This window comes from Ranitomeya imitator, chromosome 10, assembly GCF_032444005.1.
Source record: "Ranitomeya imitator isolate aRanImi1 chromosome 10, aRanImi1.pri, whole genome shotgun sequence".
NCBI lineage: Eukaryota > Metazoa > Chordata > Amphibia > Anura > Dendrobatidae > Ranitomeya > Ranitomeya imitator.
This window is the reverse complement of record NC_091291.1, coordinates 3,533,550-3,677,728: the sequence shown is the minus strand read 5'-3', so window position 1 is coordinate 3,677,728 and position 144,179 is coordinate 3,533,550. Positions and strand designations below refer to the sequence as shown.

The following is a 144,179-nucleotide window of genomic DNA, read 5'->3' as shown; positions in this document are numbered from 1 at the left end:
TAGATACACAGCTCAGCAGACAGTATCGCACAGGGGAGGATTAGATACACGGCTCAGCAGACAGTATCACACAGGAGAGGATTAGATACACGGCTCAGCAGTCAGTATCACACAGGAGAGGATTAGATACACAGCTCAGCAGTCAGTATCACACAGGACAGGATTAGATACACAGCTCAGCAGTCAGTATCACACAGGAGAGGATTAGATACACGGCTCAGCAGACAGTATCACACAGGAGAGGATTAGATACACGGCTCAGCAGACAGTATCACACAGGATAGGATTAGATACATGGCTCCTGTGTGGTACTGTTGGGGGAGGCATTATCCCCTTTGTGGGTGCTTAGCTGTCCTGAAACTTTGGATCTGATTACAGCAGAGGCGATGAGATCACAGGACGATCCGGACCCCATATTAGGATATGTCCCTGGACCCCAACATGTGGGGCATCTCGGAGTTATCTCGGGGGGATGCAGAACGAGCAGAATGAGACATGATCACCTCCTCCCATGGATCCTTCTCTGACGGAGGACATTGGGGGTACACTGCCCCTATAGATGGGGGTCTGGTACCTGCTCATAGAGGGGCCATGCCCATGGTAGTATAAGGGTAATGTGCATATTCACACTGACACAACAAGTCCCCTGCAGTCAGGAACACATGGAAGTAATGGTCAACATTTTACTGACACGTCCACATGGCCCAATGGAGGAACAGGGCCCACCATGAGGAGGGGACGAATCCAAGCTACAGGGCAATGAGCCAAAGTTTCAGGAAATAGGAAGGAGTCTTTATTACTTCCATTACACATACAGAGCTCTCCAATGCAGTTTCCTCTGCCTGTCAACCCGAGGCTGGGATTCTAAGCCACTCTTTCTCCCTCTGCCTGTGTGTGTAATCCTATACATTTCCCCCCCTCCCTCAAGAATTTATATGGCTCTATACTGTGGCAGGCAGGTCTCCCTACACTCCTCCCTCCCATCTGATACTGGCTAAAACTGGTATAGAAAGCATGAGCTTCTATTGTTCTTTTAAGGTTATACGTAGATAAGCACTGATCCGGGCTAGAGATATAAAGATTATCTATTCCAGATGTCCATCGAGAAATCTAGAACTCCCTGAAATCGCTAGAAGCCAAACCCAACAAGTGCAAGGAGCGGGTTTCTTCATAAGAGGGTCGTGTAACTACGCCGTGTTTACACTTAAAAGAATTCCCCCGACGTGGTGCACATCCTGATCCTAGTGTCGTTTGTATACGAGGTTCATACGGCAAGCTAGGTATAAAAATGGTTGCCATAACTCTCAGAAAAGGGGAGGATTCGGCCTCTAAGTGAGGTCACCACAGGGGGAGTGCCTTGGTTTTAGGCTTGGAAATAAGTGAGTGAAGCAACAGTCTTCACGGGTCTTTTATCCGCGGTCTAGCTGCTACACAAATCTGTAATGCATCTAGATGTGTCGCCCTTTCCCCACAGCACACGGTCAGCCATGATCCGAAATGATCTGAACGAAATGTAAGTGTTCTATTCAACTTTAATCCCATTTCATTTGTAATTGTACTGTACATACAATATTTGTCTTCTTTATAATATCTTTTTATACTTCTGTAAACACTGCCTACATTTTTTGGGAGTAAAATATAAAATTACTAGCTTGTCTCTCCTTGCTATATAACCTATGGTCACGTCCTCTGAAGTGAATTACGCTACTAATCTGGGTTGGACCCGTTAATAATTAAGAAATTGGAGCTGGTGGCAGCAGATTTGTACCGGGCATTTCGGGAGTCTTTGCAGCGACTGGCAGAGATGATAATTATTGTTCCCGCATGAGTGGGAGTAGTTATATCGCCCTCGCTGCAGCGTGCCCAATAGCCAGTACAAAGCAGGCAGCCTTTCTGGTGACTAATTACCAGGGCCGGCTCCAGGTTTTTGTGGGCCCCGGGCGAAAGAGTCTCAGTGGGCCCCCCCTTTAACACATACCACGATTCATGATCGCATATAAACACAGCCATGTAGAATATAACACAGCCCACGTAGTATATAGCACAGCCACGTAGCATATAACACAGCCATGTAGTATATAGCACAGCCCACGTATCATATAACAGCCCATATAGTATATAGCACAGCCACATAGTATATAACACGGCCCACGTAGTTTATAGGACAGCCATGTAGTATACAGCACAGCCAACATAGTAGTATACAGCACTACCCACACAGTAGCATATAGCACAGCCCACACAGTAGTATGTAGCACAGCGAACACAGTAGTATATAGCACAGCCCACACAATAGTATACAGCACTGCCCATATAGTAGTATACAGCACTGCCCACGTAATATATAACACTGCCAACGTAGTATATAACACTGCCACCCTAGTATATAACACTGCCCATGTAGTATATAACACAGCCCACGTAGTATATAGCAGCCCACGTAGTATATAGCAGCCCAGCCCACGTAGTATATAGCAGCCAACGTAGTATATAGCAGCCCACGTAGCATATAGCAGCCCATGTAGTATATAGCACAGCCCACGTAGTATATAGCAGCCCACGTAGTATATAGCAGCCCAGCCCACGTAGTATATAGCAGCTCAGCCCACGTAGTATATAGCAGCCCAGCCCACGTAGTATATAGCAGCCCAGCCCACGTAGTATATAGCAGCCCAGCCCACGTAGTATATAGCAGCCCAGCCCACGTAGTATATAGCAGCCCAGCCCACGTAGTATATAGCAGCGCAGCCCACGTAGTATATAGCAGCGCAGCCCACGTAGTATATAGCAGCCCAGCCCACGTAGTATATAGCAGCCCAGCCCACGTAGTATATAGCAGCCCAGCCCACGTAGTATATAGCAGCGCAGCCCACGTAGTATATAGCAGCGCAGCCCACGTAGTATATAGCAGCGCAGCCCACGTAGTATATAGCAGCCCAGCCCACGTAGTATATAGCAGCCCAGCCCACGTAGTATATAGCAGCCCAGCCCACGTAGTATATAGCAGCACAGCCCATGTAGTATATAGCAGCCCACGTAGTATATAGCAGCCCAGCCCACGTAGTATATAGCAGCCCAGCCCACGTAGTATATAGCAGCCCAGCCCACGTAGTATATAGCAGCACAGCCCATGTAGTATATAGCAGCCCACGTAGTATATAGCAGCCCAGCCCACGTAGTATATAGCAGCCCAGCCCACGTAGTATATAGCAGCCCAGCCCACGTAGTATATAGCAGCCTGTTATGGCTGGCAATCAGGCAACACAGCGTGCAGTAATCAGCGCACATACAGAGATCTGGCAATAACCAAAAACAATAGGACGAGCTCTGAGACGTGGAATCTCTGTAGACTGCAGTACCTGATCTATCCTCACACAACTATAAGCAGCAGTGGATTGCGCCTATCACTACCTATGCAACTCGGCACTGCCTGAGGAGCTGACTAGCCTGAAGATAGAAATACAAGCCTGACTTACCTCAGAGAAATACCCCAAAGGAATAGGCAGCCCCCCACATATAATGACTGTTAGCAAGATGAAAAGACAAACGTAGGAATGAAATAGATTCAGCAAAGTGAGGCCCGATATTCTAGACAGAGCGAGGATAGCAAAGAGAACTATGCAGTCTACAAAAAACCCTAAAACGAAAACCACGCAAAGGGGCAAAAAGACCCACCGTGCCGAACTAACAGCACGGCGGTGCACCCCTTTGCTTCTCAGAGCTTCCAGCAAAAGATAATAGCAAGCTGGACAGAAAAAACAGAAAACAAACTAGAAGCACTTATCTAGCAGAGCAGCAGGCCCAAGGAAAGATGCAGTAGCTCAGATCCAACACTGGAACATTGACAAGGAGCAAGGAAGACAGACTCAGGTGGAGCTAAATAGCAAGGCAGCCAACGAGCTCACCAAAACACCTGAGGGAGGAAGCCCAGAGACTGCAATACCACTTGTGACCACAGAAGTGAACTCAGCCACAGAATTCACAACAGTACCCCCCCCTTGAGGAGGGGTCACCGAACCCTCACCAGAACCCCCAGGCCGACCAGGATGAGCCACATGAAAGGCACGAACAAGATCTGGGGCATGGACATCAGAGGCAAAAACCCAGGAATTATCTTCCTGAGCATAACCCTTCCATTTGACCAGATACTGGAGTTTCCGTCTAGAGACACGAGAATCCAAAATCTTCTCCACAATATACTCCAATTCCCCCTCCACCAAAACAGGGGCAGGAGGCTCCACAGATGGAACCATAGGTGCCACGTATCTCCTCAACAACGACCTATGGAATACATTATGTATGGAAAAGGAGTCTGGGAGGATCAGACGAAAAGACACCGGATTGAGAATCTCAGAAATCCTATACGGACCAATAAAACGAGGTTTAAATTTAGGAGAGGAAACCTTCATAGGAATATGACGAGAAGATAACCAAACCAGATCCCCAACACGAAGTCGGGGTCCCACACGGCGTCTGCGATTAGCGAAAAGCTGAGCCTTCTCCTGGGACAAGGTCAAATTGTCCACTACCTGAGTCCAGATCTGCTGCAACCTGTCCACCACAGAATCCACACCAGGACAGTCCGAAGACTCAACCTGTCCTGAAGAGAAACGAGGATGGAACCCAGAATTGCAGAAAAATGGAGAGACCAAGGTAGCCGAGCTGGCCCGATTATTAAGGGCGAACTCAGCCAACGGCAAAAATGACACCCAATCATCCTGGTCAGCGGAAACAAAACATCTCAGATATGTTTCCAAGGTCTGATTGGTTCGTTCGGTCTGGCCATTAGTCTGAGGATGGAAGGCCGAGGAGAAAGATAGGTCAATGTCCATCCTACCACAAAAGGCTCGCCAGAACCTCGAGACAAACTGGGAACCTCTGTCAGAAACAATATTCTCAGGAATGCCATGTAAACGAACCACATGCTGGAAGAACAAAGGCACCAAATCAGAGGAGGAAGGCAATTTAACCAAGGGCACCAGATGGACCATTTTAGAAAAGCGATCACAGACCACCCAAATGACCGACATTTTTTGAGAAACGGGAAGGTCAGAAATGAAATCCATCGAAATATGTGTCCAAGGCCTCTTCGGGACCGGCAAGGGCAAAAGCAACCCACTGGCACGTGAACAGCAGGGCTTAGCCCTAGCACAAATCCCACAGGACTGCACAAAAGTACGTACATCCCGTGACAGATATGGCCACCAGAAGGATCTAGCCACTAACTCTCTGGTACCAAAGATTCCAGGATGACCAGCCAACACCGAACAATGAAGTTCAGAGATAACTTTACTAGTCCACCTATCAGGGACGAACAGTTTCTCGGCCGGACAACGATCAGGTTTATTAGCCTGAAATTTCTGCAACACTCTCCGCAAATCAGGGGAGATGGCAGACACAATGACTCCTTCCTTGAGGATACTCGCCGGCTCAGATAACCCCGGAGAGTCGGGCACAAAACTCCTAGACAGAGCATCCGCCTTCACATTTTTAGAGCCCGGAAGGTATGAAATCACAAAATCAAAACGAGCAAAAAATAACTACCAACGGGCCTGTCTAGGATTCAAGCGCTTGGCAGACTCAAGATAAGTAAGGTTCTTATGATCAGTCAAAACCACCACGCGATGCTTAGCACCCTCAAGCCAATGACGCCACTCCTCGAATGCCCACTTCATGGCCAGCAACTCTCGGTTGCCCACATCATAATTACGCTCAGCAGCAGAAAATTTCCTGGAAAAGAAAGCACATGGTTTCAACACTGAGCAACCAGAACCTCTCTGTGACAAAACCGCCCCTGCTCCAATCTCAGAAGCATCAACCTCGACCTGGAACGGAAGAGAAACATCTGGCTGACACAACACAGGGGCAGAACAAAAACGACGCTTCAACTCCTGAAAAGCTTCCACAGCAGCAGAAGACCAATTAACCAAATCAGCACCCTTCTTGGTCAAATCGGTCAATGGTCTGGCAATGCTAGAAAAATTACAGATGAAGCGACGATAAAAATTAGCAAAGCCCAGGAATTTCTGCAGACTTTTTAGAGATGTCGGCTGAGTCCAATCCTGGATGGCCTGAACCTTAACCGGATCCATCTCGATAGTAGAAGGGGAAAAGATGAACCCCAAAAATGAAACTTTCTGCACACCGAAGAGACACTTTGATCCCTTCACGAACAAGGAATTAGCACGCAGCACCTGGAAAACCATTCTGACTTGCTTCACATGAGACTCCCAATCATCTGAGAAGATCAAAATGTCATCCAAGTAAACAATCAAGAATTTATCCAGATACTCACGGAAAATGTCATGCATAAAAGACTGAAAAACAGATGGAGCATTGGCAAGTCCGAACGGCATCACCAGATACTCAAAATGACCCTCGGGCGTATTAAATGCAGTTTTCCATTCATCTCCCTGCCTGATTCTCACCAGATTATACGCACCACGAAGATCAATCTTAGTGAACCAACTAGCCCCCTTAATCCGAGCAAACAAGTCAGAAATCAATGGCAAGGGATACTGAAACTTAACAGTGATCTTATTAAGAAGGCGGTAATCAATACACGGTCTTAGCGAACCATCCTTCTTGGCTACAAAAAAGAACCCTGCTCCCAATGGTGACGACGATGGGCGAATATGTCCCTTCTCCAGGGATTCCTTCACATAACTGCGCATAGCGGTGTGTTCAGGTACGGACAAATTAAATAAACGACCCTTAGGGAATTTACTACCAGGAATCAAATCGATAGCACAATCACAATTCCTATGCGGAGGTAGGGCATCAGACTTGGACTCTTCAAATACATCCTGAAAGTCCGACAAGAACTCTGGGATGTCAGAAGGAATGGATGACGAAATAGACAAAAATGGAACATCACCATGTACTCCCTGACAACCCCAGCTGGTTACCGACATAGAGTTCCAATCCAATACTGGATTATGGGTTTGTAGCCATGGCAACCCCAACACGACCACATCATGCAAATTATGCAGTACCAGAAAGCGAATAACTTCCTGATGTGCAGGAGCCATGCACATGGTCAGCTGGGCCCAGTACTGAGGCTTATTCTTGGCCAAAGGTGTAGCATCAATTCCTCTCAACGGAATAGGACACCGCAAAGGCTCCAAGAAAAATCCACAACGTTTAGCATAATCCAAATCCATCAGATTCAGGGCAGCGCCTGAATCCACAAACGCCATGACAGAATACGATGACAAAGAGCACATTAAGGTAATGGACAAAAGGAATTTGGACTGTACAGTACCAATAACGGCAGAGCTATCGAACCGCCTAGTGCGTTTAGGACAATTAGAAATAGCATGAGTAGAATCACCACAATAGAAACACAGTCTGTTCAGACGTCTGTGTTCGTGCCGTTCTACTTTAGTCATAGTCCTGTCGCACTGCATAGGCTCAGGTTTACTCTCAGACAATACCGCCAGATGGTGCACAGATTTACGCTCGCGCAAGCGACGACCGATCTGAATGGCCAAGGACATAGACTCATTCAAACCAGCAGGCATAGGAAATCCCACCATTACATCCTTAAGAGCTTCAGAGAGACCCTTTCTGAACAAAGCCGCTAGTGCAGATTCATTCCACAGAGTGAGTACTGACCACTTCCTAAATTTCTGACAATATACTTCTACATCATCCTGACCCTGGCATAAAGCCAGCAGATTTTTCTCAGCCTGATCCACTGAATTAGGCTCATCGTAAAGCAATCCCAGCGCCTGGAAAAACGCATCAACATTACTCAATGCAGAATCTCCTGGTGCAAGAGAAAACGCCCAGTCCTGTGGGTCGCCGCGCAAAAAAGAAATAATAATCAAAACCTGTTGAATAGGATTACCAGAAGAATGAGGTTTCAAGGCCAAAAATAGCTTACAATTATTTCTGAAGCTCAGGAACTTAGTTCTGTCACCAAAAAACAAATCAGGAATCGGAATTCTTGGTTCTAGCATCGATTTCTGATCAATAGTATCTTGAATCTTTTGTACATTTACAACGAGATTATCCATTGAGGAGCACAGAGCCTGAATATCCATGTCCACAGCTGTGTCCTGAAGCACTCTAATGTCTAGGGGAAAAAAAAGACTGAAGACAGAGCTAAGAAAAAAAAAATGATGTCAGGATTTCTTTTTTCCCTCTATTGGGAATCATTGGTGTGGCTCCTTGTACTGTTATGGCTGGCAATCAGGCAACACAGCGTGCAGTAATCAGCGCACATACAGAGATCTGGCAATAACCAAAAACAATAGGACGAGCTCTGAGACGTGGAATCTCTGTAGACTGCAGTACCTGATCTATCCTCACACAACTATAAGCAGCAGTGGATTGCGCCTATCACTACCTATGCAACTCGGCACTGCCTGAGGAGCTGACTAGCCTGAAGATAGAAATACAAGCCTGACTTACCTCAGAGAAATACCCCAAAGGAATAGGCAGCCCCCCACATATAATGACTGTTAGCAAGATGAAAAGACAAACGTAGGAATGAAATAGATTCAGCAAAGTGAGGCCCGATATTCTAGACAGAGCGAGGATAGCAAAGAGAACTATGCAGTCTACACAAAACCCTAAAACGAAAACCACGCAAAGGGGCAAAAAGACCCACCGTGCCGAACTAACAGCACGGCGGTGCACCCCTTTGCTTCTCAGAGCTTCCAGCAAAAGATAATAGCAAGCTGGACAGAAAAAAACAGAAAACAAGCTAGAAGCACTTATCTAGCAGAGCAGCAGGCCCAAGGAAAGATGCAGTAGCTCAGGCCCAACACTGAAACATTGACAAGGAGCAAGGAAGACAGACTCAGGTGGAGCTAAATAGCAAGGCAGCCAACGAGCTCACCAAAACACCTGAGGGAGGAAGCCCAGAGACTGCAATACCACTTGTGACCACAGAAGTGAACTCAGCCACAGAATTCACAACAGCAGCCCACGTAGTATATAGCAGCCCAGCCCACGTAGTATATAGCAGCCCAGCCCACGTAGTATATAGCAGCCCAGCCCACGTAGTATATAGCAGCACAGCCCACGTAGTATATAGCAGCACAGCCCATGTAGTATATAGCAGCCCACGTAGTATATAGCAGCGCAGCCCATGTAATATATAGCAGCCCACGTAGTATATAGCAGCCCAGCCCACGTAGTATATAGCAGCTCAGCCCACGTAGTATATAGCAGCCCAGCCCACGTAGTATATAGCAGCCCAGCCCACGTAGTATATAGCAGCGCAGCCCACGTAGTATATAGCAGCACAGCCCACGTAGTATATAGCAGCCCAGCCCACGTAGTATATAGCAGCCCAGCCCACGTAGTATATAGCAGCCCAGCCCACGTAGTATATAGCAGCACAGCCCATGTAGTATATAGCAGCCCACGTAGTATATAGCAGCCCAGCCCACGTAGTATATAGCAGCCCAGCCCACGTAGTATATAGCAGCCCAGCCCACGTAGTATATAGCAGCCCAGCCCACGTAGTATATAGCAGCACAGCCCATGTAGTATATAGCAGCCCACGTAGTATATAGCAGCCCAGCCCACGTAGTATATAGCAGCCCAGCCCACGTAGTATATAGCAGCCCAGCCCATGTAGTATATAGCAGCACAGCCCATGTAGTATATAGCAGCCCACGTAGTATATAGTAGCCCAGCCCACGTAGTATATAGCAGCTCAGCCCACGTAGTATATAGCAGCCCAGCCCACGTAGTATATAGCAGCCCAGCTGCCCATGTAGTATATAGCAGCCAACGTAGTATATAGCAGCCCACGTAGTATATAATACAGCCCAGCCAGTATATAAGAGCCCAAAGCTTGTCCTCCCAGCCAGGCTCTGCTTCCCCCCGCAATCCTTTGTTCCAGCCAGGTGGCAGGTGCTGCACACTTCCTGCTTGGGGATGCTCGGCTCATTCTCTGGGCACTGGATGGTCGGAAGTCACTCTGCTCTGCTCTGCGTAATCATGGCGATGGATTGTGGGCAGCTCTCCAGCAGCTGCAAAAGTCCCAGAGCTCCGTGCTGCCTCCTCTCTTCAATCGTGCACTTCGGACCGCAGATGCCTGCCTTAGGGGCCACATGCGGGCAGCCTGCCCCTAACGCCAGCCCTGAATGGGCCCCCCTGTCTCGCCAGGGCCCTGGCATTTGCCCGGGTACGCATGGTGCTGATGCCGGCCCTGCTAATTACCTTAGGTGCAATACCCTGACTGACCTGAGGGTAAGGGGGGCGCCATAGAGCTGCAAGTTCTAAACTGGAACTGGGAAGTGGGATATAGATAAATCCCCTTCAGAAAGAACCGGGGCAACCAAACAATCCCCGGTTCATGACAAATTGGTGTGAGTGGTGGGGATGATAAAGGTATCTTCCCCGTGAACCGTGACAAAGTTTCAAGAGTAACGTATCCAATCTCCTCTATCAGAGTATCAGCTGCACCTTCCTCAGCCCTGGGTGCTGCTCCTCGGGGTCACTACTCATCAGTGGGGTCAGTGCGGCCTGCAGCGGGCATTATCCAGCAAGAACCGCACACAACCAATAAAGCATGGCGTCACTCCGTGCCCACGGAAACCACTGCGCCTGAGAGCTAACAGGCAGCCGATGTGCGGGGCAAGTCCTGGGTGGGAGGCACGTCCTGGGTAGAGAAGGGGGGGGGAAGGCAAGTCCTGGGTAGGTGGGGGGGGTGCACGTCCTGGGTAGGGGGAGGCACGTCCTGGGTAGGAAGGGGGGGGGGGGGAGGACACGTCCTGGGTAGGGGGGGGGGAGGCACGTCCTGGGTAGGGGGAGGCACATCCTGGGTAGGGGGAGGCACGTCCTGGGTAGGGGGAGGCACGTCCTGGGTGGGGGGGGGGGGGGGAGACACGTCCTGGGTAGGGGGGGGCATGTCCAGGGTAGGGGGGGGGACACGTCCTGGGTAGGTGCGGGGGGGAGACACATCCTGGGTAGGGGGAGGCATTTCCAGGGTAGGGGGGGGGGGGGGGGGGACACACGTCCTGGGTAGGTCGCCGGCCCTTGTCACTTCGGTATCAGCCAAATAATAAAATCATTTGAAGTTGACATTTTATTCTGTACACTCCTGCGCGGACAGCGCTCACCTCGGGCCCCTCGGCATGGACGCGGCTCATCGGGGGCCGAGTCCTGTCCTGCAGCTCACAGAATGGAGGCAGCAATAGGATTGGTCACTCCAGATGCACGCATGACACCAGCCTCCGGATCCAGCCTTTCAGCGCATCGGCCAGGCCCCTCCACTCGGCGGTTTTGCTTGGGGTCTTCTCACGCTTGTCCATTATACGGAGGGCGCCGTTGTCCTGGGAGTGATCAGTCCCAGGGGTCTTCATACAACTAGTGAGACGGGTCTGGAGGAGTCGTCTGCTGGAGTGAGGAGCGGGGGTCAGAGGCGAAGCTGTGGGGTCCAAACTGACAGGTCCGGGGGCTCCAGTGAGACAGATGCACACCCCCGAATCATAGTCTATGAGAAAGGTGTGGTGGGAGGGAGACATGGCGGCTTCACGCTGACGGCTGACGCAATCTACGGGAGAAAAGACCGGGGTGAGACGAAGGGCAGAACCTCCCCCGAGGAGCCGAGACGTGCGGGGGACGGAGCTCCAAACCACCAAATACACAGGACTACAATATACACCTGCCCCCAATATCCGATACACAGGACTATAATATACACCTGCCCCCAATATCCGATACACAGGACTACAATATACACCTGCCCCCCAATATCCGATACACAGGACTACAATATACACCTGCCCCCCAATATCCGATACACAGGACTATAATATACACCTGCCCCCAATATCCGATACACAGGACTACAATATACACCTGCCCCCCAATATCCGATACACGGGACTACAATATACACCTGCCCCCCAATATCCGATACACAGGACTATAATATACACCTGCCCCCAATATCCGATACACGGGACTATAATATACACCTGCCCCCAATATCCGATACACAGGACTATAATATACACCTGCCCCCCCAATATCCGATACACAGGACTATAATATACACCTGCCCCCAATATCCGATACACAGGACTATAATATACACCTGCCCCCAATATCCGATACACAGGACTATAATATACACCTGCCCCCAATATCCGATACACGGGACTATAATATACACCTGCCCCCAATATCCGATACACGGGACTATAATATACACCTGCCCCCAATATCCGATACACAGGACTACAATATACACCTGCCCCCAATATCCGATACACAGGACTACAATATACACCTGCCCCCCAATATCCGATAGGCAGGACCATAATATACACCTGCCCCCAATATCCGATACACGGGACTATAATATACACCTGCCCCCAATATCCGATACACGGGACCATAATATACACCTGCCCCCAATATCCGATACACGGGACTATAATATACACCTGCCCCCAATATCCGATACACGGGACTATAATATACACCTGCCCCCAATATCCGATACACGGGACTATAATATACACCTGCCCCCAATATCCGATACACGGGACTATAATATACACCTGCCCCCAATATCCGATACACAGGACTACAATATACACCTGCCCCCCAATATCCGATAGGCAGGACCATAATATACACCTGCCCCCAATATCCGATACACGGGACTACAATATACACCTGCCCCCCAATATCCGATACACGGGACTACAATATACACCTGCCCCCCAATATCCGATACACAGGACTATAATATACACCTGCCCCCCAATATCCGATACACAGGACTATATTATACACCTGCCCCCAATATCCGATACACAGGACTATAATATACACCTGCCCCCCAATATCCGATACACGGGACTATAATATACACCTGCCCCCCAATATCCGATACACAGGACTATAATATACACCTGCCCCCCCAATATCCGATACACGGGACTATAATATACACCTGCCCCCCAATATCCGATACACAGGACTATAATATACACCTGCCCCCCAATATCCGATACACAGGACTATATTATACACCTGCCCCCCAATATCCGATACACAGGACTACAATATACACCTGCCCCCCCAATATCCGATACACAGGACAATAATATACACCTGCCCCCCAATATCCGATACACAGGACTATATTATACACCTGCCCCCAATATCCGATACACAGGACTATAATATACACCTGCCCCCAATATCCGATACACAGGACTACAATATACACCTGCCCCCAATATCCGATACACGGGACTATAATATACACCTGCCCCCAATATCCGATACACGGGACTATAATATACACCTGCCCCCCCAATATCCGATACACAGGACTATAATATACACCTGCCCCCAATATCCGATACACAGGACTATAATATACACCTGCCCCCAATATCCGATACACAGGACTATAATATACACCTGCCCCCAATATCCGATACACAGGACTATATTATACACCTGCCCCCAATATCCGATACACAGGACTACAATATACACCTGCCCCCAATATCCGATACACAGGACTATAATATACACCTGCCCCCCCAATATCTGATACACAGGACTATAATATACACCTGCCCCCCCAATATCCGATACACAGGACTATAATATACACCTGCCCCCAATATCCGATACACAGGACTACAATATACACCTGCCCCCAATATCCGATACACAGGACTATAATATACACCTGCCCCCAATATCCGATACACAGGACTATAATATACACCTGCCCCCAATATCCGATACACAGGACTATAATATACACCTGCCCCCAATATCCGATACACAGGACTATAATATACACCTGCCCCCAATATCCGATACACAGGACTATATTATACACCTGCCCCCAATATCCGATACACAGGACTACAATATACACCTGCCCCCAATATCCGATACACAGGACTATAATATACACCTGCCCCCCCAATATCTGATACACAGGACTATAATATACACCTGCCCCCCCAATATCCGATACACAGGACTATAATATACACCTGCCCCCAATATCCGATACACAGGACTACAATATACACCTGCCCCCAATATCCGATACACAGGACTATAATATACACCTGCCCCCAATATCCGATACACGGGACTATAATATACACCTGCCCCCCAATATCCGATACACAGGACTATAATATACACCTGCCCCCCAATATCAGATACACGGGACTATAATATACACCTGCCCCCAATATCCGATACACAGGACTATAATATACACCTGCCCCCAATATCCGATACACAGGACTATAATATACACCTGCCCCCCAATATCAGATACACGGGACTATAATATACACCTGCCCCCAATATCCGATACACAGGACTACAATATACACCTGCCCCCCAATATCCGATAGGCAGGACCATAATATACACCTGCCCCCAATATCCGATACACGGGACTACAATATACACCTGCCCCCCAATATCCGATACACGGGACTATAATATACACCTGCCCCCCCAATATCCGATACACGGGACTATAATATACACCTGCCCCCCCAATATCCGATACACAGGACTACAATATACACCTGCCCCCAATATCTGATACACGGGACTATAATATACACCTGCCCCCCAATATCCGATACACAGGACTATAATATACACCTGCCCCCCAATATCCGATACACAGGACTACAATATACACCTGCCCCCAATATCTGATACACGGGACTATAATATACACCTGCCCCCCAATATCCGATACACAGGACTACAATATACACCTGCCCCCAATATCCGATACACAGGACTACAATATACACCTGCCCCCAATATCCGATACACAGGACTATAATATACACCTGCCCCCAATATCCGATACACGGGACTATAATATACACCTGCCCCCAATATCCGATACACAGGACTACAATATACACCTGCCCCCAATATCCGATACACAGGACTACAATATACACCTGCCCCCAATATCCGATACACAGGACTACAATATACACCTGCCCCCAATATCCGATACACAGGACTATAATATACACCTGCCCCCAATATCCGATACACAGGACTACAATATACACCTGCCCCCAATATCCGATACACAGGACTACAATATACACCTGCCCCCAATATCCGATACACAGGACTATAATATACACCTGCCCCCAATATCTGATACACAGGACTACAATATACACCTGCCCCCAATATCCGATACACAGGACTATAATATACACCTGCCCCCCCTCCTTACACACGGTGACAGGTATATAGGACTCCCCTCCCCCGGTACCGGATGTCTCCTGCAGGTTGTATATCAGGCACATTGTCCGGGGTATAAGGGAAGATCCCGACTTTTATCTGCCGATTCCAGTGGATTCCTCCAATCAGCAGGCGGTGGGGGTCCAGATGGTTCAGGCCGGGGGGGTCCGGATGGTGCAGGTACTAGGAGGCAATCTCAGTCCAGAAATGAAACATTTGTGTTTGTAGTGACAGAAACAAAGGAGGAAGAAACCGGGGCAAAGGGCGACTATGGGCTGTGTGCACCGAGACCCCCAGTACAGACCCCAGGAGAAAGCCACATCAGCAGAGGAGAGGATTAGATACACGGCTCAGCAGTCAGTATCACAGAGGAGAGGATTAGATACACGGCTCAGCAGTCAGTATCACACAGGATAGGATTAGATACACGGCTCAGCAGTCAGTATCACAGAGGAGAGGATTAGATACACGGCTCAGCAGTCAGTATCACACAGGGGAGGATTAGATACACGGCTCAGCAGTCAGTATCACACAGGAGTGGATTAGATACACGGCTCAGCAGACAGTATCACACAGGAGAGGATTAGATACACGGCTCAGCAGTCAGTATCACACAGGAGAGGATTAGATACACGGCTCAGCAGTCAGTATCACACAGGAGAGGATTAGATACACGGCTCAGCAGTCAGTATCACACAGGAGAGTATTAGATACACGGCTCAGCAGTCAGTATCACACATGAGAGGATTGGATACACGGCTCAGCAGACAGTATCACACAGGAGAGGATTAGATACACTGCTCAGCAGTCAGTATCACACATGAGAGGATTAGATACGCAGCTCAGCAGACAGTATCACACAGGAGAGGATTAGATACGCGGCTCAGCAGTCAGTATCACATGAGAGGATTAGATACACGGCTCAGCAGACAGTATCACACAGGAGAGGATTAGATACACTGCTCAGCAGTCAGTATCACACATGAGAGGATTAGATACACGGCTCAGCAGTCAGTATCACACATGAGAGGATTAGATACACGGCTCAGCAGTCAGTATCACACATGAGAGGATTGGATACACGGCTCAGCAGACAGTATCACACAGGAGAGGATTAGATACACTGCTCAGCAGTCAGTATCACACATGAGAGGATTAGATACGCAGCTCAGCAGACAGTATCACACAGGAGAGGATTAGATACACGGCTCAGCAGTCAGTATCACACATGAGAGGATTAGATACACGGCTCAGCAGACAGTATCACACAGGAGAGGATTAGATACACGGTTCAGCAGTCAGTATCACACAGGAGAGGATTAGATACACGGCTCAGCAGAGTATCACACAGGAGAGGATTAGATACACGGCTCAGCAGTCAGTATCACACAGGAGAGGATTAGATACACGGCTCAGCAGACAGTATCACACAGGAGAGGATTAGATACACGGCTCAGCAGACAGTATCACACAGGAGAGGATTAGATACACGGCTCAGCAGTCAGTATCACACAGGAGAGGATTAGATACACGGCTCAGCAGTCAGTATCACACAGGAGAGGATTAGATACACGGCTCAGCAGTCAGTATCACACAGGAGAGGATTAGATACACGGCTCAGCAGACAGTATCACACAGGAGAGGATTAGATACACGGCTCAGCAGTATCACACAGGAGAGGATTAGATACACGGCTCAGCAGTCAGTATCACACAGGAGAGGATTAGATACACGGCTCAGCAGACAGTATCACACAGGAGAGGATTAGATACACGGCTCAGCAGTCAGTATCACACAGGATAGGATTAGATACACGGCTCAACAGTCAGTATCACACAGGAGAAGATTAGATACACGGCTCAGCAGTCAGTATCACACAGGAGAGGATTAGATACACGGCTCAGCAGTCAGTATCACACAGGAGAGGATTAGATACACGGCTCAGCAGTCAGTATCACACAGGAGAGGATTAGATACACGGCTCAGCAGACAGTATCACACAGGATAGGATTAGATACACGGCTCAGCAGACAGTATCACACAGGAGAGGATTAGATACACGGCTCAGCAGACAGTATCACACAGGATAGGATTAGATACACAGCTCAGCAGTCAGTATCACACAGGATAGGATTAGATACACAGCTCAGCAGTCAGTATCACACAGGATAGGATTAGATACACGGCTCAGCAGACAGTATCACACAGGAGAGGATTAGATACACGGCTCAGCAGTCAGTATCACACAGGAGAGGATTAGATACACGGCTCAGCAGTCAGTATCACACAGGATAGGATTAGATACACGGCTCAGCAGTCAGTATAACACAGGAGAGGATTAGATACACGGCTCAGCAGTCAGTATCACACAGGAGAGGATTAGATACACGGCTCAGCAGTCAGTATCACGCAGGGGAGGATTAGATACACGGCTCAGCAGTCAGTATCACACAGGAGTGGATTAGATACACGGTTCAGCAGACAGTATCACACAGGAGAGGATTAGATACACGGCTCAGCAGTCAGTATCACACAGGAGAGGATTAGATACACGGCTCAGCAGACAGTATCACACAGGAGAGGATTAGATACACGGCTCAGCAGTCAGTATCACACAGGAGAGGATTAGATACACGGCTCAGCAGTCAGTATCACACAGGAGAGGATTAGATACACGGCTCAGCAGACAGTATCACACAGGAGAGGATTAGATACACGGCTCAGCAGTCAGTATCACACAGGAGAGGATTAGATACACGGCTCAGCAGTCAGTATAACACAGGAGAGGATTAGATACACGGCTCAGCAGTCAGTATCACACAGGAGAGGATTAGATACACGGCTCAGCAGTCAGTATCACACAGGGGAGGATTAGATACACGGCTCAGCAGTCAGTATCACACAGGAGTGGATTAGATACACGGTTCAGCAGACAGTATCACACAGGAGAGGATTAGATACACGGCTCAGCAGTCAGTATCACACAGGAGAGGATTAGATACACGGCTCAGCAGACAGTATCACACAGGAGAGGATTAGATACACGGCTCAGCAGTCAGTATCACAGAGGAGAGGATTAGATACACGGCTCAGCAGTCAGTATCACACAGGAGAGGATTAGATACACGGCTCAGCAGTCAGTATCACACAGGAGAGGATTAGATACACGGCTCAGCAGTCAGTATCACACAGGAGAGGATTAGATACACGGCTCAGCAGTCAGAATCACACAGGAGAGGATTAGATACACAGCTCAGCAGACAGTATCACACAGGAGAGGATTAGATACACGGCTCAGCAGTCAGAATCACACAGGATAGGATTAGATACACGGCTCAGCAGACAGTATCACACAGGAGAGGATTAGATACACGGCTCAGCAGTCAGTATCACACAGGAGAGGATTAGATACACGGCTCAGCAGTCAGTATCACACAGGAGAGGATTAGATACACGGCTCAGCAGTCAGTATCACACAGGAGAGGATTAGATACACGGCTCAGCAGTCAGTATCACACAGGAGAGGATTAGATACACATCTCAGCAGACAGTATCACACAGGAGAGGATTAGATACACAGCTCAGCAGACAGTGTCACACAGGAGAGGATTAGATACACGGCTCAGCAGACGGTATCACACAGGAGAGGATTAGATACACGGCTCAGCAGTCGGTATCACACAGGAGAGGATTAGATACACGGCTCAGCAGTCGGTATCACACAGGATAGGATTAGATACACGGCTCAGCAGTCAGTATCACACAGGAGAAGATTAGATACACGGCTCAGCAGTCAGTATCACACAGGAGAGGATTAGATACACGGCTCAGCAGTCAGTATCACACAGGAGAGGATTAGATACACGGCTCAGCAGTCAGTATCACACAGGAGAGGATTAGATACACGGCTCAGCAGACAGTATCACACAGGATAGGATTAGATACACGGCTCAGCAGACAGTATCACACAGGAGAGGATTAGATACACGGCTCAGCAGTCAGTATCACACAGGAGAGGATTAGATACACGGCTCAGCAGTCAGTATCACACAGGAGAGGATTAGATACACGGCTCAGCAGACAGTATCACACAGGATAGGATTAGATACACGGCTCAGCAGACAGTATCACACAGGAGAGGATTAGATACACGGCTCAGCAGTCAGTATCACACAGGAGAGGATTAGATACACAGCTCAGCAGTCAGTATCACACAGGAGAGGATTAGATACACGGCTCAGCAGTCAGTATCACACAGGAGAGGATTAGATACACGGCTCAGCAGACAGTATCACACAGGAGAGGATTAGATACACGGCTCAGCAGTCAGTATCACACAGGAGAGGATTAGATACACGGCTCAGCAGTCAGTATCACACAGGAGAGGATTAGATACACGGCTCAGCAGTCAGTATCACACAGGAGAGGATTAGATACACGGCTCAGCAGTCAGTATCACACAGGAGAGGATTAGATGCACTGCTCAGCAGACAGTATCACACAGGAGAGGATTAGATACACGGCTCAGCAGTCAGTATCACACAGGAGAGGATTAGATACACGGTTCAGCAGACAGTATCACACAGGAGAGGATTAGATACACGGCTCAGCAGTCAGTATCACACAGGGGAGGATTAGATACACGGCTCAACAGACAGTATCACACAGGAGAGGATTAGATACACGGCTCAGCAGTCAGTATCACACAGGATAGGATTAGATACACGGCTCAGCAGTCAGTATAACACAGGAGAGGATTAGATACACGGCTCAGCAGTCAGTATCACACAGGAGAGGATTAGATACACGGCTCAGCAGACAGTATCACACAGGAGAGGATTAGATACACTGCTCAGCAGTCAGTATCACAGGATAGGATTAGATACACGGCTCAGCAGTCAGTATCACACAGGAGAGGATTAGATACACGGCTCAGCAGTCAGTATCACTCAGGAGAGGATTAGATACACGGCTCAGCAGTCAGTATCACACAGGAGAGGATTAGATACACGGCTCAGCAGACAGTATCACACAGGAGAGGATTAGATACACGGCTCAGCAGTCAGTATCACACAGGGGAGGATTAGATACACGGCTCAGCAGTCAGTATCACACAGGAGAGGATTAGATACACGGCTCAGCAGTCAGTATCACAAAGGAGAGGATTAGATACACGGCTCAGCAGTCAGTATCACACAGGAGAGGATTAGATACACGGCTCAGCAGTCAGTATCACTCAGGAGAGGATTAGATACACGGCTCAGCAGTCAGTATCACACAGGAGAGGATTAGATACACGGCTCAGCAGTCAGTATCACACAGGAGAGGATTAGATACACGGCTCAGCAGACAGTATCACACAGGATAGGATTAGATACACGGCTCAGCAGACAGTATCACACAGGAGAGGATTAGATACACGGCTCAGCAGACAGTATCACACAGGATAGGATTAGATACACGGCTCAGCAGACAGTATCACACAGGAGAGGATTAGATACACGGCTCAGCAGTCAGTATCACACAGGAGAGGATTAGATACACAGCTCAGCAGTCAGTATCACACAGGAGAGGATTAGATACACGGCTCAGCAGTCAGTATCACACAGGAGAGGATTAGATACACGGCTCAGCAGACAGTATCACACAGGAGAGGATTAGATACACTGCTCAGCAGTCAGTATCACACAGGAGAGGATTAGATACACGGCTCAGCAGTCAGTATCACACAGGAGAGGATTAGATACACGGCTCAGCAGTCAGTATCACACAGGAGAGGATTAGATACACGGCTCAGCAGTCAGTATCACACAGGAGAGGATTAGATACACGGCTCAGCAGTCAGTATCACACAGGAGAGGATTAGATACACGGCTCAGCAGACAGTATCACACAGGATAGGATTAGATACACGGCTCAGCAGACAGTATCACACAGGAGAGGATTAGATACACGGCTCAGCAGTCAGTATCACACAGGAGAGGATTAGATACACAGCTCAGCAGTCAGTATCACACAGGAGAGGATTAGATACACGGCTCAGCAGTCAGTATCACACAGGAGAGGATTAGATACACGGCTCAGCAGACAGTATCACACAGGAGAGGATTAGATACACGGCTCAGCAGTCAGTATCACACAGGAGAGGATTAGATACACGGCTCAGCAGTCAGTATCACACAGGAGAGGATTAGATACACGGCTCAGCAGTCAGTATCACACAGGAGAGGATTAGATACACGGCTCAGCAGTCAGTATCACACAGGAGAGGATTAGATGCACTGCTCAGCAGACAGTATCACACAGGAGAGGATTAGATACACGGCTCAGCAGTCAGTATCACACAGGAGAGGATTAGATACACGGTTCAGCAGACAGTATCACACAGGAGAGGATTAGATACACGGCTCAGCAGTCAGTATCACACAGGGGAGGATTAGATACACGGCTCAGCAGACAGTATCACACAGGAGAGGATTAGATACACGGCTCAGCAGTCAGTATCACACAGGATAGGATTAGATACACGGCTCAGCAGTCAGTATAACACAGGAGAGGATTAGATACACGGCTCAGCAGTCAGTATCACACAGGAGAGGATTAGATACACGGCTCAGCAGACAGTATCACACAGGAGAGGATTAGATACACTGCTCAGCAGTCAGTATCACAGGATAGGATTAGATACACGGCTCAGCAGTCAGTATCACACAGGAGAGGATTAGATACACGGCTCAGCAGTCAGTATCACTCAGGAGAGGATTAGATACACGGCTCAGCAGTCAGTATCACACAGGAGAGGATTAGATACACGGCTCAGCAGACAGTATCACACAGGAGAGGATTAGATACACGGCTCAGCAGTCAGTATCACACAGGGGAGGATTAGATACACGGCTCAGCAGTCAGTATCACACAGGAGAGGATTAGATACACGGCTCAGCAGTCAGTATCACAAAGGAGAGGATTAGATACACGGCTCAGCAGTCAGTATCACACAGGAGAGGATTAGATACACGGCTCAGCAGTCAGTATCACTCAGGAGAGGATTAGATACACGGCTCAGCAGTCAGTATCACACAGGAGAGGATTAGATACACGGCTCAGCAGTCAGTATCACACAGGAGAGGATTAGATACACGGCTCAGCAGACAGTATCACACAGGGGAGGATTAGATACACGGCTCAGCAGTCAGTATCACACAGGAGAGGATTAGATACACGGCTCAGCAGTCAGTATCACAAAGGAGAGGATTAGATACACGGCTCAGCAGTCAGTATCACACAGGAGAGGATTAGATACACGGCTCAGCAGTCAGTATCACACAGGAGAGGATTAGATACACGGCTCAGCAGTCAGTATCACTCAGGAGAGGATTAGATACACGGCTCAGCAGACAGTATCACACAGGAGAGGATTAGATACACAGCTCAGCAGACAGTATCACACAGGAGAGGATTAGATACACGGCTCAGCAGTCAGTATCACACAGGAGAGGATTAGATACACGGCTCAGCAGACAGTATCACACAGGGGAGGATTAGATACACGGCTCAGCAGTCAGTATCACACAGGAGAGGATTAGATACACGGCTCAGCAGTCAGTATCACAAAGGAGAGGATTAGATACACGGCTCAGCAGTCAGTATCACACAGGAGAGGATTAGATACACGGCTCAGCAGTCAGTATCACACAGGAGAGGATTAGATACACGGCTCAGCAGTCAGTATCACACAGGAGAGGATTAGATACACGGCTCAGCAGTCAGTATCACACAGGAGAGGATGAGATACACGGCTCAGCAGTCAGTATCATACAGGAGAGGATTAGATACACGGCTCAGCAGACAGTATCACACAGGATAGGATTAGATACACGGCTCAGCAGACAGTATCACACAGGATAGGATTAGATACACGGCTCAGCAGACAGTATCACACAGGATAGGATTAGATACACGGCTCAGCAGTCAGTATCACACAGGAGAGGATTAGATACAGCTCAGCAGTCAGTATCACACATGAGAGGATTAGATACACGGCTCAGCAGTCAGTATCACACAGGAGAGGATTAGATACACGGCTCAGCAGTCAGTATCACACAGGAGAGGATTAGATACACGGCTCAGCAGTCAGTATCACACAGGAGAGGATTAGATACACGGCTCAGCAGTCAGTATCACAAAGGAGAGGATTAGATACACGGCTCAGCAGTCAGTATCACACAGGAGAGGATTAGATACACATGTCCTTACACCACAGCTTGGTCACTTGCAGGAGGAGGGCAGGCGCCCGGTGTAAATATGGCGCTGTCTGTGGTCACAGGCCGATGATGTACCCGGATGTGCGCCGCCATAGACGAGTCTGACTTCCGACCTTTTCCAGTATGGCGGCGCCCTTTGTCCGCTGTCTTTTTAGCTGTAGGATGTGATTTCTTTGCATCTCCGGGATGGCAGGTACCGGGGTCTGTGAGTGACTGTGCGGCCTCTTGTCCTCAGGGGTCCGGACAATGGTGGTCGTGTGCTAGCGCGGAGCCCGGCCCGTGACGTCAAGCGGGCGGTGTCTTCCTCCTGCAGTGTAATGTGACGTCACGCGAGCATCAGCCTCCCGTGTAATGTGACGTCATGAGCGCAGTAATGTGACGTCATGAGCGCAGTTTCCTTCTGTATAATGTGACGTCACTTGTCTGCGGTGTCCTCCTCCTGTGTAATGTGACGTCATGAGCGCAGTTTCCTTCTGTATAATGTGACGTCACTTGTCTGCAGTGTCCTCCTGTGTAATGGGATGTCACTTGTCTGCGGTGTGCTCCTCCCGTGTAATGTGACGTCACTTTTCTGTGGTGTCCTCCTTCTGTGTAATGTGACGTCACTTGTCTGCGGTGTGCTCCTCCCGTGTAATGGGACGTCACTTGTCTGTGGTGTCCTCCTCCCGTGTAATGGGACGTCACTTGTCTGCGGTGTGCTCCTTCTGTGTAATGTGACGTCACTTGTCTGCGGTGTGCTCCTCCCGTGTAATGGGACGTCACTTTTCTGTGGTGTCCTCCTCCCGTGTAATGGGACGTCACTTGTCTGCGGTGTGCTCCTTCTGTGTAATGGGACGTCACTTGTCTGCGGCGGCGTCCTCCCGTGTAATGTGACGTCACTTTTCTGTGGTGTCCTCCTCCCGTGTAATGGGACGTCACTTGTCTGCGGTGTGCTCCTTCTGTGTAATGGGACGTCACTTGTCTGTGGCGGCGTCCTCCCGTGTAATGTGACGTCACTTTTCTGTGGTGTCCTCCTCCCGTGTAATGTGACGTCACTTGTCTGCGGTGTCCTCCTTCTGTGTAATGGGACGTCACTTGTCTGTGGCGGCGTCCTCCCGTGTAATGTGACGTCACTTTTCTGTGGTGTCCTCCTCCCGTGTAATGGGACGTCACTTGTCTGCGGTGTCCTCCTTCTGTGTAATGTGACGTCACTTGTCTGCGGTGTCCTCCTGTGTAATGGGACGTCACTTGTCTGCGGCGGCGTCCTCCCGTGTAATGTGACGTCACTTTTCTGTGGCGTCCTCCTCCCGTGTAATGGGATGTCACTTGTCTGCGGTGTGCTCCTCCCATGTAATGGGACGTCACTTGTCTGCGGTGTGCTCCTTCTGTGTAATGGGACGTCACTTGGGAGGAGGTGGTGATGGCGAACTCAGTCGAGGGGTTCAAGAGAGGCCTGGATGTCTTCCTGGAGCAGAACAATATTGTATCATACAATTATTAGGTTCTGTAGAAGAACGTAGATCTGGGTATTTATTATGATAGAATATAGGCTGAACTGGATGGACAAATGTCTTTTTTCGGCCTTACTAACTATGTTACTATGTTACTTGTCTGTGGCGTCCTCCTCCCGTGTAATGGGATGTCACTTGTCTGCGGTGTGCTCCTCCCGTGTAATGTGACATCACTTGTCTGCGGTGTGCTCCTCCCGTGTAATGGGACGTCACTTGTCTGCGGTGTGCTCCTCCCGTGTAATGGGACGTCACTTGTCTGCGGTCTCCTCCTCCCGTGTAATGTGACGTCACTTTTCTGTGGTGTCCTCCTCCTGTGTAATGTGACGTCACTTGTCTGCGGCGGCGTCCTCCCGTGTAATGGGATGTCACTTGTCTGCGGCGTCGTCCTCCCGTGTAATGAGACGTCACTTGTCTGCGGTGTCCTCCTCCTGTGTAATGTGACGTCACTTGTTTGCCGCGTCCTCCTCCCGTGTAATGGGACGTCACTTGTCTGCGGTGTGCTCCTCCTGTGTAATGGGACGTCACTTGTCTGCGGTGTCCTCCTTCTGTGTAATGTGACGTCACTTGTCTGCGGTGTCCTCCTTCTGTGTAATGTGACGTCACTTGTCTGCGGCGTCCTCCTTCTGTGTAATGTGACGTCACTTGTCTGCGGTCTCCTCCTCCTGTGTAATGTGACGTCACTTGTCTCCGGTGTGCTCCTTCTGTGTAATGTGACGTCACTTGTCTGCGGCGTCCTCCTCCCGTGTAATGTGACGTCACTTTTCTGTGGTGTCCTCCTCCCGTGTAATGGGACATCACTTGTCTGCGGTGTCCTCCTTCTGTGTAATGGGACGTCACTTGTCTCCGGTGTGCTCCTTCTGTGTAATGTGACGTCACTTGTGTCCGGTGTCCTCCTTCCGTGTAATGGGACGTCACTTGTCTCAGGTGTGCTCCTCCTGTGTAATGGGACGTCACTTGTCTGCGGTGTCTTCCTTCTGTGTAATGTGACGTCACTTGTCTGCTGCATCCTCCTTCCGTGTAATGTGACGTCACTTGTGTCCGGTGTCCTCCTTCCGTGTAATGGGACGTCACTTGTCTCCGGTGTGCTCCTTCCGTGTAATGGGACGTCACTTGTGTGCGGTGTCCTCCTTCTGTGTAATGGGACGTCACTTGTCTGCGGCGTCCTCCTCCCGTGTAATGTGACGTCACTTTTCTGTGGTGTCCTCCTCCCGTGTAATGGGACATCACTTGTCTGTGGTGTCCTCCTTCTGTGTAATGGGACGTCACTTGTCTCCGGTGTGCTCCCTCTATGTAATGGGACGTCACTTGTCTGCTGCATCCTCCTTCCGTGTAATGTGACGTCACTTGTGTCCGGTGTCCTCCTCCCGTGTAATGGGACGTCACTTGTCTGCGGTGTCCTCCTTCTGTGTAATGGGACGTCACTTGTCTGCGGTATCCTCCTTCTGTGTAATGGGATGTCACTTGTCTGCGGCGTCCTCCTCCCATGTAATGGGTTGTCACTTGTCTGCGGTGTGCTCCTCCCGTGTAATGTGACGTCACTTGTCTGTGATGTCCTCCTCCCGTGTAGTGGGACATCACTTGTCTGCGGTGTGCTCCTCCCGTGTAATGGGACGTCACTTGTCTGCGGCGGCGTCCTCCCGTGTAATGTGACGTCACTTTTCTGTGGTGTCCTCCTCCTGTGTAATGTGACGTCACTCGTTTGCCGCGTCCTCCTCCTGTGTAATGGGACGTCACTTGTCTGCGGCGGCGTCCTCCCGTGTAATGTGACGTCACTTTTCTGTGGCGTCCTCCTCCCGTGTAATGTGACGTCACTTGTCTGCGGTGTCCTCCTCCTGTGTAATGGGACGTCACTTGTATGCGGCGGCGTCCTCCCGTGTAATGTGACGTCACTTGTCTGCGGCGGCGTCCTCCCGTGTAATGTGACGTCACTTGTCTGCGGCGTCCTCCTCCTGTGTAATGGGATGTCACTTGTCTCCGGTGTGCTCCTTCTGTGTAATGGGATGTCACTTGTCTCCGGTGTGCTCCTTCTGTGTAATGTGACGTCACTTGTCTGCGGTGTCCTCCTCCTGTGTAATGGGACGTCACTTGTCTGCGGCGGCGTCCTCCCGTGTAATGTGACGTCACTTGTCTGCGGCGTCCTCCTCCCGTGTAATGTGACGTCACTTTTCTGTGGCGTCCTCCTCCTGTGTAATGGGATGTCACTTGTCTCCGGTGTGCTCCTTCTGTGTAATGGGACGTCACTTGTTTGCGGTGTGCTCTTTCTGTGTAATGGAAAAACAACAAGAGAAAGAAAGCTATGCAAATAGGGCGCACGCCCAAAAAAATACAAACTGAATAGCAAAAAATACAAAAATAATTTATTAACCCCTTTACCCCCAAGGGTGGTTTGCACGTTAATGACCGGGCCAATTTTTACAATTCTGACCACTGTCCCTTTATGAGGTTATAACTCTGGAACGCTTCAACGGATCCCAGTGAATCTGACATTGTTTTCTCGTGACATATTGTACTTCATGACAATGGTAAAAATTCTTTGATAGTACCTGCGTTTATTTGTGAAAAAAACGGAAATTTGGCGAAAATTATGAAAATTTCGCAATTTTCCAACTTTGAATTTTTATGCAATTAAATCACAGATATATGTCACACAAAATACTTACTAAGTAACATTTCCCACATGTCTACTTTACATCAGCACAATTTTGGAACCAAAATTTTTTTTTGTTAGGGAGTTATAAGGGTGAAAATTTGACCAGCAATTTCTCATTTCTACAACACCATTTTTTTTTAGGGACCACATCTCATTTGAAGTCATTTTGAGGGGTCTATATGATAGAAAATACCCAAGTGTGACACCATTCTAAAAACTACACCCCTCAAGGTGCTTAAAACCACATTCAAGAAGTTTATTAACCCTTCTGGTGCTTCACAGGAATTTTTTGAATGTTTAAATAAAAATGAACATTTAACTTTTTTTCACAAAAAATTTAATTCAGCTCCAATTTGTTTTATTTTACCAAGGGTAACAGGAGAAAATGGACTGCAATCATTGTTGTACAATTTGTCCTGAGTACGCCAATACCCCACATGTGGGGGTAAACCACTGTTTGGGCGCATGGCACAGCTCGGAAGCGAAGGAGCGCCATTTGACTTTTCAATGCAAAATTGACAGGAATTGAGATGGGACACCATGTTTCGTTTGGAGAGCCCCTGATGTGCCTAAACATTGAAACCCCCCACAAGTGACACCATTTTGGAAAGTAGACCCCCTAAGGAACTTATATAGAGGTGTGGTGAGCTCTTTCACCCACCAAGTGCTTCACAGAAGTTTATAATGTAGAACCGTAAAAATAAAAAATCATATTTTTTCACACAAATTATCTTTTCGCCCCCAATTTTTTATTTTTCCAAGGGTAAGAGAAGAAATTGGACCCCAATAGTTGTTGTACAATTTGTCCTGAGTAAGCTGATATCCCATATGTGGGGGTAAACCACTGTTTGGGCGGATGGGAGAGCTCGGAAGGGAAGGAGCGCCGTTTGACTTTTCAATGCAAAATTGACAGGAATTGAGATGGGATGCCATGTTGCGTTTGGAAAGCCACTGATGTGCCTAAACATTGAAACCCCCCACAAGTGACACCATTTTGGAAAGTAGACCCCCTAAGGAACTTATCTAGAGGTGTGGTGAGCACTTTGACCCACCCAGTGCTTCACAGAAGTTTATAATGCAGAACCGTAAAAATAAAAAAATCATATTTTTTCACAAAAATTATCTTTTCGCCCCCAATTTTTTATTTTTCCAAGGGTAAGAGAAGAAATTGGACCCCAATAGTTGTTGTACAATTTGTCCTGAGTGCGCTGATACCCCATATGTGGGGGTAAACCACTGTTTGGGCGGATGGGAGAGCTCGGAAAGGAAGGAGCGCCGTTTGACTTTTCAATGCAAAATTAACAGGAATTGAGATGAGACGCCATGTTGCGTTTGCAGAGCCCCTAATGTACCTAAATAGTAGAAACCACTCACAAGTGACACCATTTTGGAAAGTAGACCCCCTAAGGAACTTATCTAGATGTGTGGTGAGCGCTTTGACCCACCAAGGGCTTCACAGAGGTTTATAATGGAGAGCCGTAAAAATAAAACAAAAATTTTTTCCCACAAAAATTATTTTTTAGCCCCCAGTTTTGTATTTTCCCGAGGGTAACAGGAGAAATTGGACCCAAAAATGTGTTGTCCAATTTGTCCTGAGTGCGCTGATACCCCATATGTGGGGGGAAACCACTGTTTGGGCGCATGGGAGGGCTCGGAAGGGAAGGAGTGCCATTTGAATGCAGACTTAGATGGAATGGTCTGCAGGCGTCACATTGCGTTTGCAGAGCCCCTAATGTACCTAAACAGTAGAAACCCCCCACAAGTGACACCATTTTGGAAAGTAGACCCCCTAAGGAACTTATCTAGATGTGTGGTGAGCGCTTTGACCCACCAAGGGCTTCACAGAGGTTTATAATGGAGAGCCGTAAAAATAAAACAAAATTTTTTTCCCACAAAAATTATTTTTTAGCCCCCAGTTTTGTATTTTCCCGAGGGTAACAGGAGAAATTGGACCCAAAAATGTGTTGTCCAATTTGTCCTGAGTGCGCTGATACCCCATATGTGGGGGGAAACCACTGTTTGGGCGCATGGGAGGGCTCGGAAGGGAAGGAGTGCCATTTGAATGCAGACTTAGATGGAATGGTCTGCAGGCGTCACATTGCGTTTGCAGAGCCCCTAATGTACCTAAACAGTAGAAACCCCCCACAAGTGACCCCATATTGGAAACTAGACCCCCCCGGGAACTTATCTAGATGTGTTGTGAGAACTTTGAACCCCAAGTGTTTCACTACAGTTTATAACGCAGAGCCGTAAAAATAAAAAATCTTTTTTTTCCCACAAAAATTATTTTTTAGCCCCCAGTTTTGTATTTTCCCAAGGGTAACAGGAGAAATTGGACCCCAACAGTTGTTGTCCTATTTGTCCTGAGTACGCTGATACCCCATATGTTGGGGTAAACCCCTGTTTGGGCACACGGGTGAGCTCGGAAGGAAAGAAGCACTGTTTTACTTTTTCAACGCAGAATTGGCTGGAATTGAGATCGGACGCCATGTCGCTTTTGGAGAGCCCCTGATGTGCCTAAACAGTGGAAACCCCCCAATTATAACTGAAACCCTAATCCAAACACTCCCCTAACCCTAATTCCAACGGTAACCCTAACCACACCTCTAACCCTGACACACCCCTAACCCTAATCCCAACCCTATTCCCAACTGTAAATGTAATCTAAACCCTAACTGTAACTTTAGCCCCAACCCTAACTGTAGCCCTAACCCTAGCCCTAACCCTAGCCCTAACCCTAGCCCCAACCCTAACCCTAGCCCTAGCCCTAGCCCTAACCCTAGCCCTAACCCTAGCCCTAACCCTAGCCCTAACCCTAGCCCTAGCCCTAACCCTAACCCTAGCCCTAACCCTAGCCCTAGCCCTAACCCTAGCCCTAACCCTAACACTAGCCCTAACCCTAGCCCTAACCCTAGCCCTAATGGGAAAATGGAAATAAATACATTTTTTTATTTTTCCCTAACTAAGGGGGTGATGAAGGGGGGTTTGATTTACTTTTATAGCGGGTTTTTTAGTGGATTTTTATGATTGGCAGCCGTCACACACTGAAAGACGCTTTTTATTGCAAAAAATATTTTTTGCGTTACCACATTTTGAGAGCTATAATTTTTCCATATTTTGGTCCACACAGTCATGTGAGGTCTTGTTTTTTACGCGACGAGTTGACGTTTTTATTGGTAACATTTTCGGGCACGTGACATTTTTTGATCGCTTTTTATTCCGATTTTTGTGAGACAGAATGACCAAAAACCAGCTATTCATGAATTTCTTTTGGGGGAGGCGTTTATACCGTTCCGCGTTTGGTAAAATTGATAAAGCAGTTTTATTCTTCGGGTCAGTATGATTACAGCGACATCTCATTTATATCATTTTTTTATGTTTTGGCGCTTTTATACGATAAAAACTATTTTATAGAAAAAATAATTATTTTGGCATCGCTTTATTCTCAGGACTATAACTTTTTCATTTTTTTGCTGATGATGCTGTATGGTGGCTCGTTTTTTGCGGGACAAGATGACGCTTTCAGCGGTACCATGGTTGTTTATATCTGTCTTTTTGATCACGTGTTATTCCACTTTTTGTTCGGCGGTATGATAATAAAGCGTCGTTTTTTGCCTCGTTTTTTTTTTTTTTTCCTTACGGTGTTTACTGAAGGGGTTAACTAGTGTGCCAGTTTTATAGGGCGAGTCGATACGGACGCGGCGATACTAAATATGTGTACTTTTATTGTTTTTTTTTTTTTTTATTTAGATGAAGAAATGTATTTATGGGAATATTTTTTTTTTTTTTTCATTATTTAGGAATATTTTTTTTTAATTTTTTTTACACATTTGGAAAATTTTTTTTTTACTTTTTTACTTTGTCCCAGGGGGGGACATCACAGATCAGTGATCTGACAGTTTGCACAGCACTCTGTCAGATCACTGATCTGACATGCAGCAGTGCAGGCTTCACAGTGCCTGCTCTGAGCAGGCTCTGTGAAGCCACCTCCCTCCCTGCAGGACCCGGATCCGCGGCCATCTTGGATCCGGGACCTGGAGCAGGGAGGGAGGGCGGCAAGACCCTCGCAGCAACGCGATTACATCGCGTTGCTGCGGGGGTCTCAGGGAAGCCCGCAGGGAGCCCCCCTCCCTGCGCGGTGCTTCCCTGCACCGCCGGCACATCGCGATCATCTTTGATCGCGGTGTGCCGGGGGTTAATGTGCCGGGGGCGGTCCGTGACCGCTCCTGGCACATAGTGCCGGATGTCAGCTGCGATAGGCAGCTGACACCCGGCCGCGATCGGCGCCGCTCCCCCCGTGAGCGCTGCCGATCGCATATGACGTACTATTGCGTCCTTGGGAAGTAGGGCCCACCCCACATGGACGCAATAGTACGTCTGATGGCAGAAAGGGGTTAAAGAAAGAAACAATATATTTATATGTTTTTATTTTTGTGCATTTGTTTCTTTCTTTAATAAATTATTTTTGTATTTTTAGCTATTCAGTTTGTATTTTTTGGGGCGTGCGCCCTATTTGCATAGCTTTCTTTCTCTTGTTGTTTTTCCATGATGTTTTTGCTATGCATTGAGCTGCACCCCTTTATATGTTCATCATAATTATGGTAGTCGCCCAGTTGTGGTGCTCCCTAACTCTCTAAACTTTCTGTGTAATGGGACGCCACTTGTTTGCCGCGTCCTCCTGTGTAATGGGATGTCACTTGTCTCCGGTGTGCTCCTTCTGTGTAATGGGACGTCACTTGTTTGCGGTGTGCTCTTTCTGTGTAATGGGACGTCACTTGTTTGCCGCGTCCTCCTGTGTAATGGGACGCCACTTGTTTGCGGCGTCCTCCTGTGTAATGGGACATCAGGTGCCTGGTACGTCTGAGCTGACGCTGTTTTTCTCCCCTCCCCCGCAGACATGGACTTTCCGCAGCACAGTCACTTGGTCCTGGAGCAGCTCAATCAGCAGCGTCAGCTTGGGCTTCTGTGCGACTGCACCTTCGTGGTGGATGGAATCGACTTCAAAGCGCACAAAGCTGTGCTCGCAGCGTGCAGCCAGTACTTCCGCATGCTCTTCGTGGAGCAGAAAGATGTGGTTCACCTGGACATCAGCAACGCGGCAGGTAACGCTGTGCCCACTTGCGTTGCTGGTGCGTGACTCGTCTGCCAGGTTTCAGGCTGGCTTTTTTCCCCTTAGGTCTGGGACAAGTGCTGGAATTCATGTACACGGCGCGTCTAAATCTCACGCGTGAAAATGTGGAGGACGTCTTGGCCGTGGCCGGATTTCTGCAGATGCAGGAGATTGTGAACGCGTGCACAGCCCTGAAGTCACTCAGCATTACTTCCAGCCAGGGGCCACACAGCCTGGGGCCCCTCACGTCGGGACAAGGTAACGGGCAGCTGACTCCGGGGCGTGTCTGTCGTCCTGCAGTGTCATATTCATCCTCCTCTCGTGCAGATATCACCGATTTCTCCCCTCCGGCTGTCGCTGGGGAAAGTGAGCTGGAGACGAGCGACTCCACGACTGCCGTGTACCCACTGGAGGAAGCCGCAGACCCGGCGTGTCATGAGGGTGAGAATAGACCACGTTGTGACTGGTGGTGGATCCCTCCGGGTCTGAGCGACCGAGGTCATATGTCTTCTCTCCCTGCAGGTGGCGATGTCAGTAAACTGGGACTCCAGGAGGAGCGCGGAGCAGAGCCACAGCCTGCGGAGGAGCCAGCACTGAGTGCAGAGCGAGGTGAGGGTGCCCCATGTGTCCGTGCTCCACCCGACCCCCAGATATTATTGCACCTTCCTGGACCCCGGCATAGTATCCAGCAGGAAACCCTGATCTAGGTGACCCCAAAGCCCCCTTCCATAATACTGTTGTTCCTTCTCCCAGTCTCAGACCCTGGGAGCAGAGCAGTGAAGTTGGGGGACTTGTTGTCGTCAACCTCCTGGCCCCCGACTGCTCAGGAGAAGACCGAACATGTGCCTATCGATGAATCTCCGTCCACAGATGAGGAGGGGCCCGGTGAGCAGGCCGTGGGTGGGGACCCTACACAGAAACATGTCTGCTCTCCACGACCAGAAGTGAACGAGAGCCTGTGTGCCCCGATCCTGGGACCCGATCATGAGACTGAAGACTGCACCAATGAGAATACGGAGAAATCTGCGGAGGACGACCTGGGGTCCCTGAGACAACTGCGCTCAGGAGCCACAAACTATGCCGATCGCACAGAGTCACGGCCCTATAGCTCTACTACTCATGTGTGTGAGGTGAGTGAGGGCCACTCTGGCCAGGTACAGATTAGGCAGTCATCACTATGGACCGCAGCAAAAGTGAGCAGTTACGTGACTAAGCCAGCTCTGCTTCTAGTGTATGGTGCTGTACAATGTACATGTTGCTGCAGAACCTCTTTTTAACAACAAGATCTTCAGGACAGTCATTGAACATAACGAATCATCCACTCAGTAAGAGTTTCTGCAGCAGCTGGGGTTTGTACACTGCAGTGATGCTCTGGGATCACGCTGATTTATGTGATTCTCTTTCAGTACTGCAGCAAGGAGTTCACCCACACGGGAAACTACACGCGACACATCCGAATCCACACCGGGGAGAAGCCATACCGCTGCCACGAGTGCGACAAGGCTTTCTCTGACCCTGCTGCCTGTAAAGCGCATGAGAAGACTCACAGGTGAGGGCCCCGGGTCCCCTGCGGAGTGTGGGGACGGAGGGACCCACAGTAACATCTTCTGTTCTCTTTTTCAGTCCGTTAAAGCCCCATGGCTGTGATGACTGTGGGAAGAGTTACCGCCTGGTCAGTCTACTCAACCTGCACAAGAAGCGTCACACAGGCGAGCCCAACTACTACTGCAAGGTGTGCGGCAAGCTGTTCACCACCTCCGGCAACCTGAAGAGGCACCAGCTAGTCCACAGCGGAGAGAAGCCGTATCTGTGCGAGTACTGCAACCGGCCGTTCTCTGACCCCACGTCCAAGATGCGGCACCTGGAGACTCACGACACCAACAAGGAGCACAAGTGTCCGCACTGCGACAAGAAGTTCAACCAGGTGGGGCAGCCATGTCATGGACAGGTGCGTGGAGGAGGGGAACTGTAATGTCCTCTGTTAGCTCCATGGCTTTCTCCACAGCTGGGGAATCTGAAGGCTCATCTGAAGGTCCACATCGCTGACGGACCCCTGAAGTGCAGAGAGTGCGGGAAGCAGTTTACCACCTCAGGTAAGGCAGCGTGCAGCGGGGGGCCGATCATGGCAATCTCGTCCTCCTCATGCTCCTTCATCCTCTGCAGGAAACCTGAAGAGACACCTGCGCATCCACAGCGGCGAGAAACCTTACATCTGCATCCACTGCAAGAGGAAATTTGCAGATCCTGGGGCGTTGCAGCGGCACATCCGGACCCACACTGGTAACAGCCGCCATACTGTGCTCATTCCCTGTACATGATCTGCTGGGGATAGTAGTGTGTGTCGGGGTCTACTGTACGCTGCCAGGGGTCGGGGTCCATCTAGTGGTCAGTGTTCTCCATCCGCCTGACCTGTGAAGGGCGAGGTTATATTCCTGAGGTGCAGGTAACGTTCTGTGCCCTCCCCAATATACAGGGTCACGTGATCACGGATCGGGGACCCCAGCGTCAGGCGGACCCTGTACTGGCCGCTCTCATGCACCGTTCTGCTGGTTGTCTTACAGGAGAGAAGCCGTGCCTGTGTATGATCTGTGGAAAGGCGTTTACACAGGCCAGCTCCTTGATCGCTCATGTCCGCCAGCACACGGGGGAGAAGCCGTACGTGTGTGAGCGCTGTGGAAAGAGGTGAGTTCCCGAGGGATGCGGGGGTCCCATGTGTGTCACCTGCTGATGTCACCACTCTGACCATCAGGTTCGTGCAGTCCAGTCAGCTGGCCAATCACATCCGTCATCACGACAATATCCGGCCGCACAAGTGCAAAGTCTGCAACAAGGCTTTCGTCAACGTGGGAGACCTGACGAAACACGTTATTATCCACACAGGTGAGCCTGTCTGTCCGCCACCAGTCAGGTGATCACTTGTCCACCCGCGTGTGGTGACATTCTTATATCTGATTGGACAGGGGAGAAGCCGTACCTCTGCGATAAATGCGGCCGCGGCTTCAACCGCGTCGACAACCTGCGCTCTCACGTGAAGACCGTTCACAAGGGCAGAGCGGGCATGAAAATGCTGCATCGAGAAGAAGGGGAATTGGATGAAGAAGAAGTCAACATCGTGACCGTGGCTCCGGAAGAGATGGTGACGCTGGCTGCGGAGGACATCGCCAACACCGGTGTGACAGAGCTGACGGGTGAGTGAACCGGTTAGTCCCGTAAGATGATCCGCTGTGTGTATGTGGCAACCATATTTGAAAGTAAGCTATGAAGGATTATGGGAAAGGCTTTCCTGACCCCACACGATGGGATGGGCTGCTGTTTTGTGCCTCGTGCTAAAATGGGCCCTAACATGAGAGGCTACTGGCAAGTGTCCCCACCATTGAGGCATATGGGGGAGCAAGCTGTCGCTCGACCGCTCTGGACCTTTCTTTTCCCCGGTAATAACTAGCTATGGAGCTCTGGGGTATCCTTGGGGTATCAGGATTTGTTTCTGAGCTGCACCCCTTCTGTTCCAGTGGTTCCCATCTCCGCCTCGGTCACAGCTGACGAGACAGAAGCGTTAAAAGCAGAGATCACCAAGGCGGTGAAGCAAGTGCAGGAAGCAGGTAATGACCTTCAGCAATGGCTCCTCCCGTCCTGCGGGGGCAGCGATCAGTGCTGGGGAAATCTCTATAAGGTTGCTGTCACATACGCTTTTCTATGACGTCCTGATTGTGGCAGCCGTTACTTTCTAGTCTGTGGTACAATATAAAATGCAGAATGGGCCGTTTCCTGGCGAAGGTCTCTATAATGCCAGAAAAGCTCCTGTCCGGTAAGTGCACCGAGCAATGGAGGGGATGTAATGTCTGACACAGGCATCTGTCCACCTGTGGAGCCCACGTAATAAGACCTATATGGACCGTACACGTCTTTCCTGCACCTGTCTGGACACAGATCAGAAGTGGATCTGGGAGGAATATAAGGAGGGACGTTGCTGTGGATCTGCTTTTTCCCGTCTTTAGGTCCTTCCTGTAGATCTTTCATTACGTTTCACTCCACTCTTGACTTGGGTCCTTAGAGGGTTAAGGAGCTGTCGGAGGCTGAGGTCCGCTCCTCCGCACAGTGTGGAAATGGAGATTGTGTGCGCCGTGTTTATAACATACAGTATTTGGGCTGCAGCTTGCATCGGTCGCTGTTCAGACAGGGTTTTGTGATGAGCAGTTTGTTTATCTTTGGCGCATGTCATGTTTTGTACTCGTCGCTCCATTCGCGGTGCTGTCCGTGTCCTAACATTTCTCTCCCGCAGACCCGAATACTCAGATCCTGTACGCCTGCGACTCCTGCGGTGACAAGTTCCTAGATGCCAACAGCCTGGCGGAGCACGTCCGGATGCACACGGCTCAGGCCTTGGTTATGTTTCAGTCAGACACGGACATTTATCAGCAGTACAATGCGCAGACCACGTGGCACGCGGAGCAGGTGGTGCAGTCCAGCGAGCTGCTCTTCCGCCAGCAGGATGGGCCTGATGTGCAGCCGCAGCCCATGGACTGACCGCGGCCTGGCGGGCAGCCGCTCAAATGCCACATCCCTGGACTCTTGACATGTAATCTTTGTGATAAGTTATGGCCTGTAACAGCGCCCGTCGTATGCGTTTAATAAATATAATTTTTTAAATTTGTGTTGTTAATATGATGGTGGTTATCCTTCACCGCTGGGCTGCAGCCTCATTCACACTGTGCAGGTCAGATTCAGGGGTTAAATGTAGGCCGTGCCTCAGACCTTGGTATGTACCGACAGAGGGTGAGACGTTTGCTCTGCTGCCTGCCCGCTGCAGTGCCCCTCAGTGTCGCCGGCCGCTCTGCACTTGTCAGCAGGGTGGTATGGCGGCCTGTCCCTGGCAGTAGATTCTGTGCATGTACCAACGTCCGCTGTCGGCTCCACAAGATTTTAGTCTGTGCTGTGTAGATGTGTGAACGGGCGCATCGCGCAGTCTCCATGCGGAGTTCACACGCAATGGCTCCAATTCTCCAGCCGCCAGCACCCGGCTGTTGGACTCCCCGACAGATTGCCCGGTGATCTAAATACGGTGAATACTCCCTCTTAGTTTTGGTAAACTAATCCTGCGCCTTTTGAATGAGACCTGTGGTTTGGATAGCGCTGTCAGACACTCCACGGCCACAGGTAGCAGGCCGCCTCACGTGGATTCTGTGCGACAGGCGCCATATTTTATACAGGTCCAGGAACCCCAGAAATCAATGTTACGTGGGAGAAGGAAATGGGCTTAGAGATTGCAGGAATTTCTTTCTTGTATAAAGGGTTAATATATACAGTGGGGCAAAAAAGTATTTAGTCAGTCAGCAATAGTGCAAGTTCCACCACTTAAAAAGACGAGAGGCGTCTGTAATTTACATCATAGGTAGACCTCAACTATGGGAGACAAACTGAGAAAAAAAAATCCAGAAAATCACATTGTCTGTTTTTTTTATAATTTTTTTTGCATATTATGGTGGAAAATAAGTATTTGGTCAGAACCAAACAATCAAGATTTCTGGCTCTCACAGACCTGTAACTTCTTCTTTAAGAGTCTCCTCTTTCCTCCACTCATTACCTGTAGTAATGGCACCTGTTTAAACTTGTTATCAATATAAAAAGACACCTGTGCACACCCTCAAACAGTCTGACTCCAAACTCCACTATGGTGAAGACCAAAGAGCTGTCAAAGGACACCAGAAACAAAATTGTAGCCCTGCACCAGGCTGGGAAGACTGAATCTGCAATAGCCAACCAGCTTGGAGTGAAGAAATCAACAGTGGGATCAATAATTAGAAAATGGAAGACATACAAGACCACTGATAATCTCCCTCGATCTGGGGCTCCACGCAAAATCCCACCCCGTGGGGTCAGAATGATCACAAGAACGGTGAGCAAAAATCCCAGAACCACGCGGGGGGATCTAGTGAATGAACTGTAGAGAGCTGGGACCAATGTAACAAGGCCTACCATAAGTAACACACTACGCCACCATGGACTCAGATCCTGCAGTGCCAGACGTGTCCCACTGCTTAAGCCAGTACATGTTCGGGCCCGTCTGAAGTTTGCTAGAGAGCATTTGGATGATCCAGAGGAGTTTTGGGAGAATGTCCTATGGTCTGATGAAACCAAACTGGAACTGTTTGGTAGAAACACAACTTGTCGTGTTTGGAGGAAAAAGAATACTGAGTTGCATCCATCAAACACCATACCTACTGTAAAGCATGGTGGTGGAAACATCATGCTTTGGGGCTGTTTCTCTGCAAAGGGGCCAGGACGACTGATCCGGGTACATGAAAGAATGAATGGGGTCATGTATCGTGAGATTTTGAGTGCAAACCTCCTTCCATCAGCAAGGGCATTAAAGATGAAACGTGGCTGGGTCTTTCAACATGACAATGATCCAAAGCACACCGCCAGGGCAATGAAGGAGTGGCTTCGTAAGAAGCATCTCAAGGTCCTGGAGTGGCCTAGCCAGTCTCCAGATCTTAACCCTATAGAAAACCTTTGGAGGGAGTTGAAAGTCCGTGTTGCCAAGCGAAAAGCCAAAAACATCACTGCTCTAGAGGAGATCTGCATGGAGGAATGGACCAACATACCAACAACAGTGTGTGGCAACCTTGTGAAGACTTACAGAAAACGTTTGACCTCTGTCATTGCCAACAAAGGATATATTACAAAGTATTGAGATGAAATTTTGTTTCTGACCAAATACTTATTTTCCACCATAATATGCAAATAAAATTATAAAAAAACAGACAATGTGATTTTCTGGATTTTTTTTTCTCAGTTTGTCTCCCATAGTTGAGGTCTACCTATGATGTAAATTACAGACGCCTCTCATCTTTTTAAGTGGTGGAACTTGCACTATTGCTGACTGACTAAATACTTTTTTGCCCCACTGTATATATATATATATATATATATATATATTTTTTTTTGCCGGCAGTCCTTTAGGGTATGGTGACGACCTGTATAAGTCCACAGCGTGGAAAATGGGAGGATCAGATGGATAAATAAAAATGTTGTTTGAACTTCCGTAGGTCTCATGAGTGGCAGCAAGATGGCAGTTTAGACGCGTGAAAAAGTAATAACAACCCCAAAATCACACGTTATCCAGAATGGCTTAGGCCCCTTTCACACATCAGGTTTTTGCCATCAGTCACAATCCGTCGAATTTTGAAAAAAAACGAATCCGGCGACTGATGCCTCCGGATCAGTTTTTTTTTTCTCATAGACTTGTATTAGCGACGGATTGCCTCACGTTTCATCCGTCGTTCGCCGGATCCGTCGAAAATTGTTTGTCCGGAGACAACGGACAAAGTAAAGTTTTTTTTGTGTACGTAAAAAAAACGGACAGCGACGGATCCGTCGTTTGCTTGAATGGAAGCCTATGGGTGACGGATTCCGTTTTTTTAACTGAGCATGCTCCAATCCAATTAGCCAGATCCGCTAGTCGGATCCGTCCAAAAAACAGATCCATTGCATCAGTTTTTCACAATCTGCGACGGATCTATCGAGCCAACGGATTGTGACTGACTGCTAACAACTGACGGGGCCTTAAGGTCCAAGTGCTGGGACCAAATTGATGCAGAGAAAACGTCATTTCTTGTCATAAATTCTCTTTCCTTTAGTCTGAAGCAGCAGCAATGGGGATTTTTTTCTCCAGGAATAAAGGACTGGTGATTACAATTAGTTTAAATAGTTTTCCGTCTATATACGCCTACTAGTTCCCCTTCTTCCCTTGTGTAGTTATCAAATATGATCAAGGGACCTTAGGCCTAGAAAAACTGCTGAAAAAACACAACTTTGTTGGGAGAGAAAGTTTGTGCTGCTGCTTCAGACTAAATGAAATAGAATTTACGGCAAGGAACGAGGCTTTCCCTGTCGCCCTCCAGTAGCAGCCCCAATGGGGATATAGCAATTAACCATCCTTTGGGTGGGTACTGTTAATTGCAGACAGTAGAACCACTGTGCCGAAGGCTAACTCTTCAGAACCATGGATATCGAGCCTAAAAGCTTCCATGAAGGTAAGGCCCAAACAACAAGAGGCTGTGAGCCGAGACCTGCTCGATTGGCTATGGCCGCTTCTCTCATCATGTGGCATAGCACTAGTTGAGTGGGCTTTTATAGCCTGTGGAGTTTGACGGCCTTCTTGCTCATAGCAAATAGTAATAGTCTTGCTCAACCATCTGAATAAGGAGACTTTTGATATCTTCTGACCCCTGTTCTTCTCTGAGAAGGAAAGGAAGAGATGTTCGCTCGCTGGAGCCAGAGCCTGATTCACACTTACTCAACGTGGATGGTTAGATAAAGGTGAAAGAGAGCTCTCTGAACTGCTCTCATCTCTCTGAGGTTGGACAGAAAGAGTTTTTTCTCTATCGGTGACCCTCTCCCACTCACTCGCGTGCCCCTCATGTGGGTACCCCATCCTATTAGAAATACATCCACTGCTATTTATGTTCATACAGTGGGAGCAAAGTGTCTGCCACCCTTGAAGTGAAGCCACCATCTCCGGCAGGATCTCGTTTCTCTGGAACTGAACGTCAACTCGTCCAGAGAACTTAAGTTTCTGTCCCTTTTTGCAGTATCCCCAGCTGGCCCATTCGATCACCTCACTGGCCGCTACCATCAGTCCCAATGTCGTCATCATCTGTCAAAGGGACACTGGTCAGGGTTGTCGCAATAATTCGACTGCAGCCTTGAGTGCTTGGGAATCTTTGCACAGGAAGAGGCAGGGACATACTTCAAGTATACAGTATCTAGTATATCTCTGATTATTCATGTTGATGGCAATATCTTGATATGTGTCCTTTATGTTGATGGTAGCTAGGAAATCCCATTGCTCTAGAAATGGTAGTCGATCTTATTGATTCCATGTGGAACCTTGTTTTGATCATGAACTTGTTAAAAAAAAAAAAAAAAACCCAGATCTACTATATAATTGTCTAAGGGTCACTTCCGTCGTGGATATTCATTGGTCGCAGCCTCTGTCTGTCATGGAAATCCAAGTCGCTGATTGGTCTTGCCAGCTGCCTATCATGGCTGCCGCAACCAATCAGCGACGGCCACAGTCCGATTAGTCCCTCCCTACTCCCCTGCAGTCACTGCCCGGCGCCCGCTCCATACTCCCCTCCAGTCACAGCTCACACAGGGTTAATGCCAGCGGTAACGGACCGCGTTATGCCGCGGGTAACTCACTCCGTTACCGCCGCTATTAACCCTGTGTGACCAAGATTTTACTATTGATGCTGCCTATGCAGCGTCAATAGTAAAAAGGTCTAATATTAAAAATAATTAAAAAAAACATAAAACCTGCTATTCTCACCTTTCGTAGTCCGACGATGCGCTCGCGCCTGCCACCAGCTTCCGTTCCCAGAGATGCATTGCGAAATTACCCAGAAGACTTAGCGGTCTCGCGAGACCGCTAAGTGATCTGGGTAATTTCGCAATGCATCTCTGGGAACAGAAGCTGGCGGCAGCTGCGCGCGTATCGCCGGAGCTTCGCTGGATCCCATGGGGTGAGTATATAACTTTTTTATTTTAATAATTTTTTTAAACAGGGATATGGTGCCCACACTGCTAAATACTACGTGGGCTGTTAGATACCGCGTGGTTGCTATATACTACCTGGCCAGTGTTAGATATTATGTGGGCTGTTATATACTACAAGGCTGCTATATACTACGTGGCTGTGTTCTATACTGTATGCTATATACTACGTGGCCACTGTTAGATACTATGTGGGCTGTGTTATATATTACATGCGCTGTTATATACTGCGTGGCTGCTATATACTGTATGGGTTGTGTTATATACTACTTTGGGTTGTGTTATTTACTGCGTGGCCTATATTAACGCATCGGGTATTCTACAATATGTATGTATATAGCAGCCACATGGTATATAATAATAATAATCTTTATTTTTATATAGCGCTAACATATTCCGCAGCGCTTTACAGTTTGCACACATTATCATCACTGTCCCCAATGGGGCTCACAATCTAGAATCCATATCAGTATGTCTTTGGAATGTGGGAGGAAACCGGAGTACCCGGAGGAAACCCACGCAAACACGGAGAGAACATACAAACTCTTTGCAGATGTTGTCCTGGGTGGGATTAGAACCCAGGACCCCAGCGCTGCAAGGCTGCTGTGCTATCCACTGCGCCACCGTGCTGCCCGGTATATACCACAAGCCACGTAGTACTCCTATATACTACGTGGCCTGTGCTATATTCTATGTGGCTGCTATATACATACATATTCTAGAATACCCGACACGTTAGAATCGGGCCACCATCTAGTCTATAATAGTTCTCCACTTGGGAGTTTTTTTTTTCCTTTGAAACTAGAAATAACCCTGGAGTAAACCTCTAAGTTCCTTTCCTTCAAAGGAACTTCCTCCAGGACCCGCATCTCGATAAATTCTCTGATGGATCTCTCAAGAAGGAGTTTCTATTTCTTGTGTAACCCTGGTGTTTTGATGAATCTTTGAGGAGACAAAATAAATTCTATACAATAACCATCTTTTATGATATCTAGGACCCAGAGATCTTTTTACTTGGCCCTATCATTGGTGGAAGAAAAGAGACGACATTCCCCATCCAGTGGATCCTTGGTAAGAAATCCAAACTCTTGTTGGAAAAAGAGGAGAGGCCCCCATATCCACTCTACCGCCTACCAGAGAATATTTGAGAAGGTCTCTACCACTGCTTGAGAAAAGCCTCTGCTCTGCGTCCTGCTGATGCAGCCCCAAAATGAAGGACCCCATCTTCATCTCACTGGTCTCGGAAGGGTCTTTACTTCCGTGTTAGATGGATTCTCCATTAGCGTGTTCAACTCAGCCCCCCCGCCCCCCCCAAAAAAAACATCCTAGCTCAATTTCCATGAAGCAGAGGGAGCTCTTGAAAAGGACATCTGCCCCTCCCATTGGCTTACAGCCATTACAAACCCGAAAGTCATTAGCTCAGTAATTTAGAATACTTTATAACCAGCTTGAAAAAATGATTGTAAAATCCGAAATGTTGGCCTACTGAAATGTATGTTCAGTAAAAGCACTCAACACTTGGTCGGGGCTCCTTTCACATCAATTACTGCATCAATGCGGCGTGGCATGGAGGCGATCAACCTGTGCACTGCTGAGGGGTTATGGAAGCCCAGGTTACTTTGATAGCAGCCTTCAGCTCATCTGCATTGTTGGGTCTGGTGTCTCATCTTCCTCTTGACAATACTACATAGATTCTCTATGGGGTTAAAGTCAGGCAAGTTTTCTGGCCAATCAAGCCCAGTGATACTGCTGTTTGTAAACCAGGTATTGGTACTTTTGTCAGTGTGGACAGGGGCCAAGTCCTGCTGGTGAATGAAATTTCCATCTCCAAAAAGCTTGTCTTCAGAGAGAAGCATGAAGTGCTCTAAAATGTCCTTGTAGACGGCTGCGCTGACTTTGGTCTTGATAAAACACAGTGGACCTACACCAGCAGATGACATGGCTCCCCAAACCATCACTGACTGTGGAAATTTAGAATCATAGAATGTTATAGTTGGAAGGAACCTCCTGGGTCATCTGGTCCAACCGGCTGCTCAAAGCAGGATTCACTAAATCATCCCAGACAGATGTCTGTCCAGCCTTTGTTTGAAAACTTCCATGGAAGGAGACCTCACCACCTCTCGTGGCCGCCTGTTCCACTCATTGATCACCCTATCAAAAGTTTTTTCTAATATCTAATCTGTGTCGCCTCCCATTCAGTTTCATCCCATTGCTTCTAGTCTTTTCTTGTGCAAATGAGAATAATGATGATCCTTCTACAATGTGACAGCCCTTGAGATATTTGTAGACAGCTATTAAGTCTCCTCTCAGTCTTCTTTTTTGCAGGCTAAACATTCCCAAATCCTGCAACCGCTCCTCATAGGACATGGTTTGCAGACCGGTCACCATTCTGGTCCCTCTTCTCTGAACTTGCTCCAGTTTGTTGATGTCTTTTTTAAAATGTAGTGCCCAGAAATGGACCCAGTATTCCAGGTGAGGTCTGACCAAAGAGGAGTAGAGGGCAATAATGACTTCACGTGATCTAGACTGTATGCTTCTGTTAATACATTCCAGAATTGCATTTGCCTTTTTTGCTGCTGCATCACACTGTTGACTCATGTTCAGCCTGTGATCTATTAGTATACTCAAGTCTTTTTCACACATGCTGTTGCTTAGCCCTATTCCTCTCATTCTGTATATGCTTTTTTTCATTTTTATTGCCCAGATGTAGTACTTTGCATTTTTCCTTGTTAAAAACCATTGTTAGTTGCTGCCCACTGCTCCAGTTTATTTATATCTTTTTAGAATACTCTCTCTTCTCTAGTATTAGCTATCCCTCCTAGCTTTGTGTTATCAGCAAATTTAATCAGTTTACCCTCAATTCCTTCATCTAAATCATTGATAAAGATGTTGAACAATACAGGGCCCAGGACAGAACCCCGTGGTACCCCACTTGAGACATTCTTCCAACTGGATGTGCAGCCATTTAAGACCCCTCTTTGGGTCTGATCACTAAGCCAGTTATGAATCCACCTAACAGTTGCCTTGTCCATTCCATAATTAGTCATTTTTTTCAATAAGGATGGTGTGAGATACTTTGTCACATGCTTTGCTGAAGTCAAGATATACTATATCTACAGCATTTCCCTGATCCACCCAGTCTGTGATTCTGTCATAAAAGGAAATTAAGTTAGTCTGACATGACTTATTAGTTACAAACCCATGCTGACTTTGGTTAATCACTTAATTCTTATCCAGGTACTTACATACATGTTGTTTAATAATTTGTTCAAAGATCTTTTCTGGTATGGAAGTCAAACTCACCGGCCTATAGCTCCCTGGGTCCACCTTATTCCCCTTTTTGAAGATGGGAACATTTGCTCTTCTCCAGTCTTCTGTTCTCCAAAAATTTTCAAAGATTACAGAGAGTGGTTCAAAAATTTCTTCTGCCATCTCCTTCAGTACTATGGGGTGTAATTCATCTGGGCCTGGAGACTTGAATTCAGTTATGTTAGCTAAGTTAGCTATGTTTTTGTTGTTTTCTCCTTGTATTCTTACCCAAACAGTTTCCACAGAACTCCCTGTCTCTGAAGCTTCAATCTTTGTGCAGATATATGCTTTTCTAACATACAATGCGACACGTCCTCCTCGTTTATCAAGTCTGTTTCTTGCAAATAAGTTTTATCATTTTAGCCTTGTATTTCAATCGTGTGTATTGCCCCACCAAGTTTCAGTGATTCCAATGACATCATATTTCTTCTCCTGCATTAGTAGTTCCAATTCTCCTTGTTTGTTGCCAATGCTTTGTACATTTGTATAGAAACATTTTAGTTTGTGATTGGTTTCTCTTCCTCCAATATTTTTATTATTTAGGTTTTTTTGTCTTTGTTCTTCCTATCCACTTCTAATAGCAGAGTTCTCAATACTGTAGTATTTGTCAGGCGTATGGCTTTTTCTTGCCTTTTGCTTCCCTTCCCACATTGTTCTAGTTTAAAGCTCTCCTGATGAGTGTAGCAAGGCGACTTCCAAATACATGTTTTCCAGTCTTTTTAAGGTGCACCTCATCTGTAGCAAGTAGTCCATCGTACAGGTAATTCACTCAGTGATCCAGAAATACAAAGCCTTGCTGATGGCACCATCAACGTAGCCAGTTGTTCACCTGCAGAATCTTATTCCACCTCCTTGCTCCATGGCCACCTGCGCTCCCAGTTCTTTCACTTTCTTACCCAAGTTTTCAAAGTCACTGCAGATGGTTTCCGGGTCATTTCTTGCGGTGTCATTTGTCCCCGCATATTAGCAAGAATGGGTGGTTGTCTGTAGGCCTGAAGAGTCCTGATGTCACACTTCACACTAGACCTCCAGCAGCTTGGATTGTGGCCTCTCCACTCTTCCTCCAGACTCTGGGACCACTGACTACAGTCCAGTTCTTTTTCTCCTTGCCCCAGGTAAGACGCTTCTGGCGTTGTCTATTGGTCATGAGTGGCTGACACAAGGAATGTGACACTTGTAGTCCATGTCCTGGACACGTCTGTGTGTGGTGGCTCTGCAAACATTGACTCCAGCAGCAGTCAGCTCCGTGTGAATCGCCCCCAAATTTTTGAATGGCCTCTTCTTAACCATCCTTTCAAGGCTGCGGTTGTCCCGGTTACTTGTGCACCTTTTTCTACCATTTTTTTTCCTTCCACTCAACTTTCCATTAATATGCTATATTTTTTTTTTTTAGCAATGACCGTTTGTGGCTTCCCCTCCTTGTGGAGTGTATCAGTGTCTGCTTTCTGGCCATCTGTCAGGTCAGCAGTCTTCCCCATGATTGTGGAGCTACTGAAACAGACTGAGGGACTTTTATAAACGCTTAGGAAACCTTTGCAGGTGTTTATTGTTAATTATTCTAATGTACCGAGATAAGGACTTTTGGGTTTTCATTGGCTGTAAGCCATAGTCCTCGACATTAACAGAAATAAACTTGAGAAATAGATCACTCTGGGTAATGACGACTCTACAATGTACGAGTTTCACTTTTTGCATTCAACTTTTGATATATTCTAATGTGAGAAACACCTGTATGTCTAGGGCTGAGTACAAAAAAAATAAGATCTCTACAAGGAAACACTCCTATACCTTTAATTCAGCTCTAACTATAGCTAGAGAAGGAAATAACTCTACACTTTACTTAGCTTGGCAGCAGTGGTGCTGAGAAATGTTACCCTGCTTTAAAAACTCATGGAATCAGCATCTGACCCATCTCATAGCAGCAAGCAAGTTATGCCCATCATCTCGGGAAGGTTGCACCTGTCTCATAGCAGCAAACAAGTTACGCCCATCATCTCCTAGCAGCGGGCAAGTTACACTCGTTTCATAGCAGCGAGGAAATTACACCTGTCATTTCCTAGCAGCGAGGCCGAGGAAGGCTACTTTCACACTTGCGTCGTTTGGAATCCGTCGCAATGCGTCGTTTTGGGGAAAAAACGGATCCTGCAAATGTGCCCGCAGGATGTGTTTTTTTTCCCATAGACTTGTATTGCCGACGGATCGCGAAGTATGGCCATACGTCACGTCTGTCGTGCACTGGATGCGTCGTGTTTTGGTGGACCGTCGGCACGAAAAAATGTTCAATGCAACGTTTTTTTGTATGTCGCGTTCGCCATTTCCGACCGCGCATGCGTGGCCGGAACTCCGCCCCTTCCTCCCCGGGACATAGAATGGGCAGCAGATGCGTTGAAAAACTGCATCTGCTGCCCACGTTGTGCCGAATTTGCACAACGTACGTCGGGCCGACGCATTGCGACGGCCCCGTACCGACGCAAGAGTGAAATAAGCTTAAGTTACACCCGTTATCTCCTAGCAGTGAGCAAGTTACATCAATCTCCTAGCAGTGAGCAAATTACACCTGTCTCCTAGCAGTGAGCAAGTTCCACCCGTCTCCTAGCAGTGAGCAAGTTCCACCCGTCTCCTAGCAGTGAGCAAGTTCCACCCGTCTCCTAGCAGTGAGCAAGTTCCACCCGTCTCCTAGCAGTGAGCAAGTTACACCCGTCTCCTAGCAGTGAGCAAGTTACACCCGTCTCCTAGCAGTGAGCAAGTTACACCCGTCTCCTAGCAGTGAGCAAGTTACACCCGTCTCCTAGCAGTGAGCAAGTTACACCCGTCTCCTAGCAGTGAGCAAGTTACACCCGTCTCCTAGCAGTGAGCAAGTTCCACCCGTCTCCTAGCAGTGAGCAAGTTCCACCCGTCTCCTAGCAGTGAGCAAGTTCCACCCGTCTCCTAGCAGTGAGCAAGTTCCACCCGTCTCCTAGCAGTGAGCAAGTTCCACCCGTCTCCTAGCAGTGAGCAAGTTCCACCCGTCTCCTAGCAGTGAGCAAGTTCCACCCGTCTCCTAGCAGTGAGCAAGTTCCACCCGTCTCCTAGCAGTGAGCAAGTTCCACCCGTCTCCTAGCAGTGAGTAAGTTCCACCCGTCTCCTAGCAGTGAGCAAATACCACCCGTCTCCTAGCAGTGGGCAAGTTCCACCCGTCTCCTAGCAGTGGGCAAGTTACACCCGACTCCTAGCAGTGGGCAAGTTCCACCCGTCTCCTAGCAGTGAGCAAGTTCCACCCGTCTCCTAGCAGTGAGCAAGTTCCACCCGTCTCCTAGCAGTGAGCAAGTTACATCTGTCTCCTAGCAGTGAGCAAGTTCCACCCGTCTCCTAGCAGTGAGCAAGTTCCACCCGTCTCCTAGCAGTGGGCAAGTTCCACCCGTCTCCTAGCAGTGGGCAAGTTACACCCGACTCCTAGCAGTGGGCAAGTTTCACCCATCTCCAAGCAGCGGGCAAGTTACACCTGTCATCTACTAGCAGTGAACAAGTTACACCCGTCTCCTAGCAGCGAGCAAGTTACACATGTCATCTCCTAGCAGCGAGCAAGTTACACCAGTCTCCTAGCAGCAAGCAAGTTACACCTGTCATCTCCTAGCAGTGAGCAAGTTACACATCATCTCCTAGCAGCAAGTTACACCTGTCTCCTAGCAGTCCCTTACATCACAGGGACACAGCAAATAGAAAGATAAACCCATAGAGAGACAGAAGCTGAAGGTAACATCACTTAATCTCTAGCACACAGATATGGCCAGGAAGGTATAAAGTCCCTGTACCCTCAAAATATTAACCCTGTGATGGGTCAGCACTGCCCTATTTATATATAAATAAAAGACATTGATCAGCACTACCATCCATATGGAGCCACACAGACAGGAGCGAACCACAAGAAGTATCTATAGAAAATGAAAAAAAAGAGATACACTTCTCAACAGTACCACCTGTCCCTTCAGAAAGTCAGAAGAAAATTTACACAAGGGAAGGAGGAGAGCAAAAGACTAAATGTAAACTAATTGCTATCACTTGTCTTCTAACCTCCATCTTAAATGGAGCTGAAGTGAAGCTACTCGACCTTGATGGGATTGCTGGAAATGGATGAGTGACGCGCCCCGCTTTCTCCAGCAGCCCCATAGACAATGAGCAGGTTTTTCTCCACTCCGTTCATGATGGGGCAATAGAGACTGACTCCAGAGATCACCGGGACCCCCAGTAACGGGAAGTTATCCCCAATCCTATAGACTAAATTGTGGTTTTGGGAATACTCTTCACCATTGTCAGCAAGGTAGGAGGTTCCGGCTGCAGGCAGTTGGACCCAGGATGGGATTTTTTTTTTAGCCTCGATGATCCACTCTTGGTAACAGTCAGGCAGAATATAGTGTGATGTGCGGAGCTTCGTCTATACTACAGCGCTCAGGGATCCTTCCTGCATCAGGGACACAACAGCCGGCTGGGAGCAGAGCGCCATTCATACGGCCGGATTCTTCATGGGTCCTGGCTCATCAGATTCTGAGGTCTCCGCTGTAATGTGATGCCCTGATTCTGCTGCCGCTTTCTGTCATCCTGGGGTGGTCTCTTAAGCTGGATCCATAGTTTCCACAATGGTCACCCCCGCTTTAGGATATCCAGAAAAAAGCTTCACATTTACCTTTAACAAAGCGTCTCCGTGTGAATGAGGTGCAACGACACAGGATTTTCTGTGCATTTAACACGTGATTGACAATGCTAATTCTACTTTGGTACAGGTCTTTAATGGCAAGAAAATGTGTATTTTTTTAGATTTTTTTTTAGCTATCGATGTAATAATATAATGGGTTAAAAAAAAATATATATATCCTTGGTATTGCTGGGTCTGGGAAAAGTCCAGCTTATCAAAGACTAAAATTAGTTAACATGGAAGGTAAAAGACGTAGTGCAAGAAATAGAATTATAAAAAATGCCAGAATTGAAGCTTTTCAGATAAAAAAAAAACAACAAAAAGTGATCTAAATGTTACATGTCCCCAATATGGTATCAGCCATCCGCTCCCACCCAAACATTGTCGGAATCAGCAACTCCATTTTATTTTAACCTTCTGATTTTTTTCCCCCCCCGCCACTATAAGTTTGGCTTCATTTTAATCGCCCCGATCACAAAAATAGTTTCCAGTTATTTACCGCACAAAGAACGCTGTAAAAATAAAAGCGAAAAACAAGGGAAGGACGGCACTGTTTTCACCTTCACACTTGCAATCCCCTCCCCCCCCCCCCCCCCTTATTTTTCGGTAAAATTAATATTGTCAAACTTACAAATCGTCTAGCAAAGAAAACCAAAGTCCCCATATGGGCATAGAGAGGGGAAAAATACAAGAAACTCTTGGAAGGAAAGGAAAAAAAACAAACAAAAGTGCAAAACTGAAAACTGTGGACAGAAAGGGTTAAGTCCGCACTCTTCAGCTCAGAACCTGGGAAAACGTCTGCACCAGGAGGCCGAGGTCCAGATGAGTCTTATAATGGCGGCATCCGCTGCCGTAGGAGCTCGCGAGGACGGTGGAGAAACATGTGAGTTACAGCACGTGTGTGAACGCAAGCCTCACTCAGACGTCTGCTCTAAGTTATTGTGTCTGGGGTAGAGACAGGTGTGAGTGTGATCAAGTCACTCATGCCATGACAGATAGGTCCACCATGGAGGTGCCGTCCGTGTGCCATCTTTGTGCCGCCCATTTAGAACATCGTAACAGGCAGCAGAAGTTTTGCAAAAAAAAAAATTTTTTTTTTTTGGCATATGACAAAATCACTGATTTAAAACCTGACAGAGCGAACACGGAGGAAAATCAGATGTCTGAGCGAGGGCTTACAAGGTATAGAAAGTGAATGGCGTCCAACAAATGGTGGCCACAAGGGGCGCCAATGCAGCACTGCATTCTGGGAGAGCTCACAGCAGACTGCCCGCTGTATAACAGGACAATGACAGGAGTGGTGCGGACGCTGAACGTGCCGGCAGCAATCACATGATGAGGCGTCACTTCAGTCCTCTCCCCTCATCTTCTGTGTGTCCGGCCCTTTCACATGGTGCAGAAATCATTCATCGTGGGGGCAGACGGACGATTACTGGAAAGCATGTTGGTATCGTCATTCTCTCTCCAGCCTGAAGTAGCTGATAACAGCAAACAGTAGTCATTGGTTTACCATCTCTCCTCTACCCTGTATGTATGGCCCCCCTGCATACAGCCACCACTCGCCCCGCTATATGGGCCTCTACGCACACGGCCTCTCCCCACAACACTGTATGGGCCTCTCCCCACATGGCCGCCCCACCGTATAGGCCTCTACACACAGCCAGTGTGTCCATGGACTTCATTGATTCTACGGCAGATCCTCCTTATGATTGAGGCTTTTCACGTGCAGTGTTTTGCTTCCATAAAGCTCTGATACATACAGTGGGTACAGAAAGTATTCACACCCCTTTAAATTGTTCACTCTGTTTCATTTCAGCCATTTGCTAAATTCAAAAAAGTTCATTTTTTTCTCATTAATGTGCACTCTGCACCCCATGTTGCCTGAAAAAAAAAACAAATGTAGAAATTTTTGCAGATTAAAAAAGAAAAACTGAAATATCACATGCTCATAAGTAATCAGCCCATTTGCTCAGACACTCATATATAAGTCACATGCTGTCCATTTCCTTGTGTTCCTCATTGAGATGGTTCTACTCCTTCATTGGAGTCCAGCTGTGTGTAATTAAACTGATAGGACGTGATTTGGAGCGGCGCACACCTGTCTATATAAGACCTCACAGCTCTCAGTGCATGTCAGACCAAATGAGGATCATGAGGACAAAGTAACCGGCCAAGGTGCTCAGAGACAGAATTGTGTCAAGGCACAGATCTGGCCAAGGTTACAACAGAATTTCTGCAGTACTCAAGGTTCCTAAGAGCACAGTGGCCTCCATAATCCTTAAATGGAAGAAGTTTGGGACCACCAGAAGTCTTCTTAGACCTGGCCATCCAGCCAAACTGAGCAATCGTGGGAGAAGAGCCTTGGTGAGAGGTAAAGAAGAACCCCAAGATCACTGTGGCTGAGCTTCAGAGATGCAGTAGGGAGATAGGAGAAAGTTCCACAAAGTCAACTATCACTGAAGCCCTCCACCAGTCGGGCCTTTATGGCAGAGTGGCCCGATGGAAGACTCTCCTCAGTGCAAGACACATGAAAGCCGCACAGAGTTTGCTAAAAAAAAAAAAAACACATGAAGGACTCTCAGACTATGAGAAATAAGATTCTCTGGTCTGATGAGATGAAGATAGACGTTTTTGGTGATAATTCTAAGCGGATTGTGTGGAGAAAACCAGGCACTGCTCATCACCTGCCTAATACAATCCCCACAGCGAAGCATGGTGGAGGCAGCATCATGCTATGGGGGTGTTCTTCAGCTGCAGGGACAGGACGATTGGTTGTCATTGAAGGAAACATGAATGCGGCCAAGTACAGAGATATCCTGGATGAAAACCTCTCCCAGAATGCTCTGGGCCTCAGACTTGGCCAAAGGTTCACCTTCCAACAAGACAATGACCCTAAGCACACAGCTAAAATAACAAAGGAGCGGCTTCAGAACAACTCTGTGACCATTCCTGACCGGCCCAGCCAGAGCCCTGACCTAAACCCAATGGAGCATCTCTGGAGAGACCTGAAAATGGCGTCCACCAACGTTCACCATCCAACCTGACGGAACTGGAGAGGATCTGCAAGGAAGAATGGCCGAGGATCCCCAAATCCAGGGGGGGGGGAAACTTGTCTCATCATTCCCTAGAACAGGGGTCCCCAACTCCAGTCCTCAAGGCCCACCAACAGGTCATGTTTTCAGGATTTCCTTTGCATTGCACAGGTGATGCAATTATTACCTGGGCAAGATAAAGGAAATCCTGAAAACATGACATGTTGGTGGGCCTTGAGGACTGGAGTTGGGGACCCCTGCCCTAGAAGACTCATGGCTGTACTAGCTCAAAAGGTGCTTATCAATGCAGAGCAAAGGGTGTGAATACTTATGACCATATGATTTCAGTTTTTCTTTTTTAATAAATTTGCAAAAGTTTCTACTTTTTTTTTTTTTAGTCTAGATGGGGTGCAGAGTGTACATTAACCCCTTTCTGCCAGCTGACGGAATAGTACGTCAGCTGGCAGATCCCCTGCTTTGAGGTGGGCTCCGGAGGTGAGCCCACCTCAAAGCCGCGACATGTCAGCTGTTTTGTACAGCTGACATGTGCGCGCAATGAGCGCGAGTGGAATCGCGATCCGCCCGCACCCATTAACTAGTTAAATGCCGCCATCAAACGCTGACGGCGGCATTTAACTAGCGCTCCCGGCCACGCGGCCGAAAGTGCTCGCACGGCTGACCCCCGTCACATGATCGGGGGTCATCGGTGCATTGCCATAACAAGCAGAGGTCTCCTTGAGACCTCTATGGTTGTTGATGGCCGACTGCTTTGAGCGCCACCCTGTGGTCAGCGTTCAAAGCACACCTGCATTTCTGCTACATAGAGGTGGTCTGTGCTTCACCTCTATGTAGCAGAGCCGATCGTGTAGTGCATGCTTCTAGCCTCCTATGGAGGCTATTGAAGCATGCCAAAATTAAAAAAAAAAAAAAAGGTGTTTAAAAAAACAAAAAATATATAAAAGTTCAAATCATTCCCCTTTCGCCCCAATCAAAATAAAACAATTAAAAAAATTAAACCTACACATATTTGGTATTGCCGTGTTCAGAATCGCCCGATCTATCAATAAAAACAAACGATTAACCTGATCGCTAAATGGCGTAGCAAGAAAAAAATCAAAACGCCAAAATTACGTTTTTTTGGTCACCGCGACATTGCATTAACATGCAATAACGGGCGATCATAAGAATGTATCTGCACCAAAATGGTATCATTAAAAACGGCAGCTCGGCACGCAAAAAATAAGCCCTCACCCAACCCCAGATCACGAAAATTGGAGACGCTACGGGTATCGGAAAATGGTGCAATTTTTATTTTTTTATTTTTAGCAAACTTTGGACATTTTTTTTACCACTTACATAAAAGAGAACCTATACATGTTTGGTGTCTATGAGCTTGTAATGACCTTGAGAATCATAATGGCAGGTCAGTTTTAGCATTTGGTGAACTTAGCAAAAAAGCCAAACAAAAAACAAGTGTGAGATTGCACTTTTTTTGCCATTTCATCGCACTTGGATTTTTTTCCCCGTTTTCTGTTACACGGCATGGTAAAACCAATGGTTTCGTTCAAAGGTACATCTCGTCTCGCAAAAAATAAGCCCTCAAATGGCCATATTGACGGAAAAATAAAAAATTTATGGCTCTGGGAAGAAGGGGAGCGAAAAACGAAAAAAGCTCCGGGGGTGAAGGGGTTAAAGAGAAAAAAATAACTTTTTTGAATTTACCAAATGGCTGCAATGAAACAAAGAGTGAAAAGTTTAAAGGGGTCTGAATACTTTCCGTACCCACTGTAAGTGTACAATGGAAGCCGTGAGGGGTCTGCAGTGAGATCGGTCTCCTGCACTGTCAGTAAGTGTTCACCATGGACAGAGGGGCAGCAGTATGAGAGAGGCCTAAAGATAAAGTCACACAGAACATAAACACTTAACAAGCAGCTCTGCGTGATATTTGCTGCATGCCAACGTCCAATATACACACTGTGCATGAAATAAAAGGGGCTGTCCAGGACATATACTAATCTCACCTGTCTATAGGGGTCAGCTCCCTCAGTGGAGTGTCTAAGAAGTCGCTTGAATCCTGCACAACCCCTTTATTCCGAACCAGTGGACAGCACCCACGTTACTCTGATGGCTGAAAAACTAGAGCTGATTTTTTTTTTTTCTTTTTTTTTAATAAAGTTTGTAATCCAATGGACACACGAAAAAAAAAAAAAAAAAAACCAGGATGGGAGAGGGAAAAATCCATAAATTAAGAGGTGTCTGGAAAAAAAAAAAATGACGAAATAAAAGGGAAATGTTGGGAGGAGGGAGGTTAAAAAGTCTTTTGTCCAAGTGAATGACGTTTCCTCCCAGACTGCGATGAGCGGAGAAATGTCGCAATGAAAACACTTACAAATGAGGGACGATACGTCTGAGTATGAAAATAAGATTCTTTCTGAAAACACATTTTTGGCACAGATTAAAAAAAATGTTATGTCGTGGGTTTTGATTCTCTAAAGTCAGTATTATATATATTTATATATATATATAATATATATTATATACTTATATACACACACCATGGAGAGTCCTAGAATATCCGAGGAAAGGAAAATAGATCTCCCTTTTGTACGTTTTCCCCATGTAAACTGTACATCTCAAATGGAAAGGAGCGAGAAGTCCTCCGAGCAGATGAGACCAGAGCAGAAGATGGCGGAGACCGGCTGCCGATGTGCCCACCTCATTATTAGCAGATGTCCTTTGCGCCTTTGCTCGGTCAGGAGTCAAATATTCACAAGTTTCTGCTCATTTGTCCATTGTGTTCAGGCTTCTCAATATCACAGCATGTCGCACAAAATATGACACACGCAGAAGGGGTAGACGGGCGGGGAATGCTGTACAGAGGTCCATGTCACTAATTTAGTGCAAAGGCAGGTTCAGCTTTTTTTTTTTTTTTTCCTTTTTTTTTTTTCTAAAAAAAATAAAATAAAAATCAAGCACACAAATCACAGCCACCATCTTGTGACACCGCGCTTTCTGGGCGTGGAATCGGTCATCTTCCGTGACGCTGCATCGAGCCACCTGTATGCGTCAGCTTGTCCATAAACATCATGTAAACATCCGGGAAGCAGCATCGCCCGCTCTGTCCAGCGAGCCGCGAGTCCTCCGAAGAAGAGTGGACACGGCACTCAATCAGCGATTTGTTTCTTAACGGTTTGGTGTGCGATGGCGGCTAGCGGTCTCATGCCGATGCAATGACGATCATTAGATGAGGAGAGATGTTGGAGATGCTGGCTAACAAGTCCGGTGCGAGACGAGACAAATGACTTTCTGAAAATTCACAGGGTGGGAAAATCTGCAGGACGTAGGCCGGCTGTAAAAGGAGACAGAAGGAGAGGTGGTGATTGCATGCACGGTCGTCACACACACACCATCCATACAGGAGGCCACTCTACCTGGTTGGACCCTGGGTTGGGCACATTGATGATGCCAGCCGCCTGCTTTGCCTGTAAGTAAGTGATGAATGCAGCTTTCAGGGATTCCGTCTGGTTTACCACATCCTCCTGGTCACGACCACACGGAAGAGCCAGTAACAAGCAGTAGTCGCTCTCCACCTGCGCACACAGAGGAAGAATCAGCATGTACGATCATCTGCACTAGTTGCAGCGTCAGGTTCTGCTGCCAGGACGAGAGCAGAGCGCCGTCTACTTCCTCGGTCACCAAGTGACTGGGAAGAGATTTTTAGTCTTATGTCGCTTTGCACATCGCAGTTTGGGGTTCATAGTACAGACTGCTAGGCATGGTCCGACCGGGCATCTCCTGACAAGAACTCTGCAGCCACAGAGGATATACGAGGCTGTCACGCTCAGGGTAGGAGTTGTGCGGTTGGTTCGTGCATCATGGTCTGAACATGGATGATGAAATGCGGATGAAAGAAACGGACCTGGAGTCTGCACAACCCTTTATGTCTTTTAGATTAAATATGGCACTGACCGAGCAGAAAACACATTAATGGTGACCGGTGATCTGAGCACCAGGCACAGGCCAATCCTTTCTAATGTGACCACTCACCATCATGCGGCGCGCTACCCCTTCCAGCTGAGTGGCCTCGAGTCGCATGCGTTGGGCTATCCTCAGTGGGGGTCCTCCCTCTGGAGCAGGGAGAGACCTGTGCGCCAACACATTATTCCCAGACACAAAGTGCAATTGTACCGCGGCTGTATCATTCTTCAGCGCCAGGAGGCCCTGCCACACGATGGGGTATTTCTGCGGAGAATCAGAGGTAACAGTCAGCAGGAGGGATTACAACCGCCTAATATCACATCAGAGAGGAGTTTGTGCTCCACTTTGTCACATGTGGTTCATAGCTCACATAAAAGATGCTGCAGATTAATGACGTAATAAGATTGAACACAGAGCTGTCCCCAGGGCGTGAATACTTTTCACAAGGACTCACTCACCGTCAGCAGCTGCACCATGTCCACGGATCTTTGTGGAGGTTCTGGTTTGGACAGAGACTGGACTTCGGCCCTTTGGAGGGTGCTGGCTGTGGAGGACATGAAGGCGGCCTGTTTCTGGGACTGGTGGGGGGAGGGTAGCTCTTGTTTCATAGTGATGGTAACAGGAGAAGGATAGGAGGTCTGTGAGGTGTCCACCGCCGCTCTCGGAAGATGCCGCTCCATCTGACCAGAATGCCTGCTGAGCACCGCATGATGAGCCTCGCTGACAGACGGCTGAACTACTTTGGGATCTTGGCCGATTTGTGGTGTCTTGCTTCGTACAGGCGGATTTGTGTGTGAATGTTCATTGTCAGGACCACCCTAGAAGAAAAACATGCAAGTGTTAGAGAAGGAAAAGTCAAAAGATAAAGGAAAATTCAATTAAATATATCTGTGAGGTGTCCTGCATAATCTTGATAATACCTAGAAGAGCAGCGTCCTCAAACACTAGTGATGAGTCCTGAGTTCGGTGGTGCCCGAAGTGAGGCCTGTGTGGGTGAATGCTCTGCATCTGGGTACCCGTCTGCGGCACGAGGACACAGGATTACCTGCGTGCTTCTGTCATTTTTTATCATTCGCTTATATGCATGTTTCTGGCTGTGCGTAGATTAAGGCTATGTTTCCACGTTCAGGATTCCTTCAGGATTTGCTGTGGATTGGACGCTGCGTACATCAGCAGCGTCTAATCCGCAGCGTCCAGATGTTACAGCATACTGGAGGGGATTTTATGAAATCCCATCTCTACTATGCGTGAACGGCCGCCTTCGGCTTCCCTACGTATACGCACATGCGGTGCGTCTTTCTAGACCGCAGCATGTCCATTTATCTTGCAGAGACGCTCCGTCTCCACAAGATAAATAACCCGGTCTATGAATACGACGCGGTGATTCCACCTGGGTTCAATGAACACATCCGGAATTACCGCACCTACAACAGGGGGCGGCCCTTTGGCGGAGCGGGGTATCCGCTGCGTCCAAAGTGCAGAGCTCCCGGACCGTGGAAACATAGCCTTATGCAGACAGCCATTGTAACTAGTGAAGGCCCCGTGCGTTAACATGTGCAGATAAGAACATACAAAAATGGGTGCACAGCCTACATAGCCATTACAGAGTACTGCATCATGTATCAAAGAACATGTGACATAAGGGAGGGGGAAAAAAAATATACTAGTGAAGTGTACACCTAAAATAAAAACGGCTTTTACTGGTGCACAAGCATAAAAATATATATATAAAATATCAATGAGAACCTGAGCGGCACAGTCAGATGCAAACATGGGCCAAGGTGACATACCAGATGGTAGACATAACATCATAATACGGTAATTAAATTAATGGTACATAGAATTAGTATAAGCCATGCATAAATGTATATAGCAGTCACCATATAATACCCCAAAAATTCTAAGGGATAAAGAAATGGTATTGGGATATCCCACACCAGTGAGAACAAGGCATACTGGAGATGAGCTACAGAAAGATTGGAATATACTATAAGGTGCAATATGTAAACCAATGTAATACCGTATATATTCATGTATAATGTATAATCCGACCTGAAGATAAGCAGAGGCATTAATTTTGCCACGAAAAACTGGGAAAACTTATTGACTCGAGTATAAGCCAGGTATGCATTGTCCCCTCATCCCCACCCTTGTCTGCACGGCTCCTATTCCCCACCCTTGACTGCATGGCTCCTCATCCCCACCCTTGTCTGCATGGCTCCTCATCCCCACCCTTGTCTGCATGGCTCCTCTTCCCCACCCTTGCCTGCACGGCTCCTCATCACCACCCTTGTCTGCACGGCTCCTCATCACCACCCTTGTCTGCACGGCTCCTCTTCCCCATCCTTGTCTGCATGGCTCCTCATCCCCATCCTTGTCTGCATGGCTCCTCATCCCCACCCTTGTCTGCACGGCTCCTCATCCCCACCCTTGTCTGCACGGCTCCTCATCCCCACCCTTGTCTGCACGGCTCCTCATCCCCACCCTTGTCTGCACGGCTCCTCATCCCCACCCTTGTCTGCACGGCTCCTCATCCCCACCCTTGTCTGCACGGCTCCTCATCCCCACCCTTGTCTGCACGGCACCTCATCCCCACCCTTGTCTGCACGGCTCCTCATCCCCACCCTTGTCTGCACGGCTCCTCATCCCCACCCTTGTCTGCACGGCTCCTCATCCCCACCCTTGTCTGCACGGCTCCTCATCCCCACCCTTGTCTGCACGGCTCCTCATACCCACCCTTGTCTGCACGGCTCCTCATCCCCACCCTTGTCTGCACGGCACCTCATCCCCACCCTTGTCTGCACGGCTCCTCATCCCCACCCTTGTCTGCACGGCTCCTCATCCCTATCCCCACCCTTGTCTGCACGGCACCTCATCCCCACCCTTGTCTGCACGGCTCCTCATCCCCACCCTTGTCTGCACGGCTCCTCATCCCCACCCTTGTCTGCACGGCTCCTCATCCCTATCCTTGTCTGCATGGCTCCTCATCCCCATCCCCACCCTTGTCTGCATGGCTCCTCATTCCCATCCTTGTCTGCATGGCTCCTCATCCCCCATCCTGGTATGCATGGCTCCTCATCCCTATCCTTGTCTGCATGGCTCCTCATTCCCACCCTTGTCTGCACGGCTCCTCATCCCCACCCTTGTCTGCACGGCTCCTCATCCCCACACTTGTCTGCACGGCTCCTCATACCCACCCTTGTCTGCACGGCTCCTCATCCCTATCCTTGTCTGCACGGCTCCTCGTCCCCACCCTTGTCTGCACGGCTCCTCGTCCCCACCCTTGTCTGCACGGCTCCTCATCCCCACCCTTGTCTGCACGGCACCTCATCCCCACCCTTGTCTGCACGGCTCCTCATCCCCACCCTTGTCTGCACGGCTCCTCATCCCCATCCTTGTCTGCACGGCTCCTCATCCCTATCCTTGTCTGCATGGCTCCTCATCCCCATCCCCACCCTTGTCTGCATGGCTCCTCATCCTTATCCTTGTCTGCATGGCCCCTCATTCCCATCCTTGTCTGCATGGCTCCTCATCCTTATCCTTGTCTGCATGGCCCCTCATTCCCATCCTTGTCTGCATGGCTCCTAATCCCCCATCCTGGTATGCATGGCTCCTCATCCCTATCCTTGTCTGCATGGCTCCTCAGTCCCACCCTTGTCTGCATGGCTCCTCATCCCTATCCTTGTCTGCATGGCTCCTCATTCCCATCCTTGTCTGCATGGCTCCTCATCCCCACCCTTGTCTGCATGGCTCTTCATCCCCACCCTTGTCTGTATGGCTCCTCATCCCCATCCTTGTCTGCACGGCTCCTCATCCCCATCCTTGTCTGCACGGCTCCTCATCCCCACCCTTGTCTGCATGGCTCCTCATCCCCACCCTTGTCTGCATGGCTCCTCATCCTTATCCTTGTCTGCATGGCTCCTCATTCCCATCCTTGTCTGCATGGCTCCTCATCCCCCATCCTGGTATGCATGGCTCCTCATCCCTATCCTTGTCTGCATGGCTCCTCATTCCCATCCTTGTCTGCATGGATCCTCATCCCCCATCCTGGTATGCATGGCTCTTCTTCCCTATCCTTGTATGCACAGTTCTTCATCCCCATCATTGTATGTATGGCTCCCATGAGAAAAGCAAAAAAAAAAAAAATCCTACTTCCCTACCTGCGCGCCCTCGCTGCATCTTGCCCACAGCTCCACCAGCAGCTGGGCGATCACATGTCCCCACCCATTAAGGTAATGAATATTCACTCCACACCTATGGGAGTGGAGAGAGGTGAATATTCATAACTCTTAAGTAGCGGGCACCTGTGATAGCCCGGAAGCTGCTGGAAGCCGGCGGCCGCCACTGTGCGAGCTATTACAGAGAAATGAATATTCACTGACAGCGCAGTGAATATTCATTTCTCTATAGAAGTGGGAACAGGAGTTAGCCGCAGCAGATGGCTCCTGCCTCCTGTGACCGCTGCTCCAACGCCGTTTTCTGGGACTCGAGTATAAGCCAAGGGGAGCGTTTTCAGCACACTAAAATGTGCTGAAAAGCTCGCTTTATACTCAAGTATGTACGGTAAATCTGAAATATTGTAATAATTAATAGTAATCACAAATAGCTGCAGCCAGATGTATCCAGTTATCCAACAGTAAATAGACACAAGAAAAGCCTACAGCAGGTATATAAAGATGCCTGTAAGATTATTACAGTCACTCCCCTGATGAAGCTGTAACCTACAGCGATACGGCTGTCTGGGCTACATGAGCCATGGGTCATCACGAGCGGCATGCTTTCTGCTGCATCGCATACTTTGGGCCCATATGACTCTATCTCGCGCTAGGCATTTTAGCTTAATGCAGCTTTGGCTGAGAATAGTCTATGAACGTTTTTTCATACGTAACTAAAATCACCTTATAAGCATCTTTATAGGCAGGAATTATGCAGTTATGTCTTCCTTTTGGTATGGCAACTTGGCCCATGTTTGCATCCGTGTGCGGTTCATTGGGTTTCATTGATATTTTATACATATGTTTATGTCTGTACATTAATAAAAGCTGTTTTTATTTTAGGAGTGTGCATCACTAGTGGATTTCTTTTTTTTCTCCCTCATGTCATAACATGTGCGGATATCCCTATACACGCTCTCACCTGGGACGGGGTCATACTACGCGACTGCAGGCCCATGGCCGACGCACCAGAGAACGGAGGATGTGGCAGCGGAGCCGCAGGGTGATAGTTCCGGATGTCCGTGTACACCGGGCGATAGTCATGAAATGAGCTCCCGGAGGGATGGATGAGAGGCACATTGTGCGACACTACCACTGGCTGAGATAAGTTCAGGCCGCTCAGCATCCTGGCATCGTTGTGCTGGGAATGAGACAGTTTGACATCAGGTTGTTTGGCCAAGTCCTTCACAGGCTGAGGCGTTTTGCTGGCCGGAGGGGTCTTCACTGGACCTTCAGGGGTCCGGGATCGTCTGGACTCTTGATGATGTTCACCAACAGCAGAGATGTGCATCATCATGCGGACATCGCGAGACAACATGACGTCTTGTGGCACGCTGTACGGATCCAGACGCATCCCTGGGGTGGGCATGCGGTATTCATGCTGCATAACCAGGACTTCAGGCTGGACATGAGCCGAACCTCTGCCAACAGTGTGGTGGTAACGCATCTCCTCGTCTGCAGCGTGCTTGGAAGACATTGTGGGGTGGACCACTTCTCGTATAGTTGCTGGCTGTGGCGTGCTGGACCTCTGAGGTCGCACATCCATCTGAGGCTGCATGGCAGCTCTAGGAGAGTGAAGAGCTTCTGGCCGGATGCCATACTGTATGGCCTGCAGCGGTGGGGTGTTGATTCTCACATCACCTTGGGATAAGTGCCCCAGAGACACGGGCTGCGTCACGCTATGTGGGGGCATAATGACTGTCTGTTCTGGGTGCATGCTCGGGATGTACGGAGGAACTGGTATTCCAGGTCCCAGCATAACAGAGGCGTTGTTAGTTAAGGCAGAAGAAGCTGTAACACTGGGGTGACAGGACCTGGCAAATGGAGACGGAGAATGGCCGGCAGAACAAGGTGAATGCGGCTCCTGCTTAATATTTAGGTGTGGTAGGGCCCGGTCTATTGATGTGTTAGATCCAGATGCCACATGATTTGCCTCTGGAGGGATCTTGCTTGGTAGTGAAGAATGGTGGGGGCTCATGTTCGTCGTGTGAAGCACTTTAGACTCCAACACCTCAGACATCTTTTTACCAGAAGGCCCCATCTGACCGGGCAGCATCTGGCTGTGCATCAGGACTGGTGCGGCATTTTGGGTAAGTACTTTCACTGCTCCGGTCTGCGAGGACGTATTTGGAACACTGATGTGGATCGGTTCTGGTTTCTCCTGCTTTATGCTTGAGATGACTGGTGATGCATTGTACTGGTAGACGGAGGGAGTTGGAGACGCTTTTGGCAACATCTGCGATGGAGTGAGTGGTTCCTGTTTGATTTGGGACTTTGACACTGACTGCTGGATCTCTATATCCACAGCACTGGCTGGGGGAATCTGGCTGATTTTTGCACTGATTCGCTGGGGCCCCTCAGTTTTCTGGCCAGAGTAGCTCAATACCATCACTCCCTGTGAGGTGTTCACTCGAAGTCCAGAACTTGGCCCGGCTTCTGTGGGTCGCTCCTCTATCACGGTCACGGTCTGCTTGATACAGGCCCGTCCATCATTAGCGTTTTGTCTCCCTTTGATCTTCTGAGATGGGATGCACGGTGGAGCGGGCTGATGTTGTGCATGCTTTGGCAGCATTCTCCTTGTTAAATCATCAGGATCAAAGCTGGGAGGTATCCTACTGATAACAGAGGTGGTCTTATGAGGAACTATTAGCCCCTTATCTTGAAAGGCTGGGGCCTCTGCAGCTGGTGGGACAACAGTGTTGGCTAGAGGAACAGCTGATATTTCTTCGGACACTGGCTTGATTGCTTCAACAGGCGGAGGGGAATGTTCTTCTACATGTGACGCAGGGAGAGGCTCGGAGATGGAGGCTGTAACAATACTGGTGGTGTTGCTGGGAGCGGACACATATTTTGGCTCCATTAGTATCTTCCTTAGGGTGCTGGAGCTTGTATCCACATCAGATGCCTTTGTATCAGGAGGTAACGCAGGAGGAGGAGGAGTAGAGATGGAAGAATTCTCCTCATGCCTAACTATCCAGTCGGACAGGATGGCTGGAGATGAATGTGCCAAAGGGGCAGCAGACACTGGAGCACCAGCTTTCCCAGCGGTGGCAGACAGAACAGCAGTGGGCACGCTGGGCGGGGTAACGGGAGCACTTTCGGTACTGGAGCGTAGTTTGAAGCTGCTCTGACTGACATCATCGATGTAGAGAGTTTGGGGCGAGTCGCTCATATTCGTAGTGCCCGATATCTCTTCTTCTTTAAATTCCTCATCTCCTTCCTTGGAAACTGTGTCAGAGGAGGAATTCAAGCTTGTGTCCATGGCAGGATTATGAGGGATTGAGGATGCAGACTCTTCTCCTGGTTGTCCCTTTTGACCTTCGTCTGAAGAAACCTTTTCATCTTTTACAGGAGATTTGCTTTGAATATTCTCACGTACAAACACGTTGCTGTCTACGGTGTCACGGCTCTTGCCAGCTTTTCGCCTTCTCTTGCCCTTGCTACGACCCTTTTGTTTCGGAGGAAGTTCCCGCAGTGTTTCGGTTTCTTTGGCAGAATTTGAAGACTCTGTGAAAGTAACTTCTGGTTGTTTGTTCTCCATCGATTCTCTTGGCTCAGTTACGTCAGGTGCAGGGGCTGTACTGCCAGAACTGGGGGGCGCATTGCTCTGTAAGAGGTTCACCGCTTGATCGGTCTCAGGCTGCAGGTCATCTGGCTGGGTGGTAGCAGGAGCAGTCGTAGATTCAGGAGGAATCTCAGCTTCCCGTTCTGGAGGATATGGTGGAGCAGGAGGAAAGCTTTCAGCATCAGTAGAAATGTCACATATAATGGACCCAATGGCAGCGGCCAATTCGGTTTCACTGGCCTGATGCGCGGGTTTATCCCCCTCTTCTTCTGGGCGAGTCTCTGAAACGCCTCCACTTTGGGGGTCTTTATAGGAGGGAATGGCAGCTGTTTCGGTGATCTTCTCAATATTTTCTACTGCTTGCTCCAATTCTATTTGTCGTGCCAGCTGCACGGCTTCAGATGAAATCTTGGATTCTACCACTGTTTCTTTGTCAATAGTTTCAGGGAACGCAGATTCTGGTGGATTTGTGAAAGGCGGAGAGGCAATATCTTCTTTCTGTGGACTTTTGATTTTTAAAGGAGAAACTACCGTGGGCTCCGTATCGTTGTGAGGCCTCAGAGCGTCCTTCACATCAACCGCATTGAGACGAATTTCTACCTTCTTCAAGTGAGGAATATTCTTGGGATTTTTAGGTCTTCCAACTTTAGGTTTCGAAGCCTTCTCTAGCAAGGATATTTTCTTGTCAGGCAATTCAGTAAGTGGTTTCTCGGTTGGACATTTCTCCGGCTCCACATCTTTTGGATCTGGATTATTGCCCTTGGTTTCTTCTTTTTCTAGTCTGGTCTTACCAGCCTCATCCTCCTGCGGTTCTGCTTTTTCGTTACCATCTTCATTGGTTTCTGCTGAACTCTCCTGGGCCTGTGCTGCAGAGTCACTTTTACTCTTCTTACCCTGTTGGCTGCTGGATAGAGGAGAATGAGAAAGTTTTTGAGATCGTGGAGACCGCCATCCCTCTACCGGTTTCGCATTTTCAGTTGCTTCTTTAATGTCAGGCTCCTCGTTCTCTTGCTTTATTGTCTCTGCTTTGATAGGCGATACATCATCGATGGTTTTCTTGCGAACCTTAGGTGGCCGTCCTCTTCTTGGGGTTGGAGGAGCAGTAGCTGGAGGTTCTGCAGCATCTTTTTCTGGTTTCTTTCTTGTATATCGGGATGTCTCTGTGGACTCTCTGACTGAAGACACTCCATCATTGTCGCCTGTGGTGGCATAAACAGATCTAACATTTCTTCGTGTTCGGGGAAGAGATGGTTCTGAGACGTCCGGTTCTGGGACGGCACTGGGAGATTTTGCAGAGCTTCTCGAACCTCTTTCGTGTTCACTTTTCATTTCAAGGTGTTTCTGGGGCTCTCCGCGTGGGGATGAGGACCTGTTACGCTTCTCACGGTCAATCCTCACACTTTTTCTAGTGGCCGGTTTATCTGAAGCGGTTGACCTTTTGCCTTTCGGGGCTTTTTTATTTTTTACTGCATTAGGAGCTTCTACTTCCGTGTCATTTTCAGGAATAAGAGGCTCAGCTTCATCTGGGGCAGGCTCTGATTTCTGGCATACGTCTGTTTCAGCACTAGTTAATGCAGCAGTCTTTTCTTCAAAGGTCTCAACAGATTCTTCTATCTTTTTCTCAGTCTTGGGGGGAGAAACAGTAGGTGAATCATTTTTCAGGTCGGTGACTGGGTCGGCGCTGACCTCAGAGAATGAAGCTCCTGGTGTAGGTGGTTTTGTATCCAAGCAGGAAGGCTGTTCTACACTCATCAACTGTTCTGGGACTTGTGGTGCTTGAGGTGTGATCACATCTGGTACCTCAGCTTCTTCAACAACTGGATTAACTTCCACTGGGGATGGTGGGTGGGCTGGTGCAAGAACAGGAATGACCACGCTAGGAGGTTTGGCTTCCTCAGCAGCTGGTTCACAAGGTTCAGCTGGTTTCTCCTCCACCATCTCCGGAGGTTGTGGTGGCGTTTTGTCAGCAGTGACCTTTTCTTGGATTGGCATTGTATGCTCTTGTGGTGGAAGTGTTGCTGGTGTTGGCACAACCGACACTGGTGATTTGTTCTCTCGTTCTTTGTGTTCTGGAGAAGACTCGGGAGTTTTTGGTCTAATCTCTTTTTCTTCAATTTTTTCTACTTCTTTTGGCTTTTGCTCTTTTTCTTTCTCTTTCTGCTGCATCTTTGTGAGCTCAACAAATCGACTGTGAAACAGGACCACGGGCTCTTGTACAAGATCTGAAGAGTAACTGATCCCGTCAGAAGAAAGCTGTCTGCCATAAGGACGAAACACGCCTACATCCGAATCGTCATCTTTCCTTTCCAGATGCTGGAGTCTTTTTGAGTCTTGCTCAAATATTGAACTGTGAAGGAAACGAGAGGCAAAGAGTTCTTGCTTTTCCTGCTCTTCCTCCTTGTGGTCCTCCTTCTTGTCATCCGATTTACCATCAGAATCGGTCTTTATTTTCTTTTTCTTCATGTACCACGATGGTATAGGTCTGGGAGCAGAGTCAACTTTCTCCTTACCTTTATTACTGCGAAAATTTGCAAATCTGGAATCCCAGTCTAAAAAAGACCAATTTTCTTCACGAGAAGAGGAGAGAGATTTTGCCCTTTCTAACAAGGCTTTTGTATCAGGGGTGATGGTTTTATCTAAAGCAAAAGAATAAAACTTATTTCTTTCCAATGAGCCAGATAATCGTTCTTCCTTGTCTCTTAACTTATCTTCTCCATCCCGTAATAAAAAAGAAAACCTGGATCCATCCAACAAAGAAGAGACTTTAGGGGAAGCTGGTTTTAGATCACCATCCTCATCAGAGTCTGATGGGACCTCCCCGGGTTCCAGGTCTCGGGGACGCTTTCGAATGGACTCTCTCTTTATAATGTTACTGGGAAAGCTGACATCCACTCTGTTACTCTCTTGTTTCAGGTGATTATCCCACTTGCTATATTCTTCTTCGGGGCTAGCAATGATTTTACCCTTGGAAGGATCAGTAGTACTTTCCTTCTTGACAGATTCATTGGATAGCAACTTCAAATGTTCATCTTTGTAAGTCACATTGGGAAATGTGTTCTTCTCGTCCACATGGGGAGACTCTTTGAATTCTTTGATAGGTATTAACCTTGGTGAGTCAACTGTATAATCATCCTCATTAAATCCAAAAGGTCGCATCCCGGGAGAACAAGCCATTCTCTCAGGCTCATCGCTTATTTGGCGAGAACTTCTATAGTGTCTTTCTGGCTTGGTGATGATCTCATAATCCAGATGATCATTCTTTTTTTTTTTAGTTGGAGGGGAGTCATCGGTGACATCTTGAGGAGGTTTCCCTACTTCATGCACTAGGCTGCGCCTTTCATATTCCTCTGCTTCTTTGTTTGGACTTCTGAACTTTTCGGACTTTAGGATCTCGAGTTCCATCTGCTGCTTTAGTTTGCGGTTTTGCTCCATCTGTTTCCTGTAGCTCTGAGTGTGATCAATGTCAATTGCAAGTTTTTCTTCTGTTTCAGACCTTTCCATGCCTGCCATTTCTCGGGACAGATGGATGTACATTTTTCTGTCATCTTTAGTGGAGTCCTTATCATTATCTTCTGACAATAATGCATGTCTCTGAATGTTTTTCAGGAAGGTCATCTTTTTAGGAGCTTGTTCCAGGGAGTCAAATTCTCCTAAATCTCCAGATTCTCCTGAACGAAACTGTAGATCTGTATTAGACCGACCAGGGATCCCAACAGACAACAGATCCTGCCCATCCTTGGGGCTGTGGATGGTGAACAGACGTTCAGATTTGTTTTTTCGACTTTCTCTCTTTAAAAGATCTTTCCTGGAACCTTTCCTTTCAAAATCGACCTCCCGACCTATGGAAAAGTCTCTTAAAGACACAGGCTCGAGTGGTTTCCTTGAGCCTAAGCGACCATCCTCTTCTTCTTGGTTACTCCTTCGAACGTCCAGTTTTTGTCGTTCACATTTTAAATTGGCGTCAGCGAAGCGTCGTTTACGGGCTTCTAACTTGTCTAGGTCTGCAGACATGATCACCTCTGCAGGCTGTTCGGACTTTAAGTGCTTTTTTAGTTTCTGTTTGCCCTCTTTGTCCACGACTTCAATGTGGCTGGAAAGTAACTTCTCTTTTGGCAACTTCGTTCTTGAGGATTCAGCTTTAATTTGCTCAAACTTCGGTTGCTCTAGTCTGATCATCTGAATTTTCTGATCTGATGAAGGGGACTTTATAGTTTCACCATCTAGCTTGTTTTTTGAAGCCTTATCTATTGCAGGAGTATCAAAGACCTTCCCTTCCTTTTCATTCACTCTCGTCAGAACCACACAAGGCATAAGTTCCAGGCGATTTTTCGATGTGCACTCCTTGTCGTTTTTCTCTTTGGACAGCTGCTTAGTACTCCCTTTTTGTTTCTCTAAGCCGGGCTCTTTTTCATTGTCTTGATCTGTTTCAGAAGACTGGGAACTTGTTGAGTGGTTTTTGGACTTTCGTTTCGACCTCTCGGATTTGTCTTTTTCACCTTTCTCAGTCTTCTCCTTACGCAGTAGTCGTTTCTCTTTATCAGGTCGATCTGAATCAAACGTACGCTCCTTTTCTGGTTTTTCACTTTTTATATAACGTTCAGTCCTAGCTTTGTCGACTTTGTCAAACCTTGAAGGCGAGACAGAACTACAACTTCCACTGCGGTCGGATGAGCGGCTGTAAATTCTCCGCTCTGGGTCGCTGGTAATTCTTTCAGACTGTGATGGGGAGGCAGCAGGACTCTGAGGTCTTCTTGAATGGGTTGGACTTTGGCTACGTTCTGTCTGCCTCCGCTCACTATCTCGCTCTCGATCTGTCTCAAAGCGCTCTCGTTCCCGTTCTCTTTCTCGTCTGTAACTGTATTCCCGGATGTCCTGTTCGTACGGATCCCTAAAATCTCTATATTCTCTTGACTCATCGTAGAATCGCTGCTCATAATAATCGCCCTGGTAGGATTCCCAGTCTGGGAAGAATTCTCTGCTCCGTGCAGGGTGCTCTCTCCTCGTTTCCTCCGGGTATGTCCCAGTAGTCCGGGCACTATCATAGTAAGTGCGCTCCGTGGTAGTTAATTCATGGAATGATCCCCTTCGGGTATCATCACTCCTGGAAAGAAACAAAGACAGCATGATAGCCCTGAATATCCAACCTGAAAACACTGAACAAACCACATTGCTAAAATAATCTTACATAAACCATTTAAACCTGATAGTGATTGGGAAATGAGGTATTTTCCACAAGCAGAGAAAACTCACCTTCTCTCCGATATTATTTCATAGATGTCCCGAATGTCTTGCCCTGAAGACTCCATGGAACCATAAAAAGCCAACTGGCTTTCTTGGTTTGCAAAATCCACCTAAACAAAAAAAAAAGAAATCTATCATTAATTTCCCTGCACAGAATAGATCTACTATAGTCTGTTATAGTCTACAGAAATGGCCGCAGTGCCAGAGGCATGATCACAGATAGAAGTCTGCAGATTGCGCGGCTGCAGGACGCTCAGGCGTCAGTAACATTAGTCCTGCATCATACACAATTATTAGCTCATGATCAGTACTAGCACTACTTGTGGGCACTTCATTAGGCAATGAGGCATTCTTCAATTACACTTAAATCTTCATAATCAATATAAAGAAAAACTACAGTTGCATGAAAAATACTAATGTTTGCTTTCTGTACTAAGGGAGCTCTACACGGCACCAGTGATGGAAGCAGCTACCATATCACCATTAGTTCGCCACAAGAAGACATAACAGGAGGAAGGACAGAACTATAGGGAAAGTGGAAATGGGATGGTATAGGCAGGGGTTCCAGACACTGAGAATGTATAACGGCAGTGTGTGTGAGCCTATACATAGTGTGGGGACTGCTAGATCAAAAGATCCAGCACATTTCACTGACCAAGCACAGAAAGGTAAAGAGAAAAACCATGACACCCAGGACAGAAGTTGGATCATCTTCTCCCCAGCACATGATCAGGGTTACCTTTAGTGTAGAGCATTAACTGCTTACCAGTAACAAGAGGTTTAAAGAAATGACAACAAGATGCTCAGAGACACAAGACCGGCGCTCCGCTACTAAATGCTTCACGTCAGCCTAAAGGCTCTGGGAAAGCTGAGCTTATTCAGCAGCTTTCCAGCAATCCCCTGCCGTGGGCTTAACAATATTAAAACTTGCTAGAAAATCCTACTAATTTCAGGATTTAAATTTTGATGCACTTATTAAGGTGGTCTCTGCACACCTTAACGACATTCCCACCAATCTTCCTCCCCTTGGTCTCTTTTACAGCTGCTTGGGCAAATTCAATCTCATTGTAGAGAATCAGGGCCATGCCTTTAAAGCGATCATACACCACCTGTCAGGGAAAAAAAACAAAAACAAGGAAACATAAGAGCCGCGTCCACTGGGGACTTGGTAAAAGATCAGCGTTCATCTCGTCTCGTTTCAATGTGGATTCTGATTTAATGGCCATCTCGTATCCCACGCAGTAAAATGGAATCCATTATTGACTTGATGATGAGAGGTCTAAATTTGCTAAAGTTTTGTCTCCGGGGCTAAAGGTTGAGCTGTGGAGCTCTTTAAGATATGCAATGTATTCCATCTAAATCCTTAGTGGTTATTGTTACTGGTAAGACAGCTGTGGGCTTGTAGAGAGGTGTGAATGAATATGTGGATGTACAATGTATACTGCACCCTCTCCACAAACTGCTGTCAGGGACAAGCGAAGCTCACACAGTACTGGCAATACAGATGGTGCAGGCTCTGATCCCGGATGTGGACTATTACATGACCATTACAAATACGGTCAGACCAGCGCATTACAGCTCACAATTTAGGGTTGTCTTCTGATTAAAAGGAAATGATGTCTGACAATATATGTAATTGTAATTAAAAGGATGAAAGGACAGGAAAGAATATAAGAAGATGCAGGATTAACACGGACATCAGCATCGAAAGTGTGTTGTGTAACGTACCTTAAGCACAGGTCCATAGCGGCTAAAATGGCGAGTTAAATACTGCTCTGTGACACTGGAGGACAGGCCGTCTATCCACACGCAGTTGGTGGGCATACTTTTCCCAAAGCCGAGCTGTGAATGATAAATATGGCGAAATGTAAGACTTACAAGGCGTGTACATATCTAAATATCTCACGTGTAAAGCTCCATGGAATAAATGGCGCTATAATAATAAATAATAATAATAAATGGAGGAGTGCTGTCATCACGATGGACCCTTTCTATTCCGGCCTCTTATGCTGCGATTACAGGTACTTCCATCGTTTACTGAACAGCGTTTCACTTTCTCATCCCTGTCCTCCTCACCTGTCACCCATGTCCAGCACCATGCGCACCCCCGCAGGAACCTCGCACACCTAGACACCCACACACTCTGACTCTATCCTACCAATGTGTTCTATATCCTCACTCCACGACACAGACAGCCCCACTGCTTTCTACAATGCCACTCTTGCATCAGCTATTGACACGGTCGCCCCTGTCATGCATAGCCGAGTGTGACGTATCAATAGACAACCCTGGCACAATAACATCACTAAAAAGCTTCGGCAAGTATCCAGAATTGCAGAACGGTGTTGGAAGAAAACGCATTCACAAGATGATTTCACTGCACTCAAACAAGCAACACTGGCAATCAAATCAGCTCTCACATCTGCTAAACCCTCGTATCTTCCTTATCCCACAACCCCAACACTTAACTCCCTCCTCCGCCCCCCACTGCCCCCTCCGAGTGTTCCCTAATTGTTGCCGAGGACTTTGCCACGCACTTCAATAATAATATAGACCAAACAAGGCAAGTCTTTGTTGTCCAACCACCACAACCCCTTTGTATGCCAGACCAATGCCCAAACCCCATAACTTCACTCTCCAAAATCTCTGAAGGGGAGCTTGCTCATCTTCTCTCCAAATCACACCTCACCACTTGTGCACTTGACCCCATCCCACCTCCTCCCCAACCTCACCACCACACTAATCCCATCCCTAACCCATCTCTTCAACCTTTCACTAACTTCTGGCACCTTCCCTTCTGCCTTCAAACATGCAACAATCATACCTATCCTCAAAAAGCCATCCCTTGACCCAAGCGCTATGTCCAGCTATTGCCCCATATCTTTGCTCCCATTTGCTTCCAAACTCCTTGAGCAGCACGTCCATGCTGAACTTTCCTCTCACTTTGCATCTAACGCTCTCTTCGACAACCTACAATCTGGCTTCCGTCCGCACCATTCCACTGAGACTGCCCTGACCAAAATTACTAACGACTTACAGCCAAAGCAAACAGACAATTCTCTATACTCCTCCTTCTAGACCTGTCCTCTGCCTTAGACACAGTTGACCACTGCCTCCTATTACAGATCCTCTCTTCCTTTGGGGTCAAAGACCTTGCCCTATCTTGGATCTCCTCGTACCTTGCCAACCGCACATTTAGCGTTTCCTACTCCCATACTACCTCTTCATCTCGCCCCCTCTCTGTTGGGAGTCCCCCAAGGCTCTGTCCTAGGACCCTTACTCTTCTCAATCTATACACTCGGCCTGGGACAACTCATAAGGTCCTATGGCTTCCAATACCATCTATATGCCGGACACTCAGATCTACCTCTCTGGCCCAGATGTCACCTCTCTGCTCTCCAGAATCCCAGAGTGCCTATCAGCCATATCCTCCTCCTTCTCCTCTCGCTTCCTCAAGCTCAATGTGGACAAATCTGAACTCATTATCTTTCCTCCATCATGCATATCTTCCCTACCTGATCTATCTATCAAAACAAATGAAATCACACTTTCCCCTGTCCCCAGAATCCGCTGCCTCGGAGTAACCCTTGACTCTGCCCTGTCCTTCAAACCGCACATTGATGCTCTCGCCACCTCCAGCTCAAAAATATTTCCAGAATCCGTCCTTTCCTCAACCCACACTCTACCAAAATGCTCGTGCATGCCCTCATCATCTCCCGCCTCGACTACTGCAACATCCTCCTCTGTGGCCTCCTGCTAACACCCTTGCACCTCTCCAGTCCATCCTTAACTCTGCTGCCAACTAATTAATCTCTCTCCTCGCTACACTCCTGCTTCACCTCTTTGCAAATCCCTTCATTGGCTCCCAATTTCCCAGCGTATCCAGTTTAAATTACTAACACTGACCTACAAAGCCATCCATAACCTGTCTCCTCCCGTATATTTCCACACTAATCTATCAATATCTTCACTCAAGTAATCTCCGGTCCTCCCAAGACCTCCACGCTTATTCGCTCCTCACTCAATCGCCTCCAAGACTTCTCCCAAATATCACCCATCCTCTGGAATTCAGTGCCCCAACACATCCGGTTATCCACTACTTTTGGATCCTTCAAAAGAAACCTGAAAACCCCCCTCTTCAAGGAAGCTTACAGCCTGTAAAGGCCACACGGCCACCTCAACACCATTGGAGCTAATGCAACCCTCGACCTACTGTCTCCTTCCCCATAATCCTGTAGAATGTAAGCCCGCAAGGGCAGGGTCCTCTTCCCTCTGTACCAGTCTGTCATTGTTAGTTTTGTTTACTGTAAGTGATATTTGTATTTTGATGTAACCCCTTCTCATGTACAGCACCATGGAATTAATGGTGCTATATAAATAATAATAATAATAATAACAAATAACAGGAGGCGCCATACTGACGGGTTCGTACATGGCCCATATTGTCGCACGGCCCAACTACTGGGGCTGGTTTTATTTCTGGGGTGGGACACCAATTCACTCTAAACTGTATACCTTCAGCCGGTTGTTTCCCAGGTACTCTCCATCCATCTTCTTAATGGCTTTACAGACGCTTGTGATATCGCAGTACTGCAGGAAGGCATACTGAGGGACACCGTTCACCTTCTTAACGTCGATATCCTGGACAGCAGAGGAGAAGAATACAAGTAAGATCAATAGGGCAGAAGTGGCGTGAAAGCACAACCAGCCATGTGTGCCACAAAAGCCGGATTACTAACACACGGGCACGCGTAGGAAACAACACAGAACAAGATCAGGGCTCCCAATACTAATCTGGAACATCAGCCGCCCTCATCTACAACAGATCGTAGGATTTCCTGAGATCACACATGTCATGCACATTACGATGAGAACAAATTAAATAATCACGTGTAAATCGATTATGAGGAAAACCCCTCATCTACAGCCCAAAACAGCGCAATGACGCTACAAAACATGAGAAAATAAAGGAGTTGTCAGAAGCCGCCGATGAGCACCTACCACGATCTCCCCAAATCTCTGGAACACGTTGTGTAGATCCAGGTGGGTGGTGGTTTTCTCCAAGTTACCGATGAAGAGAGTCCTGGTGGCCTTGGGGTGAAACTCATCTATTCGCTCATCAAGAGGCCGGAACTCATTCTCACTTTCTGTTTCTGGAAGAAACACAGGACAGGCTTGTGAATTCTCTGTCAGTGAACACAGATTATATTTCAAAAACAGAGAAAAGCAAATTCGGCACTGCTGCACCACCGTGGTCTCGTGAACAAGTCTGCAGAGACCATTCACACACTATACTAACGCCACACACCCCAAGGAACTGGTGCGCAGTCCTGTATGAATATAGAGTCCAATGGCACAGTAAAAGAAAAAAGGAAGGCACTCACCGTTACCAAAAGTGGAAGTCTTTTTTTCATGGATAAAAAAAAGCATAGGCTCGGGAGTAATGCAGAGAATACGGACAACGGCCGTTTCGCGCTCATGAGGTAACGTGTTTAGGACCAACTGAAGAGCGAAACGGCCGTTGTCCGCACTCTCTGCATCACTCCCGAGCCTATGCTTATTTATCCATGAAATAAAGACTTCCACTTTTGGTAACGGTGAGTGCCTTCCTTTTTTCTTTTACTGTGACAGATTATATTTCCGCACCCACGTTGATTCATTCATGGATGTGACAACGTACCTGGTCCTACCCATGCGGTTACTTCTATCTGCATGCCAAAGAAGAGTTTGCCTTTTGATGCGTTAAGTGCTTTTTCTTGATCTTCCTGCTGCCTGAAAAAGACCAGACCGTATCGCTCCTCGGATACACCGTGTATCTGCACTGAAGTGACTTTACCGTACTTCTTAAACTCGTGAAAAAGTCCATCTTTAAGGCTTGAATCTAGAGACAAAAGATAAATCTTCATGGATTTTCATAACTTAGGGAAAAGGTCAGTGCTAGGATTCATCCGAGACCTGTGGACATAATGGACTTTTCCACATACTCTACCTGTCGAGCGCACAGGGAGATTCTGAACTTTGATGCCAAAACTCTTGCGAGGTTCATCTTTATCCATAGGTAAGATTGGCTGGGAAGGAGGTGCGGGGACAGCTGCAGACTGCACGGATCTGGCCGGAGACTCATCACTGGAGGTGCTGCTGGAATCACTGCTGTAATAACACAACCTCCGTCAGTGCCACCACCCTCACACCGACCATCACATACACACATCTACAGAAGACACCTGAGATGATAAAGAGCATCTATCGCCAATGTTAGGGTTAATGACTTGTCATTAGTCCGATACTTTCTGGTCTGAAGGGTCAAAGTCCGGAGCTGCAGTGAAGGGTCACGGTATGTAGTAGACCTGATCTACCTAAAGAGGGGAGTACGAGGTTGATACCCCAATAGAATATTTGGCAGTACTCATCCTGTTATAAAAATAGTAAGGAAAGCAGCGGTGTAAGAAACTAATAAAAAATTATATATTTAGCGCATAGGACATAGAAAAACAATGAAGAAAATCCAGAGAATCACAGCGGCTGTGATGTCATTTTCAGGAGTTTTTTAAGCAGAAATTGAGCTGAAACACCCAAGTTTCAGGGATGAGGACTTGGAGAGTTTCCGCTCAGTTTCAGCTCCAAAAAGTCTTTAAAAACCTCATTATTTACACGCCCTAGAAGAGACAGATCATTTGATTCATGCTGACTGAATAATGGACAGAAGAATCATAGCTTGTATTCAATTACAAACTAGAAAAGTTTATTAAATACTATTGTATCACAAAAATCTAGGGAATAAAAAAAAAAAAGACAAGTAACGGACAAGGAAATTGCTAAAAAGAATCGGGTAAAGTGAGAGAGGAATCAGGACATTTATCTGCGGGATATGGAGAGCGAGAGAAACACACATGAACGGTCTCTCGCCGTGCGTGCAGAGAGACCGTCAGCCAGAGGATCGGGGAGGGTAGAAGCCGCCGGGACCGACCTCACTCATCACCTTACCATAACCACGGTCGGCTTTTTATAAATTGTGCCTCTCTGAAGGTGTTAATAACGCAGCCACACTGGGATTCACGCTGTCTATGGTGTGGGAAGCATGACTCGCTCAACAGGTTCCCTTTAAAAATATGTATAGAATTAAGGCTGTGTTCACACGTTGCGGTTTTTTCATGGTTTTTCCCGATAAAAACGCTATAAAACCGCAAAAAAAAAACGCATACAATAAGCATCCCATCATTTAGAATGAATTCTGCATGTTTTGTGCACATGATGCGGTTTTTTTTTTCCGCGAAAAAACCGCATCGCGGCAAAAAACGCAGCATGTTCATTAATTTTCCGTTTTTTTTTTTGCGGATTTCCCACTCCAAAATGCATTGGGAAGTGTCCGGAAAAAAACGCGGCAAAAACGCATCAAAACCGCGGCAAAAACGCATGCGGTTTTCTTGCAGAAAATGTCCGGAATTCTCAGGAATTTTCTGCAAGAAATCCTGAACGTGTGCACATAGCCTAAAAGTTGTGTTTTTTTTGTTTTTTGTTTTTTTTTTACACAGGGTGATTGCCCGATCGATCGATTCTTATAGCTGTGATTGTCGGCGGACTATAAATGTGATGCCGAGAGTAACGTCACGGGTTCTGCACTATTTAAATATGAATAAACTAGAAGGTGGCCCGATTCTAACGCATCGGGTATTCTAGAATATGTATGTATGTATATAGCAGCCACATAGTATATAGCACAGGCCACGACATTCTAGAATACCCGATGAGTTAATACAGGCCACGCAGTATTTAACAGTGGCCACGCAGTATATAACACAGCCCAAACCGTATATAACACTGCCCATGTAGTTTATAGCAGCGATGTAGTATATAGCACAGCTACGTAGTATATAACACTGCCCACGTAGTATATAGCAGCCATGTAGTATATAGCACAGCTACGTAGTATATAACACTGCCCACGTAGTATATAGCAGCCATGTAGTATATAACACAGCCCACACAGTGTATGACATAGCCCACGTAGTATATAGCAGCCATGTAGTATATAACAGCCCACGTTGTATATAACACAGCCCAAACAGTATATAACACAGCCCAAACAGTATATAACACTGCCCACGTAGTTTATAGCAGCGATGTAGTATATAACGCAGCTCACGTAGTATATCACACTGCCCACGTAGTATATAGGAGCCATGTAGTATATAGCACAGCTACGTGGTATATAACGCAGCCCACGTAGTATATAACACTGCCCACGTAGTATATAGCAGCCATGTAGTATATAGCACAGCTATGTAGTATATAACATCCCACGTAGTATTTAGCAGCCATGTAGTAAACAGCACAGCCACATAGTATATAACACTGCCCACGTAGTATATAGTAGCCATGTAGTATATAACACAGCCCACACAGTATATAACACAGCCCACGTAGTATATAGCAGCTATGTAATATATAACGCAGCCCACGTAATATATAGCACAGCCCACGCAGTATATAACACAGCCCACATAGTATTTAGCAGTGTGGGCACCATATCCCTGTTTAAAAAAAAATTAAAATAAAAAAGTTATATACTCACCCTCCAGCATCCAGCGAAGCTCTGTCGAAGCGCGCGCAGATGCCGCCAGCTTCCGTTCCCATGATGCATTGCGAAATTACCCAGATGACGTAGCGGTCTCGTGAGACCACTAAGTCTTCCTGGTAATTTTGCAATGCATTTCTGGGAACAGAAGCTGGCGGCAGCCGCGCGCCTCGGCGGACGACGGAAGGTGAGAACAGCAGGTTTGGTTTTTTTTGTTATTATTTTTAACATTAGATCTTTTTACTATTGATGCTGCAAAGGCAGCATCAATAGTAAAAATTTGGTCACAGGTTTAATAGCAGCGTTAACGGAGTGAGTTACCCGCGGCATAACGCGGTCCGTTATCGCTGCCATTAACCCTGTGTGAGCGCGGACTGGAGGGGAGTATGGATCGGGCGCTGGGCACTGACGGGAGTAGGGAGGGACTAATTCTCGGCCGGGCTGTACCCGTCGCTGATTGGTCTCGCCAGCTGCCTGTCCTGACTGCCGCGACCAATCAGCGACGCGGAATTTCCGTGACGGAAGTTGCAGACAGACAGACAGAAGGACAGACAGAAAGACGGAAGTACCCCTTAGACAATTATATAGTAGATGATTCGACGCTCAATCTGGAGAAAACATAGACTTCAGGCTACCTTCACACTGGTGTTCAGACGTTATGTATTTAGAAACAGACAGAAAAATTAATAACTTAATCGGCTCCGCTGCAAAACTGGTGCAAACATGAGCAGTGAGTAACCCCGGGTCCCGCTAGGCTGTGATACGTAGTCTCGGCTTCACATCAGTCTTGGTCAATAAATTTGATGTCTGGTCCTAAAACTGAAAGATACAGAGAACGTCTGGACACAAGTTCTTCAAATAAAAGAGGAGCGCGAACAATCCACAAGGGGGAGCCCCACATCCACAGCACAGCGGGAGCGAACTAACAGGACTCCCCACCACCCTGATAGTGAACGTCACATCCCAACATATTCCTACACAGTCACAACACTGCAAGAACTGTGCATAAAGCAAAGATCAGTCCTGGTACAAGAACTGTGCATAAAGCAAAGATCAGTCCTGGTGCAAGAACTGTGCATAAAGCAAAGATCAGTCCTGGGGCAAGAACTGTATATAAAGCAAAGATCAGTCCTGGTGCAAGAACTGTATATAAAGCAAAGATCAGTCCTGGTGCAAGAACTGTATATAAAGCAAAGATCAGTCCTGGTACAAGAACTGTATATAAAGCAAAGATCAGTCCTGGTACAAGAACTGTATATAAAGCAAAGATCAGTCCTGGTGCAAGAACTGTGCATAAAGCAAAGATCAGTCCTGGTACAAGAACGGTGTATAAAGCAAAGATCAGTCCTGGTACAAGAACTGTGTATAAAGCAAAGATCAGTCCTGGTACAAGAACTGTATATAAAGCAAAGATCAGTCCTGGTACAAGAACTGTATATAAAGCAAAGATCAGTCCTGGTGCAAGAACTGTATATAAAGCAAAGATCAGTCCTGGTACAAGAACTGTGTATAAAGCAAAGATCAGTCCTGGTGCAAGAACTGTGCATAAAGCAAAGATCAGTCCTGGTACAAGAACTGTGTATAAAGCAAAGATCAGTCCTGGTACAAGAACTGTATATAAAGCAAAGATCAGTCCTGGTACAAGAACTGTATATAAAGCAAAGATCAGTCCTGGTGCAAGAACTGTGCATAAAGCAAAGATCAGTCCTGGTGCAAGAACTGTGCATAAAGCAAAGATCAGTCCTGGTGCAAGAACTGCATATAAAGCAAAGATCAGTCCTGGTGCAAGAACTGTATATAAAGCAAAGATCAGTCCTGGTGCAAGAACTGTATATAAAGCAAAGATCAGTCCTGGGGCAAGAACTGTGCATAAAGCAAAGATCAGTCCTGGTACAAGAACTGTGTATAAAGCAAAGATCAGTCCTGGTGCAAGAACTGTGTATAAAGCAAAGATCAGTCCTGGTGCAAGAACTGTGCATAAAGCAAAGATCAGTCCTGGTACAAGAACTGTATATAAAGCAAAGATCAGTCCTGGTGCAAGAACTGTATATAAAGCAAAGATCAGTCCTGGTGCAAGAACTGTGCATAAAGCAAAGATCAGTCCTGGTGCAAGAACGGTGTATAAAGCAAAGATCAGTCCTGGTGCAATAACTGTGTATAAAGTAAAGATCAGTCCTGGTGCAAGAACAGTGTATAAAGCAAAGATCAGTCCTGGTGCAAGAACTGTGCATAAAGCAAAGATCAGTCCTGGTACAAGAACTGTATATAAAGCAAAGATCAGTCCTGGTGCAATAACTGTATATAAAGCAAAGATCAGTCCTGGTGCAATAACTGTATATAAAGCAAAGATCAGTCCTGGTGCAATAACTGTATATAAAGCAAAGATCAGTCCTGGTGCAAGAACTGTGCATAAAGCAAAGATCAGTCCTGGTGCAAGAACTGTATATAAAGCAAAGATCAGTCCTGGTACAAGAACTGTGTATAAAGCAAAGATCAGTCCTGGTGCAAGAACTGTATATAAAGCAAAGATCAGTCCTGGTACAAGAACTGTGTATAAAGCAAAGATCAGTCCTGGTACAAGAACTGTGCATAAAGCAAAGATCAGTCCTGGTGCAAGAACTGTATATAAAGCAAAGATCAGTCCTGGTACAAGAACTGTGCATAAAGCAAAGATCAGTCCTGGTGCAAGAACTGTATATAAAGCAAAGATCAGTCCTGGTGCAAGAACTGTATATAAAGCAAAGATCAGTCCTGGTGCAAGAACTGTATATAAAGCAAAGATCAGTCCTGGGGCAAGAACTGTGCATAAAGCAAAGATCAGTCCTGGTGCAAGAACTGTGTATAAAGCAAAGATCAGTCCTGGTGCAAGAACTGTGTATAAAGCAAAGATCAGTCCTGGGGCAAGAACTGTGTATAAAGCAAAGATCAGTCCTGGTGCAAGAACTGTGTATAAAGCAAAGATCAGTCCTGGGGCAAGAACTGTGCATAAAGCAAAGATCAGTCCTGGTGCAAGAACAGTATATAAAGCAAAGATCAGTCCTGGTGCAAGAACAGTATATAAAGCAAAGATCAGTCCTGGTGCAAGAACTGTGTATAAAGCAAAGATCAGTCCTGGGGCAAGAACTGTGTATAAAGCAAAGATCAGTCCTGGTGCAAGAACAGTATATAAAGCAAAGATCACAGTCCTGGTGCAATAACTGTGTATAAAGCAAAGATCAGTCCTGGTGCAAGAACTGTGTATAAAGCAAAGATCAGTCCTGGTACAAGAACTGTATATAAAGCAAAGATCACAGTCCTGGTGCAATAACTGTGTATAAAGCAAAGATCAGTCCTGGTGCAAGAACTGTGTATAAAGCAAAGATCAGTCCTGGTACAAGAACTGTATATAAAGCAAAGATCAGTCCTGGTGCAAGAACTGTATATAAAGCAAAGATCAGTCCTGGATAAGAACTCAGAGGTAGAAAGTGTCTGGTTGCTGTTGGAGAGGTCTCCAGTTTTGGATTGGGGTTTTGGATCATTTCTCCCACTATGGCAGTAGAAAAAGGAAATGAAGCATACGATCAGATATGGACGGTGCCTCTTGCACCTTAACATGTCCCTCATCACAAGTACAATGTGATCAGGCAGCCAGGTGCCCCGTATACAACTATATAGAGAAAGGCTTTGGCACAGATGCAAGCCTCAAATATTAATTTGCAAATAAAAAAAAAAATCTTATTTACTATAAAGTGACATCAAGAGGTAAAACCAAAGGACTGTGTGACTGTGGCCGTAACATTATAAAGGAGACGTTGGACGGTATTAGTGTCTCAGTGTCAAGGTCAGCCAACATCTGAGACTTTCCTAGCGAGACGTCACCTTGATTCTAGTGATGGACTTGTAGGTTTTCTGGATCCACATCACGTTTACTTTCCTAGTGTGGTACGTTACCTTTTCGCACATTACCCCTTGAACGCTCAGTGATTAGCCTCAATGTCCCGATTTCTGCGTATTAAGCCTGTTATTACAATCTTTTTCATCCCACCTTTCTAGAGGAAGTGCTTTATTTTTCCATTGAACTAGCTGTCAAAAAAGAAAGTTCTCCTTGTTTTTTCTTGCGTTTTTCTATTCTACAGAATCAGGTTTTGGCACACAAAAAAAGCAGCAAAACCTGATACCTGCATTTTTTCACTATCCATTCATTTCAATGGGTGACAAAAGCTGAAAAAACAGCAGTGCGCGAAAAAAAAATGATGCAAAGCACAAAATATTGACAAAAAAAATCAAGCTGTGTGAATGAGATTTCTGAAATGTCAGACTTAGAAGGTACTGCCAAACGCAGCTGAAAATTGGAGTTAGGCTTCTTTCACACTAGCGTTGGAATCTCCCCGTCGCAATGCGTCAGGCAGAGATTCCGACACTAGCGTTTAACATACTGCACAACGGAGGCAGCGGATGCATTTCTCCGGCGCATCCGCTGCCCCATTGTGAGGTGCGGGGAGGTGGGGGCGAAGTTCCGGCCGCGCATGCGCGGTCTGAAAAAGCGGTCCGTCAGGAGCAAAAACCGTTACATGTAGCGGTTTTTGCTCCCGACGGTCCGCCAAAGCACGACGCATCCGTCGCTCAACGGATGCGACGTGTGGCAATCCGTCGCAAATGCGTCGTCAATACAAGTCTATGGGGAAAAAACGCATCCTGCAAGCACTTTTGCAGTATGCGTTTTTTCTGCAAAACGGCGCATTGTGACGGATTGCAGTTAACGCTAGTGTGAAAGTAGCCTTAGAAACGCTGCGACCCCAGCTAGTGTGACCCCGGCCTCAGACGCTAGTGTGACCCCGGCCTCAGACGCTAGTGTGACCCCGGCCTCAGACGCTAGTGTGACCCCGGCCTCAGACGCTAGTGTGACCCCGGCCTCAGACGCTAGTGTGACCCCGGCCTCAGACGCTAGTGTGACCCCGGCCTCAGACGCTGGTGTGACCCCGGCCTCAGACGCTAGTGTGACCCCGGCCTCAAACGCTAGTGTGACCCCTGCCTCAGACGCTAGTGTGACCCCGGCCTCAGACACTACTGTGACCCTGGTCTCAGACACTACTGTGACCCTGGCCTCAGACACTACTGTGACCCTGGCCTCAGACACTACTGTGACCCTGGCCTCAGACACTAGTGTGACCCCGGCCTCAGACACTAGGGTGACCCCGGCCTCAGACACTACTGTGACCCTGGCCTCAGACACTACTGTGACCCTGGCCTCAGACACTAGGGTGACCCTGGCCTCAGACACTAGGGTGACCCCGGCCTCAGACACTAGTGTGACCCTGGCCTCAGACACTAGTGTGACCCCGGCCCCAGACGCTAGGGTGACCCTGGCCTCAGACAAACAGAATCTGTCACCAACTACAAGAGCAGCAGGATGTCGGGGAAGGCAGAATTTCATCACTAAAATCAGGGTCTCCGTCCCCCATTATCCTGCTCTCAGATGAGGTTTAACAACACTCCCATATATGCAGAAATATGGGGGAAGAGGAAGCGATCCAAGGATAATATTAAAAAAGAGTTCATGTTTATTCAATTATAACAATAAAAACACAACATAAAAAAGCAGAAATGCCATTAAGGGACGAGAGAAGGAAGGGAGAGATTCTGCAGAGGGATAATAAATAGGAATCAAAGAGGGGATAAGTAACAGTACAGTGACCCCCCCCTTCAATAAATGTCAAAATCTCAATGTGTAATGGAATCCACCCAATCACCCCCATGACGTGGCAGAAATGCCCCCAAAGTAAACACTCACTATATTATTACTGATGGACTAAGTGCAGCAATGGCCACTAATGCAATCCTGTCAGCCAGACATCAGCCAGGAATAAGCGTGGATGCTAGGTATTACCTGAAAGTGAAGCTGCCACTAGAAATGTGCTCAGGCATCCCCTCACCCTGACGGGCGCCCCCAGAAGAAGCTGGCTGCGAAACACGTCCCCTCACCCTGACGGGCGCCCCCAGAAGAAGCTGGCTGCGAAACACGTCCCCTCACCCTGACGGGCGCCCCCAGAAGAAGCTGGCTGCGAAACACGTCCCCTCACCCTGACAGGCGCCCCCAGAAGAAGCTGGCTGCGAAACACGTCCCCTCACCCTGACAGGCGCCCCCAGAAGAAGCTGGCTGTGAAACACGTCCCCTCACCCTGACAGGCACCCCCAGAAAAAGCTGGCTGCGAAACACGTCCCCTCACCCTGACGGGCGCCCCCAGAAGAATGATTTCATTCACCCGATTGGTCCTTCACAATATGGGGTGAAGCAGAACATTTTGTAGGGTAATTCAGAGCAGGATGGGTGAGTGACAGGCACAGGTTACTAAGGCTACGTTCACATTTGCGTTGTTGGGCGCAGTGTCGGCGACGCAACCAACAACGCATGTACACAACGCAGCGTTTTGCGACGCATGCGTTGTCATAAGATCCTACAAATCAGGAATTTTGGCGCAGAAAAAACGCTACAAGTAGTGTCCTCTGCACCATGTCTTGTGCATCTATATGACGCATGCGTCGTAAAACGCAGTACAACGCATACCGGCGCATGTCCATGCGCCCCCCATGTTAAAGATAGGGGCACATGACGCATGCGTCGACGACGCTGCACCCAACAACGCAAATGTGAATGTAGCCTAAGTTGTAATGAAGTGAGAGAACACGTCCTCCAATTAATAGGACTGATCACATCTTTTATGGAGGCAAAAAAACAGTAAAAAGATGACAACAAGAGTAAGGCTATGTGCACACGTTCAGGATTTTTTGCGTTTTTTTTTTTTTTTTTTTGGTGGTGTTCTGCTGCAAAAACACTTAAAAAAACAAACACTCACATTAAGCATCCCATCATTTTAATGCATTCCGCAATTTTTGTGCCCATGCTGAATCGTGGAAAAAACGAATTTTGCAGAAAATCTGCAGATTTGCTGCTATATTATTGCAATGGGAACCTCGGGGGGGGGGGAACGCGAAACATCCACGAAAAAAAATGTGAAAAAAATGCGAGCGGATTTCTGCGAACGTAATTAAAGAGGAAGTGGAGGGCACCGCGCATTAGTTGAAAGCACGAGGGCTCACCATGGGCTTGTAAATAAGCAGAACAAAAAAGAAGAGAAGATCTTGCCCACATATATGGGAACACCTCCACGTATAAAATATATATATATAGTTTTATTGGCAGATATCAAAAAGTACACAGAGGACAAAAAAAAACACAAGAGCATATAAAAACACCAAAATTGCAACATGCAACACAAACCTATACAAACATCATGCCCTAGTACAGAGGCAATGACAACCCACATCCAAATTCCCCAAATCAATCGCATTACATAACTGAAGCATCGATGTGTGTATGACCACACGGATATCACAGCACCAATGGGCCCAAAACACCAAGAAAAGAGCCTTTAGGAGAATATTGGCGTAAACAGAAAGAAGTATGTTAAGAGGAAAGGAACTCGGGTGAACAGACCTGATGCTCAAAATTCAAAGGTTCAGGCTGGCGCCATGTATGCGATGGGGAAAAAAGAGAGAGTTGCGGGATAGGTTCCCACGCGTATCACCGCAAAAGTTGCGGCTTCCTTGGGGGGGGGAAAAAAAATTCTTGCGAACGGAGTCCGGATTTGCTCAGGAAAATTCTGCATACGTTCCTGAACGTGGGCACATAGCCTAAAAGGGACACAAAAACGAGGGGGAATGAATAATTGTGCCAAGCCCCACACATCCAACGTAAAATGAAAATGAGGGTTAACCAGTGATGATTGAAGTCACATAATCAATTGTTCCCCGAATTATCAACCTCTGTATCAGGAACTGATGAGGGTCTGACTCCCAGCTGAATGTGGACAGACGGTCCTGTTTGGTGCTGTGACACGGTATCTGTGGGAGTGTTTGCATTTGCTTTGGATGTTGCTGATAGTTCCCGATGCATTTTATCACATTACTAGATGGTGGCCCGATTCTAACGAATCGGGTATTGTAGAATATATATGTATGTATGTATGTATGTATGTATGTATGTATGTATGTATGTATGTATGTATGTATATATGTATATATGTATACAGCAGCCACATAGTATATAGCAAGGGCCACGTAGTATATAGGAGCCATGTAGTATATAGCAGACAAATACTATGTGGCCTGTGCTATATACTATGTGGCTGCTATAAACATACATATTGTAGAATACCCAATGCGTTACTACAGGCCACACAATATATAACAGTGGCCACGCAATATATAACACAGCCACGTACTATATAACACAGCCCACACAGTATATAGCAGCCACGCAGTATATAACACAGGCGACGTAGTATATAACGCAGGCCACGCAGTATATAACACAGCCACGTACTATATAACACAGCCCACGCAGTATATAGCAGCCACGCAGTATATAACACAGGTGACGTAGTATATAACACAGGCCACGTAATATATAGCACAGCCCATGCAGTATATAGCAGCCACATAGTATATAACACAGCCCACACAGTAAATAACAGTGGCCACGTAATATATAGCACAGCCCACGCAGTATATAACACAGGCCACGTAGTATATAACACTGGCCTGTTATGACCTGGTGGTCAGGACAATAATGGACCTGGTGGTTAAGATCACACGGAATGACCTGATAGTTACTGATAATAAGGACGAGCTCTGGGACGTGGGAACTCTGCTGACCGCAATCCCTTATACTATCAAACACACTAGAAATAGCCGTGGATTGCTCCTAACGCTCCCTATGCAACTCGGCACAGCCTAAGAAACTAGCTAGCCCTAAAGATAGAAAAATAAGCCTACCTTGCCTCAGAGAAATTCCCCAAAGGAAAAGGCAGCCCCCCACATATAATGACTGTGAGTAAAGATGAAAATACAAACACAGAGATTAAATAGATTTAGCAAAGTGAGGCCCGACTTACTGAACAGACCGAGGATAGGAAAGATAGCTTTGCGGTCAGCACAAAAACCTACAAAAAAGACCACGCAAAGGGCGCAAAAAGACCCTCCGCACCGACTCACGGTGCGGAGGCGCTCCCTCTGCGTCCCAGAGCTTCCAGCAAGCAAGACAACAAATAAAATAGCAAGCTGGACAGAAAAAATAGCAAACCAAAGAAATACAAGCAGGAACTTAGCTTCTGATGGGAAGACAGGTCACAAGAATGATCCAGGAGAGAACTAGACCAATACTGGAACATTGACAGGTGGCGTGGAGCAAAGATCTAAGAGCAGTTAAATAGAGCAGCAGCTAACGAATTAACCTCGTCACCTGAGGAAGGAAACTCAAACACCCACCAGAGGAAGTCCATGGACAGAACCAGCCGAAGTACCATTCATGACCACAGGAGGGAGCCCGACAACAGAATTCACAACACTGGCCACACAGTATATAACAGCCCACGCAGTATATAGCAGCCACATAGTATATAACACAGCCCACACAGTATATAACAGTGGCCACGTAATATATAGCACAGCACACGCAGTATATAACAGTGGCCACGTAATATATAGCACAGCACACGCAGTATATATAACAGTGGCCACGTAATATATAGCACAGCCCACGCAGTATATAACACTGCCTATGTAGCATATAGCAGCCACACGGTATCTAACAGCCCATGTAGTATTTAGCAGTGTGGGCACCATATCCCTGTTAAAAAAAATAATTAAAATAAAAAATAGTCATATACTCACCCCTGGGATCCAGCGAAGCTCCGGCGATACGCGCACGGCTGCCAGCATCTTCCGTTCCCAGGATGCATTGCGAAATTACCCAGATGACTTAGCGGTCTCGCGAGACCGCTAAGTCATCTGGGTAATTTTGCAATGCATCGTCGGGAACGGAAGATGCCGGCAGGCGCGTGCAGCTCGGCGAACAACAGTGGGTGAGAATAGCAGGTTTTTGTTTTTTTATTATTTTTAACATTACATTTTTTTTACTATTGATGCCGCATAGGCAGCATCAATAGTAAAAAGTTGGGGACACACAGGGTTAATAGCAGCGGTTACGGAGTGTGTTACCCGCGGCATAACGCGGTCCGTTACCGCTGGCATTAACCCTGTGTGAGCGGTGACTGGAGGGGATTATGCGGGCGCCGGGCACTGACTGCGGGGAGGAAGGAGCGGCCATTTTCTTCCAGACTGTGCCCGTCGCTGATTGGTCGCGGCAAAACAGCCACGACCAATCAGCGACTTGGATGTCCATGACAGACAGAGGCCGCGACCAATCAATATCCGTGACAGACAGACAGACAGAAGTGACCCTTAGACAATTATATAGTAGATACGGTATATCTGTGTGATCAGGAGATAAGTCACTACACGTACGGGGGGCTGCTACCTTCTGACCTCCGGCTACTGCTATTTCACCAGTGCCATACAGGATGGATCCAAGATGGAGAGATGAAAATGACACATCAGGAGGATAATCTTGGAGGCTATTGTGCCCACAATCCGGAAGTAGCAGCGAATGTTTCCTGCGTCTAAAACGCTGCCTTCTATTGAACGCAGGTAAATCTCCATGTGTTCACTGAACCACGTGGAATCTATACATTCTATTCACCACATTTCTGTGGCTGAGACTCACATTTCCGCAAGAGAAACTGACATGCTGCTGTCCTGAAAGAGGAGTCACATGTCAGCATCCGCGGGGGATCATACACGCATGGTGCACACGGTATTTCTAGAAATCCCATCCACCACGCTGTAACATCTGGCCGCTACGGTGTTGACGCTGTATAAATACGCAGTAATTCCCGAGCGTGGGCACATTCCCTTACTGTATCCCTTTCTCTTTGATTTGTTTCGGAGTCTATTCATCTTCATAGATAAGGGGGGGGTTTGCTTTAATTCTCATTATAAGAATAATCATCTCTTTATTTATATAGCGCCAACATATTCTGCAGCGATTTACAGGTTGCACACATTATCATCGCTGTAAATTAATATATATAATATAATATGAATATAAATCTATCATATAATATAAATAATATAAATTCCCTATCAGTCTCTGGAATGTGGGAGGAAACCGGAGAACCCGGAGGAAACCCACGCAAACACAGGGAGAACATACAAACTCCTTGCAGATGTTGTCCTTGGTGGGATTTGAACCCAGGACCCCAGCAGGGTTCTTTTTCACAGAACATTTTAAGGACTGGTCACTGGGTAAATTTAGGACACTTTTTGCTCTTATTTTATTCCAGATTATGCAGATTTTTGCACAAACACTCCATACGGATCCTGGGATTTGGGGCTTATTTTCTGACAACTTATGGTATTTAGTAAAAGACCGTAAAAATGAACGCTAAACAAAAAGGCCTAAATCTGTGGATCTGTGTGGAGCAATAAACGCAAAAAAACCCCACTAAAAACAAGCCAGCAAACTGCGGGGACCATCGGGAATACAACCAGAACAAACGCTGCCCACATGACCTGATGACGGCTCCTCTGACTAGGAGGTCTAATCTCCGGTGATTTACCAGTGTCATTTAGAGTGCGCCCCTCATCTGCCCCCCACATACGTGCTCTAGTTAACCCTTGCAGTAGGTACACATCTACCGCCATGTTCCTTTCAATGCGATAAAACGTAGGCCAAGCTAAGCGATCTGCGCTCATTCCAGGAAATAAAACAAATTTACATCACATAAATTGCAACAAAAACTGGAAATATAATATTGTAAACAATATGGGAAAAATGAATGTGAATGGGAAGGTGGTGAGGAGCCATTTCCCAGGCCGGGTGTCCTGCAGATTGTAGCTGTATTATCACGCTGTACCCCTGTACCCACACAGGGCCGTCAATGAGAACATGGCAATAAAGCCTTGTACATACACACTTCACAGGCCGGTGATCACGCGCTGCTCGCAGGCTCCGGCATTACCTGGAATTCACGTCCAGCACCAATATCTACCGGATGTCATTTTAGGGATCTGTAGAATGGTAAAATAATCGCTTTGCATTGTGGGTAATAAATGCACCGCGTGGAGTTGACGCTGGTTTCCGCTGCAAATATCCGCGCTGCAGAGAAAACGCACAATGTATTAACCCTTAGTGGACTGCCTTTTTTTAATCGGACATTGTCATTTTCTGTAGTAATAACTCTGGGATGTTTCTATATATCCCATTGATTGAGATTGTTTTTTGTGACATATTATGATAAATGGTAAATTTAGGTTGCTCATATCAGAAATTTGCCAAAAATGTTTGAAAATTGAAATTTTCAAACTGTAAATAATTATCCCTTTAACGCCTTCATTGGGATTTTCCGTTTTTCCGTGTTCGTTTTTCGCTCCCCTCCTTCCCAGAGCCATAACTTTTGTTTTTTATTTTTCCGTCAATATGGCCATGTGAGGTCTTATTTTTTGCGGGACGAGTTGTACTTTTGAACGACACCATTGGTTTTACAATGACGTGTACTAGAAAATGGGGGAAAAAAATCCAAGTGCCATGAAATTGCAAAAAAAAAAAGTGCAATCCCACGCGTGTATTTTGTGTGGATTTTTTGCTAGGTTCACTAAATGCTAAAACTGATCTGTCATTATGATTCTCCAGGTCATTACGAGTTCACAGACACCAAACATGTCTAAGTTACGTTTTATCTAAGTGGTGAAAAAAAATTCCAAACTTTGCTGAAAAAAAAAAAAAAAATTGCGCCAATTTCCAATACCCGTAGCGTCTCCAATTTTTGCGATCTCAGGTTGGGTGAGGGCTTATGTTTTGCGTGCTGAGCTGACGTTTTTAATGACACCATTTTGGTGCAGATACGTTCTTTTGATCGCCCGTTATTGCATTTTAATTTAATATCGCGGTGACCCAAAAAAACAATTTTGGCGTTTTTAATTTTTTTCTCGCCACGCCGTTAAGCAATCAGGTTAATGCTTTTTTTTATTGATAGATTGGGCGATTCTGAACGCGGCGATACCAAATATGTGTATGTTTGATTTTATTTTTATTGTTTTATTTTGAATGGAGAGAATGGGGGGTGATTTAAACTTTTATATTTTTTTTAAATTTATTTAATATTTTTTTAAACATTTGTTTTTTTACTTTTGCCATGCTTCAATAGCTTCCATGGGAAGTTAGAAGGTGGCACAACTGGATCGGCTCAGCTACATAGGAGCGATCAGCAGAGGCTGCTTCTGATGGGCGGTGAGACCATCCCCACCGGTGTGACAGCCGCGGTTCCCACGCTGTGATTGGAGGTATAAAGTTTCCCTCCAGCAGCTGATGGGACTAACACTCATCATCCGACACCTGCTGACGCTAACAACAGTGAGAGCAGGAGCGAATGATGGGAGTATTCATCAGCCGCTCCTGCGCTGGAAATAAATAACTATAAAAACCCCTGAGTGGGTCCCGCTCCTTTATACACAACCAGCCTGGCTAAAGCAGACCGCTGGGACTGGTATTCTCAGGCTGGTCGGGGTCCCACGACTTTCTCACCGAGGTCTCCGCAGTTCAGCCCAGCTGGGCACGCCACCACTAGTCACTGAGGCTAAGCTCGCGGCAGCTCAGTCACCCGTGGTTCTCAGCCTGGACGGTCACATCTTGGCACAGTCCAGGTGGGAAACTATTTATCCCCCAGACATGGTTTACAGCGTGGGACAGAACGACAGAGGTGAGGGATATGGCTGTTTTTTTATTTTTGGTTTATTACAGGAGAACGAGGGCTTCTGTGGAATTAGGCGAGGTTGTAAGTATAGTTTAATTAAGATTATTAAAGGAGTCTGTGTCATTCTTTCAATTAAAGGACTTTATTCTGTTTTTATACAATGTGACTATGGGGTTAATAATGGGAGCATCTTATTGATACCTCTTCATTACTAACCTGGGGGCTTGATGTCACCTGACAATACAAAGGTGACATCAACCCCCCAACTATCACCCCACTTGCCACCACTACAGGACAGGAAGAGCGAGACTAAGTGCCAGAATTGGAACATCTTAGATATGCGCCTTTTCTGGGGCAGTTGACAGGTGATGTTTTTAGCCTGGAGGGGCAGTATCCATGGCCCCTTCCTAGGCTATTAACATCAGACCGCAGCTGTCTGCATAACCTTTGCTGATTATTATAGGGGAACTCTGTCATTCTTTTTTAGGTCATCCATTTTAATAGCCAGTAAAGGCTAAATATACAGTTGCGAGCTGATATTAATAGCCTGGGAAGCTCCATGAGTATTACCCCCTTCCCAGGCTATAAACATCTGCCGCATGCCATCTGCTTTCCCTCTGCTGGTTAACAAAATTATGTGGGACACCACGCCATATTTTTTTTTCAGAAAAATAATATTTTAATAATTAAATACGTGTACAGTAAGCTGCATACACACTGTGCTAATTGTATTTGTCACTGACATCTTTATATCTATGTATCTATGTGTATATATCTATACACCTGTCACTGTGATATTACTGTATTGCATGAATTGCTGGCTTTCTTCTATGTGTGTATGCAATATATATATATACATATGTGTCTGTGTCACTGACATCTATACATCTATGTATTCTATTCGATTCTAACCTGTCACTTTGATTTTACAGTATGCGGATGACGAATTGTCGGCTTTTCAAAGAATCTAGAGTTATGGCTCTACAGGAAGTTTTATTTTTTCCCTCTGGGGGGCACTCAACTTTATTAGCGTGCACAAAGAGACAAGTTAGGCTACTTTCACACTAGCGTTTTCTGCAATCCGTCACAATGCGTCGTTTTGCAGAAAAAACGCATCCTGCAAAAGTGCTTGCAGGATGCGTTTTTTCCCCATAGACTTGTATTAACGACGCATTTGCGACGGATTGCCACACGTCGCATCCGTCGAGCGACGGATGCGTCGTGCTTTTGCGGACCATCGGGAGCAAAAAACGCTACATGTAACGTTTTTTTGCTCCTGACGGACCGCTTTTTCTGACCGCGCATGCGCGGCCGGAACTCCGCCCCCACCTCCCCGCACCTTACAATGGGGCAGCGGATGCGCCGGAGAAATGCATCCGCTGCCTCCATTGTGCAGTACGTTAAACGCTAGCGTCGGAATCTCTCCCCGACGCATTGCGACGGGGAGATTCCGACGCTAGTGTGAAAGTAGCCTTAGCCCCAAACACACATGAAAAAAAAAAAAGCACCAAAACCGCAAAGATATACGCATCAAAACATGTGTTTTGCTGCATCATCTTTCCTGCCAAGAAATCAGGTTTTGCTGCAGAAAAAACCACAGCAAAAACGCCCTGTGTGAACGTAAACTTATAGTACAGGAGCGTAGGGAAGCCGAAAAACCTACACTGAACACAGGAACCAGTCCGACTGGCTCAGCTGACAATTTGCTAGTGATTTTCCCTGGATATTAGCAGAAAGACGTAGAAAAACAGAGGAAATGCCAGTCATGCGCAGAACGCTGCCGTCTCCAGGGATTACCGAGATCACAAATCAAAGCTGCGAGCCCGCAGAGCATGCTGGGAAACTGCAATCCTGCTAGGCTGAGCTCAGATAAAAGCACAACACGTTCACAGTCAGTGCAGAAAACCGACGCTTCTCAGCCCACCATCACATAACAGCAGAGACATTACTAACCCCGACAACATGTCTGCTCCATGCAGGTACTAAATGGTCAGCTCACCTCCTGGCAAGTCATTTTATAAGAAATACTGTAAACAATTCAGCTGGGAGATGTTCTTCTGTTATTTTATTCCTCCTAAAACTTCCAGGGGTTACTCCCATCTCCAAGATCCCTTCCCAATATGTAGTAGTGTAACATTAATATTAGCAAACAACCTCAATTAGATTTGTTATGTCGCTTACTCCATGTGGGGTTCTGCAGCAGCTGAGGTATTCATATGTGAAACCATAAAAACAATTTTGGAAGAAAAAAAAAGTGCAATTTGATAAAATGATTTACTGGAAAAAGATTATGTCTGAAATAATAGTGACTTATGAATAAAATAAAAAAGTTCACATGAGTTCATGACAAAATACACAATTACAAAAGTAACAATGGCGGGAGGTGAATTGGTCAGGAATAGTTAACACTGAGTTTGTAGGACACTGTTCACTTGTATACTTTGGTCAGCCCTTGAGCTGGTCGGGTATTGTTCAATTTCACACCTTGGTCAGCCAGTAATGGAATTAAACAGTACTAATCCGATCTGCCAGGTGAGGAGACCAAGACATTATGGTTTCAATTTGAGGGGGATTAAAAAAAAAAAAAAAAATGGGTTTCACATCATGCTGTGCCTGTTTTTTTTTTTTTTTTTACTAAAACGCAGCAAAACCTGACACCTTTTCTGCTGCATTTTTGCACTTACTCATTGCCTTCTACAGGTGAAAAAAAACGCTGAAAAAAGGGACATGCTGCAGTTTTCAAGAACGCAGCAGTTTTCCAATTCAGTCAAGGGGGGAATAAACTGTGCACGAGATTTCTGAAGTCTCAGCTTTTGCCGGTACTGTAAAAACAAAGCTTTCAATTTGCATTAAACATAAACTGCAGCAAAAAGGCAACATGTGAACATGGCCGTGCAAGGTTTTTAATGATAGTCAGTACTTTCTAGGACCGCCTTTCTCTGCAGTCTTTTGGGGTCTGTCTCTACCATCTTTGCACATCTTGGACCTCGTGGGGTTGAATGACTGCTACATCAGTGTGGGCAGAAAAGCCGAGAGAGTTTGGGGCACAACAGTAGATAAGGAGGAGAACGTCTCACTGTCCACTAACTGAGGTCCGCTCCGGGGTAGGGAGGAACAAAAAAAAAACACAGACATTTATTCAAATAGATCACACTCTGCAACCTCAACATAACCCCAAATCTGAATTTATCACAAATTTCTCGAGATCCTACTTAGTTTTCAGATAAGAAAACTGAACCAGTAATGGGATTAATACCAAACGTATTAGCAAAATGTAGATAAAATATAATTTATTGAAAAATGCAATACACATATATATTCATCTATATCTTTATTATCCATTAGATGGCACTACAAATAAATAGGTAATTAGGGAAAGGTTAATATAGTAACCCTGAGTGGGGTATTCATCAAGTTACTATACCTTACATTTCCCAAAGGATTTCTATATGTTCAGACCTTTCCCTATATATTTGTTCTTATGTGGTGCCATCTTCTGGCTAATTGATATATTTATATTTTAATTTGCATTTTTCAATAAATTGTATTTGATCTAAATTTTGTTAATACATTTTGTGTGAATCCTATTATTGGTTCAGTTGCATGCTTTCTTCTCTGATCTGCTACTCTCAGAACCATATATACCCCACCACGAATTAATTGGTGGGAACATGCCATATTTACGATGGTTTCAATGATCTGCCTAAATTTACAATTATTCTCTTGGACTGATTGCTAATACTGGTTTACCCCCAAATAAATTGCACTCACCAGATCCCAAACTACTCGATTTCACAAGTGATCGGCTCGCCTCTCACCCACAAATCTGCGTCACCGTCCAGCCCTCCTGGAGCCTGGAAATATTATCACGAGCGCTCCGAGCGAGGCGATACCGGTCGCATCACAACAAGGGCTTATTTTTGGATGGAGTAGGGTTTAAATTTTTACACATATCCCATAAAACCGGAAATCTCATGAATGTGTTATATATATATATATATATATATGTGTATGTATGTATGTATGTATGTATGTATGTATGTATGTATGTATATATATATATATATATATATATATATTAGCACTGTACTGTATATAGCGCAGAACGGTAGGTCACTGCTTAGCACTGTTTGCGTTACAGCGCTAGGGTCCTGGGTTCAAATCCCACCAAGCACCACATTTCCAAGGGGTCTGTGTATCCTCCCAGTGTTTTTGTGGTTTCGTGATAGGGAATTTAGACTGTGAGCCCCGATGGGGACAGTGATGATGTCTGTAAAGCTGTGGAATTACTTGTGGTATATATAAGGTATGAATAAATGAGTAAAATAATGAAACATCACAGATCAGAAGTTGGACATTTCTCCATTAGAGAAAATGAGCTCAAATTGACAGAAGCGACATCTCAAATTTGGGACCAGGTTAACAAAAGGCTGGGACAGTAAGGCCACATTCACACGTTCCTTTTTATCCTGCGGGTTCTCCCGCAGCGGATTTGATAAATCTGCAGGGCAAACCCGCTGCGGTTATCCCTGCGGGTTCCGCTGCGGGATTTACCCCTACTATTGATGCTGCATATGCAGCAATATGCAGCATCAATAGTAGTGTTAAAAATAATAAAATCATGGTACACTCACCCTCTGACGTCCCGATCTCCTCGGCGCTGCAGGCGGCGGTCCGGTTCCAAAGATGCTGTGCGACCAGGACCTTCGGTGACGTCACGGTCATGTGACCACGACGTCACCGCAGGTCCTGGTCGCATAGCAAACCTGAGACCGGACGGCCGCGTGCAGCGCTGAGACTTCAGAGGTGAGTATAGCATTATTTTTTATTTTAATTCTTTTTTTTTTAATACAAATATGGTTCCAGGGGCCTAGAGGAGCGTCTCCTCTCCTCCACCCCGGGTATAACCCGCACATTATCCGCATTACTTCCCGCATGGTGGGCTCAGCCCCATGCGGGAAGTAAGCGGATCAATGCATTTGTATGGGTGCAGAATCGCTGCGATTCTGCACAAAGAAGTGACATGGTCCTTCTTTTTTCCCGCAGCAATTCAGCGCGTTTTTTTTCGGGTTTTTCCGCATCATGTGCACTGCGGTTTCTGTTTTCCATAGGGTAACATTGTACTGTACCCTGCATGGAAAACAGCTGCGGACCCACAGCGGCAAAATCGCCGCGGTTCCGCAGTAAAAACCGCATAGTGTGAACATGGCCTAAGAGGTACTAATGAAAACAACTGGAGGGTCACTGTGCAATTAAGAAAATCCGTTTGCAGAGAAGGCCTTGCATATTTCATCAAGACGATGCTAAAACACACGTTGCACGTATCACAGCCGCACGGCTCCATAGAAGAGGTCAGTGTCGAACCTTTCACCAATTCCAAGCACTATGAAAAGACAAAACCCACCGAAGCCCTGGACTCAGGAGCATCAGACAAGGGGACAACGTTCCTCTTCCAAAACTCCAACCCCAAAGTTCACAGTTTGTGGAAAGAGGAACCAGGGAAGTTGTTCAGTGGGGAACACGGCCCGGGACCTCTCTTTTTCAGATGTCGCCACCATCAATTTGTAAATTAGTTACGGTAATTCCTTGAGATGAAGTGGAGAAATGTCCAGCATTCACCTTCTGATCTGTGTAATTAAATACGGCGATAAGAAATGTCCAGAAGATTGCATTCCTGTCTTCCTTACACTGGGTCCTGGGGTTGCACAGGAGATGGCCCACACAACATGGATGGACACAGTTACACTCACTCCATTGCTGAGCTTGTAAAGCTCATGTAAGGGACGTCACGCAGGAAGCATCTGAGGGCAGCAAGATGTTCCATAACTTGTGGGAAAACCAGATTTGTGCTGGTGATTTAACAAGTCTGTCATCTCGAATGCAAAAATAACTTCTTATAAAGAGGGTGTGAGGAGAAAGGCAATGACACGGCCCTGTGAGCCGCAGGGTGACTGTAACTACCTGGGTGATCGGCCGAGAACCTCTGAATCACCAAGAACACAGGCCGCAACAAGGCAGCGACCGCAGACACTACACGTCCTTAAAAATCAGAAAAATCGCATTTAAACAGTGGGGCATCATTAGTCTTTTTGCTGTGCTTTCTTGAACATAAAAATCTTTAAAATTAGAAATCTTACAGCTTTTACACAAGGGGCTGCTTTAGACCCCAATTTTCTGTTTTATCTAGAGATGAGCGAACAATAAGCCATCGATCAGCTCCGTATCTTGTGGCTGCAGAATACGGACCTGGCAGCTGGATTAGGGAGCCTTCACATTGTGCTTCTCTGCACGTCCCAAACCCAGCAAAACGGTATTGGACCGGATGAAGCAGAGGGGCCATAGACTAGAACGATGCCGGCAGTGCTGTGCATCGTATTCAGGCACACAGGCCCAGCGGACGCGGACACCAGATGCAGAATACTATGTCCAAGTGTCGGCCTAATAATGATGGACGGCAGAGACCATGCTCGCGCTGCCGGCACCATTATAGTCCATGGCTCTTTCGGCACATACGCCCAAATCCAGTTTTGTTGGAGGTTTGGACATAAGCCCCAACGGGACCCGCTGAACGCAGTGTGAAAGCACCCATCATGCGAATCTATTCGCCCATCTCCAGCCTTTTCAGAAGTTTTCTTATCACAATAGGTGATGTCCCCCTGCAGACCCTGCTGCCCCTCACAATGCTCGGTAGATGGCTCCATAGAAAATCCGGGGTCAAAGGTTGGTCATTGCGGCCAATGTGTGGATTTCATGGAACCGGACGTTAAGACTAAAAAAAAAAAAAAAAAGTGGCCAATGGTGAAAATTGCAAGATTTCTCATTTATTTTTTTTTTATAAAAAAAAAATAAGAATTGTGAAATGGAGAAAAAAAAGGAAAAAAAAAACACGGCCAGAATTTTTAACCCTTAGAGACCAGGCCTATTTTTTACAATTCTGACCACTGTCCATTTATGAAGTTATAACTCTGGAACGCTTCAACGCATCCCGCTGATTCTGAGATTGTTTTCTCGTGACATATTGTACTTCATGATAATGGGAAATTTTCTTCGATATAATTTGTGTTTATTTGTGAAATCAAAACGGAAATATATTGAAAATTTCACAATTTTCAAACTTTGAATTTTTATGCCCTTAAATCAAGAGTTATGTCACACAAAACCCTTAATAAATAACATTTCCCACATGTCTACTTTACATCAGCACAATTTTGGTATTTTTTTTTTGTTAGGAAGTTATAAGTATTGATGGGCGAACACCTGGATGTTCGGATCTGGCGGGTTCGGGTACCAGAACAGCACCTGGACTCCATTCACTTGAATGTGGGGCCTGAACATCCAGTGTTTGCCACACTGATAGATGAGGGTTGCGGCCCCCAGTTGTGAGTTTTGTCTGGCTGGTTATCAAAAATACGGGGAATCCACACCGTGTTTTTTTTTTATTTTTTAAATCATTTATTTACAGCGCAGGCGCCGGCTGATGATTACTCCCATCAGCCACTCCTGCTCTCGCTGTTATTAGCGGCAGCAAGAGTCGGATGATGGGAGCTGTGGTCCCATCAGCCAACACCAGCGACCGAAGGTAAACTGTATACCTCCAACCACAGCTGCACACTCATGCTACCTTTTGACAGCGTGGGAACCGTGGCTCTCTGACCGGCGGTGATGATTTTACTGTCATGCTCATGATAGCGAGACAAACACCCGGTGTTCAGGGGGCCGAACAGTAACATGGACTTCCTGGTGAACAGTATGGACACCAAACCGTACTGTTCAGGTTCCCCCATCTCTAGTTATAAGGGTTAAAAGTTGACCAGTGATTTCATTTTTCTAACAAAATTCACAAAACCATTTTGTTTTCAGGACACCACATCACATTTGAAGTGATTTTGAGGGGTCTATATGACAAAGTACCCAAAAGTGACACCGTTTTAAAAACTCTTCCCCCTCAAGGTGCTCAAATCCGAACCCTTCAGGTGCTTCACAGGAACTGAAGCAATCAGGAAGGGAAAAAAAATGAACATTTAATTATTTTTCACAAGGGTAACAGGAGAAAATGGACCCCAAAATGTATTGTGCACTTTCTCCTTATTTGTGGGTGCAGGTCAGGACTCGGAAGAGGAGCGCCATTTGACTTCTCGAATTTAAAAATTTGTTGGAATAATTAGCAGACACCATGTTGCGTTTGAAGAGCCCCCGATGTGTCTAAACAGTGGAAACCCCCCACAAGTGACATCATTTTGGAAACCACACAAGGATTTTATCCAGGGGTATAGTGAGCACTCAGAACCCACAGGTATGACACAGAATTGGATAACATTGGGTTGTCATATTGAATATGTCGTCATTAGTGTTCAGCGCCAGTGCTCACTGCTCCAGTTTGCAAGGGGTGCTCGGTATACACCAAATATCGCGGGGGGTCGTGTGACACGCTCAGGTCTCCACTCCACATGTGTCGCGGCTGACCCCCCCCCCCCCCCTTCAATTCAAACCCTGACCAAAACACACCCCTAACCATAACCCTAAGACGGCCCTAGCCCCAACTGCAAAGAATAGAAAAAAAAAGATAAAAATTATTAAAAAAAATTATAACTAAGTGGGTAACAAAGGGGGTTTCATTTACTATTTTTTTTAATTATTGTGATAGGGTCTATCACTGTGATCAAAAGGAACCAAAAGGAAAACTGCCCTATTGTTGTCAGGTATCAGGTATGCGCATGTACCCGCCATTTTTTTTTCCCAGGAAGAGGATGCCGGGTTGGGGAACAGATCAGGAGGGTCCGGGGATGGCAGAGATACCAGGAAAGTCTCGGGGGGCATCATTTCTTTCTCCTCTGATCAGAAAAGAGAGAAATTATTGAAACAGCTGGCACATTTTTTGTGAATGCCATTATTCACTGGATAACAAGAATCACGTGATCGGACATCGGAAAATCCATCCCTGATCGTGTTTCCGGGTTCTCAGCTCCCCCCAGTGTCCGAAACCCTGGAGAATTTCTTACTCTAGGGGGGCGCTACAGCCTTATTCCCAATTGCAGTTTTAAAACAGCGATGAGGTAATAAGGACCCTCAGCGGCCGCGGTTTTAATGCGTATCGTTGTTAACGGGATAAACAATACATTTCACACAAACTTCATTTAACCCCTTAGTGACAGAGCCAATTTGGTACTTAATGACCGGGCCAATTTTTGCAATTCTGACCACTGTCACTTTATGAGGTTATAACTCTGGAACGCTTCAACGGATCCCGCTGATTCTGAGACTGTTTTTTCGTGACATATTGTACTTCATGTTAGTGGTAACATTTCTTCGATATTACTTGCGATTATTTATGAAAAAAAACGGAAATATGGCGAAAATTTTTAAAATTTTGCAATTTTCAAACTTTGTATTTTTATGCCCTTAAATCAGAGAGATATGTCACGAAAAATAGTTAATAAATAACATTTCCCACATGTCTACTTTACATCAGCACAATTTTGGAAACAAAATTTTTTTTTGTTAGGGAGTTATAAGGGTTAAAAGTTGACCAGCAATTTCTCATTTTTACAACACCATTTTTTTTTAGGGACCACATCACATTTGAAGTCATTTTGAGGGGTCTATATGATAGAAAATAATGAAGTGTGACACCATTCTAAAAACTACACCCCTCAAGGTTCTCAAAACCACATTCAAGAAGTTTATTAACCCTTTACGTGCTTCACAGGAACTGAAACAATGTGGAAGGAAAAAATGAACATTTAACTTTTTTTTGCAAACATCTTAATTCAGAACCATTTTTTTTTATTTTCACAAGTGTAAAAACAGAAATGTAACCATAAATTTTGTTATGCAATTTCTCCTGAATACGCCAATACCCCATATGTGAGGGTAAACCACTTTTTGGGCGCACCGCAGAACTTAGAAGTGAAGGAGCGCCTTTTGACTTTTTCAATGCAGAATTGGCTGGAATTGAGATGGGACGCCATGTCGCGTTTGGAGAGCCCCTGATGTGCCTAAACAGTGGAAACCCCCCACAAGTGACACCATTTTGGAAACTAGACCCCTTAAGGAACTTATCTAGATGTGTGGCGAGCACTTTGAACCCCCATGTGCTTCACAGAAGTTTATAACGTAGAGCCGTGAAAATAAAAAATCGCTTTTGTTTACACAAAAATGATCTTTTCGCCCACAAATTCTTATTTTCACAAGGGTAACAGGAGAAATTAGACCACAAAAGTTGTTGTGCAATTTCTCCTGAGTACGCTGATACCCAATATGTGGGGGTAAACCACTGTTTGGGCGCACCGCAGAGCTTGGAAGAGAAAGAGTGCCGTTTTACTTTTTCAATGCAGAATTGGCTGGAATTGAGATTGGACGCCATGTCGCGTTTAGAGAGCTCCTGATCTGCCTAAACAGTGGAAATCCCCCACAAGTGACCCCATTTTGGAAACTAGACCCCCCAAGGAACTTATCTAGATGTGTGGTGAGCACTTTGAATGCCCAAGTGCTTCACAGAAGTTTATAACGTAGAGCCGTGAATTTTTTTCCACAAAAAAGATTTTTTAGCCCCCAAGTTTTTATTTTCACAAGGGTAACAAGAGAAATTGGACCCCAAAAGTTGTTGTCCAATTTGTCCTGAGTATGCTGGTACCCCATATGTGGGGGTAAACCACTGTTTGGGCGCACGGCAGAGCTCGTAAGGGAAGGAGCGCCGTTTTGGAATGCAGACTTAGATAGAATGGTCTGTGGGCGTTATGTTGCAATTGCAGAGCCCCTGATGTACCTAAACAGTAGTAACCCTCCCACAAGTGACCCCGTTTTGGAAACTAGACCCCCCAAGGAACTTATATAGATGTGTGGTGAGAACTTTGAATGCCCAAGTGCTTCACAGAAGTTTAGAATGCAGAGTCATAAAAAAAAATATATATTTTTCCACAAAAAGGATTTTGTAGCCCCCAAGTTTTTATTTTCACAAGGGTAACAAGAGAAATTGGACCCCAGAAGTTGTTGTCCAATTTATCCCGAGTATGCTGATGCCAAATATGTGGGGGTAACCCACTGTTTGGGCGCACGGCAGAGCTCAGAAGGGAGGGAGCACCATTTGACTTTTTGAGCGCAAAATTGGCTGTCGTGTTTGGAGACCCCCTGATGTACCTAAACAGTGGAAACCCCCCAATTCTAGCTCCAACCCAACTCCAACACACCCGTAACCCTAATCCCAACCCGATCCATAATCCTAATCACTAACCCTAACCATAATCACAATCCTTACCCCAAAACAACCCTAATGTCAACCCTAACCATAACCCTAATCAAAACCCTAAATCCAACACACCCCTAATCCTAATCTCAGCACTAACCTCAAACCTAACCCTAATCCCAATACACCCCTAATCCCAACCCTAACCTTAACCCTAATCCCAACCGTAACCCTAATGCCAACCCTAATCCAAACCCTAACCCTAATCCCAACTCTAACCCTAACTTTAGCCCCAACCCTAGCCCTAACTTTAGCCCCAACCCTAACCCTAAGGCTACTTTCACACTTGCGTCGTTTGGCATCCATCGCAATCCGTCATTTTGGACAAGAAACGGATCCTGCAAATGTGCCCGCAGGATGCGTTTTTTGCCCATAGACTTGTATTGCCGACGGATCGTGACGGATGGCCACACGTCGCGTTCGTAATGCACTGGATCAGTGTTTTGGCGGACCGTCAGCACAAAAAAACGTTCAATGTAACGTTTTTTTTGTACGTCGCATCCGCCATTTCTGACCGCGCATGCGTGGCCGTAACTCCGCCCCCTCCTCCCCAGGACATAGATTGGGCAGCGGATGCGTTGAAAAACTACATCCGCTGCCCACGTTTTGCACAATTTTCACAACGTGCGTCGGTATGTCGGGCCGATGCATTGCGACGGCCCCGTACCGACGTAAGTGTGAAAGAAGCCTAACCCTAAATTTAGCGCCAACCCTAACTCTAAATTTAGCCCCAACCCTAAATTTAGCCCTAACCCTACCCCTAACCCTAGCCCTAACCCTAGCCCTAACCCTAGCCCTAACCCTAATTTTAGCCCCAACTGCTCTTCTCCTGCCGGCCGGCAGATGGAGACAGATGGCGGGCGCACTGCACATGCGCCCGCCATTTTCTTTTGCCCAGAAGATGCCGGCGGCCAGGAGGAGCAGCAGGAGGATCCAGGGACACAGGTGAGTATGATAGGGTCCCCGAATCCCCCTATTTCTCTGTCCTGTGATGTGCGATCACATCAGAGGACAGAGAATTACTTTGCCTATTTTTTTTTTTTTTTTTTGCGGTCGCCGGTAAACAGTTAATTACCGGCGATCGCAAAACAGGGGTCGCTAAAACCGACCCCCGATCATGCTCTTTGGGGTCTCGGCTACCCCCGGCAGCCGAGACCCCAAAGATCCTCGCGGGGCCGGCCGGCGGGCGCACTGCGCATGCGCCCGCCATTTTCAAGATGGCGGCGCCCACCGGGAGCCACGAGGAGCATCGGGGGAGATAGGCAAGTATTGGGGGGCTACCTGGGACCCCTTTTCTCTATCCTCCGATGTGCGATCACATCGGAGGATGGAGAAATTAAAAAGAGATCGCTTTTTTTTTTTTTGCGATCGCCGGTAAACGGTTAATTACCGGCGATCGCAAATGCGGGGTGGGTTAAAAACCCCCCGAATCATGTTCTCTGGGGTCTCGGCTACCCCCGGCAGCCGAGACCCCGGAGAAAATCCGACTCTGGGGGGCGCTATTTACTGTTTCCACAGCGCCGTTAATTAAGTACCCTTAGCGGCCGCCGTTAAAAGGCGTATCGGCGGTCGCTAAGGGGTTAAAGAACAAAGTTATTTCCTGCTGTCACATGCCTTTTAATGGAAACTGCTCATATTCATACTAAAAACAAACAATTGCACAAATCCACAGCTAAGAAATCAGAACACTGTTTAGGGTATTCTGAGAAAGGTGAATATGTGGCGATTTTACTTTTCAAAAACATTTGGCAAAACTGTCAAAGTAATGCAAAGTGTGACCCCGGCCTTATGGTACATATGGATGTGCACGCCCCATAAATGAATGGCGGATGACTTGTCTTGTCTTTCCTACACATGCAGCCGATCTTCTATTGATGTAAATGCTCCACTGGAAATAGCATCCCGCAGGTTTCCTCCACCCAAGACTCTGCGCAGTAATAAGTCCTTAGCGGAGAAGGCCGCGGCTGCCATATTGCTCCTACTTAATCACATTACTGTCTTTATTATCTAGGGTAAGAATGACGCCGTGGGATAGGGTATCAGTTACTGGCTGTAATCCTGAAGCTTTACTAGACCCGTGCACAGAAATTTATCATGGTGGATTTACCACATCATTAACCATGTCATAAAAATGTGATGCCACAAATTAGATTTCAACAAGGTGAGCGACGCACTTAGGAAATGGTAAGAAACCCACCCCAGATCAGACAGGATACACGACACGCTTTCTCCAGCTTTACTGTGGAATTCACCCATCATGATGCGTAAAGCTGGAAATCCACATGGAAGGCTCAGCACACAAAGCGCACAACTGAAAGAGGCCACCTCATGAAGACGACGCCTCCTGATGAAGAAGACGCCGTCCCATGAAGAAGACGCCACCGCATGAAGAAGACGCCACCGCATGAAGACGCCACCGCATGAAGAAGACGCCACCGCATGAAGAAGACGCCACCGCATGAAGAAGACGCCACCGCATGAAGAAGACGCCACCGCATGAAGAAGACGCCACCGCATGAAGACGCCGTCACATGAAGAAGACGCCATCTCATGAAGACGCCATCTCATGAAGAAGACGCCGTCACATGAAGACGACGCCATCTCATGAAGAAGACGCCGTCTCATGAAGAAGACGCCACCTCATGAAGAAGACACCACCTCATGAAGAAGACGCCATCTCATGAAGAAGACACCACCTCATGAAGAAGACGCCACCTCATGAAGAAGACGCCACCTCATGAAGACGACGCCATCTCATGAAGAAGACGCCACCTCATGAAGACGACGCCATCACATGAAGACGACGCCATCTCATGAAGAAGACGCCACCTCATGAAGAAGACGCCATCTCATGAAGAAGACGCCTTGCTCAAGTCTGCACAAACTGGTCCCATCCTGCTTCTGACTTCAGCAATCGATGCGTTAAGTTGACAGTCGTATAGCTTAATGGCTGCCACGTGACACTACATGTGAACTTTATATATATTAGGCTACTTTCACACTAGCGTCGGAATCTCCCCATCGCAATGCGTCGGGCAGAGACTCCGACGCTAGCGTTTGACGCACTGCACAACGGGTGCAGCGGATGCATTTCTCCGGCGCATCCGCTGCCCCATTCCGAGGTGTGGGGAGGTGGGGGCGGAGTTCCGGCCGCGCATGCGCGGTCGGAAAAAGCGGTCCGTCAGGAGCAAAAAACGTTACATGTAACGTTTTTTGCTCCCGGCGGTCCGCCACAACACGGCGCAACCGTCGCACGACGGTTGCGATGTGTGGCAAAGCGTCGCTAATGTTAATCTATGGGGCAAAAACGCATCCTGCAAACAACTTTGCAGGATGCATTTTTTGCCATAAACGACGCATTGCGACGTCTGGCAAAAAACGCCAGTGTGAAAGTAGCCTTACAGTCACTTATATAAGGCAATTCATTCCACAGACATCGATGCCCAATTGGGGCTCACTTTCTATATTGCTTATGGAAACCGAACAACCCGGAGGAAATTCACGCAAACACGGGAAGAGCATACAAACTCCTTGCAGATGTCGTCCTTGGTGGGATTTGAACCCAGGACCCCAGCGCTGCAGGGTCACATCGAGCCACCATCCTGCCTATTGGCAGTGCAAGTTTCCTCCCACATGTCCTTAGAATGGCGCTGGTGGAGGAGCATGTGACCAGACGCGCCCCTCAGCCTTCTCCAATTGTAACACCTCACATGGGAAATCTGCTTTTCTATTGGAGGAGGCTGAGTGGCGGGTCTGGTCACATGCTCCTCAATTAGTAGACATTCTAAGGACAGAAGTACTGGTCACAAGCAAAAGTGGTCAACCCCTTTATAGGGGTGGTCCAAAATGAATATTGATTTTCATCTTAAATGTCCATTTAATAGTTTTTCTAATATGGTTTAACTAAACAGTTCATACCGTGCCCTCTCTAAGGCTACTTTCACACTAGCGTCGGTACGGGCCCGTCGCAGTGCGTCGGGCTGACGTACCAACGCATGCTGTGAAGTAAAAGCACAACGGGGGCAGCGGATGCAGTTTTTGAACGCATCCGCTGCCCCATTGTAAAGTCCGGGGAGGAGGGGGCGGAGCTCTGGCCGTGCATGCGCGGTCGGAAATGGCAGACACGACGCACAAAAAAAGTTACATGTAGCGGTTTTTTTGTGCCCACGGTCCGGCAAAACACGACGCATCCGTCGGACTTCGGATGTGACGTGCGGCAATCCGTCGCTAATGAAAGTCTATGGAGAAAAAGCGCATCCTGCGGGCAACTTTGCAGGATGCATTGCGACGGAGGCCAAACGAGGCTAGTGTGAAAGTAGCCGTATCTGCTTTATTTTACTTATTTTTACCTATTTTTCTTTAGATGATGGTTCATGTGTGAAACCCCAGTGCATGCTGGGATACTCAAACAAGCATCCATCAGGAGGCCTGGGCTGAAATCAGTCCCAGCCTTTGTCCCCATTGCGCAGAGTGAGAAGGGAGCTCGTATTCAGCATATGTGGGAATTGACAACTGGCACACGCGCAGTACAGTAGGGACGAGCCTCATCCATGCAATGGATGCAACTGATGACGCTGGGTTTCGGGAGTGGGGAACAGAGGCTGCGCCGGTGACCAAAGCCCCTGAAAGATTGGCGCTTTACCTATCTGGGGCGATTCTTTGGTCAATATATGTTTAATACGTTTCAATCTCTCTTTCACATCCCATATATTGTACAATCTCTTGCCGCTTACACCTAAAGAACATCTCTAGAATCTGCCCGTTTCTCACCACTGAAACAACAAAACCCCTCACTGTCGCCCTGATCCACTCCCACCTGGACTACTGTAACTCTCTATTAATTGGCCTCCCCCTCACTCGACGTTTCCCCTCTCCAGTCCATCCTTAATGCAGCATCCAGGGTCGTCCATCTGGCTAATCGGTATTCGGACGCCTCCGCTCTTCACCAGTCGTTACACTGGCTGCCCAGCCTCACTCCGTACACTACAACGACCATTCTCAGGGGCAACAGCTCCACTCCCAAGGAGGTCAATGGCTGAAATTACCACCGCGCATCTGGTAACCAGATGTTGGGACCCCTCTAAGGTACCCCACACAGAATAGAAAGCATTTGTCTGAATGATGGCTTGGCTGGCAATCATCACTCCCAACGCCACCGTACACAGGAGCGCCGGCTCTGCCATCTTCTCTTTAGAAATGCTATAAAAGAAAAAAAAAATCAGGCAGACGGGGGCTTCCATGTGTGATATGGTTATAGCAGATACAGTAAGGATGAAAAATCAAGTGCAGCATTATGCAACCACAGTAATGAGCAAGGTGACTTCTGTCGGCCCCCATGTGGACCACCTTCTGGCTCAGAGGACAAGTTTATCTGGTGACATTTTTATATTATAGTCTTATTTTTTTGGAATTTACCACAGTTTTAGTCTGGATTAAACACAACAGCGATGAAAGCAGTTTTAATCAGACAGCGCCATTGGGCTTCCTATTTACTACTGATTTTCTGTATGACAGAGCCGCAGCTGGACTAGCAGAGAATAAAAGGATCGGCGTTCTGAAATGTGACATGTCGGATCCTTATCCTCTCTGGAAATCATCTGTCAGGGTCAGTCGCACCCCCCAAAGCACAATAATCTGTTGTCTAAGCCCCACCAAATTGCTGTCTTCCGCAGACATTGGTTTAAGGTGCGTGGGGAGTTAAATGTGTTAACTTTATAGAAGTCCTGAATAACACAAACAGTATCATAAAAAAAATATATATGGAAGGCGAAGATTTTGTGTGGAAATCAAGATCACTTGATGCAATGGAAAGCCAACTACAATGGTACCCTGAGGAGAAAAGGGCAATAAGGCTTAAAAATCTACAGCCGAGAGAAAACAGTGGCCACAAAAACCTTTACTGCCTAATTAATTAAATTACTCCTCAGCAGTAGATATCTTGTCATTCAGTCATTGAAAATGTAACAAACAAACTTTTCGAGACTGATCCGATGTCGACAGTTCAAAAAATAATGGTCATCTCTTCAGTCAGCCATTAGAAGGTACCAACTCCAGAGGACTCTCATTTTGGCTATATTTATTTTTAATAGCCGACACACAGTACAAATAGATTTTTCCGGATACCCAATTGTACGATTCTCTGCCATTAGGGGAAGGCTTCGCAGGCCGGTGGTCTTCAGCTACAACAACCGGCGGCAGCTTTCTAGGAGAAATGGTTATTCTTTGATAAAATGAAATAATTCAATGTTTTAAACCACAGCAGCCATGTGAATGCCACGTCTGGCCTTACCCCAAAATCTTATGAAGTAATTGCTCTATTAGCAAGGTCTAAATTATCTTTAGGTAAATAGACAGAGGACAAAAGTTCAGGCAGTCGCAGACATCAGCCACATTCAGGAGGAGCTGCGGGAAGAATGGAAGGAGGCGACTGCTCGGCACAAACACGGCCTGTCTTTCAGGTTTGCACATTTGCATGTAATAGCCGCCTGCTTACCACTGGTCATCTTTAATGGCCGAACAATGAAAAGCAAAACTACCGAGGTTTTATGTGTGCTACAAGATTGTGTAATCCAGGGAGAAGTCAAAATGGCCCCCGTCTTTGTACCCAGTCTGGTAGTACAAAGGTTTATCAATGATTCGGAAGGGAAGAACTGGACAAAGGCATTCATTATCACATGTGAGGAGGACGACGATGGGCAGAACTATAACCCTCCAGCTCCAGAATTAGAAATCAGTCCATTTCTTAGGACGAGTATAAACGTTCCACCAATGTTAACAGTAAATTCCCTGAAGTTGCACAGGAGCAATACTAACGCAGCGGCCCCGTCCAGCGCACATCTGATGTAACGTATTAGAATCCAGGTGCCATGAGAAATCCAGGACACAGATCCAATTTAAGAGATGTATCAGTAATGTGAGGAATCTGTCCACAAAGCGAAAACCCTGGGCAGTGATGTGCTATGTAAATCCAGGAGGGGGTGCGCATAGCAAATGACGAAGCATAATCCCCTCCCTGGGCTTTTGTAAGGTATCCAGGTTCATTGTGAAGCAGTTCACACTTTGCATTAATGAGAGAATGGCGCTCCCTCCCCCACCATAGCTCCATGCTGCCTGGAGGAGGAAGTGCAATGTGCTGGGCCTGGGAGGTGGCATTCGGCCAAACCAAACTGGATTATTCCAGTCCAGACTGGCTGCAGACATACAAACGCGAAATCCCATCCTCCGCTCAGAGACCACCTCTCTTTCCCAGTGGCTGTGCAGCCCACAGCAGACACCCAGCACACACTGGCATTCCCACGCACAGAGGACACACTTCACAGGGCTGATAGCGCAGCACACACCTCCCACTTCCTGCATTCTTATGGCGAAGGACAAATAACAGTGACTACATAGAAGGCGGCACACTCCAGGATTTCATCACACCAACACTCAAGTTAGGACCAAAGGGTTTCATTTTCTAGATTACTGATTTATATGCACCTTTCAATGAATCAAAGAGATCCTCATTGTTCTGGACTGTAAATAAACTGCGCTACAAAAGTCACTTGTGGCTTCATTCTTCTATCAGATGACAAATAGATCATTTGTGCCACATTAATGTAACAAAACAAATAAGAGAGCTCTACTTAAAGGGAACCTGTCACCTGAATTTGGCGGGACTGGTTTTGGGTCATATGGGCGGAGTTTTCGGGTGTTTGATTCACCCTTTCCTTACCCGCTGGCTGCATGCTGGCTGCAATATTGGATTGAAGTTCATTCTCTGTCCTCCATAGTACACGCCTGCACAGGGCAAGATTGCTTTGCGCAGGCATGTAGTACGGAGGACAGAGAATGAACTTCAATCCAATATTGCAGCCAGCATGCAGCCAGCGGGTAAGGAAAGGGTGAATCAAACACCCGAAAACTCCGCCCATATGACCCAAAACCAGTCCCGCCAAATTCAGGTGACAGGTTCCCTTTAAAGACCGACCACCAGAACCATTTCAGACTAATGTGACCACTTCATGCTGTGGACAGTGGCTGATGTGAGGCTCGGGGCGTGGACAGTGGCTGATGTGAGGCTCGGGGCGTGGACAGTGGCTGATGTGAGGCTCGGGGCGTGGACAGTGGCTGATGTGAGGCTCGGGGCGTGGACAGTGGCTGATGTGAGGCTCGGGGCGTGGACAGTGGCTGATGTGAGGCTCGGGGGGTGGACAGTGGCTGATGTGAGGCTCGGGGCGTGGACAGTGGCTGATGTGAGGCTCGGGGCGTGGACAGTGGCTGATGTGAGGCTCGGGGCGTGGACAGTGGCTGATGTGAGGCTCGGGGCGTGGACAGTGGCTGATGTGAGGCTCGGGGCGTGGACAGTGGCTGATGTGAGGCTCGGGGCGTGGACAGTGGCTGATGTGAGGCTCGGGGCGTGGACAGTGGCTGATGTGAGGCTCGGGGCGTGGACAGTGGCTGATGTGAGGCTCGGGGCGTGGACAGTGGCTGATGTGAGGCTCGGGGCGTGGACAGTGGCTGATGTGAGGCTCGGGGTGTGGACAGTGGCTGATGTGAGGCTCGGGGTGTGGACAGTGGCTGATGTGAGGCTCGGGGTGTGGACAGTGGCTGATGTGAGGCTCGGGGCGTGGACAGTGGCTGATGTGAGGCTCGGGGCGTGGACAGTGGCTGATGTGAGGCTCGGGGTGTGGACAGTGGCTGATGTGAGGCTCGGGGCGTGGACAGTGGCTGATGTGAGGCTCGGGGTGTGGACAGTGGCTGATGTGAGGCTCGGGGCGTGGACAGTGGCTGATGTGAGGCTCGGGGTGTGGACAGTGGCTGATGTGATGTGATCCTGAAGTTACTGAACCGCCGCGCAACCTGCCCTACCCTCTCCTAGTGTTTCATCACCCATCCCCTGTAGACTGTGAGCCCTCGCGGGCAGGGTCCTCCCTCCTTATGTACCCGTGTGCCTGTTATCTGCTCATGTTTAATGTATTTGTCTATATTTGCCTCGTATTCACATGTAAAGCGCCATGGAATAAATGGCGCTATAATAATAATAATAATGTGAGGCTCAGGGTGTGGACAGTGGCTGATGTGAGGTTCGAGGCGTGGACAGTGACTGATGTGAGGCTCGGGGTGTAGACAGTGGCTGATGTGAGGCTCAGGGTGTGGACAGTGGCTGATGTGAGGCTCAGGGTGTGGACAGTGGCTGATGTGAGGCTCAGGGTGTGGACAGTGGCTGATGTGAGGCTCAGGGTGTGGACAGTGGCTGATGTGAGGCTCGGGGTGTAGACAGTGGCTGATGTGAGGCTCAGGGTGTGGACAGTGGCTGATGTGAGGCTCGGGGCGTGGACAGTGGCTGATGTGAGGCTCAGGGTGTAGACAGTGGCTGATGTGAGGCTCAGGGTGTGGACAGTGGCTGATGTGAGGCTCGGGGTGTGGACAGTGACTGATGTGAGGCTCAGGGTGTGGACAGTGGCTGATGTGAGGCTCGGGGTGTGGACAGTGGCTGATGTGAGGCTCGGGGTGTGGACAGTGACTGATGTGAGGCTCGGGGCGTGGACAGTGACTGATGTGAGGCTCAGGGTGTGGACAGTGGCTGATGTGAGGCTCAGGGTGTGGACAGTGGCTGATGTGATGTGATCCTGAAGTTACTGAACCGCCGCGCAACCTGCCCTACCCTCTCCTAGTGTTTCATCACCCATCCCCTGTAGACTGTGAGCCCTCGCGGGCAGGGTCCTCCCTCCTTATGTACCCGTGTGCCTGTTATCTGCTCATGTTTAATGTATTTGTCTATATTTGCCTCGTATTCACATGTAAAGCGCCATGGAATAAATGGCGCTATAATAATAATAATAATAATGTGAGGCTCAGGGTGTGGACAGTGGCTGATGTGAGGTTCGAGGCGTGGACAGTGACTGATGTGAGGCTCGGGGTGTAGACAGTGGCTGATGTGAGGCTCAGGGTGTGGACAGTGGCTGATGTGAGGCTCAGGGTGTAGACAGTGGCTGATGTGAGGCTCAGGGTGTGGACAGTGGCTGATGTGAGGCTCAGGGTGTGGACAGTGGCTGATGTGAGGCTCAGGGTGTGGACAGTGGCTGATGTGAGGCTCGGGGTGTAGACAGTGGCTGATGTGAGGCTCAGGGTGTGGACAGTGGCTGATGTGAGGCTCGGGGCGTGGACAGTGGCTGATGTGAGGCTCAGGGTGTAGACAGTGGCTGATGTGAGGCTCAGGGTGTGGACAGTGGCTGATGTGAGGTTCGAGGCGTGGACAGTGACTGATGTGAGGCTCGGGGTGTAGACAGTGGCTGATGTGAGGCTCAGGGTGTAGACAGTGGCTGATGTGAGGCTCAGGGTGTGGACAGTGGCTGATGTGAGGCTCGGGGCATAGACAGTGGCTGATGTGAGGCTCAGGGTGTGGACAGTGGCTGATGTGAGGCTCAGGGTGTGGACAGTGGCTGATGTCAGGTTCGGGGTGTGGACAGTGGCTAATGTCAGGTTCGGGGTGTGGACAGTGGCTGATGTGAGGCTCGGGGCATAGACAGTGGCTGATGTGATGCTCAGGGTGTGGACAGTGGCTGATGTGAGGCTCAGGGTGTGGACAGTGGCTGATGTGAGGCTCGGGGCGTGGACAGTGGCTGATGTGAGGCTCGGGGCGTGGACAGTGGCTGATGTCAGGTTCGGGGTGTGGACAGTGGCTGATGTCAGGTTCGGGGTGTGGACAGTGGCTGATGTGAGGCTCAGGGTGTGGACAGTGGCTGATGTGAGGCTCAGGGTGTGGACAGTGGCTGATGTGAGGCTCAGGGTGTGGACAGTGGCTGATGTGAGGCTCGGGGCGTGGACAGTGGCTGATGTGAGGCTCAGGGTGTGGACAGTGGCTGATGTCAGGTTCGGGGTGTGGACAGTGGCTGATGTGAGGCTCGGGGCGTGGACAGTGGCTGATGTGAGGCTCGGGGCGTGGACAGTGGCTGATGTCAGGTTCGGGGTGTGGACAGTGGCTGATGTCAGGTTCGGGGTGTGGACAGTGGCTGATGTCAGGCTAGGGCACCCTGCGACTGTGCCACACGCTAACTAAAGTGTTGGAATAAGTTACCACGCACACACATTGTCCACCATTAACCCGATGGACACGCGATTGTCCTTTATTCTCTGAAGATGACATACTTTTTTTTTTTTTTAATGAGACGAGGTGCAGGAAAGCCACAGGAAAAAAATATACAAAGCAGGATAAGTTTACAGTAGGACCCTATGGGCGACCTCTGCAGCTGTAAAGCCGATACAGGAGCCTTGTAAGAGGATGTGCCATTACCATGCATCTATACAGAGTGAAGCCCTGACTGCCGAGTACACAAGACCTGAGGGCTCAGTCACACGACCATATCATGGCTGCATCTTCCACTCCGAGCGATGGACACCATTCCTGACCAGATATAACAGTCTCGTATTTGCCTAGGAGGCTGTTCGATGAGGTGGGGAGACTCGCAGGCTGGCAGGGAACTGCGGACGCTACAGGAATCAGTAACATGTCTGCTATATGGTCGTGTGAAGCCCAGAAACGTCAGATTCTGCATCCACCTTGGCTGATCTATTCCTAGGGATCCTCCAATGCGCAGGGAACACAATTGTGCTTTCCACAGCCTCAGAAAACACGTGGAAGCAGGTGCAGCCGGGGTATATCTGGTGGCCAGGACTCGGCGTCACATTGTACCTGGCAGGATTACACTCTGGACACATTTCTACGTTTTATACGGCTGGATCTCATCAAGTAGCCATAGACAGACGTCACATCATCTGTGCAGCCTAGTACTGGCAGCAGGACCAGGAGGAGGCCGAGCTCAGGACCAGGAGGAGGCCGAGCTCAGGACCAGGAGGAGGCCGAGCTCAGGACCAGGAGGAGGCCGAGCTCAGGACCAGGAGGAGGCCGAGCTCAGGACCAGGAGGAGGCCGAGCTCAGGGCCAGGAGGAGGCCGAGCTCAGGGCCAGGAGGAGGCCGATCTCAGGGCCAGGAGGAGGCCGAGCTCAGGGCCAGGAGGAGGCCGAGCTCAGGACCAGGAGGAGGCCGAGCTCAGGACCAGGAGGCGGCCGAGCTCAGGACCAGGAGGAGGCCGAGCTCAGGACCAGGAGGAGGCCGAGCTCAGGACCAGGAGGAGGCCGAGCTCAGGACCAGGAGGAGGCCGAGCTCAGGACCAGGAGGAGGCCGAGCTCAGGACCAGGAGGAGGCCGAGCTCAGGACCAGGAGGAGGCCGAGCTCAGGTTCACGAGGAGGCCGAGCTCAGGACCAGGAGGAGGCCGAGCTCAGGACCAGGAGGAGGCCGAGCTCAGGACCAGGAGGAGGCCGAGCTCAGGACCAGGAGGAGGCCGAGCTCAGGACCAGGAGGAGGCCGAGCTCAGGACCAGGAGGAGGCCGAGCTCAGGACCAGGAGGAGGCCGAGCTCAGGTTCACGAGGAGGCCGAGCTCAGGACCAGGAGGAGGCCGAGCTCAGGACCAGGAGGAGGCCGAGCTCAGGGCCGGTAGATCAGTCTGAGGACGGGCTGTGGGGCTGTGGAGACATTAGGCTGTATAGCTCGGGTCAGGAGACTTGCAGTCCTCAAGTCACAGTCGGGACTAGGTCCATGATATACAGACATCTGCATCTGCCCTTAATTTACAGTCAAAAAAGCATGGTGGGCTGAAATAAAAAGGTCTTTTAGATACAGCAAAGCTCAAACCCCCTCGTAGAAGCTGAACACATAAGCGAAAGCTAATAATCCACCTAACTAATAACAGCTGAGCCAAAGTCCATCAGCGTTTCCTGATGACAGATGGGCAGAAGGATCAAACATGGCAGCTAACACCAGAAATCCTTTCTTCCTACAATATATAGATCACTACGGGAGGGGTCTTATTACTATCAATGGAGGTGAATCATAAACCGCTAAATCACTTCATAGCAAGAGTTCACAAAATGAAAAACAGACAGCAAGAAAAAAGAAAATCCAACTATTTCCTGGGAAAACCCATTAATAGGCTGCAAAGGAAACAAATGTAACGCAAGATATGAAAAATAGAAAACATTGCTGCTCACAATCTCGGCGTCTACAAGATAAACGTACAGCAAAAGCCATGAATGGTGCAAAGTGACCAACGGCATCCAACAGTGGACATTAGCACGGAACGACTGTCCAAACCAAGCACAGTCGCTCGTGGCGTCATGGCGTTCCCGGAGATTTAGGTGCACCTCCCCGCAGGCTGGTTTTCCATCCATCTCCAAGTTCCCTTCTCTCCTCTGATCGACAGCTCTGGTTCCACAGAGCAGAGGACAAGGAGGTGGGAAGGCGCAGCTAATAAATGCCCCAAGCGCTCGGACTTGGCCTGAACAGTCATCCTGTGCCGACAGACGCCCTGCACACGACCGCAAACATCAAGTTCTAGAAGATGATCAGCAGTCATTCAAGAGGCAGTTTAGACCGATGAGCACCACTTCCACAGAACGATCGTGAAATAGCACAGATCATCATCCTCAGCAGCACACGGGAAAAAAAATACAATTCTACGGCTATGTTCACACTTCGCGTTTTTGCTGTGTTCTTTTCTGCAGGCAAAACCTGCTCTCTTGGCAGTAAAGCTGCTGCTTACAAAAAGCTGATTTTGCTGCGTTTTTTTTGCCTTTTATGCATGTTGATAAAGTTTTATGGCCCCCCCAAAAAAAAACATGATGCAACCTCCTTAGGTTTTCGCACCAAAATCGCAGCAGTACTTGCTGCATTTTTGCACTTAGCCATTTGCTTTCTACGAGTGAAAAAACACTGAAAGAAGTCACATGCTGCAGTTTACAAAAACACAGCGGTTATCCAAATCAGGAAAAAAACAATGTGTGTGCATGATATTTCTGAAATCTCAAACCCTTTCCTGCGACTTTAAGATGCAGCTTAAAATTTGCATTAAAAAAATCCAGCAAACAAAAAAAATGCAAAGTGTGAACATAGCCTTACAGAGACGGTGGACGATCCGGTCGTCACCTTTTGTGTGCTTTTGCATTAAATAAACAGCGCCTGCAGAGCAATACAAACGTTAATCACTGTAAGGAACAACAATTAAACGTTAGATTTAGTAATAATATATGGACATTTACTAACTTTGTGTGGAAGTTGTCTTCAAAGCTTCACCAATGCAAATAAAGTGACAAGATGAATCCCCATAAGATAACCTAAGCACGGCTGTGGCGAAACCTACCTGTCACTACTGGTACTACTGCTGCTGCTGAGAGAATCACTACTGGATGATCTACTCCGAGAGCCGCTGCCGCTGGGGGATCTTGCAGGCCTGGTTGCTTGGCTGGCCAGCCGCTGGGGGGACTGGGTCCTGGACTGGGATGAATGAGGCGAGCGGCTCCGGCTGTGCTGGTAGTTCCGTTCAGTCCGCCTGCCTCGTGCCTCCCGTGAAGCGTCGGTCCGGTAAATATCCCGGTGTACTACACTGGGCAATGTAAACTGCTCTCGGGTCCTAGATTCATAACGTGGATCATGAGCATCAAAACGGCTTGGACTCCGCCGAGAATTATAGTATATTCCATGTTGTAAGGTCCGGTCACGTTGGTCTCGATAGTAATCCTGATCATAGTGTCGTGTCCTTTCAAACCCTCCAGTTCCACGTTCATGGTGTCCATAGGCACTATGCTCATAAGAACGCTCCCGTGTTTCAGAAGCCCTGTGATTAAAGAAAAAAAAGAATAAAAAAAAGAGGGAGGAACGATCAGTCTCCCATCACAAAGTAGGAATACAATTCTGCATTTCATGCATTCAAATATGCCATCTACTACTACTAAACGAATACACACTAGTTCATCCATAGGTCCATATATGAATATGACCATCTACCAACATATGGGAGGGATACAGCATTTACAGTACTAGTCAGAGCATCATGTCGGCCGGCTGCTCACACTCAGCAGCAACAAAAGGCCTAAGAATTGGACTAGGGGCATATAGGCTTGTCTTTTAGGCTAGGGTCACATTGCGTTAGGGCAGTCCGTTTAGCGCATAGCGCTACGGACTGCGCTAACGCAATGTCCCGAAAGGGATCGCGTTAGCCGATCCCGCTAGCGCAGATTCACCGATGCAAGCAGCGTTCGCGGTCCGTCACTCAAATGACGACATTGGGCGTGCGCTAGCGATGCGTTCGCCATTACAATCAATGGCGGCGTTAACGGACTACGTTACACCGCGTTATGCCGCGGTGTAACGTAGTCCGTTAAACGGGGTCACATAACGCAATGTGACCCTAGCCTTACAATTAGAAAGGGATTGTTAGATTAAAGCACGCCAGCTGTAAGAGTATGTACCTTAGTCAATGTATCTAAGGGGTTGGATGACATTGTAGGAAGGAATGTCCAGACATCCACAAAAACGCTCTGCACTTCTAAGAGTTGTTCAGTGTTTCAACAGGATGAAATAAAGTATATGCCACCTAGACAGGCAGTTCAATAGAGCACATCTCTACTAGGAGACGTTTCTTCCTGCCATGTTACTTGTGCTGACTAAGCTGCCTATAACATGGCTTCCTATCCCGGAGCTCCTAGATCCCACTTTAGTCGCTCCTGTTCATACAGATGGCCGTTCTTCTACTTGCTGGTAGAGAAAATCAGTCAGAAAAAAAGGCAGAAAGATGGACGGCTCTTCAGTAATTATCCTGGCATGAGCAGCCTATCTTACTCTCCCGGCCCGGAAGGTTAAGATCATGTTTGCAATCTTGACTCTAGGTAATATTAAAGGTCTAGCACATCCAATCATACCAAATCAGAAATAATCTGTATATTAAGACAGTCTTCAGCAACACTGCAAAGGCGAGAGGCTGCAACACATTGAGCAGGACAATAGGCTGCATTGTCCAATATTAGGAAAGCAGAACTACAGATAAAAGAGCCAATGCGTAGTGTTATATATGACGGAGGAAACATCAACACAATTACTAAGAAGTAACAGAGAAAGGAGGAAGAAGAGGAAGCAAAGTTGTAAGAAAACTAATGACTAACAAGCTGGAGACGAATCTATTAGTGCTAAGGTCTATAGGGGTTAGTGGAAATAAAGGAGGACTTTGGGTTAGGAAAGGGTCGGAATATATACAGGGCAGCACATACCAACCTTTTCTGAGTGAGGAAACACGACCTACAATCCCAATTAAATCTAGGGAGTGATTTGAGAACATAACTTCCCCAATTTGCTCCCTTTTTAGGGTACATCCACCTTCTTAATGAGGCAAAAGGGAAATGATTTCAAATGATACTTTGGTTCAACCAAGAAAAAAAAAAAAATACAAAAAAAACGGTAACCATACCAAAAAATAAAAATAAAAATGGGAGCAATCCGCAGAGGAACGGTGTCCAATAGGGAGGGGAGGATTTACCTTTCTCCAACCCCTGACTTGGATCAAAGTTATCCGCTGTGGGCTTTGAAAAAAAAATATATCTATACAAACATATCAGGATGTCCCATTGCAGCTGCTGTTTTCAGGGAAACCATATCCGTTAGCGTCCGATATCCTGTAAGTCGCAGGGTTACGGCGTAGACATCCATACTTGTTACATCCTCAGGCCACCAATTTGTGCGACAAAATTATTCTACTACTTGAATTTTCTTCTTCTTTTCATACATTATAGTAACACCATCCTCACTCCGACCATCCCTTTCAAGTCCAACGTTCAGGAAGAATTTAATATCCCTTATCACACTCCACGTAATATAGATTTATATTGCCATGTCATGGAATAATTCCCAGCTTTGCTGTAAATCCCAGGTGTATAGTCTTCACTCTTCTTAAACGATTCCCATTCAAATGAGTACAATCCAGAGGGGTCAGAAGATAAGTCCCAGCGATTAACAATCCGTGGCCAACTCCACCAGCTGAACGACTGCACCTTCCACCAGGCCCCAGCGATACATCCACACGGACAGCAGCAGGTTCCCGCAGGGAGGGTAATCCACGGGAATAACACCATGCTTCACACTACGTCAGGACATACATCCAGCCAGCTGCAGGAAGACTCCCTTACAAATCCACAAGGTCCCAGCCATTACGAGAAGAATTAGATATTTCCAAACCCAGAGGTAGCATATAGATTTCCCAAAATTTTAAATCCGTCAGGGGGAACCTAAGAGTTGTGTTTTTTTTCTCACCATAATAAATACAAAATACCTGCCTAGCGAAACCTTACAACTTACCCATCAAGTCTCCGTTCATAACGTCCTTCCCGTGCATGAAGTGATTGTGGGGCGCCATAAGCGGGCCCACCACCACCTCCTCTGAAACCAGAAACCTCTCTACTACGAGATGTTATGGAAACTGTCTCATCCAAAACACGGGCAGCTCCCGGAATGGTGCCCGGCTCGTTGTAATCCGTCCGTAGGTCTCGGTCCCCCATTTTGTTGACAGCATTGTGCGCTTTCTGTGCACTTTTAATATCCACAAAATCCACAAACGCTGCCACTCCACCATCAGATCCACGCTTAGGTAAAATTTTGACACTTTCGACGCGTCCATATCTGGAAAAAAAAAGGGGGGGGGGGAAAAAAAAGGAGAAATGTAAGAAACCATTAGTAGAAGTCACTTATATTTTTATCATATCCATGTTAACTATTGGGCGCACATTTTATTACAGCACTGCATCAGAAGCAAAGGTCTGGGCTGATCCTGGGGTTCGTAGGATCAATGTCAGTTTTCCAAGATTAACCCAAACTACGACATTTAGCTTTGCAATTAGAAGCGGTTTTCATAAGACAAGTCCTCACCTGCTAAGACAATAACCTCTCTAAAAATGTGAACATTTCAGCCTGAAGGTTGACTAAAAACTTGGCTGAAAACTTTTCGCATTCGGTCGTCAGACCTGGCAAGTTAAACACCTTGTGTAAGCCGGGTAGAAAGCAATAACCGCACCCGGGCGCTTCATGCCCAAACTTGCATTAACTATTGAGAAAGTAGAAGTCTCAACTAACCGATGTCATACGTCGTGAGCAACCGAGCTGGCATCTACAGGATAATCAGGATCACCACCAAAATTACCAATGATAAATAAATACATTAAGATTCAAATAAAAAAATGTTTTATTAAAGCCTTTAAAAAAAATATAACAAAAATACAAATAGCAAAGAAATGAGCTAGATGTAAAAGGCTTATTTCATAATGTACCACAGGATATAAACATAAAATTTCACCTTTCTTTACTATTTATATTTAATATATATATTTTTTTTTAATACTGGCATAAAAAAATGAATTTGAATCTTAATGTACTTTTTTTTTTTAACCTGGGTATAAATTTATCACTGGTAATTTTGGTGGTGGTTATGTAATTTATTGAAGTACAAAACCCAACCTGTTTGTATGGGTAATAGAAACTAGGACAAAAAACGTGTGACCAGAATAATCAGGACGACAATCTCACATGACAGTCACTTATCAATGAGATAACAGAACGACCACCCTGGTATCATCATGTAACAGAAGATTTCCAGAGCAGAGAGTCTGCGCATACAATGGATTCTGTCTCCAGGTTTATGCTGCCTATATAGTGCTTTTCTGTAATATCACAATGTAACATGTGCTGGCCATGTCAAGCGCCCACGCTGTGGCCACTTCTGGTCCATGAAAGATCCTTCTGACAAAGATCATTCCCAGAACACTTGTATCGTCCGCTCTGCATGTCGTTGGGGGGTCAGTTGGATTCCTGGCTCTATATGGACTAGAACGTGTATGGCTGCATAGCTAAACGATCGTTCACTAGACGACAGCTCATTTATATATCCCGGCCGGCCAGGAACTGACTGTATACGGCCACTGTTAGACCTTTGTAGATTCTCTTCAGGTTCATGTTTGGGAGAAGGTTAAGATTTGCTGATTCAGGAAATCACAGGAGAACAAAACCACGAGACTGAGGACACGGTCCTAACTAAAACCGTAACTAAAACCGTCACGAGCAGAAGTTTGCTGCATTACGCAACAGGATAAAATGTATCTCTAGCAGGATCATGACTCAACACAAGCTAAATTTGCCATCACTCACAGGTCTTTTCATAAGAAAACCATCGAGAAAGCTGAATCTTAGCAATTGCGACTAAGGGTCATGATTGTTGTGAACCATGTGCTCAAAATCGGAGATCAGTAAGCAAGATTTAAATGCGAACATACAGCCGATGTGAGAAGGGATCAACGCACCCAGAGATCAGGGAGACACTACCATGGCTGCCGCCTCATATGTTCCCGCAGGCCGTGTAGCTATGTTCGCATTACAGGCCATTGATGCGTCAGATGCCGACAATCACAAGGGATCCAACTTCCCAAACATGTTCTTCTAACAATGAAAATCAACGCATATGTCCATCAACAGGGCTAAGGGCTCGTTCAGATGTCAGCTTTTCTCCTCGAGAGCTTCCAGTGTTTTAGGCAGACCACACTGGTACCCATGATACTCTATGGGGCAGTTCACATGGCCAATTTTTTTTCCACAATACAAGCAGTCCACCCCGAAGTAAGGCAACTTGTCCAATATTTATCAGACTATGGGGTCATACGCACCACTAATAAAAACAAAAAACAACGTGCTCAGGTGCCCTCCGTTTACTGTCTGTTTTTAGTAATGTCTGTTTTTCAGGGTTGTCAGTTGTTACCATCAGTCTGCTCAGACTTCCATACATTTTTATTGGATAAAAAAAAACAAAATGTGCTTTTCCAATCAAGTTTTTCTATGCAATAAAAATGTATGGAAGTCTGAGCAGACTGATGGTAACAACTGATGACTGTAATCAGAACCGATAAAACAAAAACGCCCAACGTCTGAATGAGCCCTGGAGCGCGTTCATAGGTACAGATCTGCAGCAGACGGACGAATCGACCCGTCTATACACTAAATATAACAGCTTTGTAATAGTTCACGTGTGTTCAAGGGCGTCAAACAGTTTCACACGCAGATTTTGGTGTTGATTCGCTCCATGCACTGTAAAGCAAGAAATTGGTGATGAAAATTAACAAAAAATGGCACCATGCGAATCTAACATCCACACCACATGTCAATTTCCATGTTGGATTTTTCCCCCAATTTCTTTATCCACTTTTGGCACTATAATATGCTAAAGATTTTCTGGACAAAATACTCGATGGAGAATTGATGGCGCATCTGCCCCGTGTGAACGTACTCTGTCGGTGGTCATAGAGAACCCATCTATGGCACTACAGATAAACCTTTGGAACAAGTTACACACTCGTCCATATGTTTTTCTTGGTCTTCTCTTAATCAAAAAAGAAGAAATACAGCAATAAGTCGTGCTCGTTGTACAACATAAAAACACCCGGGCATCGCCATACATCCATACACCGAACATCCACATGAAGAAAAGCAACGAGAACTGAATCCGTTGATTAAGGCTTCTTTTACACATACCGTATATTTCCTGGCCGTTTTTGCAGCCCCAAAAAATTTCTATGGGGCCGCAAAATCAGCCAGAAAAAATTCCATGGTGCGCCATGTGCCGTGAGGGCCGTATTTGCGGCTGTGAAAAAAAAAAAGATAGCGCCTGCTCGATCTTTTTTACGGCGTACGGACACGGCCCACATTGAAAATCAATGGCTGCCGCACACACAACAGAAGTTGTTTTGGGAGTGCACCGTCACTTCCGGTTTTGCGGAAAACTGATAAACGGCAATCCGCAAGTTTTTGCGGTGCGTTATTGCGACAGACCGCCTTTTTTGCAGCGATACGGCCAGCAAAAGACACGGCAAGTGTAAAAGTAGCCTAAACAAAATTGCAAATACAATGTAAAGAAGAAATATACATAGGCGGTGACAATTGTAACACAGATGCCAGTTATAAGATGCTCTAATTCTCTGGGTACAAATTAGCTAAAGACAATTCCACTTTTCACATTCAGCTTCTATCACCAAGTGTTGTGACATAATGACCGAGGCTGCCGAATCTAAAATAATCCCAACATGCTCCAGAATGTGTCCTTGAGTGACAATCAAAGCAGTGAGTCACTACGCAGGTATGTGCACTGAAAACACACACACTTGTATAACCATTACCCGTGATACAGGAGATAAAACTGACCCAAGAACAGCAGAAACAAGCAAGCATCCGAGGACTGAAAAGACGAGGGAACCCCTGCAGCCTGACAACCCTTCCAGGGCGCCGGTGTAAGTCCAGCAACAACCAACAATTCTCAGTGAAAAAGATGGCGACAAGGAGCTTCCACCAAGCTGCAGCGTGAGGACAGACCAAGCCAGCAGAGAAGATCCATCAATAGGCAGGAAGGGCGCTCGGACAACGATTTTCAGCAGAGAACTTTAATATATAACAAACAGATTGAAAAAGTTCACTAGGAGCCAACCGATCCAATGTTTTGGCGGTTCTCCTCCCAAACAGTACTTAGTATGGGGGGAAATGACAGTAAACATGATGCTGAAGCAATTAGCCAGCAATTCAGATGTTAAATATACGAGACAAAAGCATTTATGCAACAAAAGGCTGAGTAACTGCAGATATTGAACAATAAGAGCCATCCCCACCCCCTACAATGGCAAAGTGCTGTTTACACATCCACAAGGACAATGCGGCTGTAACAGAAAAATATAGCACAATTTCTACATAGGAAAAATGGCTGCACCTCTCAGCACAACAGAGCACATGTTCTGTGGAGCTCCAGCTCTGTCTTCAGGGGCTGGGGGAAGGGTGGGAACAAGGAGAGCATGGAACAAAAACAAAATGCAGAAGGGTATGGAGCTAGGAGTGCCTGTCTGGGAGGCACGTCTGCGCCACTTCTATCGCTCGCTCCGATTTTTATTTTAGGATGCAGGGCACGATTCTCCATTCGGATTCGCAGCTCAACGATATTACCAAGCACAATAATTACAAAAAATCTCATCGCTCAACGGCGAACACTGGCAGCTGCCCCTGCTTTCAGTAAGAGACGCTTATTGTGAATACGCCACCTAAATCCCTCCCTCGCTGCATCTCTTAGCAACGTCTCCATGGTAACTTTGGGCACAATATTTAAAGCCCTATTCAGTTGCTGTGGAAATCCGAGCAACACAAGAGGCTTTATTTGTTCAATCCTACAGAGCACAAAATGTCAGATTTATCTGGGGTCCAAAAATAACCTGCGCTGAAGGCGAGAGGAGCCGTCCTGGCATATAAAGGTGGCTGCATGTTACACGTCACTGCGGAGGGAGAGGAGGGAAGGCTGTGTACACAACTGGTGCCCGGATCGCAGGCGCTGGGGGCTTTGCTGCTTTCTGTCAGCCAGGCCGCCATTTTACGGAGATGGTCGGCTCCGTGGCTCTGGGTGATATGGGTGGGAATTATCCATACAAGGATGAAGAGTGAGCCATCACAGCCTCCCTCCCCCACCGTACAATGGGCTCAAGACATTGTGTTTGTCCACAGGAACAAGCAGAACATTGCCCCTCTAAACGTACATGACCCCCATCAAAGGGAGCGCGTGTGGGATCCTCTGGGTCTGTTCCCAGCCCAGCAGCCATGGACAGAACCGGCTCCAGCCTCAGATTCCCACGAAATCCAGGACTATTCGCCATTATGAATGGAGAGCAATGACATCCCGCAGCTCCCCTCCCCCACACACAGAAAGCAGAGGGGAGGAAGGGTAAAACGTTTAATAATTCACCAGCCCAAGAGCAAAATCACAAACAATACCAGCGCCTGCACCTCCGGGCCAGCACAGCGCAGACGTCCCTACACATGCACCATAATGGCCACACAACAGGTATCCACTGCTACAGTATACACCCCGAAAAAACAAAACTGTGGGGTCTGCAGAGCTCAGGAGTCACAGGATAGAATGGGCTCAGACCCAGGAAACCAGCGTCCTGCGTGTGCCCACAATGTGTGCACCCCACGGGCTCAGACCCAGGAAACCAGCGTCCTGCGTGTGCCCACAATGTGTGCACCCCACGGGCTCAGACCCAGGAAACCAGTGTCCTACGTGTTCCCACAATATGTGCACCCCACGGGCCCAGACCCAGGAAACCAGCGTCCTGCGTGTGCCCTCAATATGTGCACCCCACGGGCCCAGACCCAGGAAACCAGTGTCCTGCGTGTGCCCACAATATGTGCACCCCACGGGCTCAGACCCAGGAAACCAGTGTCCTACGTGTTCCCACAATATGTGCACCCCACGGGCTCAGACCCAGGAAACCAGCGTCCTGCGTGTGCCCTCAATGTGTGCACCCCACGGGCTCAGACCCAGGAAACCAGCGTCCTGCGTGTGCCCTCAGTGTGTGCACCCCACGGGCTCAGACCCAGGAAACCAGCGTCCTGCATGTGCCCACAATATGTGCACCCCACGGGCCCAGACCCAGGAAACCAGTGTCCTGCGTGTGCCCACAATGTGTGCACCCCACGGGCCCAGACCCAGGAAACCAGTGTCCTGCGTGTGCCCACAATGTGTGCACCCCACGGGCTCAGACCCAGGAAACCAGCGTCCTGCATGTGCCCACAATATGTGCACCCCACGGGCTCAGACCCAGGAAACCAGCGTCCTGCATGTGCCCACAATGTGTGCACCCCACGGGCTCAGACCCAGGAAACCAGCGTCCTACGTGTGCCCACAATGTGTGCGCTCAGACCCAGGAAACCAGCGTCCTGCGTGTGCCCACAATATGTGCACCCCACGGGCTCAGACCCAGGAAACCAGCGTCCTGCGTGTGCCCACAATGTGTGTACCCCACGGGCTCAGATCCAGGAAACCAGCGTCCTACATGTGCCCACAATGTGTGCACCCCATGGGCTCAGACCCAGGAAACCAGCGTCCTGCGTGTGCCCTCAATCTGTGCACCCCACAGGCTCAGATCCAGGACACCAGTGTCCTGCATGTGCCCACAATGTGTGCACCCCACAGGCTCAGACCCAGGAAACCAGCGTCCTGCGTGTACCCTCAGTGTGTGCACCCCACAGCCTACATTCACATACACAGAGACCTAGAGACTGCAAGGGGCAGCAAACAGTGTCTGCAACCCATGCAGCCATCAGGAAGGTGGAGACGTGGAATACTGGCCCCCCGAGTCACAGCAGAAGGGCCCCCCAACACTGGCCCTGAGTCACAGCCGATCCCCCCCCAAATGGCCCTGAGTCAGCCCCTCACTTGCTCTTTATTGGTGGCATTAGTAGTGCCGCTTTCTGCCATTCTCTCTCCTTTACGTCTTATTTTTCCCTCCACAGATTCATTAAACAGGACTATATAATGCCACCCTTTTCTGGCGTCTCTGGCCCTGGTTCTGCACTAAAGTTTGTGACAGATTTTTACTATGGCGCAGCTGAAGACTAATGTGCGACATTTTAAGGATTATGTGACTTTTTCCAGAAAAACTAAAAGTCACATATCAGTAAAAGATGAAAAGAATTTTTAGTTTTGCACAAAATTAATAAACCACATGCGACATTTTGACACATTTGGCACTAAAAAAGTCACCACCAAGCAAAACAAAATACTTAAACCAAGGAAATGATGAATCGGGGCCATTGAGTCCAATCACAGAACCACAAGAATGGGTTGTGGGGGAAGGTGAATGACGGGACCAGCCACAGAGCCACCAAAAAGGGGTGAGGGGACGGGGTCCAACCACAGAGCTGCCGAGGAGGGGGGGGGGACTAGCCACTGAGCCATAAGACGGGGGAGAGAGGACAGGGCTTCATGTCCAACCACAGAGATACCAGGAGGGTGGGGGGAGGACTAACCACTGAGCCACCAAAAGAGGGACAAGGGGAAGGAGCGTCATGTTCAACCACGGAGCTGCCAGAGGGGGGGCATGAGGATTAGCCACTGAGCCACCAAAAGGGGGACGAGGGGAAAGGGCGTCATGTCCAACCACAGAGATACCAGGAGGGTGGGGGGAGGACTAACCACTGAGCCACCAGAAGGGGGAGAGGACAGGGCTTCATGTCCAACCACAGAGATACCAGGAGGGTGGGGGGAGGACTAACCACTGAGCCACCAGAAGGGGGAGAGGACAGGGCTTCATGTCCAACCACAGAGATACCAGGAGGGTGGGGGGAGGACTAACCACTGAGCCACCAGAAGGGGGAGAGGACAGGGCTTCATGTCCAACCACAGAGATACCAGGAGGGTGGGGGGAGGACTAACCACTGAGCCACCAGAAGGGGGAGAGGACAGGGCTTCATGTCCAACCACAGAGATACCAGGAGGGTGGGGGGAGGACTAACCACTGAGCCACCAGAAGGGGGAGAGGACAGGGCTTCATGTCCAACCACAGAGATACCAGGAGGGGGGGGGGGGGTACTAACCACTGAGCCACGAAAAGGGCGTCATGTCCAACCACAGAGCTGCCAGAGGTGGGCATGAGGATTAACCACTAAGCCACCAAAAAGGGGGGAGAGGACAGGGCGTCATGTCCAACCACAGAGATACCAGGAGTGTGAGGACTAACCACTCAGCCACCAAGAGGGTAAGAAGGGGTCGGGGTGTCATGTCCAACCACAGAGCTGCCAGAGGGGGGTCATGAGGATTAACCACTGAGCCACCAAAAGGAAGGAGGGGACAGGGCGTCATGTCCAACCACAGAGATACCAGGAGGGTGAGGGAGTAACCACTGAGCCACTAAAAGGGGGGGCGGGAAAGAGCATGAAATTTAACCACAGACCCACCAAGAGCGGGGAAAGGGATAGGGCGTCATGTTCAACCGCAGAGGTACTAGAGGGGGGCATGAGGATTAACCACAGAGCCACCAAAAAGGAGAAGAGGGGCCGGGGTGTCATGTCCAACCACAGGACTGCCAGAGGGGGGCTTGAGGATTAACCACAGAGCCACCAAAAAGGAGAAGAGGGGCCGGGGTGTCATGTCCAACCACAGGACTGCCAGAGGGGGGCTTGAGGATTAACCACTGAGCCACCAAAGGGGGAGGGGACTTCAAATCCAACCGCAGAGATACCAGAGATCTTCAACAACCATTATAAAAGGGAACAGAGAGAATACTGGTGTGCACCAGACATCGGAGGTAAATCCTGTCAGGAATATTGGGGTACAGCCAGTATCTGAGGTAAATCCTGTCAGGAATATTGGGGTACAGCAAGTAGCTGAGGTAAATCCTGTCAGGAATATTGGGGTACACGCTGATATTGGGGTACAGCCGGTATCTGAGGTAAATCCTGTCAGGAATATTGGGGTACAGCAAGTAGCTGAGGTAAATCCTGTCAGGAATATTGGGGTACACGCTGATATTGGGGTACAGCCGGTATCTGAGGTAAATCCTGTCAGGAATATTGGGGTACAGCAAGTAGCTGAGGTAAATCCTGTCAGGAATATTGGGGTGCACGCTGATATTGGGGTACAGCCGGTATCTGAGGTAAATCCTGTCAGGAATATTGGGGTACAGCCGGTATCTGAGGTAAATCCTGTCAGGAATATTGGGGTACACGCTGATATTGGGGTACAGCCGGTATCTGAGGTAAATCCTGTCAGGAATATTGGGGTACAGCCGGTATCTGAGGTAAATCCTGTCAGGAATATTGGGGTACACGCTGATATTGGGGTACAGCCAGTATCTGAGGTAAATCCTGTCAGGAATATTGGGGTACACGCTGATATTGGGGTACAGCCGGTATCTGAGGTAAATCCTGTCAGGAATATTGGGGTACAGCAAGTATCTGAGGTAAATCCTGTCAGGAATATTGGGGTGCACGCTGATATTGGGGTACAGCCGGTATCTGAGGTAAATCCTGTCAGGAATATTGGGGTACATGCGGATATTGGGGTACAGCCGGTGTCTGAGGTAAATCCTGTCAGGAATATTGAGGTACACGCTGATATTGGGGTACAGCCATATCTGAGGTAAATCCTGTCAGGAATATTGTGGTACACGCTGATATTGGGGTACAGCCGGTATCTGAGGTAAATCCTGTCAGGAATATTGGGGTACAGCCGGTATCTGAGGTAAATCCTGTCAGGAATATTGGGGTACAGCCGGTATCTGAGGTAAATCCTGTCAGGAATATTGTGGTACACGCTGATATTGGGGTACAGCCGGTATCTGAGGTAAATCCTGTCAGGAATATTGGGGTACAGCCGGTATCTGAGGTAAATCCTGTCAGGAATATTGAGGTACACGCTGATATTGGGGTACAGCCGGTATCTGAGGTAAATCCTGTCAGGAATATTGGGGTACAGCCGGTATCTGAGGTAAATCCTGTCAGGAATATTGAGGTACACGCTGATATTGGGGTACAGCCATATCTGAGGTAAATCCTGTCAGGAATATTGTGGTACACGCTGATATTGGGGTACAGCCGGTATCTGAGGTAAATCCTGTCAGGAATATTGGGGTACAGCCGGTATCTGAGGTAAATCCTGTCAGGAATATTGAGGTACACGCTGATATTGGGGTACAGCCGGTATCTGAGGTAAATCCTGTCAGGAATATTGGGGCACAGCCGGTATCTGAGGTAAATCCTTTCAGGAATATTGGGGTACACGCTGATATTGGGGTACAGCCGGTATCTGAGGTAAATCCTGTCAGGAATATTGGGGTACAGCCGGTATCTGAGGTAAATCCTGTCAGGAATATTGAGGTACACGCTGATATTGGGGTACAGCCATATCTGAGGTAAATCCTGTCAGGAATATTGTGGTACACGCTGATATTGGGGTACAGCCGGTATCTGAGGTAAATCCTGTCAGGAATATTGGGGTACAGCCGGTATCTGAGGTAAATCCTGTCAGGAATATTGGGGTACACGCGGATATTGGGGTACAGCCGGTATCTGAGGTAAATCCTGTCAGGAATATTGGGGTACAGCCGGTATCTGAGGTAAATCCTGCCAGGAATATTGGGGTACACGCTGATATTGGGGCACAGCCGGTATCTGAGGTAAATCCTGTCAGGATTATTGGGGTACACGCTGATATTGGGGCACAGCCGGTATCTGAGGTAAATCCTGTCAGGATTATTGGGGTACATGCTAATATTGGGGTACAGCCATATCTGAGGTAAATCCTGTCAGGTATATTGGGGTAAATGCTGATATTGGGGTACAGCCATATTGAGGTAAATCCTGTCAGGAATATTGGGGCACAGCCGGTATCTGAGGTAAATCCTGTCAGGAATATTGGGGTACACGCTGATATTGGGGCACAGCCGGTATCTGAGGTAAATCCTGTCAGGAATATTGGGGCACAGCCGGTATCTGAGGTAAATCCTGTCAGGAATATTGGGGCACAGCCGGTATCTGAGGTAAATCCTGTCAGGATTATTGGGGTACATGCTGATATTGGGGTACAGCCGGTATCTGAGGTAAATCCTGTCAGGAATATTGGGGCACAGCCGGTATCTGAGGTAAATCCTGTCAGGATTATTGGGGTACATGCTGATATTGGGGTACAGCCGGTATCTGAGGTAAATCCTGTCAGGAATATTGGGGCACAGCCGGTATCTGAGGTAAATCCTGTCAGGAATATTGGGGCACAGCCGGTATCTGAGGTAAATCCTGTCAGGAATATTGGGGTACACGCTGATATTGGGGCACAGCCGGTATCTGAGGTAAATCCTGTCAGGAATATTGGGGCACAGCCGGTATCTGAGGTAAATCCTGTCAGGAATATTGGGGTACAGCCGGTATCTGAGGTAAATCCTGTCAGGAATATTGGGGCACAGCCGGTATCTGAGGTAAATCCTGTCCGGTACGCCCGGTATACTCGGGGTGCAGCCGGATAAATCCCGTCAGGAGGTCTCGGTAGTCGGTTACAGCCGGCGGAGTCCGTCTCCAGCCCCGATTGTGCTCTCGGAGGATCTTCCGCCACGTCGCGGCCACTCACCGTTTGAAATGCTCGATAATCTTGTCATCCCGCACGTTCTCGGGTAAGTTCCCCACCCACAGGTGCCTGGTTTCCCGGACCATGCTGGCTCGGTGTCCCGGCTCATGCAGACGGAGGTGGGGGGAGGTGGGCCGTGGAGCCCAACATTGGCGGGCAGGGTGCTGGGATCTCTTCGTATTTCCTCGGTTCTCTCCGCCGTGTCCCGGTCACACACGCACAACCAGCCCTTCGGCGCCGACACTGCTTCTGCGCATGCGCGGCGGCCACTGAGGTGAATGGGTAGCTGAGGGGGCGGTGGAGGACGGAGGCGTTCTGCGCATGCGCTAACATTTCAGTTCCCAGTCTGCGTATATGCCAGTGGCTGGTCTCATCAAAGCGCGTGCGCAGTGAAATCCTGAAAAGGGAGCGCTGGGAAATTACAGACGAGGGGAGGAGATAAGGCACAAGCCAGAAAATGGGGCGGGGCGAGAGGGGGGCGGGGCGAACAGAGGACGGACCCTGAGAGAGAGGGAGGGGGGAGAACAGAGGACGGACCCTGAGAGAGAGGGAGGGGGGAGAACAGAGGACGGACCCTGAGAGAGAGAGGGGGGGGGGGGAGAACAGAGGACGAACCCTGAGAGAGAGGGGGGAGAACAGAGGACGGACCCTGAGAGAGAGGAAGGGGGGAGAACAGAGGACGGACCCTGAGAGAGAGGGAGGAGGAGAACAGAGGACGGACCCTGAGAGAGAGGGAGGAGAACAGAGGACGGACCCTGAGAGAGAGGGAGGGGGGAGAACAGAGGACGGACCCTGAGAGAGAGGGGGGGGGGGGGAGAACAGAGGACGGACCCTGAGAGAGAGGGGGGAGAACAGAGGACGGACCCTGAGAGAGAGGGGGGGGGAGAACAGAGGACGGACCCTGAGAGAGAGGGAGGGGGGAGAACAGAGGACGGACCCTGAGAGAGAGGGGGGAGAACAGAGGACGGACCCTGAGAGAGAGGGAGGGGGGAGAACAGAGGACGGACCCTGAGAGAGAGGGAGGGGGGAGAACAGAGGACGGACCCTGAGAGAGAGGGGGGAGAACAGAGGACGGACCCTGAGAGGGAGGGGGGAGAACAGAGGACGGACCCTGAGAGAGAGGGGGGAGAACAGAGGACGGACCCTGAGAGAGAGGAAGGGGGGAGAACAGAGGACGGACCCTGAGAGAGAGGGGGGAGAACAGAGGACGGACCCTGAGAGAGAGGGAGGGGGAGAACAGAGGACGGACCCTGAGAGAGAGGGAGGGGGAGAACAGAGGACGAACCCTGAGAGAGAGGGGGGGGGGAGAACAGAGGACGGACCCTGAGAGAGAGGGGGGAGAACAGAGGACGGACCCTGAGAGAGAGGGAGGGGGGAGAACAGAGGACGGACCCTGAGAGAGAGGGGGGAGAACAGAGGACGGACCCTGAGAGAGGGGGGAGAACAGAGGACGGACCCTGAGAGAGAGGGAGGAGAACAGAGGACGGACCCTGAGAGAGAGGGGGGAGAACAGAGGACGGACCCTGAGAGAGAGGGAGGGGGAGAACAGAGGACGGACCCTGAGAGAGAGGGGGGAGAACAGAGGACGGACCCTGAGAGAGAGGGGGGAGAACAGAGGACGGACCCTGAGAGAGAGGGAGGGGGGAGAACAGAGGACAGACCCTGAGAGAGAGGGAGGGGGGAGAACAGAGGACTGACCCTGAGAGAGAGGGAGAGGGGAGAACAGAGGACGGACCCTGAGAGGAAGGGGGGAGAACAGAGGACGGACCCTGAGAGAGAGGGAGGGGGAGAACAGAGGACGGACCCTGAGAGAGAGGGGGGAGAACAGAGGACGGACCCTGAGAGAGAGGGGGGAGAACAGAGGACGGACCCTGAGAGAGAGAGGGAGGGGGGGAGAACAGAGGACGGACCCTGAGAGAGAGGGGGGGGGAGAACAGAGAACGGACCCTGAGAGAGAGGGGGGGGGAGAGAACAGAGAACGGACCCTGAGAGAGAGAGTGGGGCGAACAGAGGACGGACCCTGAGAGAGAGGGAGGGGGGAGAACAGAGGACGGACCCTGAGAGAGAGAGAGGGGGGCGAACAGAGGACGGACCCTGAGAGAGAGAGAGGGGGGCGAACAGAGGACGGACCCTGAGAGAGAGAGGGGGGAGAACAGAGGACGGACCCTGAGAGGGAGAACAGAGGACGGACCCTGAGAGAGAGAGAGGGGGGAGAACAGAGGACGGACCCTGAGAGGGAGAGGGAGGGGGGAGAACAGAGGACGGACCCTGAGAGGGAGGGGGGAGAACAGAGGACGGACCCTGAGAGAGAGGGGGGAGAACAGAGGACGGACCCTGAGAGAGAGGGAGGGGGGAGAACAGAGGACGGACCCTGAGAGAGAGGGGAGAACAGAGGACGGACCCTGAGAGAGAGGGAGGGGGGAGAACAGAGGACGGACCCTGAGAGAGAGGGAGGGGGGAGAACAGAGAACGGACCCTGAGAGAGAGGGAGGGGGGAGAACAGAGGACGGACCCTGAGAGAGGGAGGGGGGAGAACAGAGAACGGACCCTGAGAGAGAGGGAGGGGGGAGAACAGAGGACGGACCCTGAGAGAGAGAGGGAGGGGGGAGAACAGAGGAGAGGACGGACCCTGAGAGAGAGGGAGGGGGGAGAACAGAGGACGGACCCTGAGAGAGAGGAAGGGGGGCGAACAGAGGACGGACCCTGAGAGAGAGGGAGGGGGGAGAACAGAGGACGGACCCTGAGAGAGAGAGGGAGGGGGGAGAACAGAGGAGAGGACGGACCCTGAGAGAGAGGGAGGGGGGAGAACAGAGGACGGACCCTGAGAGAGAGAGGGAGGGGGGAGAACAGAGGAGAGGACGGACCCTGAGAGAGAGGGAGGGGGGAGAACAGAGGACGGACCCTGAGAGAGAGAGGGAGGGGGGAGAACAGAGGACGGACCCTGAGAGAGAGGGAGGGGGGAGAACAGAGGACGGACCCTGAGAGGGAGGGAGGGAGAACAGAGGACGGACCCTGAGGGAGGGGGGACAACAGTGGACGGACCCTGAGAGAGAGGGGGGACCCTGAGAGAGGGGGGAGAGCAGAGGACGGACCCTGAGAGAGAGGGAGGGGGGACAACAGAGGACGGACCCTGAGAGAGAGGGGGGAGAGAACAGAGGACGGACCCTGAGAGAGAAGGGGGAGAGAACAGAGGACTGACCCTGAGAGAGAGGGAGGGGGGAGAACAGAGGACGGACCCTGAGAAAGAAGGGGGAGAGAACAGAGGACGGACCCTGAGAGAGAGGGGGGAGAGAACAGAGGACGGACCCTGAGAGAGAGGGGGGAGAGAACAGAGGACAGACCCTGAGCGGGGGGGAACAGAGGACGGACCCCGAGAGGGGGGAGAAAACAGAGGACGGACCCTGAGAGAGAGGGAGGGGGGAGAACAGAGGACGAACCCTGAGAGAGAGGGAGGGGGGAGAACAGAGGACGGACCCTGAGAGAGAGGGAGGGGGGAGAACAGAGGACGGACCCTGAGAGAGAGGGAGGGGGGAGAACAGAGGACGGACCCTGAGAGAGAGGGGGGAGAACAGAGGACGGACCCTGAGAGAGAGGGGGGGAGAACAGAGGACAGACCCTGAGAGAAAGGGGGGAGAACAGAGGACGGACCCTGAGAGAGAGAGAGGGGGGAGAACAGAGGACGGACCCTGAGAGAGAGAGGGAGGGGGGAGAACAGAGGACTGAAACAAAACCTGTCATGTTTGGAGGAGACAGAATGCTGAGTTGCATCCAAAGAACACCATACCTACTGTGAAGCATGGGGGTGGCAACATCATGCTCTGGGGCTATTTCTCTGCAGGACGACTGATCCGTGTACATGAAAGAATGAATAGGGCCATGTATAGTAAGATTTTGAGTGCAAACCTTCTATCAGCAAGGGCATTGTAGATTGTCGCGCTCGCGCCCAGACTGGTTGGCGCGGGCATACGGGGGTGTGGCCCCACTGGACCACAGACCAAACTTCCCTGGAAGGGTCGTAACTAAGTAGCTTCCTAGGTGTTCGCTGGAGCCTCTGATGGTGAGTTCAGACTTGTGCAATAGGAAGCTACCAGGTGCCACTCCAGGGTAATGTCTGGCTGTGGCTGCTGATCCCACTAAGGAACGGAGCGGGCACGACTGGCACTCTGGCTGACAGGCGGGCACGGCTGGCACTCTGGCTGACAGGCGGGCACGGCTGGGACACAGGCAGGCAGACGGGTACAGCAGAGACACTGGCGGGCAGACGGACACGGCTGGCTCTCTGGTAGGCAGGCGGGTACGGCTGGAACATAGGAAGAACCGGTAGGGACCAGTCTGCAGGCAGGTATGTGAAACAGGTTGGAACCTGTTCAGACAGGAAGACTAAGTAACAAGTAGAGAAAGACCGCAAGAGCGGATGCAGAGCGAAAGCACAAGAGCTAGAACCAAGAACAGAAACGCAGGAGGCGGAGTACGAGTAGAAGGTGGAGCAAAGAGAAGGAGAAGGCAGAGCCAAGGGCGGAGCCGCAAGAGGCGGAGCCAAGGGCGGAGATGCTGGAGGCGGAGCCAAGAGCGGACACTGGAGGCGGAGCCAAGAGCGGAGACGCTGGAGGCGGAGCCAAGAGCGGAGATGCTGGAGGCGGAGCCAAGAGCGGAGACGCTGGAGGCGGAGCCAAGAGCGGAGACGCTGGAGGCGGAACCAAAAGCGGAGACGCTGGAGGTAACGCCAAGAGCGGAGACGCTGGAGGCGGAGCCAAGTGCTGAGACGGAGCCAAGTGCAGAAACACAGGAGGCGGAGCCAGATAGAACCGCAAAGAGCGGAGCCTCAGAGCAAAGCCAGAGAGTGCGAAGCAAGGACTGAGTGCAGAGCCGCAAGAGTGCGGAGTGTAAGCAGACTGAGAACACAAGGAAAGACAAAGCAGGGAAGGAAGCCACAGACAAAGAGACCGAGAAAAGACAAAGTACAGACAAGGCAATGGAACAAGACACAGGGACAAAGACACAGGGACCAGGATATTCTGCCTCCTGGAGGGCGGACAACAAGATCAAGGCAATAGCACAGAGAAAAGCCTCCAGAGAGGGAGAAACTCAGAGCAAGGCCAGGCAAACTCAGCAGCTAAACACTAACTGAGCTAACACATTGCACAGGCACAGAGCACAGGGTGGAGCTGCACTATATACAGGAGGCCTCTTGGTAATTGGTCAGGAACTGATTAGACAGATGCACCTGATTCCTATAAGAACCAGAGAGTTCAGGCGCTGGCCCCCTATACACATAGCCATGAGGCATGCAGAGAGCAGAGACACAGAACATGGAGCTGGCATGAAACAGAAACCACATCATGGCCTGGAGCAGTGGGTAAGATAGTGTGAGAGATGTGAGGCCATGACGTGATGCCAGCAGAGTTGTTACACAGATGAAACGTGGATGGGTCTTTCAGCAAGATAATGATCCCAAGCACACCACCAGGGAAATGAATGAGTGGCTTCGTAAGAAGCATATGAAGGTCCTGGAGTGGCCTAGCCAGTCTCCAGATCTCAACCCCAGAGAAAACCTTTGGAGGAAGTTGAAAGTCCATGTTGCCCAGTGACAGGTCCAAACTATCACTGCTCAAGAGGAGATCTGCATGGAGGAATGGGCCAACATACCAGCAACAGTGTGTGCCAACCTTGTGAAGACTTACAGAAAACGTGTGACCTTTGTCATTGCCAAAGGATATATAGCAAAATATTGAGATGAACTTTTGGTAATGACCAAATACTTATTTTCTCTGACACCCATGACGGCACCACGAAGAGAGGGGATCCGCCCACCAAGGACAGGAAACCTACAGATAAAAGGCGGTACCACTCTCCCGCATCAGTTGGTTTCCTGTCCTTGATGGGAGACCTACAGACTCACCTACAAGAAGGACGTTGTCGTGGGATTCCGGGGCCAATCAGTCCGACTCAGGCAGCAGGGGTCCCCCTGCCTCGGCTGGTGTGGTGACCCGAAGCACCACCGCTGGGGCTAGTGGGCCTCTAGGGTGTGCAGGGGAGGTGGCAGGGAGTTCACGGCCACCTCTTCGGGTAAGATACTACAGCAATCCAGGGGGGTGCCTCTGTGGCTGCGGGGGGAGTGGCGCCCTCCCTCCCGAAAATCAGCTGCAAAAAAAATCTGGAGGCTCCGGTGTGCAGCGTTCCACGTGCGCTATGCGCGGCGCGATCTTGGAACCAACTGCGCATGCGCGGGATTTGGCTAGGATTACCGCGATGGTGGGCCATTGCGCATGCTCCGGCAAACATAGCGCTACTGCGCAGGCGCAGGATTAAATTAGGCGGCGGGAATTACCGCCACATAAAAGGTGCCCTGCTTAGCTGCTTCGGTGGCACACAGCAGCCTACAGTGCAGCACAGCCACAGCAAGTATGAGCGACCTGGGGGCATCACCCTTACCAGAATCGCCACCACCACCAGCATTGCAGCAGCAAAAGCGGCGACAGCAAAAAGGACACCAAGATACCGGTAAAGAACGCCAAAGGTCCCAGCATAGCAAGGAGTCCAGTACGGCGTCCGGCAAAATGACAGATGCAGAGCATCCCTAATCGGTATTTATGGGTCCGTGAGGTGGTAAGTGATCTTCGTGAAAGTCAGTGACAGTAAGGGTATATTTGTCTCTCTTTACTTTAGGGGAAGAAATGTTTAGGCAAAACTAAGCATAGGATTTGTGCCCTTTGTAGAGAAAACCTTCCAGCTACCTGGGAGAAAAAAAACTTTGTAACACGTGTATACAGCAGACAGTGTCCGAAGGGCTTCCCGGGTTTACAGCCGACCTCAAAACCCTGATAAAAAAATCAGGTAGAAGACACCTTTAATCCCATAAAAGGGGAAAAAAAAACGGAGAAAGACTAGGCACAGGTCCCAGTCTCCGGTGTCTAATACGGACAGTGATGATGTAGACTCAGATACGTCTAACTCCTTTTCTTCTTCATCCTCTTCTTCCTCTGGCGGTCACAGTTGTTTTCCTTTGGAAGACACTGACGGCCTCATTAAAACCGTTAGAAGTACTATGGGGTTAGTGGACTCTCACTCCAAAAGATCGGTACAGGACATCATGTTCGGAGGTCTTGAGCAAAAAAAGAGGAGAGCCTTTCCCCTTAACGAGACAATATCCGCACTAATCAAAAGAGTGGAAAAAGCCCATAAGGAAGGCGTTAACACCAAAAAGAAAGTACCCTTTTGAGGATGAATCTTGCTCCTTCTGGGAAAAAGCCCCCAAACTAGATGTCACTATAGCTAAGGAAACGAAGAAATTCGCCCTCCCATTTGAGGACATGGGGGTCTTGAAGGACCCCATGGACAAAAAGGCGGACGCCTTTCTCAAAAGTTCCTGGGAAGCAGCTGGGGGAGGTCTAAAACCGACAGTCGCTGCCGCATGCACATCCTGTTCATTAATGGTTTGGTTAGACCAACTAGAAGGCCAGCTAAAAGGGAAAACATCCCGAGACTCCATACTAAACACCTTGCCGGTAATGAGGAGGGCGGCCGCATTTTTGGTAGATGCTTCTGCCGATTCTATTAGATTTGCTGCTAGATCAGCAGTTTTTTCTAACGCGGCTAGACGTGCCCTCTGGCTTAAGTGCTGGCCAGGGGACTTACAGACAAAATCAAAATTATGTACCATTCCCTGTGAGGGGGAATTTCTGTTTGGTCCCACCTTAGATGACATTCTAGAGAAGGTGGGGGATAAGAAGAAATCTTTTCCCTCCCTGGGTTTCCCCTTTTATAGAAAGCCCTTTCGGAGCAAGAGGTTTTTCCGTAAAAAGCCGGGGAAAAACCAGGAAAAATGGGAGGATAAGAAAAATAAAAATAAAGGATTCTTGTTTAATAATAACCCCAGCGACAACAGGAAACCTTCCCAATGAAGGTTTGCCCCAGGTGGGGGCAAGATTGTCTCTCTTTCTCTCGGCCTGGGAGAAAATTACCCGCAGCCCATGGATCGTACTCTCTACCATAGGGAATAAGCACGAGGACTTGCTCCCCGGGGCTGAATTGCCTCACCCTGGCTCACCGGTTGTAGACCCCGGATTGAGCCTATTGGGCCTGAAAATGTTCCTTTATAATAGGCATAGCCTTCACAACTCTCTCCTGCATCTGGGTGATGTGATCGATGATGCTACGGTGGGGCTTGACTTCGGCTTCCTTTGCTGTAACATCTGGACGCTGCGGGTTGGACGCTGCAGATGTACACAGCGTCCAACCCACAGCGTTTACTGACAGTGGGAAAATACTCTAACATATTCCTATAGCTTATGCCCCCCATCTACTCTACACCTCACTGCCAGCAGACACCTCACCGGACCACCTACATCAGGAGGATTTGAATACGCAAATGGCAGCGATCATTTTACCACCTCCAATATCACCTCTATAAAAATAACACCATAAAAACTGCTTTGTATAAAAATTTGCATTATATTCACATCCCAGGTGGAAAAACCTATTAATAAAATCCATCCATTACATAAACAGACACTGCACAATACCACTCTTCCTGTCCCGTGTACACAGTGGGGAAAATAGTATTTAGTCAGCCACCAATTGTGCAGGTTTTCTCACTTAAAAAGAAGAGCGAGGCCAGTAATTGACACCATAGGTAGACAACAACGATGAGAGTCAACATGAGAAAGCAAATCCAGAAAATCACCTTGTCTGATTTGGCAAGATTTACTTTGCAAATTATGATGGAAAATAAGTATTTGGTCACCTAAAAACATGCAATATTTCTGGCTCTCACAGACCTGTAACTTCTTCTTTAAGAGGCTCCTCTGTCCTCTACTCATTACCTGTAGTAATGGCTCCTGTTTGACCTTGTTATCAGTATAAAAGAAACCTGTCCACAACCTCAGTCACACTCCAAACTCCACTATGGTGAAGACCAAAGAGCTGTCGAAGGACACCAGAAACAAAATTGTAGCCCTGCACCAGGCTGGGAAGACTGAATCTGCAATAGGCAAGCAGCTTGGTGTGATGAAATCAACTGTGGGAGCAATAATAAGAAAATGGAAGACATACAAGACCACTGATAATCTCCCTCGATCTGGGGCTCCACTCAAGATCTCAACCTGTGGGGTAAAAATGATCACAAGAATGGTGAGCAACAATCCCAGAACCACACGGAGGGACCTAGTGAATGACCTGCATAGAGCTGGGAGCACCGTAACAAAGGCTACCATCAGTAACACACTACGCTGCCAGGGACTCAGATCCTGCAGTGCCAAATGTGTCCCCCTGCTTAAGTCAGTACATGTCTGGGTCCGTCTGAAGTTTACTAGACAACATTTGGATTATCCAGAAGAGTATTGGGAGAACATCATATGATCTGATGAAACCAAAGTAGAACTGTTTGGTAGAAAAAAAAACTTGTCGTGTTTGGAGGAGACAGAATGCTGAGTTGCATCCAAAGAACACCATACCTACTGTGAAGCATGGGGGTGGCAACATCATGCTTTGGGCTGTTTCTCTGCATAGGGACCAGGACGACTGATCCGTGTACATGAAAGAATGAATGGGGCCATGTATCATGAGATTTTGAGTGCAAACCTCCTTCAGTCAGCAAGGGCATTGAAGATGAAACGTGGATGGGTCTTTCAGCATGATAATAATCCCAAGCACACTGCCGGGGCAACAAAGGATTGGATTCATAAGAAGCACATGAAAGTCCTGGAGTGGCCTAGTCAGTCTCCAGATCTCAACCCCATAGAAAACCTTTGGAGGGAATTGAAAGTCCGTGTTGACAAGCGAAAAGCCAAAAACATCACTGCTCTAGAGGAGATCTGCATGGAGGAATGGGCCAACATACCAACAACAGTGTGTGGCAACCTTGTGAAGACTTACAGAAAACGTTTGACCTCTGTCATTGCCAACAAAGGATATATTACAAAATATGGAGATGAACTTTTGTTAATGACCAAATACTGATTTTCTGGATTTGTACTTATCCAAAACAACTTGCAGCTCATCTTTATACACTGCACAGTACCGCTCCTCCTGTCCTGTATATATACACTGCACAGTACCACTCCTCCTGTATATATACACTGCACAGTACCACTCCTCCAGTCCTGTATATATACACTGCACAGTACCCTCCTCCTGTCCTGTATATATACACTGCACAGTACCCTCCTCCTGTCCTGTATATATACACTGCACAGTACCACTCCTCCTGTATATATACATTGCACAGTACCCTCCTCCTGTCCTGTATATATACACTGCACAGTACCCTCCTCCTGTCCTGTATATATACACTGCACAGTACCGCTCCTCCTGTCCTGTATATATACACTGCACAGTACCACTCCTCCTGTCCTGTATATATACACTGCACAGTACCACTCCTCCTGTATATATACACTGCACAGTACCCCTCCTCCTGTCCTGTATATATACACTGCACAGTACCGCTCCTCCTGTCCTGTATATATACACTGCACAGTACCACTCCTCCTGTATATATACACTGCACAGTACCACTCCTCCTGTATATATACACTGCACAGTACCCCTCCTCCTGTCCTGTATATATGCACTGCACAGTACCACTCCTCCTGTATATATACACTGCACAGTACCACTCCTCCTGTATATATACACTGCACAGTACCCCTCCTCCTGTCCTGTATATATATATACACTGCACAGTACCGCTCCTCCTGTCCTGTATATATACACAGCACAGTACCGCTCCTCCTGTCCTGTATATATATACACTGCACAGTACCGCTCCTCCCGTCCTGTATATATACACTGCACAGTACCGCTCCTCCTGTCCTGTATATATACACTGCACAGTACCACTCCTCCTGTATATATACACTGCACAGTACCACTCCTCCTGTATATATACACTGCACAGTACCCCTCCTCCTGTCCTGTATATATGCACTGCACAGTACCACTCCTCCTGTATATATACACTGCACAGTACCACTCCTCCTGTATATATACACTGCACAGTACCCCTCCTCCTGTCCTGTATATATACACAGCACAGTACCGCTCCTCCTGTCCTGTATATATATACACTGCACAGTACCGCTCCTCCCGTCCTGTATATATACACTGCACAGTACCGCTCCTCCTGTCCTGTATATATATACACTGCACAGTACCGCTCCTCCCGTCCTGTATATATACACTGCACAGTACCACTCCTCCTGTCCTGTATATATACACTGCACAGTACCGCTCCTCCTGTCCTGTATATATACACTGCACAGTACCGCTCCTCCTGTCCTGTATATATACACTGCACAGTACCACTCCTCCTGTATATATACACTGCACAGTACCACTCCTCCTGTATATATACACTGCACAGTACCACTCCTCCTGTATATATACACTGCACAGTACCACTCCTGTCCTGTATATATACACTGCACAGTACCGCTCCTCCTGTATATATACACTGCACAGCACCGCTCCTCCTGTATATATACACTACACAGTACCACTCCTCCTGTATATATACACTGCACAGTACCACTCCTCCTGTATATATACACTGCACAGTACCACTCCTCCTGTATATATACACTGCACAGTACCGCTCCTCCTGTATATATACACTGCACAGTACCCCTCCTCCTGTCC

The 144,179-nt window shown here is 47.9% G+C and overlaps 2 protein-coding genes across 7 annotated transcripts; one reads left to right on the top strand and one right to left on the bottom strand.

The window, feature by feature from the left end:
* The first annotated feature begins 23,603 nt into the window (after positions 1-23,603).
* ZBTB17 (zinc finger and BTB domain containing 17) lies at positions 23,604-37,407 on the top strand. Of its 2 annotated transcripts, XM_069742228.1 has the most exons (15): positions 23,604-23,703; positions 32,546-32,752; positions 32,827-33,018; positions 33,088-33,201; positions 33,283-33,369; positions 33,514-33,890; positions 34,167-34,309; positions 34,384-34,684; positions 34,766-34,853; positions 34,924-35,040; positions 35,322-35,442; positions 35,510-35,640; positions 35,721-35,948; positions 36,270-36,359; positions 37,040-37,407. In XM_069742228.1, exons 1-15 carry the CDS (start codon positions 23,697-23,699, stop codon positions 37,282-37,284), a joined length of 2,448 nt encoding a protein of 815 aa, XP_069598329.1. In that variant the 5' UTR covers positions 23,604-23,696; the 3' UTR covers positions 37,285-37,407. The 2 variants fall into 2 exon arrangements, with proteins under 2 accessions (XP_069598329.1, XP_069598328.1); XM_069742227.1 differs by having other exon boundaries at positions 23,614-23,703; positions 32,827-33,201.
* Positions 37,408-56,272: 18,865 nt separating this feature from the next.
* SPEN (spen family transcriptional repressor) lies at positions 56,273-132,813 on the bottom strand. 5 transcript variants are annotated; one of them, XM_069742665.1, is made up of 15 exons: positions 132,546-132,813; positions 120,935-121,255; positions 117,951-118,424; positions 76,313-76,473; positions 76,004-76,204; positions 75,325-75,476; positions 74,839-74,964; positions 72,052-72,165; positions 71,319-71,432; positions 70,333-70,433; positions 62,440-70,183; positions 57,762-58,121; positions 57,373-57,567; positions 56,757-56,915; positions 56,273-56,674 (listed from the first exon to the last, which is right to left on the bottom strand). In XM_069742665.1, the coding sequence occupies exons 1-15, from the start codon at positions 132,626-132,628 to the stop codon at positions 56,543-56,545; spliced, it is 10,437 nt and encodes a 3,478-aa protein (XP_069598766.1). In that variant the 5' UTR covers positions 132,629-132,813; the 3' UTR covers positions 56,273-56,542. The 5 variants fall into 5 exon arrangements, with proteins under 5 accessions (XP_069598766.1, XP_069598767.1, XP_069598768.1 ...); XM_069742666.1 differs by having other exon boundaries at positions 76,313-76,470; positions 132,546-132,795; XM_069742667.1 differs by lacking the exon at positions 71,319-71,432 and having other exon boundaries at positions 132,546-132,795.
* Between the last annotated feature and the right edge of the window lie 11,366 nt (positions 132,814-144,179).

Coding starts and splice junctions, on each gene's coding strand:
- ZBTB17 (XM_069742227.1), top strand. Junction 34,854..34,923: donor GAAGCAGTTTACCACCTCAG/GTAAGGCAGCGT, acceptor CATCCTCTGCAG/GAAACCTGAAGAGACACCTG. Junction 35,641..35,720: donor ACACGTTATTATCCACACAG/GTGAGCCTGTCT, acceptor CTGATTGGACAG/GGGAGAAGCCGTACCTCTGC.
- SPEN (XM_069742665.1), bottom strand. CDS start 132,628: ATGGTCCGGGAAACCAGGCACCTGTGGGTGGGGAACTTACCCGAGAAC. Junction 71,433..72,051: donor GCTATGGACCTGTGCTTAAG/GTACGTTACACA, acceptor TTTCCCTGACAG/GTGGTGTATGATCGCTTTAA. Junction 70,434..71,318: donor TTGGTGGGAATGTCGTTAAG/GTGTGCAGAGAC, acceptor TTTTTTGTTTAG/GTGGATTTTGCAAACCAAGA.